We start from the raw sequence: 144,179 nt of genomic DNA, 5'->3' as shown, positions 1-144,179 counted from the left end.
TGCAGCCTGCCGGACAGGCTTCTTTGATCTCTTGCCCAACACTCTACTGTGAGATTCAAGCCAGGCAAATTTCCTCTATCCTCTTTCCTTCTGTGTCGAGTATAAAGGGCCATTTTACCCAACTCCTCAACTGGAGTGAGATTAACCATCTGAAGAGCGTAGCTTTGAGTGCGATAAACTGGAACCACATAATTGGATATCAAAGAATGTACAACAAATAGGTTGTTGGAGCAAAATGAAGGAATTAATGTTTGAATGAGGTACAGAGCTCCCCTTCAACAAATAACATTTGACTATCTCTACAATCAAACCTCTACAATAGATTTTGGGTTTCAGCAGAGAAAACAAGGGAGAAAACTAAATTTAATAAGCGTTTATGAATGTAAGGATGACCACACTTATTATAGGATATTTTGGATAGTGATCAGTTGTAGGAGCAATTCTAAGATGACTAATCACTTTCACGAGTGGTCGCTGTGAAAGTGATTGTAGGAAACAAGTAGGTTATACCATACAGCTAGCACACAACCTCACTAGAGGGAAGAGAGCAGCTCAGAGCAAAATACATATCTCATTTCAAGTGAGATTAAATTAAGTCTTAAGCTTCATTTTCGACTGTGTAACTTCACTTAGAGCCTTAAGTCTCAGAAGTTCATTTCAATTACGAGGCTGAGAATTTCTCCCTTCTTTCACTCTCTCTTTCTCTCTCTCTCTATATCGCTCATTCTCTCCCTGGCCGTTGCAAGGACATAATTCTGCGAGACTCCGTGATTATCTGCATTAAAGGATAATAGACTTTTCACAATTTCAATCTCTTGCCATTATTTTAAAGAGGTGTACTAATGTATTGTAGCTAACACAATTAATCACCCACCATGATCAAGGATGATAATAGAGCCAGAAGAGACGTTGCCACCCACAACACATAAGAGCTGAGACTTCAATCAGATCCGCTTTATACCGACATCCGCATAGCGGTTGTTTTGGCGGTTTCAGAGGTGGAACTGTGTTAGAGCTGTCAAATTCACAAGTGGCTCCTGGCATTTAACCTAAAGCGGACATTGCCATTGGCTGCACGGAGTCGCATTAAGAGAAATCCCATGCAGTTCGAACTGCATGGAATGTGAGATGTAATCTACACCTCAATTAGGATGATAGAAATCGTCATTATTTTGTTTAATGATTTTCAATTTGAGCGTCATTGTTTTTCTATGGCCTACACTTTTTTGTTTTGAACTTCTAACGCAAGTGGGATGGGTGTCGCTTCGTGACAGTAATCAAGAGCAGCTGCTCACCGATTTGACAGCTCCAACACAGTTACACATCCGACACCGCCAAAGCATCAGCTATGCGGGTGTCGGCTATCGTCGGTTAAAGCTTGATCTGATTGAATCTAGGCCTGACTGTGTGGTGAAAATAGCTTTCTCCTGTTGATATGGGAACAGATCAAGAAAACACATCTGATTTCTCAGCAGCCTGCAAGGGGAATATTTATAGTAAATGTTACCAACCACCTCTTTAAGCCTTTAACTGTCTCTTCTTGAAAAACCTGTTAAAAAAATTATTTCACCTTCAATTTCAATTACTAACAACTCAAATAAGAACTTCAAATAGTAAAAAAAAAAGTCAACTTGATGTTTATTTTGGAAATAACAGAGCTCTACCAGGCGGTTGAGAAGTCAAAAGAAGGTCAAACCAGCAATGCCACATTAGAATGGCAATTTGCATATAATTTTTACAAATATCAGCAATATTACAAAAATTACTTTCGCTCTGCTTCACTAGCTTTTATAGGTAGGAAAGCATTGTTAAATAAGGACTGATGTCAGTTTTGAACAAATTATGGTAATTATGTATGTCCAAACATGAATATTCAATGACATTGAAATGAATGCATTTACAGGTGGTGTATACTCAAAATGGTTCTTCAATTTCAAATGATCCAGGTTCTTCCACCATGTTTCCCATATGTTGAGATGTTACTTGAACTCTGTGAAGCATTTATTTGGGCTGCAATTTATCCTCTGCAGCAGAGGTAACTCTGGGACTTCCATTCCTATGGCGGTCCTCATGAGAGCCAGTTTCATCATAACGCTTGATGGTTTTTGTGATTGCACTTGAAGAAACTTTCAAAGTTCTTGAAATTGTCCGTATTGACAGACGTTCATGTCTTAAAGTAATGATGGACTGTCGTTTCTCTTTGCTTATTTGAGCTGTTCTTGCCATAATATGGACTTGGTCGTTTACCAAATAGTGCTATCTTCTGTATACCCCACTACCTTGTCACAACACAACTGATTGGCTCAAACGCATTAAGAAGGAAAGAAATTCCACAAATTAACTTTTAAGATGGCACACCTGTTAATTAAAATGCATTCCAGGTGACTACCTCATGAAGCTGATTGAGAGAATGCCAAGAGTGTGCAAAGCTGTCATCAAGGCAAAGGGTGGCTATTTGAAGAATCTCAAATATTGTCACGTATACTCCCCCACTGGCCTCTAGGTAACCAGGCTGCTCTTCATTACGCACAACTGTCACCATCGTTACGCGCACCAGCGTCTCATCAGACTCACTTGGACTCCATTACAACCTGTGTCTTGGTGCGTGGAACGGGCCAGTCACGTTCCGCGTGAACCTTCCTCTCCTGGGGCTTGACGTTCCCCCGTCCGATCAAATACCCCAGGGACGACCCCTCGCCTGTGCGGCCAGGACGCCACCGGTTAACCAACCTGACTCTACGGGTCCGGAGTCGGAGTCGGCGGGGGAGCCGGAACCCGAACCCCCTGGGGAGCCCAGCCTCCCACTTCTCGATTTCGAGGGGCCAGTCGAATCCCTGAATCATGGTGCACCCAACAGGAGGTGACATAGTTCACGGTGTGACCCACCTGGCCTCCGGTGCTAGCTGATGGCATCGACTCCTCTTGAGCAGGGCAATTCCAGGCAATGTGCCCCCGGGCGCCACACTCAAAACACCTCCGCTGGTCTCCATCTACCTGGGGTCGTCGGTGGCGGGTCGGCCTTTCCCCAGCCGTCTCTCCACGGGTTTGCGGTCCCTTGGCCCTTCCGACTGTCGGTTCGGGGTACACCGCAGTGGGGATGTCCGTCCGTCCCCTCGCACAGGTCACCGACTTGTCCCGGCTCCCCTTCAGTAGGGCCTGAGTGTTCTGATGCGTCTCCACTGCTTCCAGGAGGCCCTCCAAGGTCTGGGGCACGCATAGGCTCGCTGCCCTCTTCATGTCGTGGGGTAGCGCCCGTACGAAGCGATCCAGGACCACATTGTCGAGGAGGGAGAGGGTGGATACGTCGGTTAGGAGCCATGCCCTGGTGACGCGCAGAAGGTCTCTCATCTGGGCTCGGGGGGATGCGTCGGGTACGAACCTCCAGTCGAGGAACCGTTGAGCCCGACGGGCCAGGCTGTACCCGTAGCGGCTGAGTATCTCCCGTTTGAGTCCGTCGTAGTTAGCCGCCTGTTCGTCATTCAGGTCCCAATACGCCTTTTGGGCATTCCCAGAGAGGAACGGGGCCAGCAGACTTGCCCACTTTGGCCTTGGCCATCCTTCCCGTAGCGCTGTCCGTTCAAACGTACAGAGGTATGTTTCAATGTCATCATCTTCCGTTAGCTTGATTAAAAACTGGTTGGGATGGGATTCAGGAGACGCTCCTCCTTGCAGCTTCCTGACTTCCTCCACGAGGCGGACGTTTTGTAGTCGCTGTTCCTCCAGTGTTCGTTCCTGAACCGCCTGTTGTTGGGCCCGGACGAACTGAGCAATCAACTCGTCCATGCTGATGCTGTGTAAAGGTCAACCCTGATCTGACCACGTTATCAAAGTGCCTGCATTCTCCACCACTTGTGGCAGATCAGGGTGTTGGGTCAAGACGTTTACACAGATCAGACATGGACAGAGTATGATTAGCTCGGTTTCAAGGGTGTTTATTAATAAAATAATCAAAAGAAAACGTTAGGTCTCCCCCATGAGACCCTCTCCAGGATACTGTCTCCAACTACACGGAAGTTACCTTACTTCCCCCAGTCCTCCCTCATGTGCTGCCCTTCTGGCAGCTTTATGGGCCTTGCACAGCTGGTGAGCAATCCGCCCTTAATTACTCAACAGCTTCCAATCAGCCTCAATTAGTCCTGTCCGGGGAGCCCGTCGAGACCTGGCACATCCAGCAGATGGAGCTACCGCCTCATGATGTATACTCCATCTGTTACCAGGCCTCGACGAGTCTCCCCCTGGTGGCTGACCTGCTGTACGCCACAATATATATATATATATATATATATATATATATATATATACACTGCTCAAAAAAAATAAGGGAACACTTAAACAACACAATGTAACTCCAAGTCAATCACACTTCTGTGAAATCAAACTGTCCACTTAGGAAGCAACACTGATTGACAATACATTTCACATGCTGTTGTGCAAATGGAATAGACAACAGGTGGAAATTATAGGCAATTAGCAAGACACCCCCAATAAAGGACTGGTTTTGCAGGTGGTGACCACAGACCACTTCTCAGTTCCTATGCTTCCTGGCTGATGTTTTGGTACTTTCACTCTAGTGGTAGCATGAGACGGAGTCTATAACCCACACAAGTGGCTCAGGTAGTGCAGCTCATCCAGGATGGCACATCAATGCGAGCTGTAGCAAGAAGGTTTGCTGTGTCTGTCAGCATAGTGTCCAGAGCATGGAGGCGCTACCAGGAGACAGGCCAGTACATCAGGAGACGTGGAGGAGGCCGTAGGAGGGCAACAACCCAGCAGCAGGACTGCTACCTCCGCCTTTGTGCAAGGAGGAGCAGGAGGAGCACTGCCAGAGCCCTGCAAAATTACCTCCAGCAGGCCACAAATGTGCATGTGTCTGCTCAAACGGTCAGAAACAGACTCCATGAGGGTGGTATGAGGGCCCGACGTCCACAGGTGGGGGTTTTGCTTACAGCCCAACACCGTGCAGGACGTTTGGCATTTGCCAGAGAACACCAAGATTGGCAAATTCGCCACTGGCAACCTGTGCTCTTCACAGATGAAAGCAGGTTCACACTGAGCACGTGACAGACGTGGCAGAGTCTGGAGACGCCATGGAGAACGTTCTGCTGCCTGCAACATCCTCCAGCATGACCGGCTTGGCGGTGGGTCAGTCATGGTGTGGGGTGGCATTTCTTTGGGGGGCCGCACAGCCCTCCATGTGCTCGCCAGAGGTAGCCTGACTGACATTAGGCACCGAGATGAGATCCTCAGACCCCTTGTGAGACCAAATGCTGGTGCGGTTGGCCCTGGGTTCCTCCTAATGCAAGACAATGCTAGACCTCATGTGGCTGGAGTGTGTCAGCAGTTCCTGCAAGAGGAAGGCATTGATGCTATGGACTGGCCCGCCCGTTCCCCAGACCTGAATCCAATTGAGCACATCTGGGACATCATGTCTTGCTCCATCCACCAACGCCACGTTGCACCACAGACTGTCCAGGAGTTGGCGGATGCTTTAGTCCAGGTCTGGGAGGAGATCCCTCAGGAGACCATCCGCCACCTCATCAGGAGCATGCCCAGGCGTTGTAGGGAGGTCATACAGGCACGTGGAGGCCACACACACTACTGAGCCTCATTTGGACTTGTTTTAAGGACATGACATCAAAGTTGGATCAGCCTGTAGTGTGGTTTTCCACTTTAATTTTGAGGGTGACTCCAAATCCAGACCTCCATGGGTTGATAAATTTGATTTCCATTGATAATTTTTGTGTGATTTTGTTGTCAGCACATTCAACTATGTAAAGGAAAAAGTATTTAATAGGATTATTTCATTCATTCAGATGTTCCCTTTATTTGTTTTTATGTATCCTATTCTTAGTCCACCATACTTTTTACTGACATGTCAACTGCCTGGTTGAGCACATTTGTACAACATTCTTGCTTTTTAGCCTTTGTACATTTTAACTATTTATTTTCAGATTCTTACTCGTCAAGGTCTATACTAATAGGAATGGTGCAATATTCATCCCTCACCATCCGAATTCCTGCAGTGGGCAAAGTGAGATTGCCACAACACTGAACTGCATCAACCCAAAAGGATACAAATTACGTAAATTGAGGCAGGAGGGCGAATATTTTTTCGTATCCACTTCGAAATACATTGTAAAAACATGCTCTACCAGCATGTTGAGAATGGGGTTAAAGGGTTAAAGAACCTGCATAAACTGCACACAAAACGTGTTGTTCATTGATTCACTGCAACTGAAAAATAAATAGTAGTAAAGGTTGGTTATCTGTATTTTCTAGTGTGTGGTTTTTACTCTTGTTTTTGGACACCTCTGTAAGGACTTTCTACTCCTTGTAGAAAATACATTTGTGCCATCTAGGATACAAAGGGTCAAAAGGTCCTAAAAGAGAAACTATCCATAACTATCCATAAACATGAACATAATAATGACTAGTAAGTCATCTAAAGATCCTAAAAGATCAACTATCCATAAACGTAACATGGCCAGAAACCCAAGAACATTACACAAGCCCCTGCTTTGTAAAAAGGTTAATATGTCCTAAATATTATGCAGGGCTGTATAATATTTAATAATCTACATTTAATAAATCTGACTCCATATAATATTATAGTAAAACCATGTGCAATCAAGTATTATGAGTTTAGCTGACTAAGATCAAGGAATGGTAATGAGAAGCGAATGCAAAACGTAAGTATTATTGAATAACGTTTCGCATACAAGGCATACAGCTTAAGTTACAAAGCATTAACAAGCATTACAAGGCATTATTCTAGTCATACATATCTTAGAGTTACTGAGTGGCGCAGTGGTCTAAGGCACTGCATCGCAGTGCAAACTGTGCCACTAGAGATCCTGGTTCGAATCCAGGCTCTGTCGCAGCCGGCCGCGACCGGGAGACCCATGGGGCGGCGCACAATTGGCCCAGCGTCGTCCAGGGTAGGGGAGGGAATGGCCGGCAGGGATGTAGCTCAGTTGATAGAGCATGGCGTTTGCAACGCCAGGGTTGTGGGTTCGATTCCCACGGGGGGGCAAGTATAAAAAAAAAAATATGTATTCACTAACTGTAAGTCGCTCTGGATAAGAGCGTCTGCTAAATGACTAAAATGTAAATGTAAGGCAAAGCATGAACAAAGATGCCTACTAGGCCAGAGGCCTATGGGCTAACCTAAAAGGCAAAAGCATTTTCATACAACCTTTTTCCATGGGCAGGATACAGGATAAGAGGCAGAACAAAGACATTTAATTCAATTTATAACATTTGAAAACCAAAACCAATCAAACCATACCAAGTTAAAGTAACCTGATCACGCAGGCCCAATCTCCGTAGGATGTTACATCATCTAAAGGCTTGTGTGGGGGATGAGACCAATGCAAAAAGGCAGAATTCATAAGAGGACAAAGAGATCCTTGCATACAGTGTTGTCAGAGTTCACTCTGTACATATACAAGTTACCACAGAGATCATACATTCCTATAGATGGTATCAAAGTTCTTAGATAGATACCAGACATGGATGCAATAGTGCTATTCTAACACACATTTCAGTAGTCAATTATCTGGATACTGAGAGAGAGAGAGAGAGAGAGAGAGAGAGAGAGAGAGAGAGAGAGAGAGAGAGAGAGAGAGAGAGAGAGAGAGAGAGAGAGAGAGAGAGAGAGAGAGAGAGATTTTGGACCCTCAGTGGGGGGGGGAGGGCTTACTGGCCCTTAAGGCTAGGTACCATATTTAGATTTTGGGGTATAAATGTCATTAAAACGGACATCAATTGATAATTTCAACGCTCACTACATGTAATCATACATAATTTCAAAGCCCAAGAGAATGTTACAAAGTGGACTATATGTAGGATCTTTCTTTGAAGATATCGTGATTGGGTCTAAATAGCCAATTGGCAATTAGTAGGCTAAATTTATTGTACTTCTCTTTAATGAATTGCCATTTCTAATTTTCTCAGCTTCAGAAGCATCTGCAGTCACCAAATGTTGTGTGGTTATCCTTAGATATATTCTCCAGATTTGTATAGAGAGAATTGTTAATATGTCGTCAAATTTGTATTATAGATAACATAATATGCGCCACAAACGCAGTTTACGTACACATCTTTAGTATTTTACAGATAGAAAGATGAAAAAAGTATATATCCACAATCTGCTCTATCCAAGTCTGGTCCTGGAGTGTCTTAACAAAATGGAACAAACATATTTAGGCTGACTTCATCCAGTGCCCAGAAAAATTTATTTGCAGTACATCCATATTTTAATACAATATTTCAGAAAAGTTGTAATACAAAAAAGTATTAGGGTGTGGTGTCTCGCCTTAAATCATTGTCCTTTGTGTTTTGGGGCAATTAACCATGCAGCCCCATGTGACAGAGAGCACATAAGTTTGAGGCAGGGCCTACAATTACATATGGTCTGCAAAGTCCATTGTTTTCTTTGAGGCACCCATTGATGTTAATAAAAATAAAAACTACAATACACCTGCTGAAAAATTATAGATTACAGAAAGCAATCTCTAGCGCTCATTGATGTGGTAAGAGAGAAGATGGAACAAAGAAGAAGGCACCGACAGACATGGAAGCTCTGCTTCTAGTTCCAAAGCAACTTTGCAGTGTTTTTTTTTTGTGTGTGTCATTTCTTACATTATTCGCCCAGAACTTTTTTGTGTTATTACATACAGCCAGAAATAACTTTTGGATATCAGAGCGACGGTAACTCACCAGCATTACGACCAGAAATACAACTTTTCCGAATTGGATCCTTTGTCGTACCCCCCAGGGCAATTTAACTTATCCCAGAGGCTGCTCCAAGACTCCGCCAGCAGAGAAGAGGTATTCGGAGTGGACTTCTAGTCCGACTCAGGAGGCGTACACACCATCCACCACTTCCAAGTATTTTACTCGCTAATGTTCAGTCCTTGGACAATAAAGTAGATGAGCTCAGGGAGAGGATCTCCTTCCAGAGAGACGTCAGGGACTATATCATACTGTGTTTCATGGAATCATGCCTCTCTCTGGATATACTGTCCCCATCCATACAGCCAGCTGGGTTCTCAGTACATCGTGCAGACAGGAATAAAGAACTCTCCGGGAAGAATAAAGGCGGTGGTGTATGTTTCATGATTAACTACTCATGGTGTGATTGTGAGAACGTACAGGAAAACAAGTCCTTTTGTTCACCCAACCTAGAATATCTCACAATCAAATGTCGACCGTATTACATCCCAAGATAATTCTCTTCAGTTATAGTCACAGCCATGTATATTCCCCCTCAAGCTGATACCACGACGGCCCTCAAGGAACTACACTGGACTTTGTGCAAACTGGAAACCACATATCCTGAGGCCGCAGTTATTGTAGCTGAAGATTTGAACAAAGCAAATTTAAGGAAAACGCTACCAAAGTTCTATCAACACATGTAGTGCTCGGTCTACAAAAACTCTCAACCATTGTTACTCTCCCTTCCGGGATGGCTACAAGGCCCTCCCCCGCCCTCCCTTCGGCAAATCAAATCATGACTCCATTCTGCTCCTCCCTTCCTATAGGCAGAAACTCAAACAGGAAGTACCCGTTCTAAGGTCTATTCAACGCCGGTCTGACCAATCAGAATCCATGTTTCATGATTGTTTTGATCACGCGGACTGGGATATGTTCCGGGTTGCCTCTGAGAATAACATTGATTTATACACGGACACGGTGACTGAGTTCATCAGGAAGTGTATAGGGGATGTTGTTCCCACTGTGACTATTAAAACCTACCCAAACCAAAAAACGTGGATAGATGGCAGCATTCGTGCAAAACTGAAAGTGCAAACCACCACATTTAACCACGGCAAGGTGACTGGGAATATGGTCGAATACAAACAGTGTATTTATTCCCAACGTAAGGCAATCAAACAGGCAAAACGTCAGTACAGAGACAAACTGGAGTCGCAATTCAACGGCTCAGACACGAGACGTATGTGGCAGGGTCTACAGACAATGATTACAAAGGGAAAATCAGCCACATCACGGACAACGACGTCTTGCTCCCGGACAAGTTAAACACCTTCTTCACCGGCTTTGAGGATAACACAGTGCCACCGACGCGGTCCGCTCCCAAGGACTTTGGGCTCTCGTTCTACATGGCCGACGTGAGTAAGACATTTAAGCGTGTTAACCCTCGCAAGGCTGCCGGTCCAGACGATATCCCTAGCCGCTTCCTCAGAGCATGCGCAGACCAGCTGGCTGGAGTGTTTATGGACATATTCAATCTCTCCCTATCCCAGTCTGCTGTCCCTACTTGCTTCAAGATGTCCACCATTGTTCCTGAACCCAAGAAATCAAAGGTAACTGAACTAAATGACTATCGCCCCATAGCACTCACTTCTGTCATCATGAAGTGCTTTGAGAGGCTAGTTAAGGATCATATCACCTCCACCTTACTTGACACCCTAGACCCACTTCAATTTGCATACCGCCCCAATAGATCCACAGATGATGCAATCGCTATTGCACTGCACACTGCCCTATCCCATCTGTACAAGAGGAATACCTATGTAAGAATGCTGTTCATTGACTTTAGCTAAGCCTTCAACACCATAGTACCCTCCAAGCTCATCATTAAGCTCTGGGCCCTGGGTCTGAACCCCACCCTGTGCAACTGGGTCAAGGACTTCCTGACGGGGCGCCCCCAGGTGGTGAAGGTAGGAAACAACACCTCCACTACGCTGATCCTCAACACAGGGGCCCCACAAGGGTGCATGCTCAGCCCCCTCCTATAATCCCTGTTTACCCATGACTGCGTGGCCACGTACGCCTCCAACTCAATCATCAAGTTTGCAGACGACACAACAGTAGTTGGCCTGATTACCAACAATGACGAGACAGCCTACAGTGAGGAGGTGAGGGCCCTGGCGGAGTGGTGCCAGGAAAATAATCTCTCCCTCAACGTCAACAAAAAGAAGGAGCTGATCGTGGACTTCAGGAGACAACAGAGAGAGCACTCCCCTATTCACATCGATGGGACCGCACTGGAGAAGGTGAAAAGCTACAAGTTCTTCGGCGTACACATCACTGACAATCTGAAATGGTCCACAATCTGTTTCGATACACCCGCAATAACATCAGCTAAAAATGTGTATGTGACCAATACAATTTGATTTGATTTGATTTAACACACACTGGATTTAGAGTCAGGACATTCAGGATTTGAGTGATCATTCTAGAAGTATTTGTGATTGCTTGGATTACAGCTATAATAAATTAATACTAGCCCTTTGCCCTCCTAAATGTATGTGTAATCTACTTTTAAACTGCATTTGATGTTTGATGGGATCAATAATGGACTACAGGATATACTACTTGGCTGAGACCACCTCCGTGAGACCCCTCTCCACAGCTGTGTCTGCCTGAAACCCGGCATCGCCATGAACCCTAATCAACATTCAATACGGAGTCCTCCATCGCTGTGCCTAAGGATCTTAATTACCATGGTAACATCTCAAAAACACCCAGTGCACCTCCGAAGTGTGTGGAGAGAGACAGAGAGATGGATAGACAGACTGACAGAGAGACAGGGACCCTCCCGGTGGTCGAGCTCATTCCCTGTGGTGTGTATATCCATATGGCTCTCCTGCATTATTCATAAGTCTTTTCTTTTTTAGACATTCCCTTTTAGAAGAGCAGTCCACGTGCATTAGGACTTTTCCACACCGAGAGCAGACTGGTGGCAAACGTCTCCCTCCCTGCCGCCTGACCACCCCCCACCCATCCACTCCTCCTCCGCCACAATCCACAATCCACCACCACCAAACAGTGAATCAATACAAGAGTGTATTCAGGGATTGCATGTCAGTTCCACTCTGAATGCACAGCGAGGGAGGGTAGGCAGGCAGGAGGGGTCTGTGGATATGCAGGCTGCTAGCTAGCTGTTCTGTTCCCTCTACCTGTTCGCTCCCAGTGGCACAACCAATTAATATGTCTCGGTCCTGTTTTGTTTGTAATTAACAGGCTGCTCCGTGAAGAGTCTGAGGGAGACGTCGTTTGCACCTAGCGATTGCCTATGGGTGTAAACTGACTTAGTGAGCATGTATGCCCAGGCTTATAAGAGGTGATACCGAGTGTTTACAAGGTGGTGTAGATGCAGGGAACTGGAGACAAAGATGTAGTTATTTAGCTAGAGTTTCACCCAATAGTAACAAATTATATAAACATAACCAAAGAACCAGAGATTCAGCCCTAAAGCTGATCAATCAACTCCTGCTGCCAAACGCACACCTCAGATCTGAATTAAACAGCCCAATCTCTATGGAAATGACATGCCCTGCGCTAGGAGGACGAGAACGGTTCAGTATGAAGAATAAGACATTCCTATAAAGCACACCTTTCCTATACACTAGGGCTCATTTAGGACATGTGAATTGGATGGAACTGTTATGTTCTCCTACCTGCCTTGTCTTACCAGATATTATTCTCTCAGCAGGTCAGAGTGACTCAACAGGTCCCTGAATCTATTGTATCTAATATGGAAAAATATGAAAGACATTGAATGTTCTGCTTCAGATGTACACTGCTCAAAAAAATTAAGGGAACACTTAAACAACACATCCTAGATCTGAATGAATGAAATAATCTTATTAAATACTTTTTTCTTTACATAGTTGAATGTGCTGACAACAAAATCACACAAAAATTATCAATGGAAATCAAATTTATCAACCCATGGAGGTCTGGATTTGGAGTCACCCTCAAAATTAAAGTGGAAAACCACACTACAGGCTGATCCAACTTTGATGTAATGTCCTTAAAACAAGTCAAAATGAGGCTCAGTAGTGTGTGTGGCCTCCACGTGCCTGTATGACCTCCCTACAACGCCTGGGCATGCTCCTGATGAGGTGGCGGATGGTCTCCTGAGGGATCTCCTCCCAGACCTGGACTAAAGCATCCGCCAACTCCTGGACAGTCTGTGGTGCAACGTGGCGTTGGTGGATGGAGCGAGACATGATGTCCCAGATGTGCTCAATTGGATTAATGTCTGGGGAACGGGCGGGCCAGTCCATAGCATCAATGCCTTCCTCTTGCAGGAACTGCTGACACACTCCAGCCACATGAGGTCTAGCATTGTCTTGCATTAGGAGGAACCCAGGGCCAACCGCACCAGCATATGGTCTCACAAGGGGTCTGAGGATCTCATCTCGGTACCTAATGGCAGTCAGGCTACCTCTGGCGAGCACATGGAGGGCTGTGCGGCCCCCCAAAGAAATGCCACCCCACACCATGACTGACCCACCGCCAAGCCGGTCATGCTGGAGGATGTTGCAGGCAGCAGAACGTTCTCCACGGCGTCTCCAGACTCTGTCACGTCTGTCACATGTGCTCAGTGTGAACCTGCTTTCATATGTGAAGAGCACAGGGCGCCAGTGGCGAATTTGCCAATCTTGGTGTTCTCTGGCAAATGCCAAACGTCCTGCACGGTGTTGGGCTGTAAGCACAACCCCCAACTGTGGACGTCGGGCCCTCATACCATCCTCATGGAGTCTGTTTCTGACCGTTTGAGCAGACACATGCACATTTGTGGCCTGCTGGAGGTAATTTTGCAGGGCTCTGGCAGTGCTCCTCCTGCTCCTCCTTTCACAAAGGCGGAGGTAGCGGTCCTGCTGCTGGGTTGTTGCCCTCCTACGGCCTCCTCTACGTCTCCTGATGTACTGGCCTGTCTCCTGGTAGCGCCTCCATGCTCTGGACACTACGCTGACAGACACAGCAAACCTTCTTGCCACAGCTCACATTGATGTGCCATCCTGGATGAGCTGCACTACCTGAGCCACTTGTGTGGTTTGTAGACTCCGTCTCATGCTACCACTAGAGTGAAAGCACCGCCATTATTCAAAAGTGACAAAAACATCAGCCAGGAAGCATAGGAACTGAGAAGTGGTCTGTGGTCACCACCTGCAAAACCAGTCCTTTATTGGAGGTGTCTTGCTAATTGCCTATAATTTCCACCTGTTGTCTATTCAATTTGCACAACAGCATGTGAAATGTATTGTCAATCAGTGTTGCTTCCTAAGTGGACAGTTTGATTTCACAGACGTGTGATTGACTTGGAGTTACATTGTGTTGTTTAAGTGTTCCCTTTATTCTTTTGAGCAGTGTATAATTCTATGAAAAGGGTTTGGATTGAGCTGAGGATCAAATAAATACATCTAACCTAGTTAGGTGTCCAGCTACAGGCAGCTAACATGCATTGTTTTTAATACCAGCAAACACATCAAGGATTAGGTACTTTGTATCACATCAGTAACCTATCCATACTTCTTCACTAACTCCATGAAGTAGATGCCTGAATGTTGCACCTTCTCCTCCTCTCTTCTCTTCCTCTTTTCGGTCCTCCTCTAACCCAGCCTAACGTCTCCCTTTCAGCATTCTCCTCTCCCGCTGTTCTTCACTTTATTACAGACAAGAGAGCAAGATGGCAGGATTGACAGAGATGGAACCTCAGCAGAGAGAATAATCAAGGCCTATCAAATGGCCTGAGATGAAAGCATGTGAAATAGAAAAGTAATTCCAATTGGGAGCGTGGAGAAATCCGGCAATGTCTTAACTTGGCCCTTTCATGGCAAAGGAGAAATATAGTTTCACTGAGATGTTACAACCGCTCTCTTTCATATCCCCCCAGATACAATCAGAGAAACGAGTTACACAATTGAAGGCAATCAAATGAATGGTCCCAGAGAGGAAGAGAGGTTTGCCTTCCACATACCATCATTCATCTTAATTCAGTACATAGCAACATCACATACAGGACCCATTCACCCAATCAAATTACACACAGGAGAGTTCAAAATAACTGAAGCTTACGTGGACAACAGGGCTGGGTTTTCTTAAAGGTCCAATGCAACTTTTATCTGATATATCAATATCAAATCATTTCTGGGTAATAATTAAGTAAGTACCTTACTATGATTTATTTTCAATTAAAATGGTCAAAAAGAAATACAAATAGCCTCTTAGCAAAGAGCAATTCCTCAAGCAAGAATTTAGGTATGAATGTCTGGGAGTGGTCTGTACTCCTGAGTGGCACAGTGGTCTAAGGCACTGCATCGCAGTGCTAACTGTGCCACTAGAGATCCTGGTTGCAGCCGGCCGCGACCGGGAGACTCATGGGCGGCGCACAATTGGCCCAGCGGCGTCCAGGGTAGGGGAGGAAATGGCCGGCAGGGATGTAGCTCAGTTGATAGAGCATGGCGTTTGCAACTCCAGGGTTGTGGGTTTGATTCCCATGGGGGGCCAGTATAAAAAAATAAAAAAAATAACAAAATAACAAAATATGTATTCACTAACTGTAAGTCGCTCTGGATAAGAGCGTCTGCTAAATGACTAAAAATGTAAATGTAAAAATGTCTGAGTGGGGAGAGGAAAACTGAAAACCAGCTGTTATTGGCAGAGAGGTTTGGAACTCTCTTTCTTATTGGTCTATAAACTCCATCCCACCAAAACAGGCTGAAATTTCAGGCGATCTTTTCAAACAGCTCTAGGGCTGGGCGATATGGCCAAAATATCATATCACAGTGTTTTTCAAATGAATGACAGTATGATGGTATTTGATGATGTTTTATCTTTTTGCATAATAAAAGTTCTAAATATGCTTTATGAGTAGTTCATGACCCTAGGGTGGCAACACATACATTATAAGCGACTTCAAGATATATTTCTCCATTCTGATTGATTTATACTGTTCAATCCAACTTAAAACACTTGCACCTTTGTTATCACTTCCACACTGTGTCACGCAAGGCTGCATGATATGGGCAAAACATCTAGACCTAGTTAATTGGTGTACTGTTGGAATCATGGAAATAGTATGATTATTCTAATTCTATAGTTAGAATATAGTGGGCATCACCTTGAATACATTGTTGTTTGACATGAAAATGAATGAATAAGCCAGGGAAGAATTATTGACAGACCAGGAACCAAAGTTCACCCACAACTGCGTGGCCGCGCACGACTCCAACACCATCCTCGAGTTTCCTTACGACACGACAGTGGTATGACTGATCACCGACGATGATGAGGCAGCCTATAGGGAGGAGGTCAGAGACCTGGCAGTGTGGAACCAGGACAACAATCTCTCCCTCAACGTCAGCAAGACAAAGGAGCTGATCGTGGACTACAGGAAACGGAGGGGCGAACACACCATGCACATCAATGGGGCTGTAGTGGAGCGGGTCGAGAGCTTCAAGTAACTCGGTGTCTACATCACTAAGGAATGAACATGGTCCACACACACCCACATAGTTGTGAAGAGAGCACAACAATGCTTCTTCCCCCTCAGGAGGCTGAAAAGATTTGGCATGGGCCCTCAGATCCTCAAAAGTTCTACAGCTGCACCATTGAGAGCATCTTGACTGGCTGCATCACCGCTTGGTATGGCAACCGCAAGGCACTACAGAGGGTGGTGAGTACGGCCCAGTACATCACTGGGGCCGAGCTCCCTGCCATCCAGGACCTCTATACCAGGCGGTGTCAGAGGAAGGCCCAAAAAATACAGAATCCAGCCATCTAAGCCATAGACTGTTCTTTTTGCTTCCGCATGGCAAGCCGTAAGACTTCTAAATAATATTGCTAAATAGCTTTTATTTATTATTTTTTATATATATATTTTTTTATATTTAGCAGACGCTCTTATCCAGAGCGACTTACAGGAGCAATTAGGGTTAAGTGCCTTGCTCAAGGGCACATCGACAGATTTTTCACCTAGTCGGCTCAGGGATTAGAACCATTGACCTTTCGATTACTGGCACAACGCTCTTAACCACTTAACCACTAGCTATTCGAAAGTCTACCCGGATTACCTGCATTGACCTTTTTTTTTTACTAACTCTCTTGCACTGACTCAATGCACACACACTGGACTATACCCACACACTCACACATACTTACCCTGACACCCCAACACACACACACACTACACACGCCCACACACAAACATAACATACGCACACAGGCATACTGATGCCACACACACACACTTTCACAATCACCACACATCCTGCTGCTACAGCTGATTCTAGTCACTTTACCACTACCTATACATTGCCTTGCAAAAGTATTCATCCCCCTTGGCGTTTTTCCTATTTTGTTGCATTACAACCTGTAATTTAAATTGATTTTTATTTGGATTGCATGTAATGGACATACACAAAATTGTCAAAATTGGTGAAGTGAAATGAAAAAAATTACTTGTTGTCACGGTTTCGGCCGAGGCTGCCTCTCTCCCTTGTTCGGGCAGGCTTCGGCGTTCGTCGTCTCCGGAATTCTAGCTGCCACCGATTTATGTTTTCATGTTCGTTTGCTTTTGTCTGTTTGTGTCACACCTGTTTCTGTTTTACGTGATTAGTATCCTATAAGTTTCTCGTTGTGTTTGTCTTGTGTTGTGTGTGATTGTTTTCGTCAGTGTTGTGTTTGCTCGGTTGAGCATATTTCTCTCCACTGCGCTGGAGCTCGTTTGCACTTGTTTCGTGCACTACATATTTTGTCGCACCTGTTTTGTGCGCATTTTGCCTACACGCCTTTGGCGTAGTTTAGCTGTTGGGCTTTGTTGCCCTGTTGCCTGTGTTTGGGTCGGAATACAGCTTTTGGAACCTACCGTCTGCGTCCTGCATCTGATTTCCTACACCACACCTACACACCCCCTGACAGAATCACACACCACCCATGGAATCAGCAGGAGCAGAAGCAGCCCAGACAAGACTGGAAGCCCAGGTTCGGGATCAGCAGGAGCAACTCCTGCAGATGGGGAACGCCCTGCAGGAAGTTATTTCCACACTCCGAGGCTGGGGTTCGCCTCCACCACCGCCCGCCCAGCCAGCACCATCGGTCAGCCCGCCCGTTCCAGCACCGGAACATCGAGGAGTCCGTCTATCTCTCCCGAGGGCTTACGACGGGACAGCGGCTGGGTGTCAGGGGTTCTTGCTCCAGGTCGAGCTGTACCTGGCCACAGTCCATCCGGCACCGTCAGGGCATGAGAGCGTGTCCGCCCTAATCTCCTGCCTGGCCGGTAAAGCGTTGGAGTGGGCCAACGCAGAGTGGAGGAAGATCGACGCCACGACCATCACCTACACCGAGTTCTCCCGCCGCTTTAGGGCGGTGTTCGACCATCCCCCGGAGGGGAAAGCGGCGGGGGAGCGTCTGGTCTTCCTTAGGCAGGGGAGGAGGAGTGCCCAGGAATTCGCACTCGAATTCCGTACTCTAGCGGCAGATGCAGGGTGGAATGATCGGGCCCTCATCGATCTCTACCGATGTAGCCTCAGAGAGGACGTCCGTCGGGAGCTGGCCTGTCGGGACGCCAGTCTCACTTTCGACCAGCTGGTCGACATGTCAATTAGGTTGGATAACCTATTGGCTACCCGCGGACGTCCTGAGGGGGGTCCGTCCATTCCATCCTCCAGCGCACCCGAGCCGTGTCCTATGGAGCTCGGGGGCGCTGGCGCTAGAGGTAGGAGGAGTCGGCAGAGTGGGGGGTCCATCCACTGCACCAACTGTGGTCGGGGAGGACACACCGCGGCTAGGTGCTGGGGATGGCCTCCTCGGGGAGATGACGACAGGTCCCGCACTGGGGATTCCCTCCAGGTGAGTAGGCGCCCCACTCACCCAGAGCTCACTGTTGCCCATTTTTGTATGCCTGTGTGTTTTCCGCAGGTGGCACCTCATTCCCAGTGTAAGGCGCTGGTAGATTCAGGCGCGGCTGGGAATTTCATTGATAAGAAGTTTTGTTTAGAGTTAGGGTTTCCCCTTCTCCCTGTGGAAGTTCCTTTTCCCGTTCACGCCCTAGATAGTCGTCCGTTGGGTACGGGCTTAATCAGGGAGGTCACGGCGCCACTTAGGATGTGTGCGCAGGGGAGTCATCAGGAGATAATACAACTGTTTCTGATTGACTCTCCTGCGTATCCGGTGGTGCTGGGCATGCCCTGGTTAAGTACCCATAACCCCGTTATTTCGTGGCAGGAGAGGGCTCTGAAGGAGTGGTCTGCTCAGTGTGTGGGTAGATGTTTGGGCGTTTCCTTAGGGGCTACCTCGGTGGAAAGTCCAAACCAGGTGCCCGCATTGCACATTCCACCTGAGTATGGGGATCTGGCTATCGCGTTTAGTAAGGCGAGGGCGACGCGATTGCCACCCCATAGGCAGGGGGATTGTGCGATAGACCTTCAGGCAGGAGCTGCGCTCCCACGGAGTCATGTGTATCCTCTGTCTCAGGAGGAGAAGAAAGCTATGGAGGTTTACATAGACGAATCACTGAGACAAGGATACATACGGCCGTCCACTTCCCCCGCGTCCTCGAGTTTCTTTTTCGTGAAGAAGAAGGATGGGGGGTTGCGTCCGTGCATCGACTACCGTGGTCTCAATCAGATTACGGTGAAGTATAGTTATCCACTCCCGCTGATTGCGACCATGACTGAGTCGTTGCATGGGGCGCGTTTCTTCACGAAATTAGATCTCAGGAGCGCGTACAACTTGGTGCGCATCAGGAAGGATGATGAATGGAAAACAGCCTTTAGTACCACCTCGGGCCATTACGAGTATCTCGTCATGCCATACGGGTTGATGAATGCTCCGTCAGTGTTCCAATCATTCGTGGATGAGATCTTCAGGGACATGCAGGGACAGGGAGTGGTGGTGTACATAGATGACATCCTCGTGTACTCACCTACCCGTGTCGAGCATGTGGCCCTGGTGCGCAGAGTGTTGCGGAGGCTGGTGGAGCACGACCTGTATGTGAAGGCAGAGAAGTGTCTGTTTTTCCAGGAGTCGATTTCCTTCTTGGGGTATCAGTTGTCTGCGTCAGGGGTGGAGATGGAGGTAGACCGAGTGTCAGCCGTGAGTAATTGGCAAACACCAACCACTGTGAAAGAGGTGCAGCAGTTTTTGGGGTTTGCGAATTACTACCGGAGGTTTATCCGGGGTTTTGGGCAGGTGGCAGCTCCCATCACGTCTCTCTTAAAGGGGGGCCCGGTGCGTCTGCAGTGGTCAGTCGAGGCGGACAGGGCTTTTAAGAAGCTGAAGGACCTGTTCACCTCGGCTCCGGTGCTGGCGCATCCGGATCCCTCCTTACCATTTCAGGTAGAGGTGGACGCGTCTGAAGCCGGTATTGGCGCCGTGCTGTCCCAACGGTCAGGCGCGCCACCTAAACTCCGCCCCGTTGCCTTCTATTCCAAGAAGCTCAGCCCGGCGGAGCGAAATTATGACGTAGGGGACAGGGAGCTGTTAGCTGTGGTCCAAGCCCTTAAGGTGTGGAGGCACTGGCTTGAGGGGGCTCAACACCCTTTCCTCATTTTGACGGACCACCGTAACCTGGAGTACATCCGGGCAGCGAGGAGGCTGAACCCTCGACAGGCTAGATGGAGTATGTTTTTGACCCGTTTCTCTTTTAAGATCACCTACATCCCTGGGTCACAAAACGGTAAGGCAGATGCACTGTCTCGGCGGTATGACGGGGAGGAGAGGTCCGTGGAGCCCACTCCCATACTGCCGGAGTCGTGTCTAGTGGCACCGGTGGTGTGGGAGCTCGATTCTGAGCTCGAGCGGGCATTACGCACCGACCCTAGTCCACCACAATGCCCGGAGGGTCGGAGGTATGTTCCGCTCGAGTGTCGGGATCGATTGATCTATTGGGCTCACACGTCACCCTCCTCTGGACATCCGGGTATCGGCCGGACAGTGCACTGTCTTAGTGCCAAATATTGGTGGCCTACGTTGGCCAGGGATGTGAGGGTTTATGTTTCCTCCTGCTCGGTGTGCGCCCAGTGTAAGGCGCCTAGACATCTGCCTAGGGGTAAGTTACTACCCCTGCCCGTTCCACAACGACCATGGTCCCACCTCTCGGTGGATTTTATAACTGACCTTCCCCTCTCTCAAGGGAATACTACACTCCTGGTCGTTGTGGATCGGTTCTCTAAGGCCTGTCGTTTGCTCCCCATGCCGGGTCTTCCTACTGCCCTACAAACCGCCGAAGCGCTATTCACTCATGTGTTCCGGCACTACGGGGTGCCCGAGGACATTGTGGCTGACCGGGGTCCCCAATTCACCTCCAGAGTCTGGAGAGCTTTTATGGAGCGGTTGGGGGTCTCGGTGAGTCTCACCTCGGGTTACCACCCGGAGAGTAATGGGCAGGTGGAACGCGTAAACCAGGATGTGGGCAGGTTTCTCAGAACATACTGCCGGGACCGGCCGGAGGAGTGGGCGAGATATGTGCCCTGGGCTGAGATGGCACAGAACTCTCTTCGCCACTCCTCCACCCAACTAACCCCTTTTCAGTGTGTTTTAGGGTACCAGCCGGTTCTGGCACCATGGCATGAGAGCCAGATCGAGGCCCCCGCTGTGGATGAGTGGGTGCGGCGCTCGGAGGAGACGTGGGACGCTGCACACGTCCATCTGCAGCGTGCCATACGTCGACAGAAGACGAGCGCCGACCTACACCGCAGTGAGGGGCCTGTGTACGCACCTGGAGATCGAGTCTGGCTCTCTGCCAGAAACCTGCCCCTCCGCCTGCCCTGTCGGAAACTGGGTCGGCGGTTTGTAGGGCCATTTAAAGTCCTGAGAAGGTTGAACGAGGTTTGTTATAGATTACAGTTGCCAGTGGAGTATAAATGTATTAACCCCTCGTTCCATGTGTCCCTTCTCAGGCCGGTGGTAGCAGGCCCGCTCCAAGAACATGAGATCTTGGAGACCCCCCCGCCCCCGTTGGACATCGAGGGGGCACCGGCGTACACCGTGAGATCCATCTTGGATTCTAGACGTCGGAGAGGGGGTCTTCAGTATCTAGTGGAGTGGGAGGGGTACGGTCCGGAGGAGCGGTGCTGGGTGCCGAGGAGAGACATCTTGGACCCGTCGCTCCTGACGGAATTCCATCGGGGGTATCCGACGCGCCCTGCGCCGCGGCCTCCGGGTCGTCCCCAAGGCCGGAGTCGGCGCGCGTCTGGAGCCGCGCGTCAAGGGGGGGGTACTGTCACGGTTTCGGCCGAGGCTGCCTCTCTCCCTTGTTCGGGCAGGCTTCGGCGTTCGTCGTCTCCGGAATTCTAGCTGCCACCGATTTATGTTTTCATGTTCGTTTGCTTTTGTCTGTTTGTGTCACACCTGTTTCTGTTTTACGTGATTAGTATCCTATAAGTTTCTCGTTGTGTTTGTCTTGTGTTGTGTGTGATTGTTTTCGTCAGTGTTGTGTTTGCTCGGTTGAGCATATTTCTCTCCACTGCGCTGGAGCTCGTTTGCACTTGTTTCGTGCACTACATATTTTGTCGCACCTGTTTTGTGCGCATTTTGCCTACACGCCTTTGGCGTAGTTTAGCTGTTGGGCTTTGTTGCCCTGTTGCCTGTGTTTGGGTCGGAATACAGCTTTTGGAACCTACCGTCTGCGTCCTGCATCTGATTTCCTACACCACACCTACACACCCCCTGACACTTGTTTAAAAAAAATCAAAAAAATATATAATGGAAAAGTGGTGCATGCATATGTATTCACCCCCTTTGCTATGAAACCCCTAAATAAGATCTGGTGCAACCAATTACCTTCAGAAGTCACATAATTAGTTAAATAAAGTCCACCTGTGTGCAATCTAAGTGTCACGTGATCTGTCACATGATCTCAGTGTATATATACCTGTTCTGAAAGGCCCCAGAGTCTTTAACACCACTAAGCAAGGGGCACCACCAAGCAAGCAGCACCATGAAGACCAAGGAGCTCTCCAAACAGGTCAGGGACAAAGTTGTGGAGAAGTACAGATCAGGGTTGGGTTATAAAAGATATCCGAAATTTTGAACATGCCACGGAGCACCACTAAATCCATTATAAAAAAATTTAATGAATATGGCACCACAACAAACCTGCCAAGAGAGGGCCGCCCACCAAAACTCACGGACCAGGCAAGGAGGGCATTAATCAGAGAGGCAACAAAGAGACCCAAGATAACCCAGAAGGAGCTGCAAAGCTCCACAGCGAAGATTGGAGTATCTGTCCATAGGACCACTTTAAGCCGTACACTCCACAGAGCTGAGCTTTACGGAGGAGTGGCCAGAAAAAAGCCATTGCTTAAAGAAAAAAATAAGCAAACACATTTGGTGTTCGCCAAAAGCATGTGGGAGACTCCCGAACATATGAAAAAAGGTACTCTGGTCATATGAGCTTTTTGGCCATCAAGGAAAACGCTTTGTCTGCCGCAAACCCAACACCTGTCATCACCCCGAGAACACCATCCCCAGAGTGAAGCATGGTGGTGGCAGCATCATGCTGTGGGGATATTTTTCCATCGGCAGGGACTGGGAAACTGGTCAGAATTGAAGGAATGATGGATGGTGCTAAATACAGGGAAATTCTTGAGGGAAACCTGTTTCAGTCTTCCAGAGATTTGAGACTGGGATGGAGGTTCACCTTCCAGCAGGACAATGACCCTAAGCATACTGCTAAAGCAACACTCAAGTGGTTTAAGGTGGTCTTGGAATGGCCTAGTCAAAGCCCAGACTTCAATCCAAATGAGAATCTGTGGTATGACTTAAAGGAACCCATCCAACTTGACGTAGCTGGAGCAGTTTTACCTTGAAGAATGGGCAAAAATCCCAGTGGCTAGATGTGCCAAGCTTATAGAGACATACCCCAAGAGACTTGCAGCTGTAATTGCTGCTAAAGGTGGCTCTACAAAGTATTGACTTTGGGGGGGGGGGGGGGGAATAGTTATGCACACTCAAGTTTTCCGTTTTTTTGTCTTATTTCATGTTTGTTTCACCCCCAAAAATATTTTGCATCTTCAAAGTGGTAAGCATGTTGTGTAAATCAAATGATACAAACCCCCAAAAAATCAATTTTAATTCCAGGTTGTAAGGCAACAAAATAGGAAAAATGCCAAGGGGGGTGAATACTTTCGCAAACCACTGTACGTACATACTGTGGCTACCTCAATTACCTCGTACCCCTGCACATCGACTCGGTACTGGTACTCTCTGTATATAGCCATGTTATTTTTACACATTATTGTTATTTGTTTTTCACTGTGTATTTATTCCTCGTGTCACTATTTCTGTATTTTTTATTTATCTTTAACTCTGCATTGTTGGAAAAGGACCCGTAAGTAAGCGTTTCACTGTTAGTCTACACCTGTTGCTTACGAAGCATGTGACAAATAACATATGATTTGAAAGGGTTGATCAGTGTTTCCAGGTGACCCTAATTAGATGTTACATTACATTTTTTCTTACCCCATGTAATTAGCTAACATATTGCTTCAAATCAAATCAAATTGTATTTGTCACATGCTTCCCCTATTCCTCTCTGATTTAGAGATACCATTGCACAAACAACATGCCTATCTAGGCCTATACCAGCACTGGTACCAGGCTGTATTAGATAGCTACATTTGCTCTGACTCTTAGTACATTTAGCAAGCTAGCTAGCCAGCGAACTAGTGATTACCATTAGCGGCTAAAAATATTTATTTTAGCCAAAACTTGCTAAGAAAAGACAAACTAGCAGACAGTATTTTGCAGACAGTAAGATACACACACTAATAGTGTAATTATAGAATGCTTATGGAAAGCAGAATGTCACCAACATCTTGTTGCATCTATCTGACAATGCAGACTCAGACTGCAGAGTGAAGGGCAAGAAAGTGCTCGCGACTCTGTGGTGGGGGCAGGGCTTGGTGTGGGAAGCGGCATGCAGCAGGAGGAGAGGGTGAAAGACGATTCCAGCAGCAAACGGAGTAAACTATAAAGACGGACATCACACGCGTCAGAGTTGAGTATCTAATTTAACAGTCCAAACATTGAAATACCGTTATAGAAGGTAAAATAAAAATCCAATACAGGGATATAGTAAAATACAGTATACTTCCCAGCCCTAAACAGCTCTTACTCTAAGGGCATTATCATATATATTTTTTCAATTTCACAGTATTATTCCAACCTCATAGTGTGGATATACTGTATGTATATAACACAGGAAAATCACATTTTTGACAGCACTGGGCCTTTAAGTGTTCTGTGAAAAATGCAGAATTTAATTTAATTGATCATAAAGAAACTAAAAGCAGCACACAATATCTTCATAAATAAAATAAAAACTGGTACATAACCTCTCATAATGTACAATGCTGAAATGTATGCGACACGCAGAACATCAGTACCACAGAATTTGGCTAAACACACATGCATCAAACGTGAGCAAAACTGGGTTCAGTCCTATTAGCGTTATTGTACCAATTTCAACAACTATGATTGTAAATGATGATACTGTACTGCTGTCCAAATACCTGGAAACGTTTCATGCACTTACAGCATTAGCATCAACATTTGTTAATTCAGCCAGCGGTGTCTAACATCTGCAGCATGGCTCTGATTTTCAGAATAAACACACATAAACAGATCAGGGAGATTTGAGATATGAAATCTCCCTGATCTGTCTAACTAAAGCAAGCGCTTTAGTTAGCTTGTGTTTGTGTGTGTGTGACGGGAGGTGGAGATGGGGGCAGGGGCATGTGTGTGTGTGTGTATGTGTGTGTGTAGAATTTGACTTATTGTGATTACGTGAGTACCAACCCTATCCACGTAATGCTGAATCTCCACTTTTCTCTAATCTTCACTCCTAGTTTATGCTGAGGTGGTGCATATGCACATCAATCATCAAACACAAACACACACATACGACTGATGCATAGATTCAAAAATAAACAGCTTAAATTAATTAATTATCTCAGTAGTCAGAAGGCACAACTCTCTGTAAATACCCAGCATGAGTAGAGTCAGGGGCTGGATCTTAAATGGTTATCCTAGAAACACAGATCCTTTAATGCAAATGTGTCAAATTAATTCCACGGAAGGGCCGGGTGTCTGCAGGTTTTTGCTCCTCCTTTGTACTTGACTGATGGTCACTGATTAGTAAGGAACTCCCCTCACCTGGTTGTCTAGGTCAGCAGACACTAGTGACTAGGCCCTCCATGGAATGAGTTTGACATCCTTGCTTTAAGGCATGCTGGAAATCTAATTTAGTCACAAAGAAACCCATTTCATGATGACATAAAGAAATAGGGCTTCTCTAAACAGAACAGAAGCTTTCACAGTTTTGTATCTGCATTACATCAATCTAATCTTCTCTGTGATACGTATTTAGGGGGCAGGAGGTCAAATTACAGCACTTTTACAGTTATATGATAAAGGGAGGATGGAGGGACTTGTGGGGAGAACTTCTCACAGGAGAACTCTATGCATTGTAATGGGCACTATGTCCTTTTAATTGTTGTTGCCCAATATGTTTTCATCTATGTGCAGATCTACAGTAACTGTCTCTCTGTCATGAAATAACAGTTGATGTTATTAAGAGAAAATACATAGAGTGAAAGAGAAAAGCTAGACATTCATTTGATCAAAGTGGCTCTATCTAACAAACTCAGCGACTCATTCTTTAACCTTGGCTTTCTCTGAGAGTGCATCACACAAGGACACAGCCAGAGGCGCATTCTGCAAACAACTAAAAATGTACCCCCCAAGACATCAATTAACTAATAGCAAGCTTTGTGTTACAAACCATACTCAATGGAATACATCCTATCCAAAAGCCAAACCTGACAATATCAAGCAGAGGCAAGATAACAAAACCATAATGCAGTACATAAACTTTATTAACCCAGAGAAAAGCTTTGGCTCGGTTTTTGATTCCTCAAAGAGAAATCTCTTTGAACACAGACACGCTTAACTCAAGTAGAGATTTGCACATTTCAAAAAGATCAAATTTCGAGGTCAGTCTTTTTATTAAATTTTTTATAATATTAAATTTTTCCTTTTCTTTCTTTTTTTACATTCCAAAAGCAAAAAAAAATGTATAGATACGAACGACAACTTACAGACACATACAAACAATGACTACATCTCCTCTGCCCAGACCCGCCTGCTCACACCCCCATCCCTACTGCCTGCATTGTTGTTTGCCACTTGGTCTTAAATTGTACCAATTCGTTTTTCTCAGTCGCCCATGCTATTTCAATATTCAAATAATAAATCATTCGATTTTTCCATTGTGCCAATGATGGCGGATTGATTGACTTCCAAGTTTTTAGTATAAGTCAGTCTGTTTAATTGGACAAAACAGTGGAAGGTTGTGCTGACAAATGGAAACAGATTCTAAACTTCTGATGAATTGAACATTCTGAATAAATAGATGATTCACACTCTTTCGTTGAACCGTTTCACCATTCATCACGATTCTATTTTTTTGCATGGATGTAACAGTCCACCATATTTACAGTCGAGGCCGAGTAGCTGAGAGGAGAGTAGACTAGTAAGGAGAAGAAGATAGGTATTTAGTGGATGTTTGATTATCATTGTGTGCCCTGTCAGAAAGAAACCCCATAAACACATCCAATTAAACACAAGGACGAAGGGACACAGTGAGCCACTACGATAAGAAGGTCTAGACAAGGTCACCTACCTCTGCTCTGCATAGCAAGCTACAGGCATAAACACCAGTGGAGGCTGCTGAGGGGAGGACAGCTCAAAATAATGGTTGGAATAGAGTCAATGGAAGGGTATCAAATGTCAGCAGCCTCCACTGATAAACACCCATCCCAAATACAGGGGAGAGAGTAAGAGAGATGCACACATCGTGATCTGTGATAAATTGGGGTATTGGGGTGGAGAGTTGGACTGGATGGCTGGATGGCGGTTGAATATGTGGGTTACTATGGCCAAGGAAGCAGCAGGGACCTTTAGTTGGGGTCTCCGGCTCTGTTCTCTAATTAGCCCAATTAGGCAGGCCCATGGACCATTAGCATGCTACCACTGTAGAGCCTGCCGGAGCCTGCCTGCCTGCCTGCCTTTTGGAGCAGCAAACACACCCAGAGTTCTCCCTCCCTCTCCAGGCCCCGTCCTCCCACCCTCTCCCCTCTACCTTCTTTACCGCTGCTGCCTCCAGTGAGGTTCTGATCCACCGCCGGAGGTCATCATTATCAACCCGGCTCAAACGCTGCCAGAAAGCCAGCAAGCAACCACCCTGCATGTCTATTTATCATGGTCATCTATCTCTCTCTGCACCTCTCTCTGTCTCTCTCTCTGTCTCTCTCTCTGTCTCTCTCTCTCTCTGTCTCTCTCTCTCTCTCTCTCTCTCTCTCTCAGTCTCTCTCCCTCACTGTAAACAGATTCCCTATTCGCTGACGAGACTGAGTGAGCATCACATCTGTGCACTGAACATCAAAGCACACTTGTGATATGTAAATAGTGCAGAACGAAACGTCAGAAGTATTGTTGAATTATTTATTTCATCCATAGGTCTCTCTGAAGATGAGTCTGTATGGATCAAATGGGAACATAAATATAGCCAATAAGCATACTGTCATATAAATTACTTTTATGATCATGCACAGCCTGCTCCTTTATGCAACTTACCACCGACACCTTTAATAACAATAACTTTGAAGGAACAAAGTGGGGTCTTAGCGCGCTGGACACACACACACACACACACACAGTATGTCCAAGGTTTAGATGTGAGCTGGCTTGTGTTGTGGCTGATTAAGCGAGCTGAGTTAGTGTACTCGCCTCGTCTTTGAGACTGACACACACTGACTCACTCTGGAAATTAGCACTGGTATGGCTTCGCACGTGTGTGCCTTCATCCCCTCAACTCTGTGATCAAGTATAGCCCCGCTCACAGTCCCCATGGCTCCCTTTTAAAGATTGTACGCACACAAACACACACTTTCTAAAACATGCAATAATATGGAACGCATTCTGCCTACAGACTGGATCCCTTTAAAGCAAGGATGGGCAACTTTGATGGGGTCACAACAAATCTGAACTCATCATGAGGGGCCGCAGTGGCTCGTGGGTCTGCGTACCCACATCCATACACACACTTGCAGTCAGAGCCGGCCCTAGTCTTTTATCGGTCCTCCTCTTGACAGCGGCGAGAAAACATTTCATTTCCTGCAATTCTACACATTTTGCCATGGGGCGTAGAGAATATGTTGCAGGTTTAAAGCAACTTTTCTACAATTCTACACATTTTACCATGGGACGGAGAGAAGATTTAGCAATTTAACTAATTTAATGCAATTCTACACATTTTGCCATAAAGTGGAGAGAAATGTTTGCAGTTTTTAATCTGATATCTGAGTGAGAGTGACTAACAAAATCAATGGTGGCCCCCCGGTCGGTAATTCGACCATGATTGATATAAGTTTAGATAGCTGGCTAGACTAACTTACCAATCTAAAAAATGTTAGCTGACATGGGCTAATTGAGTGACTGTCAGTGACTGACATAACAAGAGAAAAACTGATGATGCAAAACCACATTTCAGAATTGCACCTTGTGTAATCTAACAGTAAGTTGAGACCCCGACTGAGTTCCTAATGATTTATTTTTTTATCAGGGACCTACAACAGGGGGTCTCTGCTTTAAAGGATTGTATACACACCAAACACACACTCTCTCACACAACACACCATAACACACACAACACAGCCCGCAGGCACACACAGACAGTCGCCCGTGAGCACACACGCACACACACACAGCCACCACCACTGTTCTCAGAGCTACACTGACTAGTTGACTGCTCCTTTGTGTGACTCAATGTAAAATCAGAGAGATTAGACTGTTAAAAAAAATTCCAAGCACTGAGGCATGCAGGAGCCAAACCTCAGAGCTTCACAAACGCTCTCACACAAATAGAAACACACACACACACACATACACAACACACAAGCATAACATTTTCATTCTTCGAGATCTGTGTTGAATCCCCTGTCACCAGGAGTGATGGAAGCTCTGCCTATAATAACCCAACAATCAAACCGTTTCAGATAGAATGAGGCTACAGAATGAGGAGTTGGATTCCATTTAATATATATATATATATATATAATATATATAATAATATATATAATAATATAATATGCCATTTAGCAGACGCTTTTATCCAAAGCGACTTACAGTCATGCGTGCATACATTTTTTTTTTTTTTGTGTATGGGTGGTCCCGGGGATCGAACCCACTACCTTAGCGTTACAAGCGCCGTGCTCTACCAGCTGAGCTACAGAGGACCATTATATATTATATATTATATTATTTAATCTCACTTGACAGAAAATATACCCCCATCCCTCCCTCTCCATCTCTACCATCCTCCCCCCATCCTTACTCCTCCCTCCCCCATTCCATACACCTGTCCTTACTCACTACACTTCCACATTTTGTACGGTCTCTTCTTGCATCTTTCAACCCACACCATGCTTTGTCGCACCTTTCATATCAGAAGTCTCTCCTTGGTCTCCCTTCCCAGTCTTTCTCCTAGGATTCCCATGTCCCTCTAGTGTGCAGCCTCTGGGAATTGAGCTGCTCTTTCTGCTATTGAAAATCAAACAGCCTGAGATCACTTTTGTCAGATCGAATAGAAAGGAAAGAGGAGAATTCCCCCACCAGGGATTCTCCTCTCCCCAGATCTCTCTTTCATAATGCAGTGTCTCAACCACCAACTCCTCCAGGCTACATTCCCAAACCCCTGAAGTCCACACTCTGATACAACACCATAGCTTCAAGTGTTCATGATCAAACATGCAAGAATGAAACAACAGAGGGTGTAAAAATGTATCTTTTTAAATACATGTGTCCATACAGCCCCTTTCCTCACAACCTTGTACATTTCATCATTATCCCATTGCACCATAACAGCAGGCCACAGAATAGACTAGAGAGTCAGTGATCATGCCAATTGGGGTGCACAGCGTAGTAATAATAATAATAATAATATGCCATTTAGCAGACGCTTTTATCCAAAGCGACTTACAGTCATGCGTGCATACATAATTTTTTTTGTGTATGGGTGGTCCCGGGGATCGAACCCACTACCTTGGCGTTACAAGCGCCGTGCTCTACCAGCTGAGCTACAGAGGATCACGTAGTGAGTTGTGGATGAGCTTGTTCTACTTCTCCGGCCAGTTTGTCAGAGGTGTTTGACCTGAACCTGGGCAGCCCTGTGGATCTAGCTCTGTGTGAATCTGCATGATGTTTCCACACGGCTACACTGAGCAGCGAGCGGCAGAGGAACGGGGTCCGCTGGCTGTGTGACCGAGGACTGCGTACATTCAGGGTCACTGGCGTATCAAGGCTCTGTAATTGCCCTTTCATGTGTGTTATGTTCCAGCAGTCTGACTGACCAACATTCCTTTAGTCAGGTTAAATCAAATACAGTGCATTCGGAAAGTATTCAGACACCTTGACTTTTTCCACATTTTGTGACATTACAGCCTTATTCTAAAATTGATTTTTTTTTTTTTTATCCCCCCATCAAACTACACACAATACCCCATAATGACAAAGCAAAAACTGTTTTTTTTACATTTTTGGAAATCTCATATTTACGTAAGTATTCAGACCCTTTACTCAGTACTTTGTTAAAGCACCTTTGGCAGCAATTGCAGCCTCGAGTCCTCTTGGTTATGACACTACAAGCTTGGCACACCTGTATTTGGGGAGTGTTCTCCCATTCTTCTCTGCAGATCCTCTCAAGATCTGTCAGGATTGATGGGGAGCGTTGCTGCACAGCTATTTTTAGGTCTCTCCAGAGATGTTCGATCGGGTTCAAGTCCGGACTCTGGCTGGGCCACTCAAGGACATTCAGAGACTTGTCCCGAAGCCACTCCTGCGTTGTCTTGGCTGTGTGCTTAGGGTCATTGTCCTGTTGGAAGATGAACCTTCGCCCCAGTCTGAGGTCCTGAGCACCCAGTCCCTGCTGCTGAAAAACCTCCCCACAGCATGATGCTGCCACCACCATGCTTCAGGCCAAAGAGTTCAATCTTGGTTTCATCAGACCAGAGAATCTTGTTTCTCATGGTCCGAGAGTCTTTAGGTGCCTTTTGGCTCAGAGGGCTGTCATGTGCCTTTTACTGAGGAGTGGCTTCAGTCTGGCCACTTTACCATAAAGGCCTGATTGGTGGAGTGCTGCAGAGATGTTTGTCGTTCTGGAAGGTTCTCCCATCTCCACAGAGGAACTCTAGAGCTCTATCAGAGTGACCATCGTGTTCTTGGTCACCTCCCTGACCAAGGAACTCCTCCCCCTCAGTTTGGCCGGACGAAGAGTCTTGGTGGTTCCAAACTTCTTCCATTTAAGAATGATGGAGGCCACTGTTTTCTTGGGGACCTTCAATGCTGCAGACATTTCTTGGTACCCTTCCCCAGATCTGTGCCTCGACACAATCCTGTCTCGTAGCTCTACGGACAATTCCTTCGACCTCATGGCTTGGTTTTTGCTCTGACATTCACTGTCAACTGTGGGACCTTACATAGACAGGTGTGTGCCTTTCCAAATCATGTCCATTTAATTGAATGTACCACAGGTGGACTCCAATCAAGTTGTAGAAACATCTCAAGGATGATCAATGGAAACAGGATACACCTGAGGTGAATTTTGAGTCTCATAGCAAAGGGTAATGTATTTCTGTATTTTATTTTTGCAAACATTTCTAAAAACCAGTTTTCGCTTTGTCATTATGGGGTATTATGTGTAGATTGCTGAGGATTTTTTATTTGATTTAATCAATTTTACAATAAGGCTTTAACGTAACAAAATGTGGAAAAAGTCAAGGGGTCTGAATACTTTCCGAATGCACTGTATACATCACACAACCACAGAATACAGGCTGGACTGGAGAAACACTGATAAATGCACGTATGCACACACACACACACACACACACACACAACACACACACACAACACACACACACACACACACAACACACACACACAGACACACGAATACACACACACGAACACACACACACACGAACACACAGACATGCACACAGAGACACACACAGACGGTGGACAAACACACACCCAGAAGACACGCAACAGACTGTTAATCTGCCAGCAGTAGTGATGTAGTAGTAATAAGCCCATGCCTATCTGACTGGGCTGTCCGCTGAGCAGAGGGGAGGCAGGAAAGAGCTGCTGTCATGTTATCCCTGGGTAATCTCTACATTACAGCTTTGCCAGGTTATCCCTGTACCATTAACGACAGAGTCATTTGCACTTTTACTGTACTGATTAAGTGTGGCCAGGAGGAAACTCCAATCCTCTTACCTCCTTACATATTCACCATGTTATACAGTAGTCACTACAGACCACAGGCTTACTGGTCAGCTACTACACCTACATGAAAAAATACTATACTATTCACTGTAGTGTTTTTGCAGACAGTATTCACTAAAGTCTGCATAAACACTACAGTGAATACTGTAGTATTTACTGTAGTATACTGTAGTATAAATATTGTAGTAAAAGAACTGAAATATATACATGAGTAATTAATGTAGTGTTTTGCGGACTGTACTATACTGTAGTATTTACTGTAGTGTTTTTGCGGACATTAATGTAGTATTTACTATAGTGTTTTGTTTTATTATCTTTGACATAGAAGTGGAGGCTTTTTCCTTCAGGAAACCTACTGGAGAGATATTAAAAGAGCACATTTTCCATAACCTAGGTAGGTAGTTAGGACTTGGGTCTGAACGGATAGTTCAGAGCTTCTGCTCTTTTCTATAACTTATCGGGAACACAATATGGTCTATACTTGGCATCTAGGTTTCTCACTTATGGGTGGCACAAACTGTGATATCGGGGAGGGGAATGGGCAGGGTATATGCTAAATCAATACTAATACTGTAGTATTTACAATAGTTTAAAAAGTGTAGTGTTTTTGCGGACAGTAGTATTTTTGTGGACATTATCCAGCTAGCACATTTGGTTCCATGGAAGTTGTGGGAATGTACGTTTTTGGTTTCCCATTGGTTCTGGGAATGAAGCCATACGTTTCCTGACCGGTTAAACTGAATGTTTTTTAAACGTTCTGAGAACGAAACTGAACATTTCGCCTGTTCTGGGAACTTCCATTTTTAGGTTACAGGGTGGTTCTGATAATGTTTTACTATGGTTGCCTAAAGGTGTCCCTGGGAGGTTTTAATAACGCTCTGATAATGAAAACTATAGGTTGTTTTGAGGTTTTTGTATAGCTTCCTTAAAACTTTCATTGAATGTTTCAAGAAGACTTTTAATAACACTGCTAGCTTTTTTTATTTATTCGAAGCACAGATAGGTCACACAGAAATGTAGTGGGGTAATATTTATAATATAAGTATTTATATGTACCTCACATGTGACCCATAATAAGACTATGCAATTAGCCTATTAAAATGTTATCTGACTCCATAAAGATAATGGAAATATGCAAGCAAGCATTAGACAATGAGTTGACATTGACTAGCAAGAATTGGTCTGAGAATTGTCTATATCAAAGGCAGATATTTAATTACCATCACTAGCCAACCAGATTTAGCCAACCAGATTCATTACATTGTCAAATGAATGAAATCACATAAAATGCATAACGTTACAAGGCAATACTGACATTAACAAAGTATTATTCTAGGCATATACACTGAGTGTACAAAACATGACATATACCCATTTCATACATAGGACGCCGCTACAGTAACGGGTCGATAACGACAACTGATAACCTTTCAGACAATTTTTTAAAAGTGCCGCATCAGAAGCGTCCGTAACTTTTTAGACAGTAGTAGTGTTGTTTTTATGCTGTTTTTTATGGTAAGGTAGGTAGATGTGTTTTCTTTCTACTAAATGTATTGGTAAGTCATTGTATTTAACAAACTTCAAAGTACATTTGTTAGGAGCGAGTGGTCTGTGCGCAGACAGCGGGTAGGCAGGCTGCACGCAGGCAGCTCGAGATCATGTGATTGACCGTTCTGGTTGCTAGTGATGGACGTTAGTCCCGCTTAAGAAGCGCCATTGTTTTAAGTTCCCATTCAGTTGCGGTTCGAAACTATCTCCAGAGAAGGTTTCATGGCGGAATAAAAAAAAACGTAGTGTACCATTTCAGACAAACAAACATGCCGTAGCTGAGGCGCTTTCAAGGCGTCACATTCCATATGTCTGAAAGGGGTAATAGACTGACCAGGTGAATCCAGGTGAATGTAAGATCCCTTATTGATGCCACTTGTTAAATCCACTTCAAACAGGTTAAAGAAGGATTTTGAAGACTTGAGCCAATTGAGACATGGATTGTGTATGTGTACCATTCACAGGGTGAATGGGCTAGACAAAATATGTAAATGCCTTTGAATGGGGTATGGTACTAGGTGCCAGGCTCACTGGCTTGTGTGTCAAAAATTGCAACGCTGCTGGGTTTTTCACGCTCAACAGTTTCCTGTGTGTATCAAGAATGGTCCACCACCCAAAGGACATCCAGCCAACTTGACACAACTGTGGGAAACCATGGAGTCAACATGGGCCAGAATCCCTGTGGAATGCTTTTGACACCTTGTAGAGTCCATGCCCCAACGAATTGAGGCTGTTCTGAGGGCAAAAGGTGGTGCAACTCAATGTTAGGAAGGTGTAGACCAGTTAACTCAGTGTAGACCCTACGGTTAACTTACAAGACAAAGCATCAGTAGCGGTGCGTGGGTAAAATCACCAGGGAAGACAATCCAGAAACAAAAAGCTATATTACAACATATGTTGTGATAATTGCGTTGTTTGGTGTATAACCTGATAGTTCATATGCCTTGACACCGTGATATATAGGCCTAAGGCAGAGACAATAAGAAGACACAGTGGCAGAATAAATTCAACCACACCTTTGTTTCATCACAAAACCGGAGAGTAACATCTGTCCGGTGAAGTCCACAAAACATATTGTGTGTAACCTACAGCATGGTCAAGCAAAGTAATGTTTTCGACTTATTCAAACTACTAAACAACTACTGATTTAGAACCATGGAGAGTTACCGCAAGTCGCAAAGAAAACAGGAGCTGCCACCACTATTCCAGCACCATTTCAACTTCAACATCTCAACATCATCTAATCACCTACGCTTAGTCTAATACAGTGGCAACTAAAAGATACCAAAAATGATTTAGTCCAATCAACGTAAGCTAAATATGATGTGGCTGTCCATGGTACTGATTTCTGTGTGTGTGTGTGTGTGTGTGTGTGTGTGTGTGTGTGTGTGTGTGTGTGTGTGTGTGTGTGTGTGTGTGTGTGTGTGTGTGTGTGTGTGTGTGTGTGTGTGCGTGCGTGCGTGCGTGCGTGCGTGTGTGTACGTGCATGCGTGACTGCGTGCAAGTTGAAAAAACATGTTGACTCACCCTACTTGTAGAGAAACGCCAATGCCATCCTCCTCTTTCATGTTGCCTAAACGGTCTATGAATCTGTCATACAGAACAATGTTTCGTTTTTGTTGTCCTAGGCTAACTGGCTAAAATGCTTGCTCGCTAGCCCTACTACCTTTCAAGGGCAACGATGCACCAGGCCAGATAGTTAACATTAGCATATTACATCTAGCTACATGTTGAACTTCCATCCTCTCAGGCCAGGGCACAATGTATAAATGTATGGTTGGATCAGAATCTGCATTATAATCATTGGCCAGTACGGAAAATTAAGTTAAACCAAAAGTCCAAATCCCTATCTCCATCCATAGCTAATTTAGGAAAGGGACAATTTTAGCTAGCTAGCTAGCCACTGGAGAACAACAACACAATGAGATGCAACAATTCATTTTTTTCGGTCAATAATGACTTTTGGCTTGTGATGTGATTGGTCTGAAGCCAAATCCAAACTGGCTTCCCTTCACAGCTGAGTTCACCCAGTTTAGCTCAACGCTGATTGGCTATTATCTTTTTAGTTTTTTATCAAGGGAGGCCAAATGCTTTTTGGCTTGCCTTGCGTTCACTGCCACGGGCGGCAACAATGTCGTACTCTTTCTGACCAGACAGCATCCGATAGATACGTTACACTTACTGAGACAGAGGGGCACTATTTTGTTCGCTCAGATGCTTTCTCCAGTGAGATGTATTCAGCCTCTTGCGAATTGAAGGACATTTATGAAACACGGAGAGACAAACAATAAATTATTTTGTATGTCTTTTTCTTTTTTTCTTTGTCCATTTTTGGGGAAGCCTGGCTTCTCTTGGCATCCATGAACAAAGAGATGCCTACTAGGCCAGAGGACTAGGAGCCTAGAAAACTTGAAAATATCATACAACCGTTCTCCAATGGACAGGATACAGGATAAGAGTCAGAACAACAGATCTTCATTCCATTTATACCAGATCTGACTTGTTTCAAATCAAATGTTGACCAATCCACAGACCAAACCAAAGATAGTAAATCTAAGATATCCAATCAGATCAAACCAGCTAACATCCTCTAAGAAAGGGGCCACATCTGTGTGTGATGGCCTGAGGGTATGGGCTGGGGAGGACAATTGCATACAGTGTCGTCAGAGTTCACTCTGAACAACTACAAGTAACCACAGAGATCATACATCCATATAGATAGCTTCAGAGTTCTATTCAGAGGACACATTTTAAATAGATACCAAACATGGCTGCAATAGTGTTATTCTAACACACATTTCAGTAGTCAATTGGTTACTGTTGGAGAGAGAGAGAGAGATTTTGGCCCCTCAGAGGGAATCATTGTCCTTTGTGTCTTCCTTGTGTTCCTGGGCCATTTGCCATGTAGCCCCAGGTAACAGAGAGCACAGAGTTTAGGGCCGAGCATACAGAAATTAATTTCCTTAGCCATTAATCATGAAAACATATGTTTTTTATTGTGACACGGCATCAGTGAGATTCAAACCTATAATCTTCTGTTCTCTATCCATAGAATTAGTCCACTGCCACACCAGGATGGAGCTAGCATGCCCTTTTTTTACACATACAAAGCTGTACATTTTTGTCTATTCATACTGACCCCATTTCATAGGAAACAAGCACTCATTAAGAACACACTTAATTAACAAGATAGAGGATAGAGAGAGTTATTTGATGCTGAATGTACAGTACCAGTCAAAAGATTGGACACACCTACTCATTAAAGGGTTTTTCTTTATTTTTACTATTTTCTATGTTGTAGAATAATAGTGAAGACATCAAAACTATGAAAAACACATATGGAATCATGTAGTAAACAAAAAAGTGTTAAACAAATCAAAATGTATTTTATATTTGAGATTCTTCAAAATACCAGCTTCACCTGTAATGCTTTTCCAACAGTCTTTAAGGAGTTCCCACATATGCTGAGCACTTGTTGGCCGCTTTTTCTTCACTCTGCGGTCCGACTCATCCCAAACCATCTCAATTTGGTTGAGGTCGGGGGATTGTGGAGGCCAGGTCATCTGATGCAGCACTCCATCACTCTCCTTCTTGGTAAAAAAGCCCTTACACAGCCTGGGCGTGTGTTGGGTCATTGTTGAAAAATAAATGATAGTCCCATTAAGCCCAAACCAGATGGGATGGCGTATCGCTGCAGAATGCTGTGGTAGCCATACTGGTTAAGTGTGCCTTGAATTCTAAATAAATTACAGACAGTGTCACCAGCAAAGCACCCCCACACCATAACACCTCCTCCATGCTTTACTGTGGGAAATACATATGAGGAGATCATCCGTTCACCCACACCGCGTCTCACAAAGACAAGGCGGTTGAAACCAAAAATCTCAAATTTGGACTCCAGAACAAAAGGACACATTTCCAGCGGTCTAAGGTCCATTGCTCGTGTTTCTTGGCCCAAGCAAATCTCTTCTTATTATTGGTGTCCTTTAGTAGTGATTTCTTTGCAGCAATTCGACCATGAAGGCCTGATTCATGCAGTCTCCTCTGAACAGTTGATGTTGAGATGTGTCTGTTACGTGAAGCATTTATTTGGGCTGCAATTTCTGAGGCTGGTAACATTTATGAACTTATCCTCTGCAGCACAGACAACTCTGGGTCTTCCTTTCTTGTGGTGGTCCTCATGAGAGCCAGTTTCATCATAGTTCTTGATGGTTTTTGCGACTGCACTTGAAGAAACTTTCCGGATTGACTGACCTTCATGTCTTAAAGTAATGATGGACTGTTGTTTCTCTTTGCTTATTTGAGCTTTTCTTGCCATAATATGGACTTGGTCTTTTACCAAATAGGGCTATTTTCTGTATACCCCCCTACCATGTCACAACACAACTGATTGGCTCAAACGCATTAAGAAGGAAATAAATTCCACAAATTAACTTTTAACAAGACACACCAGTTAATTGAAATGCATTCCAGGGGACTACCTCATGAAGCTGGTTGAGAGAATGCCAAGAGTCTGCAAAGCTTTCATCAAGGCAAAGGAAGAATCTCAAAAAGAAAATATATTTTGATTTGTTTAACACTTTTTTGGTTACTACATGATTCCATATGTGTTATTTCATAGTTTTGATGTCTTCACTATTATTCTACAATGTAGAAGATAGTAAAAAATAAAGAAAAACCCTGGAATGAGTAGGTGTGTCTAAACTTTTGACTGGTACTGTATGTTTTTAAATAACATTCTTAGAACGTTCTCTGAATGTTACTAAAGTTTTATTGTGTTCCACCCCCCTCCCCCCCCTTTTCATGATTACGATCTTGTCTCATCGCTGCAACTCCCCAACGGGCTCGGGAGAGGCGAAGGTCGAGTCATGCGTCCTCCGAAACATGACCCGCCAAGCCACGCTTCTTAACACCCACTCGCTTAACCCGGAAGCCAGCTGCACTAATGTGTCGGAGGAAACACTGTTCAACTGACGACGAGGTCAGCCTGCAGGCGCCCGGCCTGCCACAAGGAGTCGCTAGAGCGCAATGAGCCAAGTAAAGCCCTCGCAGCCAAACCCTCCCCTAAACCGGACGATGCTGGGCCAATTGTGAGCCGCCCTATGGGATTCCCGGTCACTGCCGATTGTGACACAGCCTGGGATCGAACCCCAGGCTGTAGTGACGGCGCAATACTGCGATGCAGTGCCTTAGACCGCTGTGCCACTTGGGAGGCCTTCTTGTGGTTTTTATGGAATGTTTTCTTAACATTCTCTGAATAATTTGAGAACATGACTTTAACTAGAACCATGAGGGAACCTGTAGAACACGTTACGCTGAAATACTGAAATTCCCACAGAAGAACCTTTTTTCTTAACTTTCTTGGAACAATGTGAGAACATACCTTTAAATAGAACCATGAAGAAACCCTTGAGAAACGTAATGCTGAAGTACTGAAATTCTAACAGAAGAACTTTGTTTCTTAACGTTCTCTTAACTATTTGAGAACATTCCCAATGTCAAACCAATGGGAGAACATTCCTAGAAAATTGCCAAAATTGAAATTAAATGTAACCATGTTTGAACTTTTAGGAAATGTTCTGTTAAAGTAATGAAATACCAAGAAAATAATGTTTTTTTGTCAAGTTCCTTAAATGTGCTGAGAATGTTCCAAAGCCAAGCAACTATCCTGCAGCATTCCAAGAAAGTTGTGGGAAGGTTGTATGCAAAATAAGTATAGGACAACCACGCTCTCACCAAGCTCTAAGAAACATATGGTTCTAAGAACATTATGTGCTAGCTGGGTACTGCAGCATTTACTATAGTTTTTGGGGGGGCGGATAATCACACAGTTGTAATCACACTGTAGTATTTACTGTAGTATTCTACAGTATATTACAACATTATATAGTAATTACTACACATGATCGAAGGACACTACAGTGTGTAATATAGTATTCTACAGTATACTACAGTTTGCTATATAATTATATATTAAGTACTGTACTATTCTATAGTAAACTGTACTACTGACTCAGTGTGAGAGGGTAATGATTGCCTGATAATTCAGCATCGACTTCAAAAGCCTGTATCAGATGAAGTGTTATGGATTCCAGGCGTCACTATACCACATAGGTTCCACCCGTGAAGAGTAAGGAATCCAGGATTCAAAGTAATGGATGAATTACCCCAGTATTAAGCACCACAGTGTCAAAGGAAACAAGTCTGATATCGGTTTCCAAAGGCCACGCTTTCTACTTCATAGATATTATTCTCTCTGTCAGAATCCTTCCCATTTGCCTAACGTTCTCATCTCAAATAGGTTACAGCACTTTGATTGATTAATCACCTTTATGATAAGAATTATCAAATGAGAGAATATGATTGTACAGTCTCTCATTAATTGTGAATGTGACCCCGTTAGAAGTAGAGAGCGAGCGGTCAACAGGGGCTGAAGAGATTCACTTTGGGTCTGAGATGGGGCTGCACTCTTTTGAACAGAATGATTAATAAAGTGTTGAAAAGTGGGACTCCAGATGTTTCTCTTGTTCCAATGCCTTCTGGCTCCATCTTCCAAGGGCTGGAATCTATTCAATTATATTCATAAATATAATATAATCTCACAGTTGACAAATATAGAATGGATTTGTATTATTTAAATGCAACCTGGGAGAAATGTGTTGAATAAAATTACAGCAAGAATATGCAAATTGGATAAGAAGATTAAAAAGATCAGCGAAGGCTGCTGTAAAATGGCATAGAGGGCTTTACACCAAAGAGAGTAGGAGGAGAGGAAATGGAAGGGATGAGGTGGTTGGAGCGAAATAAGGTAATCAGGTGAGAGCAGGGAGAAAACAAGGAGGAGAAAAAGAATGAGAGGAGAAAGAAGGAAGAGGGGGAGGAAAGAAAAGAGGAGCAGGATTATTGTATGTTTCAGGCTGGGAAAGAAAGGATATGAGAATGATAGGACTGTAAATGGGGTATGATGCTGATTGCATCTATGGCTCCATTGTCCACACTTCATCTAAACTTAATGAGGTCTTACCAAGTTGAACTTTCTCCCAATTAATTGTAATTAATCACAAGCTGTCACTCCTCAAGAAACAATGAAATACCATAAACAATACATAGAAAACTGTCAGTGAAAACATGACTCATTCTCTATCTGCTTCTCCATATCATTTTACTATTTCAATAAATTATTTGTGGCCTTTTGAGGCTAATAAATATCTATTTTTCATGGCAACTGTTAATAAAGTTCCCTATCTTGTCTGAGCATGGCTTCTCATTACTGTGGTAACAATTATCCGAGCAGTGTCTGCTCCCTATCAGAGTGACATATCGGATGGGATGTTATCTGTTCAAAGATTTCCCCAAAACAGAAAAATAACAGAGGATAAGTAAAAGGGTGAAAAATAAAAAAAGATTTATAAAAAAGACCAGCTATGATATTTAAAACGGGTTGTTCAAAGCTTAACAGTTGCTATCACAACTATCACAAATATGGGATATTTTACTGAGATTTCCGTAAAATGGTTGATTTAATATTATAGAGTTGTTTGGGTGCCTTGAAACTTTCTCTAAGTTAAGCGTTCAGAGACTTGAGTTGCAGTTTAAATTCAGAGACATATCCTCCATAAATTTTAGGTTCAGGAAATTATACCTTGGAGGCGTTTCGGTAACGCTTAATGGTAAGGAGTCCTTATTAGAGTGCAATTACATGTGTAATTACACTGTAACAAGCATTGTAGTTAATTGTAATAACTCAGTTACACTGTAATAACAACATGTAACTGGTGGTAATTGCAATCTGTAATTACAGAGATGTAACAACCACCATGCTTGTTACAAATAGGCAAGTTTCCACTAAATTCAGTAATAACTATCACAAGGTTATAATCTCTTGTGGACAGATGTGCTGGGTGTCCCAAGATTACATAGGCTCTAATTACCTACCTGTGAATGCACACTTCAACATTTCCACTCAATGTTGTTGCTAGCACTTACCCCCAAAAAGGGTACCATCTGGGATAACTTGGTTGAGTTTACAAAAAGATAAGATGTAGGTCAACCTCACTGACTGGGGTCTACCATACGGGTGTCATCCTCAAGTGGGAGGTACACCACAGAGTCACATGTAAAATAAAAGTACAATGTAAATACTAGGTGTTGTACAGGATTTAGCTAGTTAAAATGATGTGTCTCTTGAGGGGTACGTACTTGTAATTAAAGTGTACTGATATAGGCCTAATACATTACCCATCCTGACAACCTGGCCCTTATTTTAAGGCTTCTGGAAGCACCATCCATGTCATATCTGCATACGCACATTGTAATTACTAGGTGTTACACAGGATTTAGCTAGTTAAAAAATAAGCGTATCTTGAGGGGTACTTACTTGTAATTATTGTGTACCTACAAAGTATGTAACCCATCCTGACAATCTAATAGTCAGCTTCTGAAAGCGCCATCCAAGTGAGAAAAATGAACACACTAATACACCACAGAGTACGGATCTGTAATATCTGCCCAAGTACAAGGTAGTCGCTAGTTGTAACACAGGATTGAGCTATTTAAAGTCAAGTGTAACCTATGAGCAATTTATATATAAGTACTTAGTACTCATTACCAAGCGAGCTTCTCCCGTCCCGATATTTTAAAACATTTGATTTTATCTGCACAAAATCTGCAATGCTCTTGTAGTGTGAGATGTGCAACGACAAGTTTTGAGAACAGTGATCAGCAATAGCCAATGAGAGCTCGCCAGAGAAGAAGCCAGTGAGATGATGATGTTGTTTCGCATCACCAAGAATGTGTAGACTCTCCAGCAGGAACTTGACTACTATTAGTATGCATTTGTACTTGCTTTTAACCAAAGCGTCAAATCGTTACATCGCTGAAGTTTACAAGATTTTGTCTAGATATTTGAACTGACTGACCTGAATGTCTGACTGAAAACGTTTGTGAGGCTGCTTTGAGCCACAGTTCATTCTAGCTACATTAACAATCTAATCACATCATCACATCATTTTTTTGTGAGACATTGTGTTATCGAGAATCCTCATAACCAAGTGAAGAATCTTGTAGTGTGTGACCCCGTCTGTGCCACATTGTTTAGTGTGCTCACCACTACGTTGGACAGCGATGTTAGGATTTTGAAAGTCGTGTAGTGTACTTTATTGCAACATGTAAAAAGTATTTATATTTCTTACAAAATTACAAGGATTTTTATTGTTAGATTAATAATTGTATTAATTAGATTCAACAAAGATATTGGCCTGCTCAATAACATAAAAATGATTATTCTAGTGGTGGTGAGTAGTCATCTAGCTAGTTAAATTAGAAGATTGGGATTGTCTTTTTGTTCCCTTTTTAACAATACAAGGAACAATTGAAATCGACAACTCTGTCTCTGTCTTTATCTGTTTCTTTGTTGTCAGCCTTTTCTCATCCTGGAGTCTGAAACCTTGTGTGAATCTGTGGTAGATGACCCTATAATAGTTATCATCAGGGTTTCCATTAGCCAGCAATTGCCGGCTTTTGCCCCCTCAGCCTCTGTAGTTGAGTGGCTTGGCAGTCCTTTCTCCAGTTTGGATAGATATCAGTGGACAAAGTCATTTCACTCCAGCAACACCCTACATTCCTCAAGAGGGCAATGAGAGCCCATTGGCCTCAGTCTCCCAGCATTCACTGGTGCCTTGGGAAAACTTTGCTCATCCAATAAGAGGTCTCCCACTGCTCCTCAGTTTTAGAGACGCTGAGGCCTCAGATCTGCTCATCTCATAATCAAACTGCAATGGCGGCTGTGGCTACACTCGACCACTAACCCCAAGGCTATAGCATAGAGCAGAACAGCACTCACAGACAGACAAAGAGATCACTGCCGGTTGATCAGCTGCTCCCTTGCAGCCTTGGCTTGGTGCTATTGACAACGGGTTCTCCATGAGGGAGACGGCATCACATAGCCAATGTAGCATACTGTATGTAAAATCAACGTTTCAAGAAATATTCACCGTAGTCACCGCCAATATTCCTCCATTACGGTCTTCAATACCAATGCTAAACCAACCAAAGAAAACTATTACATTGATGTTCACAATTCATTTTAAACTAACCATTGACCTGTCACTTGCACAACTGTTAAATGCAGCTGCTTCGAGCTTCATTTTTCACAAGCTTGAGGAGAAAACAATGGGAGAGCAGCTAAGCACCTGAATGGAATAGAAACAGGGAGAAAGTGGGGAAAGAAGGCTAAAAGAGGAATTTAATCGGATGAGTTGTATAATCTAATTAAAGGCGCTTGGGTGTCACATCACTGAGGTTTCTCTTCCTCACTGAGAGCTGAGAGGTGAGCTAGGCTAGCAGCATAGTGACCAGGGAAACACGGTGTGGTGTGGACAGGACAGGGAGGGAGTATTAATATGCTAATGCTGCTCCTCATTAGCTGCAATTAATTAGAGGCAGGCTGCTGTGAGCCTCTGTGCTAGCAGTCAAACCAGCCAAGCTGTTTATCTGGAAACAAGAGACGCACATGAAACCATGTAGACTGGGACTGATGAAGGGAAGGGGAGAAGAACAAACACTGTGGAAGAGAGACGGAATGAAAGGAAGCGTGACGGCAAAGAAAGATAGAGCAAGAGAGATACAGAGAGAGAGACAGAGAGAGATACAGAGAGAGAGAGAGAGAGAGACAGAGCGAGAGACAGAGATGTTGATAAGAAAGGATGGAATTGTGTAGCAAGGCGAGAAAGGGAGGATAAGGATGAACACGAATGTATTGCCTGTGGACGATAGGGAGAGGTGAGAAGAGAGATGTTTTGACTGCTCAGTCCTGAGGTGGTGGCAAGTCACACCTGAGAGATCTGACCAGCTGACAATGACTTCCTTCCAAGGCAATGCTGTCGATAAGACAGTGTGACATGAGGTCAGAGTCACACACGCACAGAGAGCAACTTGAAAAAGAGATGTCCACCTCCACACTCACCAGACTCAGAGCAAGGGTATTATTGTGGACCACATAATAACAAAGTGACAAGCCAGTCAGACCCTGATAGAGGACAGGTCCATTCCCACAACTATATCCAACATTATATTCCTCTTATAGATTTCCAAAGACACAAATCAGTTTTTTCCATTCCGAGCCTCACGACAGAGGCAGCCAGGAAAGCAGAGAGAGGAAGGTGATGATGGGATGTCAGCGCACTCATTTCTCTGTCTTCAGACTGGCAGCCGCAGCCTAGCCCTGGGGGCTTCCTCCGCTGTCTGACTGAACACAACCTTTCTCTACCTCTCCCTTTCTCTTTTCTCTCTACCTCCATCCTTATCTAAACCGCTCTACCTATCACAGACTAGCCTACATTCTCTCCCTATATAATTGAGTCACTCTCCCCTGTACTGCATACCATGTCCTCTTCCTATCCCATCTTCCCTTCAAGACTTTCAGTAAGATAAGGCGTATTGCAGTGAGCCAGTATATTCCATGATTTCTTATTCATCTTTTAAAGACTTGCAGAGAAAACAGCCACCAATCTCTGCTAGCATGACAACTGTGTTGTGACAAACACAAAAGGCAGGAAAGTGCCTGACATTTTTCTGTCATCTTTTCCGATTTTCCACACTCAAGGTTTCCTTTCATCTGTCAACCTTGCTTTCTCTCTCTTTTCTTCTTCAATTATGTATACATTTAAACATGAATTTCCCCTGACTCATTATAATAAGTCAAGTCCCAAACCACCATGTCATTCTGTGGCCTTGTGGCTGGGCCAGTTGTTATTCATTTTATCAGGAGGATAAAAGTGTCTGTGTGTGTGTCTCAAATGGGCTGAAATATGAAGTGTTTTAATGGACACTGTGAGAGACACACTGTACAGATGAAACCGACTTCTACATCAGAGAGACAGGCAGGCATTGAAAGAACTGACAAAAACTCAGAGCCTTGAGAGCCAACTGCTATTTAAGAGAAACTGTGAGTATAATTATGCTTCTTTTTTATTTATTTCTATATTTTATTTATTTCACCTTTATTTAACCAGGTAAGCCAGTTGAGAACAAGTTCTCATTTACAACTGCGACCTGGCCAAGATAAAGCAAAGCAGTACGGAAAAAACAACAACAGCACAGAGTTACATATGGAATAAACAAAACGTACAGTCAATAACACAATAGAAAATCTATATACAGTGTGTGCAAATGTAGTAAGTTATGGAGGTAAGGCAATAAATAGCCCATAGTGCAAAATAATTACTATTATAATTTAGTATTAACACTGGAGGGATAGATGTGTAGAAGATGATGTGCAAATAGAGATACTGGGGTGCAAATGAGCAAAATAAATAACAATGTAAATAACAATATGGGGATGAGGTAGTTGGGTAGGCTAATTACAGATGAGCTGTGTATAGGTGCAGTGATCGGTAAGCTGCTCTGACAACTGATGCTTAAAGATAGTGAGGGAGATAAGTGTCTCCAGCTTCAGAGATTTTTTCAGTTTGTTACAGTCATTTGCAGCAGAGAACTGTAAGGAATGGCGACCAAAGGAGGTGTTGGCTTTAGGGATGACCAGTGAGATATACTGTACCTGTTGGAACGCATACTAAGGGTGAGTGTTGCTATGGTGACCAATGAGCTAAGATAAGGTGGGGATTTGCCTAAAAGGGATTTATAGATGACCTGGAGCCTGTGGGTTTGGCGACGAATATGTAGTGAGGGCCAGTCAACGAGAGCGTACAGGTCACAATGGTGGGTAGTATATGGGGCTTTGGTGACAAAACGGATGGCACTGTGATAGACTACATCCAATTTGATGAGTAGAGTGTTGGAAGCTATTTTGTAAATGACATCGCCGAAGTCAAGGATCGGTAGGATAGTCAGTTTTACGAGGGCATGTTTAGCAGCATGAGTGAAGGAGGCTTTGTTGCGAAATAGGAAGCCGATTCTAGATTTAACTTTGGATTGGAAATGCTTAATGTGAGTCTGGAAGGAGAGTTTACAGTCTAACCAGACACCTAGGTATTTGTAGTTGTCAACATATTCTAAGTCAGAGCCGCCGAGAGTAGTGATTCCAGTCGGGCAGGCGGGTGCAAGCAGCGTTCAATTGAAGAGCTTTCGTTTAGTTTTACTAGCGTTTAAGAGCAGTTGGAGGCCACGGAAGGAGTGTTGTATGGCATTGAAGCTCGTTTGGAGGTTTGTTAACACAGTGTCCAATGAACGGCCAGATGTATACAAAATGGTGTCGTCTGCGTAGAGGTGGATCTGAGAGTCACCAGCAGCAAGAGCGACATCATTGATATACACAGAGAATAGAGTCGGCCCGAGATTTGAACCCTGTGGCACCCCCATAGAGACTGCCAGAGGTCCAGACAACAGGCCCTCCGATTTGACACATTGAACTCTATCTGAGTAGTAGTTGGTGAACCAGGCAGGGCAGTCATTTGAGAAACCAAGGCTATTTAGTCTGCCAATAAGAATGCGGTGATTGACAGAGTCAAAAGCCTTGGCCAGGTCAATGAAGATGGCTGCACAGTACTGTCTTTTATCGATCGCGGTTATTATATCGTTTAGGACCTTGAGCGTGGCTGAGGTACACCCATGACCAGCTCAGAAACCAGATTGCATAGCGGAGAAGGTACGGTGGGATTCTAAATGGTCGGTGATCTGTTTGTTAACTTGGCTTTCAAATACTTTCGAAAGGCAGGGCAGGATGGATATAGGTCTGTAACAGTTTGGATCTAGAGTGTCACCCCCTTTGAAGAGGGGGATTACCGCGGCAGCTTTCCAAACTCTGGGGATCTCAGACGATACAAAAGAGAGGTTGAACAGGCTGGTGATAGGCGTTGCGACAATTTCAGTGGCTAATTTTAGAAAGAAAAGGTCCAGATTGTCTAGCCCAGCTGATTTGTAGGGGTCCAGATTTTGCAGCTCTTTCAGAACATCAGCTATCTGAATTTGGGTGAAGGAGAAGTGGGGGGGGGGCATGGGCAAGTTGCAGCCGAGGGTGCAGAGCTGGTGGCCGGGGTAGGGGTAGCCAGGTGGAAAGCATGGCCAGCCGTAGCAAAATGCTTGTTGAAATTTTCGATTATCATAGATTTATCAGCAGTGACAGTGTTTCCTAGCCTCAGTGCAGTGGGCAGCTGGAAGGAGGTGGTCTTATTCTCCATGGACTTTACAGTGTCCCAAAACTTTTTGGAGTTAGTACTACAGGATGCACATTTCTGTTTGAAAAAGTTAGCCATTGCTTTCCTAACTGATTGTGTATATTGGTTCCTGACTTCCCTGAAAAGTTGCATATCGCGGGGGCTGTTCGATGCTAATGCCGTATGCCACAGGATGTTTTTGTGCTGGTCAAGGGCAGTCAAGTCTGGGGTGAACCAGCGGCTATATCTGTTCTTAGTTCTGAATTAGTTTCTTATCATTCCTTAGCCAGAGCCCCGCCTGTAGAGCAGGGTGTTATTATGAAGAGATAGTATATTGTTATCTGGTTTATGAACTGTTTTAATGTCTGTCTGGAGCTCAGATACATTATTCACATAGCAACTGTGTGGAGAGGTTAGGTATGTGTATGGCTACAAGACGAGACATCTGAGCTATTATCTCAAGTAAGACTATTTTGTTAGTGCTCTGCACTTCCATTATGAGACATTGATCCAAATTAGGAACACTATCCGTTGAAGTATGCAGATGCCCTCCCAGTTCACAATGTACCATATGAATTGTTAATCAGAAGAACACCAGAAGATTCAAAAAATATGTCAACAAGAAAGTGTCTCGCTTGATCAGGTTTGGTTATGAAAGACATCAACTTGTAACTAGATGTTGTAGATGCAGGATGTGGGTAGTATTAGTGATAGGCATGACATAATGCAGCATTGATTTCACAACTCTGAATTGTTCTGATGCAGCCTCCCCAAGTAGACATGAGTTTGAGGTGATGGAGTCTGTAAGATATAAGGGTGCCCTAATGAGAAAGAGGCACCAAAGCACAGGCCCCATAGGCCTAAATCATTCATGTCCATTTCAGTTTAATGCATCATTATGAGACACATCAGATAACAGATATCAGATACTTGTAATACTTACAAGTAGTGTAGCGCTGCTGCTCACGTAATCCATGCATCCATGCACATTATTCCATTGTCACTGTTTTAACATTTGTTACAGGTACCTACTCTGCTAAAAATAGAGGAAAATGCATGTTTTTTTTCTCACAAAATGTCATGCAGCATTGAATTCACAACTTGTCTAGTTAATGCTAAATAGTAAGCTACCTGACAAGAATCTCCCCCTTTCCCCTCCAGTTCTGTGTTAATATTCAACACTCTTCTTCAGTAAACTTAAATCATTCTCCTCTTTTGTTATTTATACTGTTCTCTCTCTGGCCTCACAGCACTAGTGTAAAGGATATGTGGGCTTTATCTGAAGCATCAAACGGTTTCTGAGCAGTGACATCTGTTGTCATCTTTGATCAATCATAGTGATGATGGAGATACTAACGTCAATGTCGCATCTCAATAGTCCAAAAAGTGGCTTCCTTTCCTCTTCTCCTGTCCTCCATCTCTACCATTCTGAAAGGCATGCCCAAGGGAAAGCAAACCCATTGGCAGTCTTCCGTCAAATTGGTTTCACCTATCCTCATGTCTTTTAGGTCATTGCAGAGCAGGTAAAGGAGATGAGGAGAAGACACTGCTAGACTATTGAGATGCACCCCAACAGATCATTTTGAAGTGTGTGGTGGGTTGCTCACTTAAACACACTGGAGGGAGGAGTGATATGGGTGAGGATGAGGCTCGGAGGAAGTAGTCTAGGCCTACTTACAATAAAGTAGCCCACCCTACCCCCCATAATTGCTCCCCCTCTCATGGTCTTCAACTACAACAACGAAATACCTTGTTCAATATCTCCTCCACCAGCTTGTTATTAGTGGAGCTCAACTTGTACCTTTAAACATTTAATTAGTTTCAACAAAATGGGAAGCAAAGAACAGCAGAAATACAAACCCCCTGCCTTACCAATACAGTCACACTCAGGCGGAGGCCCCAAGTCCCCATGAGTTTCAAAGCCAGGCGTTCTCAGCTTAATTGTGCCCCACTTGTTTTTAATTAAAGTTTCCTTTGTGTGGTTTAAATGGTGGCTGGGGAGATGACCTTAAGTAAAGGGGATTCGTCCTTGTTCTGTCAGTTGTTTAATGAAGACAGACAGGTTTTCCATGTACTGATGTCACTAACTCATTGTGTGGAGTCCAGGATGGGCTTCTGCATGGCCTCCTAGCAGTAAAACTAGGGTGACATATAGACCAAATAAACCAGACAGACCAACACTTCAGTATTCTGTCCCTCTGGTCAATCTGTTATTTCAAGCAACACTGAGCGCAGGGTTGGCACAGGAGGCTAGACTTACTGCTGAACTTAATTGAAGTTTTGGGTGAGATACACGCATCATTGGCACTACAGACAGACATCCCCCTCCTGGAATCAGAATTTGTCTTGCTGAGTTCTACAGCATCCTCTGTGTTAGTCCTAGCAGATCTCTGGCGCCCCCTGTCAACCAAACATGGAACAAACGCTTGGCTCTCCCTATCAACTCTCACCCTCTAGTTTAACAGTAAGAGCTGTTTATTCCACTAAAACACATTTTAAATGCCAAATGAAGGACTCTTGTCTCGCAAACCCATGCACAGTTTAAGTACAACTTTTATTAATACTGGAATCATCACAGTGCGTTTTGTTACATTAGCAGTGACTAAAGTTAACAAAATGAAAAGGATTAATATTACAAAAAGAAAGACTTGTCATCAGCAACAGAGGCAAAACAGCCTTGGAAAAAAGGTCACAATTAATGAAAGAAGAAGAGAAGGAGAGAAAGTAGAAGAGACAACAGCACCTGTAGCGTTACGTGACTCCATTGGAGGGAGGGGGTTTTGTACAAAAACATATGCACACATCATATCTCTTCACAATACTGTAATGAAAATAACGACTTCATAAAAACTGTGGCAAGGGTCAAGTTCATAGACGCAGTGGTTTAGCTTTCATATTGGATTGGGCTTTGGGAAGAGGAAGGGGTAGAGAGAAGATGCCACAGAGAATCCACAAGTGATAAGACATTCAGTTCTGTTACCATGGCACCTGGAAACGCCAGTCACCTCCTCCCTGCCTGACTACATCTCAGGAGCTGACAGCGTTGAGTTAACGGATGGTGACATCGTTGTGGGGTGACTTTATTGGTATTTTTAAATAGACAGGGACAGGCTGTGTGTGGGTGGGAGAGTGGGCATGTAGCCACCTTGTGTAGATGCAGAGTCCACATTTCTCCATCAGTGTCAGAGATCCTCAACATACGTCAGGGCAGACTTCGTGAGCACGAAGACACACCAACGCAACGCCTGTAGTCAATGTAAACAAACGACTCCAAGACCACGTACAGTATAACCTCCATACATGACCTACACCCTACAGCTACCCAGCTTGATTCAATCTCTGCCATGACATACGCTTGAACATAGTAATTATAAGCTAGTTAAAGGAAGAGGGGCTTGGGGTGTTTGGCTACCTTACAACGGCGTAAAGTGATTTGCAGGGTCACAGTACGGCTGTGTGTGTACTGGCCGCACACTAACACCAGCCTAGATGTGTGTGTACTGGCCGCACACTAACACCAGCCTAGATGTGTGTGTACTGGCCGCACACTAACACCAGCCTAGATGTGTGTGTACTGGCCGCACACTAACACCAGCCTAGATGTGTGTGTACTGGCCGCACACTAACACCAGCCTAGATGTGTGTGTACTGGCCGCACACTAACACCAGCCTAGATGTGTGTGTACTGGCCGCACACTAACACCAGCCTAGATGTGTGTGTACTGGCTGCACACTAACACCAGCCTAGATGTGTGTGTACTGGCCGCACACTAACACCAGCCTAGATGTGTGTGTACTGGCCGCACACTAACACCAGCCTAGATGTGTGTGTACTGGCCGCACACTAACACCAGCCTAGATGTGTGTTTACTGGCCGCACACTAACACCAGCCTAGATGTGTGTTTACTGGCCGCACACTAACACCAGCCTAGATGTGTGTGTACTGGCTGCACACTAACACCAGCCTAGATGTGTGTGTACTGGCCGCACACTAACTCCAGCCTAGATGTGTGTGTACTGGCCGCACACTAACACCAGCCTAGATGTGTGTGTACTGGCCGCACACTAACACCAGCCTAGACTTTAAAGATGGTGTATGTTGGCCAGAATGTCCAAAGGTTTTCCTGACAGTCATGAACTTTATAATGTTCTTACAGTAATAAGGCTAATTAACCAAGCTCTTATCCAGGTCTAAGAGGGGGAGGAAGGAAAGGTTGACCTGTGTTAGGGAAGGCATCATGGAGACCACTGAGACCCAAAGACTCCTGTTACATATCCAGTATCACACATTATGAATGAGTTCCATTGTTATTTCCATATAGCTTAGCGGGGGAAAAGTATTAAATCACACACAGTGAAACTCACAAGGCAATGAAAGCACATTTTCTCTATTGAAATTGTGAAAGAGATCTGCATAAGTGTATTCAAAAAAGTATTTAAATAAGTGTAATTTGCGACCGAGGCTGTATTGCAGAGACAAAGAAGTGAAAAATAAATCTCTATACAGCACTGTGCAACCTCTCTCAACATGAAGAGAAAATTATATTATGCTTAAACACTCCCATCAACCCATTTGCTCCATTCCCCTCACGACAGCAATAATATTATCGACACACCACCCGTGGCTAGCGCAGCAGGACAAACAGACAAACAACTCACCCGATTTGAGAGAGAGATAAGTCACATGGGCACTTATCGCAAATTAACACTCACTCAGAGTGAAGTTAAGGCTTAATTAAAATTATTTCATTAGCTATAATCCAGCCAGCAAGAGACATCATATCATGTTCTCATGGAAGCGTTGTTCTTCTAATGTGAAACTAGCATTTTATTGTGATGACACAGTTATTCCCTGTCCTTGCATTAGCCTCAGTGTGAAAGTGTTTCAGTCAAAGTCCTGTTGGGGGTTTGGGTTTGGCTCTGGCTTAAGAGCTCATGCTGAGGCAGGCTATGGAGTGAGCTGCTAGTAGGAGTTGGGGTTGTGGTGGATGGGTGGATAAGAGGTTGAAAAGCAACAAGCTAATTATTGAGAGTAGAAGTGGGGGTAGACCGCTGGGCAAAAACAGGTTAAATCAACATTGTTTCCACGTCATTTCAACCCAAAAGATCTATGTGGTGATGTTGAATCAACTTGGAAAACTATTGTGGTCCTCTGTAGCTCAGCTGGTAGAGCACGGCGCTTGTAACGCCAAGGTAGTGGGTTCGATCCCCGGGACCACCCATACACAAAAATGTATGCACGCACGACTGTAAGTCGCTTTGGATAAAAGCGTCTGCTAAATGGCATATTATTATTATTATATTATTATTTAGATTTGCAAAAAGTCATCAATGTAAGGGCATTCCGTCTTTTTTCACCCAACTTTTAACCTAAATCCAATGACATTGCAATTATAATTTGACTGCTAGTCATCCAACATGGGGTCTTGGAGGGTGTCACCTCAACCCAGACAGAGAGACACAACTGAGACTGACACCTCTGTAGTTCCCCTGTAGGGGTCCTCTCAGTCTCAGCCTAACACACACTAGCAAACAGCCTAGTCTCACTCACTCTGTCTGTCTCTGTGCCACATCCTCTTTCTCTCACTCTAGTGCTTTGATAGAAGTGACAGTTACAGAGTTGGGTTCTTGGGAACGGTAAGGAGCATCACACACAATCAGAATGAAACAGTGTAATTCAAGCATGACAAGAAATTGGAACAGAATAATTGCCAGAGTTAAATCTGCACATTTAAAAAGACGTAAACATGTTTACCTTTTTGTTAGATAATTAGTTGTATTGTTAATGTGGCTAATAGACACACTGCCATATTGCTGTCATACACTGTACACTTGACATTTGCCTTTTTTTCTTCAGTAATGCGAAATAACGTGAGTTAAACTCCTTTTAAAAAATTCAAGCGATTTGACTTGTACGGTTAGTGCTCACCTTCTTATACAGTATATGCATGTATATATGTATATATAAATATACATCTTTATGACCTGTGCTAGGCAGAAATTCTCTGGATGAGCATGCTCTGGCCCAGAATGCACTGTGGCAGGTGAGGTCACTTCCAACCTGGGCCACTCCCACCACACTGCTGGTCCTTCCCCTTCCTCCGCCCCACCCCATCCTGCCCAGTCACACCCACCCACACCCACACCCTCTTACAGAGCCCCTTGCTGAATAACTATTTCAGAGTTCATGAGAAAAGTGCACTCCAGCAGAGGAGGGATATCCTACAATAGCAGGCGTTTCTCTTATCTTCTCAAAGCAGATCCTCGCTTTAAAACAGCCACAGGCATGTCTAAAACAGTGCTCTATTTAGGCAAAATAAATAATAAGCATTGAGATACATTTTGTAATGGTCATTGTAGTCAAAGTGAGGACATCAACAGTCACTGCTAGGGAGCATGGGGAGATATCCATGAAGTTCATCACTACCCTACATACAGTACAACGGTCAGAATAATGCTCTCTCTGCCTGCTCAGATCCTATGTCACTGTGGTACACTGTTCTCTGGAAATTCATATATTTTTTTAATTGACAAAAGTAAGACTACAGCATAACATTAAAAAATATGGCAACATAATTTTCTGACAGGTTATTCTATTTTCATACAGATTCTAGTCTTGACTTCCTGCTGTGCGGCTGACTCTTAACTCAGGCTTACAGTATGAACAGGCAGTGAAATGCTCATTCCATCTCTCTCTGCTGCAGCAACTCTCTTCCAGCTAACTCTGTAAACATAAATACCCCCCTTCTTCTTCCCAATCTGGCAACCCCTTACATTATCCTCACTGTTTCTCCCTGGCTATAGTCACTCTTTCATTCTAATGTCCTTAGCAAAGCCAGCTCCCCGCATAAGGCTGCACATGGGTCAAACAAGCAATGGATCTCATGTTTGAGACTCACAATGACTAGTACAGCAGCTTACCATCCCCCTCTTTACATAAATGTTATGTTTTAAATAAATCCGTTTTTGGAATTCAACCTTTTCAGCACGGACCCATTGTACATAGCCATGCCCCCAATCCCGTATCCTTCCGTTTCCATTTCCCACCTTTCTTTATTACTTCCTTATTCGCTCTTCTTCTCTCACCAATTGACCTGCTTCACTCACTGGTCTGTGGCACGCAGCAGCACACCGCATGACAACCAAATGTCTCACTCCCCCAGCACCCTCATCTCATCACATAGCATGACCACACTGACTCCTAGTGGTCACACTAGAAATTAACCTTCAAAGTGCTTCAGTTTTCTATGATTTTTCTGTATTTTAACACATCAGACAAGGACTTGAGAAAAAGCTAGGGCCAAAGTTAGACAGCCACTGTCATATATACTTGAGCATGCCTGATGATTGCCTGCAAGTACAAAAATAAGACAACCTAGACCTAAGATAACAGCTTCTATTTCTCCTCCACTCCGCAAACAGAAAATAAAACACATTTATTGCTCCATTTCTTATTAACATGTTCTCTCTGGATTTAGAAAATATATAAGCCTGGCTTAATTTTGTAGTTTCTCATACAGTGGTAACAGGAAATCAAATGTCACAATAAAAACAGTCCACTGAGCACAGACGTCAATTCAATGTCTATTCCACGTTGGTCCAACGTAATTTCATTAAAATGACTTGGAAACAACATTGAATTAACCAGTGTGTGCCCAGTGGGAGGGTAACAACTAACGACACAGAGGAGAGAAGCCCCACCCTCAAATACAACCAGCTGACCTGCAGCAGAACTCTGCCCACCTCTTACACACACACACACACACACACTCTGTTAGCCATGGTTTAAAGCTAACATTGCGTTGTCAAAGCCTTGTGGCCTGAGCCAAAGGGAGAGGGAGAGATGGAGTCCCCAATGTCCTCACTTTTCATCTGTCTCTCTGCCACCTGCTGCCCTTTGCTTTACTCTAGAATGGGGGGGTAAGAGGTTGGGTGAGGAGTGGGGGGTTGTGGGAGGAGGTGGAGAGGGTGGCTGGAAGTCCAGGTCCCTATAAACAGTCTCTCTCTCTCTCAGCAGTCAGTCCAGTCCAGACAGTCTCTATATACAGTCTGAGGATCCCGTGGTGATGGTGGTGTTAATAAAACAAACATGCGTCCAGACACGCTAGAGTTATAGTGGCCAGAGCCTGTCATTGTTATTCATTATTTACTTTTTAATTATCAGCATTATTATTGTTATTTATCATTTACTTCTAATTCAACTTCTTTTTTTGTTGTCATATTTACTTATTTACTACAGAGTCAGTACTGTATGTAGTGGTTGGGGCACCTCAGTGGGTGCAGGCTACGCTCCCTCCGCTCCGATGTGGGCCATCACAAAATCCTGGGCGCTGACCTATCGTTGGAGACGGTCTTGCGGAGGCGCACGCCCCTGCGGATGGACACCAGCACGTCGGTGCCTGACCCGGGGGCCTGGGGGTCATGCTGGGGGGCCGGGCCAGGCGGGGGGTCATCAGGGAGGTTGGGGAAGGGGAACTGTCCCTCCCCAAGGGCATGGGCACTGGCAACCAGCTCTCCTATCTTCTCCACCAGGCTGTGGCGGTTAGCGGCTATCATCTGGTCCTCCTCAGAGCCATGCTGGGCAGCCTGCTGGACATACACACTCATCTCCATCGCTCCCCCAGACCCCCACGCTGTGTTGGGCAGGCTCAGACGCTTGGGAGAGGCCTTCACAAACTCCAGCACGTTGGGGGAGGAGTCATCTGCCACGTAGAACACACACTCCTCACTGCCCACGCGTACCGGAGGCCCGGGGTACCCCCCAGGAGCATCAGGCACCGTGGGTGTCTTCACTGGCACTATGGGCGGGCGGATGGGGATGGGGCCTGCGTTGGAGAGGGTGCGCCTCACACCCGGCTTGGTGGATGGGGTTCGGCGGATGGTGGCAGTCCCAGGGGTCCCAATGCCCCCTCCTCCTCCAGGCACTCCGCCTTGGGCCCCACTGGGCAGACCTGCAGTGCTGGCCGGCCTCTTGGTCTGGATCATACGGCGGTAGTTCTGGGCGATGTTGCTGTGGCGGGGGATGGTGGAGGACTTGTCAAAGTCAGTTGACGCCTCACCTTCAGCATCTCCATTCACAGAGTAGCAGTCATAATCTGACCCTGGGGGAGAGAGAAAGATAGAGGGGTGTGGTGTGTTATTCAGCGTTGTATCTAGGTGGAGTGCTACCAAGTAAGGGGATGGGGGCGTGGATACTCTTAAGTTGTGAGTGTGTCTATTAGGAGGTTGAGTACTGCATGTATGCTGTGTTGTCATGTGTTGCTGCCATAAATAAATACAATAAATGTATTATTCTGTTGGGGCTGGTTCTATAGTACATGTATGTTACCTTGAAAGAGGACAGTGAGTGTATTCTCTGTTGGTTAATGTATGTGAGGTTTTACTCTATGAGAGAAGGAGTTACCCTGAGAGGGGATAGTGTCCTCGGAGCAGGAGGGGGTGGTGGTCTGGGTGCTGTAGCCACTAGAGTACTGCAGGGAGTCCCTGTTGCTCTTCTGCTGCTCCATGCTGAGACCACGGGTCAGGACCATTGCCAGGTCACTGGCTGCTGGAGACACCTCTTCACCGTGCTGGGAGGAAGCAACAACACACACTTAACACACTCTCTACACTGTAGAGAAATATGATTAGGATGATAACTAAGTCCAAGGTTTTCAGAACCGTATTGCAATCAATAGCCTTAGCAAACGCTATCATACGGTAGGAGCACAGGACCACTACCAAGCACAATGGACAGACTATAACTACCAAAGTCCAATCCGGTTTAAAAATCCAACAGTTGTGTGATAGCAGCATGCGTCTTGTATTCACACCATTGTAAGGTAAATCTGCATATTCTCTGTTACCTTGGCAGCGATGGTGGCTGGGGTCATCCGGGGCCTCTGGACATCATCTGGGTGAGCACCAGCATATCCCTGGGAGCCCGGGGATGCCTCGCTCTCCCTCAGCCTATCCAGGGGCTCCTTCCTCCGCTGAAGCGTGGCAGCCAATGGCTGCTCATAAGAACCTACCTTGGACCAATCCTGAAGAGGTGGGTGTGGTTAATAAGAAGCAGGGAAAAGCAACAGAGCGAACTCTCCAATGAGAGAGACCCGTCCACTATCCAGCAGTTTGACGCCCTTCATCGTGTGTGTGGGTTTATTCCTCATCGTGTGTGTGGGTTTATTGGTTTGAAGCCTTTTGAGTTTGTTAGGCTTCGAAAGGTGAAATGGGTGCCATCCATGGCCTGCTCAGTTTAGCAAATCACCATACAGGAGATTTGAAACCAGGGGTGAGACTGATGGCCAACGACAACAGAAAAGGCACACAGGTTAGGGAGCAAAGTAGTGAAGTCATGAGTGAGTTAAGCAGATGGTGAAATTAAAAGAAAAACCTGGTGAATAGGCATTAACTCAAGAAGCAAAAATTATACCACAAACCAAAAAAGAAAAAACAAACCAAAAACTGCAAAGAAAAGTGTGCAGATGAAAACAAACCTTCCAGCAAGGAACCTTTGATGTGGGAGAGGTAGTGTTGGATCCAGGGGAGCAGTTATAGGGTGGGGACGCAGGAAGTATGACAGAGAGAGGTCTGATGGAGCCAGTGTGAGAGAGAGCAGGGCGGAAGGTAGCGAAGGACGAGCCAAACTGCGGAACGGAGAGACAAGATCGTGATCGTCAGAGCGTCCATCAACACCAAAGGCTTATGGGAGGAGCCTTTGTGATGTGACCTCTGGGTCACAGAGACATTCTGTACATACACACACACGCACACAGGTGCATGCACGCAAGTACGTGCATGTGCACTCCCAAACACACACATACACAAACTGTACGAGTAGCAGAAGAAAGGACTGCAAAGTCAAGAGATCAGCGGTGATAGAGCAGATGACCACAAGTTCACCTGGGCTGATGAAGAACACATACTTAGGGAGACAATCCTGCTGGTCAGTTTTACCAGCTTCTCTCATAAACATATACAGTACAACATTACAGTATGCAATACACAGACAACTAAAATGAGCATGGCTATAGTGTATTCACATTATTTTCGAAGTCAGTTAATCGTGTGACTGACTGAAAGAAATGTGAGATTGATATTCTGATCATGTATTCCAATATGTTTGCACACATTAGGACAGGAGTGTGAGGTAGGTAGCTGTTGTACTTACCGTTGTGGGAGAGCTGCACTCACTGACTGACTGGCAGGTCTCGGATGCCTCTGAGGATGCAGAACTTGATGACTTCTGCAGAAGGAAATAGAGGTCAAGAAAGAGACAGAATGAACGCAAAACCAAGTCAGAAGAGTGGAGGAATTTAAACCAAGGAGAGGGCTCTGCTACGTTTCAGCACTGCAGCGACATCTGTGATGGCAGTCATACCTGGCTGGTGATGTCAGAGGGCATGGGCGAGGGAGGCTTGGAGTAGACATTGGCGTCCTGCGATATGAAGCCTGAGTCATGGGAGGAGACGCTGCTGAGACGGTGAGCGTTCCCCGGTGGCGGCTGGGCCAGGCTGCGGTAGCGATAGGACGAACTGGGTGAGTGAGTCTGAGAGCCTCCGGAGGAGCGAGAGGCGCTACTGTGGGCGCTGTTCACACTGCTGCAGGGGGGTGGGGCCAGAGTGAGAGGGTGGTGAGGGGGCAGGGGAAAGGGTCAGGCAGGGTGAAGGGAAGTGTTTAAGGGAGGGGGATATCATATAAACCACATTTATGAAGCACGAGGTGGAGAAGGTAGGAGATTGAATGAGGATGTGTAGTGATGGATATGGGGAGAGAGTGATGAAGTGAGATGAAACGGGGAAAAGGAGGGAGATTGATGGTAGCGACTTACAGTGAAGTATGGGCCAGAGGAGCAGAGCAAGCAATGGGTAGAGTTCATATGAGAGAGACGGGTAGTTTATATGATGGGTAGAGTTCATATAAGAGAGACAGGTAGTTTATATGATGGTTAGAGTTCATATAAGAGAGACAGGTAGTTTATATGATGGTTAGAGTTCATATAAGAGAGACAGGTAGTTTATATGATGGGAAGAGGTTAAGATGAGGACATTTCCAAGTTGGAGTTGGAAGTAGAGAGCAGCAGCAGTGAAAGAGGGGAACCCAACCAGAATAGGGGGGAAGGAGGCACAGAGAGTGGAGAAGCCAAACACACAGGAAGAGAAAGAGGCCGTGCAAATACAGAGGAATAGGAAGTGATCAAACCACAGGAAATAGAGAAGAGGTCAAACACATAGAACACCAAGGGTAAGTATGAATGCAGAGTGGAGAGGTTGGGAGACACACACACATAGAGGGATGGTGATAGCCATGTTAAGGATGGAGGGGGGTCAGAGGTAGAGGGTTGGGAAGGGAGAGGAGGAGGGAACATGGAAGAGACAAGTTGAGAGAGGGTGAGAACATGTGAGAACCAAGCATGGGTAGATTAGACACACAGGGCACAGGGCAGGGTAGTTGGCATGCCCAAAGACATGGCCTCCCAGACAGTGACACAAGTGACACACACACAAACACACAGTATACACAAACACAGACAAGTAGATCATGCCACCACATCAGAGCACTATTGTGACAAGCCTGAGAGATACTTCTTCAGAATAGAGGACACCACTTCAGACCTAACAAGTGTCCTACTTCATCACACATGTCAATAAGTTTGTTTGACTCAGTGCTCAGTTTTTTTTTAAATACACTCCATAACATTGTAATATAAATGTTATGTGCTATTTGTTATCATCAAACAAGTCTGTTTTAAGTTGAAATAAAGTTGTAATTTTCACCACTAAGAGAAAAAAGACAGGGGAAAACATTTAGTGCTGCATTGAGTGTTGCATGCCATATGGCGCCATCTGTGATTAAACTCTGTGAGGACAGACGACACAGGACGACACAACAGACATATGGACCAGCAGACAGATGCTCAGACGCTCATACAGACATGCGCAGACATGCAAGGGTGCCTCTTTTACTAAGATACAACACTTATCTGAACAGCACCTCTCACTGACACACTTTCACTGTCACTTTTATTGTCAGGAATACTGTATGTGTACACTCACATAGCCTACAACATACAGTTGAAGTCGGAAGTTTACATACACCTTAGCCAAATACATTTAATCTCAATTCCTGACATTTAATCCTAGTAAAAATTCAGTGTCTTAGGTCAGTTAGGATCACCACTATATTTTAAGAATGTGAAATGTCAGAATAATAGTAGAGAGAATTATTTTTTTAAGCTTTTATTTCTTTCATCACATTCCCAGTGTGTCAGAAGTTTACATACACTCAATTAGTATTTGGTAGCATTGCCTTTAAATTGTTTAACTTGGGTCAAACGTTTCGGGTAGCCTTCCACAAGCTTCCCACAATAGGTTGGGTGAATTTTGGCCCATTCCTCCTGACAGAACTGGTGTAACTGAGTCAGGTTTGTAGGCCTCCTTGCTCGCACACGCTTTTTCAGTTCTGCCCACACATTTTCTATAGGATTGAGGTCAGGGCTTTGCGATGGCCACTCCAATACCTTGACTTTGTTGTCCTTAAGCCATTTTGCCACAACTTTGGAAGTATGCTTGGGGTCATTGTCCATTTGGAAGACCCATTTGCGACCAAGCTTTAACTTCCTGACTGATGTCTTGAGATGTTGCTTCAATATATCCACATAATTTTCCTTCCTCATGATGCCATATATTTTGTGAAGTGCACCAGTCCCTCCTGCAGCAAAGCACCCCCACAGCATGATGCTGCCACCCCCGTTCTTCACGGTTGGGATGATGTTCTTCGGCTTGCAAGACCCCCCTTTTTCCTCCAAACATAACGATGGTCATTATGGCCAAACAGTTCTATTTTTGTTTAATCAGACCAGATGACTTTTCTCCAAAAAGTACGATCTCTGTACAGTTGTGCAGTTGCAAACCATAGTCTGGCTTTTTTATGGCGGTTTTGGAGCATTGGCTTCTTTCTTGCTGAGCGGCCTTTCAGGTTATGTTGATATAGGACTCATTTTACTGTTGATATAGATACTTTTGTACCTGTTTCCTCCAGCATCTTCACAAGGTCCTTTGCTGTTGTTCTGGGATTTATTTGCACTTTTCGCACCAAAGTACGTTAATCTCTAGGAGACAACGCGTCTCCTTCCTGAGCGGTATGACAGCTGCCGCTCAGAAGCTTCTAAATCCATGACATCATTTTCTGGAATTTTCCAAGCTGTTTAAAGGCACAGTCAACTTAGTGTATGTAAACTTCTGACCCACTGGAATTGTGATACAGTGAATTATAAGTGTCATGCACAAAGTAGATGTCCTAACCGACTTGCCAAAACTATAGTTTGTTAACAAGAAATGTGTGTAGTGGTTGAAAAACACGTTTTAATGACTCCAACCTAAGTGTATGTAAACTTCCGACTTCAACTGTATCATCCACACACCTAGGCTCAAAACAAAGAATCCCCATTTATTGATCAAATCAAATGAATCCATGTCAATACAAATGTCTGTATTTCTAGTCCATGTGTCCTGTCTCCCTCAGGTTCGTACCTGCACATGCTGCTTTTCCTGGAGCCAGAGCTGCTGGGGGAGGAGGGAGGGGTCTGGTAGGACCAGCTGTAGTCTGAACCCTTCAGGTCTTTAATCACCTGGGAGAGAGAGAGGACAAACCAGTTGGCGCCATATAAGTGTTGTACCCCTAAAAGGGGGAAATATGAGAATGATTCATATGGACACGTAGCATCAGCTTTAGTTGCAATAAATGAGCTGGTAAGCTGCGTGCTCCCCCTATAGGAATTCATAGGCATTACTAACCAAACTCTGTACAAACAGACATCAATAGAGCACAGAGATCATATTATCACATTCAGATAAATGAATAGCATATTGCTTGCTGGTACACATTATGATGCTATTATTGTTATGGCACATTTTACTCTATCATACAAGCACTGTTTCATCTAGCATCTAATGACCTCTGTCTAGACGGTGGGACTGAGAGATGGTGCATTATACTAAAATACTAGACTAAAAATAATAAAAATATCTTAGAAGAGAGTGTCGGTACCTGCTCGCTGGCGGGGGGAAGTTTGTGGGGATCAGTGGTCAGCACAGTGAGGTCATCAATAATGGCCTGGAGGTGAGTGATCTCTCCCAGCATGGCAATCTCTCCATTCTGATGAAAGAAATTAGACTCATTTCAGTCAGTTAGTGTTATTATATATAGCAAAAGCATTGGCTTTATGTGAATGACTGCCACTGTTTTGACTCAACACCAGAGTGCAATGTCAACATATTTTACTGGTGGCTAATTGACTTTGTCGCCCAAGTTAGGTTTCCCCTCCTCCTGTTTCATCTTCAGTCTGGCCCAATCGCAAATCTTCCCCTAAACCCTTCACCCTGTGCACTTGTGGAGATTTGATAGGATTTGATTGGTATGAGCAACCTGGTAATAGCTCCACCTCGCCCTCTGATAGGCTAGATGGAAGTTTTACCATATTGCTTATACCAATCAAATCCTCTCAGATCTCCACAAGTGCATAAAGCGCAGGGTTTAAGGGATGATTTGGGATTGGCCCCATGTCTCACCCCAGCTCCCTGGTATTTCCCCTCCCCATACAGCCCCTGCCTCCCCTCCTCCAGTCTTACCACTACAGGCTGCAGGAAGCCGATGAAGGTGCAGAAGCGTCCCCTCTCCTCCACCAGAGCTCTGCGCACCGCCTGCTTCTCTGTCTCCTCCATCAGCAGGTACATGTCATTAACATCATGCATGGCACTATCCAGCTGGGGCTGCAGGTCCCCTCGGCCTGGGGAGCCAGGAGGGAGAGCACAGGGGACAGGGGGACAGGGACAAGGGACAGGGAAAGGGAAACAGAGGGCAGGGGCATAGTATACAGGGAGTGGGGGGATTGGGAATGGAGAGAGAATGGAAGGAAGAGGACAGGGGATGGTAGAAGGACAAAAAGAGGAGAAGAGGGTAACAGAGAGGTCACAAGGAAAAACCAAAGTGTGACACACAAGAGAGAGGAGAAGGAGAGAAAGAAAAGATTAGAAATGTGTGGTGTGTCTGGGCTTGAAGGGACAAATCTCACCCCTCCCCTCCTCTCATCCCTCCCTTCTCGGTCCCCCAAGCCAATGACAGGCACCATGGACACAGGACAGAATGATCTACAAACACTACACTGGTACTGTATCTACATTAGCTAAACAGAAATGCATACAGACACTAAACAGACTGACATCTACAGAAGTTAAACCAAATAATGAAAAATGAAGGAAAAAAAGGTATGTCTTCAAAATGTCTTGTAATGTTAAGTCATGCAGCAGGGAGTTGTGTCAGAGATGGCCATGATGAGAAGAGAGGGGGGAATCTTAGTCAACAGCAACCAGTGCTGTGAGCAGAAAGTGCTTTAGACCAACAAGTCATGCAGGAGTCACAGAGGTCACAGGACAGCATTCCAGAGGCCTCAGAAAGAAGACAGACTTTTAACGGTTACAACTAGTAGGCCTAACTAGCTGAAGATGAGTGAATCACGCCAAATGTATTAAAGTGATGTAAATCACTTAGTTATTTACTATCTCCCAATAGTAATTTTTTGGCAAGGGAAATCCCCTCTACACAGAATACATGTAAAGAAGAAACTGTAGCATAGCATAGCAGTTTTGTGGGACGGGAACAACATACTTACCCTGGATTTCTACAGAAGGGAAATCAAGCACAGACAGAGAGAGAGAGAGCGAGAAAGAGAGAGGGAGAGAGGAGGGGAGAGAAAACGAGAAAGAGGAAGGGACAACAAAGATGGGTTGAGAGGAGGATTTGGGGGACATAGAGGGGGTCAGGGGGTTGACAGAGGTAGAGGAGAGAGAGCAGAGATTGTTGAGCTCATCATTAGGGTTAGTACAAGGAAGCCATCACAGCTCAATTCACGGCCAAAGTGTGCATGGTTAGAGCAAAAACACTGTTGCAACCAAATCAAAACCAACTCAACCTTGTAAAGCAACCCAAACATCAATGTTCCACTGGTTTTAAGATGAAATACACCTCAGGTAATCATTTTAGGTTCTTGCATCTGCCTGGCAACTGTCTCGAAACAGCCTTAAATAGACAACAGTAATTATTGGCTGCTGGATCAGAGTGAACTGCTTTATCACGAATGAGGGAAAGCCTGTCATTATCATCCTGACCACCAGGGGGGAGTGTTGCTCTATAACCTCAGTCTTCAATAACAGGGAGTGGAGCTATGTTCTCCGTCCCTCACTGCGGCTTCCCTCATCTCGCTCCCTCTCTGTAGTGATTTGAGGCAATGGCCCTTTTAAAGACAAAACTGTAATCGTCAACAAGCTACAAACACATGTCAGCTATGTGACTCTTGAGAAAACACATTGATGTAGTCAGAATGCCTTGGCAAAGGATCTCACCTTGAGGATTTGACCTTGACATTTTCAGCACTACTACTCCTACTGTAATATCATGCTGAAGGGGAGACACAGCTGAGACCATTACATAACAGAGAATGTCCGGGTTAACCTATAGTTATAGAACCCAAACAAAATGCACAACCTGCTGTGATTTCAGAGCGCTGGATAGACGGAGAGGGCAGTTTAGGAGTGTTCAGCCATGCTAGCTGTCAGTCAGAGAGCGACAGGGAGAGAGGGAAGAGGAGCAACCTACCTTTCCGGGCCTTCTTCTGCAGTTTCATGGTGTCTGAGGACTTCTTCTTGATCTCATGACGAGATCTCTTGTACTCTGGAGGAGAGACAGGGGACTGAATGTCAGCCATATTGATGCAGGAGACAGAGGGGAATATGATTGGCTAGAGGTACCCTGTGTTTGTCTCACCTGTTTCAATCATGGCCATCTATTCATCCCCCTCATTCATACTTGGCATATATCACTCCTCACCTCTCCACCATGTTAGCTGATGTGCGGTGAGCGTTCTGGCACAACAATGGTTGCCATGCATCACCCAGGTGGGTGCCACACATCGGTGGTGGATGAGGTGAGTTTCCCCCTTACTATGTAAAACGCTTTGAGTACCTCAGTTGGTAGAAAGGCGCTACATAAATCCAATCCAATATTATTATTATTATTATTCACCTTTGGCATGGTCCTTGTCTAGCTGGTTGGCTGTCTTCTTCCAATCCTCAATCCTGTCCTGGAGAGGAGTGATCAAGCTCTCCATCAGGGCACTGGGAGGACAGAAGGATGGAGAGAAAGAGAGAGGTACAATGGGTGTGTTAATTAATGGTTATAATAATGATTTTCTTATCCATTTAAATGTAACATTTTGGCTTCATCTGGTACACATCATATGGAACACGTGGACAAAATGAGTCTGTGCCATGATGAATTCTAAAAATATGTGTTCTTATGAACCATGGAAAATATATAAGCTCTAAGATATAAGATCTTTGGAAAAGGAAAACGGTTATAGAATTTTATTTTGTGGTTCGTTCCACTTCACTATTTTTGGTATGTGGCACATCTGCACACCGGATGAGCTGGGAGTCCTGTGGTGGAGTGTGGAAACTGCAGCCTCCCAGGTCGACCACTCACAGACTGACAGCACAGTGCTGATGTGGGCTTCAGCCCTGATTATAATGTGTGGCAATGTAAACGGGTGAGGAGACAGGTTTTAATGTGCCACCACGGGGTGAGGAAACTTTTGCTCCCAGAAATGCTTTGTAAGGAATGTAAATACCCCAACAAGACACCACCACCACCACCATCATCATCATCATCATCATGGTAATAGCCTCTGATTTGGAAAAGTCATTAGAGACTACAGACTTAATAGAAGGGATTCCTTTCTTTGAGGTTTACTGTATGGTCTAGAACAGAGCAGGCTGCTGCTGGTGGTTCCATTCATTTATCTTAAGTGTCTGAGAGAATAGTCTACAGATGTCCTATAATGAGGTGCTTGGGATTTGGGGAGAGGGGAGAGAGGGAGAGAAGAGGGAGGAGTGGAGGAGCGGAGGAAGGGGAGGGGGAGGGGGAGATGGAGGGTGTTAGTCCTCACATTCTGTTTTCTCCTCCCTCCTGTCTGCATCATACATTTTAGGGAGAGAATGTTCCAGTCTAGATAGCGTGTAGAATAACCATTCTGAGGTGATCCTGTGTCTAAATCACACTTACACAAGTATTCTGCCCTGCTATTTCCACATTACCACAGACCCGACCCAAACACTGGGATAGACTTACATTGAAAACCCATGACTGGTACCTCACTCAGTGGAGGATGACACGTGTGAATTCACTCTTCTAGCATGAAGAGAGTCTGGGCGGCAGGTAGCCTAGCGGTTAAGAGTGTTGGGCCAGTAACCGAAAGGTTGCTGATTCGAATCCCTGAGCCGACAAGGTGAAAAATCTGTCGATGAGCCCTTGAGCAAGGCACTTAACCCTAATTGCTCCTGTAAGTCGCTTTGGATAAGAGTGTCTGCTAAATGTAGGCCTACCACCTATTCTCATTGCCATATTGGTGTAGCCTCTGAACAAAAACAAGGGCTCACAGTTTGTCCAAAACTTACCACAGACTTTTAGAAGGTCAGCCAGGGAACATGGATGGGATGACAGCTACTACTCATTACTGTTGGCTATCATCGCTAAGATACGGTTTACACAGAGCAGTGACTGACAGTTCATGGGACCAATCCCCACTAACGGAGTGATGGCAGGGACAGAGCTAGGCCTATAGGAGGATGCCTGTTTAAGACGGCGGGACTTACTTTGTGAAATGGCGCAGTTTGGCCTCGATGCTGCGATGCCGCATACACATCCTGGTCAGCGCTGATCCAATGTCTCTGGTGGCACCTGAAAGAGATCACAATACAGAGGAGGTTAGGAAAACGTTCAGTCAACGTAATGTATACTGCAGACCGACAAGCCAGACAGACCACCAAACAGACTGCCCACTGAGGTTTGTGTAATATTCACTCCACAGACAGCAGCAACCTGGAGGTAATATACACACACTCCTGCCCTAGTCCAAATAAATATATTAAGGATACCCTTTTTAGAGGCCTACACGGTGTGTGTGTAGTGTACAGTATGTGTACAGTGTGTGTGAGACTGTGAGTGAGTAACCTGTAACTCTGATAAACATCAGGCTATTTTTAGCCGAGAAAGAACATTTGGAAAAGGCTGACCCCTGACTCTGAGTGTGCCACTTCACTTGCTTCCAAAGAAGGTGAGCCAAGCTACCCTAGAGTTTTAAACCACTGGTGTTACTGTCTTAGAAAGAGTAATTTTCCAACAACGCAGAGTTAAAGATAAATATTTAAAAAAATACAAAATAGAAATAGTGACACGAGGAATAAATACACAGTGAATAACAAATAACAATAATGAGTAAAAATAACATGGCTATATACAGAGAGTACCAGTACCGAGTTGATGTGCAGGGGTACGAGGTAATTGAGGTAGCTATGTACGTATAGTAGGGGTAAAGTAACTAGGCAACGGGATAGATAATATGTTAATTTGTGAGTAGGAAGAGATATCTGGAGAACTAGTATCTAATACATGCAATATCTGATAACCTCTAACATCAGGGTTAAATCTCACCAGTGGTGACAGAGGTATGATCCTGTCATGATCAGAATGGGAGAGAGAGAAAGACAGACAAGGTATTTGGGTCTTAACCAGGGAGGATCAACAGGGGGCGATATAGAGGATTACATCCAGCCTCCTCCTCCTGAGCCTAGCTACTTTCCACTCTGCTGACTGGTAACTAAAGATTGGGGACTCTAAAGAGCTGAACCCAGATTTCTGGACGTGACACAAGGGGTTTAGCTCCGACGGGATTTACCCCTCTTCTCCCTAATCCTGGTGCTGAAGGGTTAACTAGGCAAACCCCACCCTATCCACACCCCTCTCTCTCTACCTGGGGGTGGCTCGGACTACACCCCTGCCCCTACACGTGCCCCAGTGGGAGGGAGAGGGCAGGGAGAGGGATTACCCCAACTACGTCTGATTACTCCTGTTGGACAAGCAGACCCTTCCACATCAGATAAGTGCAGAGACCAGCTCCTTCACCTAAATCATATCATCATATTACTAGTCCCTGTCTCCCAGTGGCTCATTGACATCGCGTGTGAGTGAGTGTGTGTGTGCCCTGAGAGTGACCTGAGCTGAGAGACAGCAGGATCCTATCTGAGTCAATAGGAGCATCCAGCCCCCTGCCCCCGGGTCCACCTCATCCCCATCAGCGGCAGGTAGCTTAGTGGGTAAGAGCGTTGTGCCAGTAACCGAAAGGTCGCTGGTTCTAATCCCCGAGCCGACTAGGTGAAAAATCTGTCGATGTGCCCTTGAGCAAGGCACTTAACCCTAATTGCTCCTGTAAGTCGCTCTGGATAAGAGCGTCTGCTAAATGACCAAAAAAATAAATAAATAAAATAAATAAAATAAATTACAGCCATCACCCTGACACGTCATGATGACTGATCTGGGGCTCCTGTGACCTTGGCCTACTCTTGTTGAGGTCATACCTATAGGACTGGTGAGAGAGATGGGCTCCTAGTATATACATGTATACACATTGATTACACACAGAGAAGGACAAATGAGAAAGGGGAAGGGAGAAGTACTCATTCATTTGTGACAGTCATTTTTGCCAAATGATGTCTAGAGATTAACCAAACTATTAATGCTGGCACGGTAAGGACAGGACTTATTATTGACAATGCTGGTAAAGCAGTCAGCCTTCTGTATTGCTGGCCCCTCCTTCACTTGGACGCCTAAAGTCAAATCAGTGATTACTGCACAGTAACACACACACACCTACACCCACAGAGAGAGAGAGAGAGAGAGAGTGACCAAAAAGCCAGTCTCCGTGAACACACACTGTTAAAATACAGAGAAGGTCTACTCATAATTACCCAGCAACCATTCATTAATCCAGCCCAGGGCAACGCCTCCTACCCCTACACCACAGCTACCCTCTACCCTCCCCCACACACACCCCAACACACAACACGCACACACACATACATATGGAACGAGAGGGGGCGTTTTCTAATCTCACTTTGAAAAAGTGTCTAATGTCATGCCAATAAAGCACCTTGAAATTGAATGTGAAAATTGAGAGAGCGCAGGAGAGAGAGAAAGAGCCTGGGGGAGAGAGGTTGATACCTAGTAACAACAAGAGAGAGGGGAGGAAGTGAGAGACAGTAAAAGAGAGAGAGTAAGGGAGAGAGAGAGAGAGAGAGAGAGAGAGAGAGAGAGAGAGAGAGAGAGAGAGAGAGAGAGAGAGAGAGAGAGAGAGAGAGAGAGAGAGAGAGAGAGAGAGAGAGAGAGAGAGAGGGGGGCAGTGCTGAGAGGGATCTCCTCACACATTCTAATGAGCTGACTGCTGGGGAGAGAGAGTAACCGCCTGTGTGTGTGTGTTCGCTCCTTCTAATATATTCCCTTCCTGTTTTATATTCTTATTAACTTCCTCTTTCTCTCATAACAACATCCGCAAGAGATCAACAACAAGATGAGGAGGGAGAAAAAACTCCAGGCTCACATCTGTGCAACAAATTAGGTCAGCGTGTGTCTAGCTATGTGTGTAGCTGTGTGTGTAGCTATGTGTGTGTGTGTGCTTGTTTTAGAATGGTGAGGAACGTGAGTAAAATTAAGCATGTTTAATCTGCCAGTCTGTGAGGAGAAAGGGAGTAAATTACACCCCCCCCCCCCACACACACACACTGTATTTGTACAGTATGGGCAGCCTATAGCTCAGTCACATCCCTGTTCAGCTATAGGTCAACCCCTCATAGAGAGACAGACAGTGAACTAATCCTGAAAGGAGTTCCTCTCCTCTGTGTAGTCTGCTGTCGTCCCCACCTGCTCCTGCCCTAGCCCCAGCACAGCCAACCTGTGTTTACTGTTAGCCTCCCTGCCTGTAACCCTGCTCCCTCAATCGCTCCCTTCCCACAATGAACACACAGGGAGCCAGCACATATTGATTTTTCCCATGACATTTAGTCACCAACACCATGGTGAGGGAACAGGCTGATATGACAGAGAGAAAGTGTGTGTGGGGGGGAGAGCAAGGAGCGTGTACATTGGGTGGATGTGAGAGGGAGTGGGAGAGAGAGGGAGGCACAGGAAGAGGGAAAGAGCGATAGAGCGGGGTGACAGAGAAGGTAACATGGAGAATGACAGGCAGGAATAGAGTGATCAGTCATCTTCCGCAGGCATTATTGTTCCCTCTATCTCTTGCTCCTACCCGAGTTCCTCACCTTTAGAACACTAATACAATTCAGCATGTCAGTCTACTACACCTCTCTCTCTCTCTCTCTCTCTCTCTCTCTCTCTCTCTCTCTCTCTCTCTCTCTCTCTCTCTCTCTCTCTCTCTCTCTCTCTCTCTCTCTCTCTCTCTCTCTCTCTCTCTCTCTCTCTCTCTCCCTCTCTCCCTCTCTCCCTCTCTCCCTCCCTCCCTCCCTCTCCCTCGCTCTCCCTCTCCCTTAATAAGGCTATCTAATGGTAGAAGTAGAGGATGTGACTTCTTTTCCTCTTTCCTGGTTTATCAAAGAAGGAAAGTCGGGGTCATGACAGCTTGAGTATTTCTTTGCAAATAAGAGAGAATAAGCCAAGTCTCCACTGGGAGGGAGTGGAGTGGCAGCTGTTCAAACACACACAGTGGTGCTAATAGCTAACAACCACACGCCCCTGCAGACACTGACCTGCGGAATCAACACTCAGACCTAAACAAACTCAACAGGAGTCAATCCTACACAGACATCCACACATCAGACATCCAGCCACGTGTGTGAATGTGAAATCCCAGTTTCTAATCGTACATCCTGATTCCTGACCCTGTCTTTTCATCTGTTCTGTGTGACAGCTGCTAGTGGTTTCCAAGATCTCCTCAAGTGTATTTCCTGGAGATAAGGCATGTGTGCCGACCGCAGAAGCAGACAACCAACCAGCCACTGTTGCTAGTCAATGCCCAACCCACTGCCCCAACACACACAGACAGACACACAGACAGCCCCCACATTCACAGCTTCCTGTAAAATACTGCAGTATACAACCACCCCAAATAACATACCACACACACACACATCACATCTCATATAATACACCACTGCCAGTCCAAAACACTCACTAACATAGACATATCTCAGGTCTCATACACACCCTAACGTGTCCCCATGGTAAGGTGAAGCACAGAGCAACACAGCACAAGACGTGTTCAGTTAACACATGGGGGAGAGGAGGGAGCCAAGCCAGTCTGCTCTGCATATTTATGGATCTCTATTAATGCCCTGATGAATTCACTGGGTGGAGAGCAGTAGATCAAAACACCCACACACGGAGAGGGCTGAGTGGCGGTGTGGAGAATGGTTAATGAATTGATCATGTCCATATCCCACTGCCATAAAGCATGCAGTCTACTAAGTTCCTACTGCATCTATTATATGCAAACCCTAACATGCACCCAAAGACTCAAAGATGAAAGGTAGTCAGTGTGTGTGTGTGTGTGTGTGTGTGTGTGTGTGTGTGTGTACGGACAGTGAAGGAGATGCAATTAGTACAGCCCCTGCTGTGGGCGCCCCACCCTCCTCCACCCTCCTCTTCTCTCTCCTGAAGGGGAAAGGAGGGGACTCCCCATGGGATATCCCTCTATTCACTCCCCTCCCTCGCTCTGCCTTTCCTGACATTGCTCAGCTTCCTTAATGCCGTTCTTCCACTCTGGGACACGGGAGGGTCACTGACCTGCCAGGGAGGTTGCTTTATAGGTGGTGCCAGTTTTGTCTGAGTGTGCCCACTAGTAAAACACCCTAACACATTGACGTGTTAGCTATACACACTATCCTGTCCACTGTGTGAAATGTTCCTATTCATCAGTCTTTGAGAGTGGGCGAGTGAACAAGTGAGAAAACAAATGAAAATGTGTAGAGAGACCCTCATTTTCATTCCATCTGCACTGTTGATGAACTTTATGAAATAACCTAAGTGGATAAACTCTGCCAGTTGCCTGGCAAGATCCCAATACTGCTCACTAGCTAAAGCCCAATTAGACCTCTGTGGAGGCACAGCAAGCCTTTCTGGCAGGTGGGTTCAGTTTGAGGACAGCAATGCAGATAGAAGTGTGTGGGAAATGCACGAGAACAGTGTTTTTCCATTCCTCTCATTGGAGAGACACAGTCAGAAAAGTATTAGAGCGATAGAGCTTTGAATAGAACACACAGACACATCCCCCTCGTTCCCTGCCTTCTTTCCCTTTCCAAATCAATCAGCACCCCTCAGACTGACAGTCATGCTGGTTGCCATGACAGCGCAGAACTAGTGCTCCTCGTGACTGTCGGTGGGGCTGTCTGTTGCTAAGGTCACACTGGTAGAACATTCTTTAACTTCCACCCCTCTCTACCTAATATAATAGTACCTATCTAACACCAGTCACTCTAAAGAGTATACTGTATGAGGATAAGCCTACATTTGTAAGTCGCTCTGGATAAGAGCATCTGCTAAATGACATAAATGTAAATGTAAATGTACATTCACATCAGTATCATAGTATCAGTTTGGCAAAGGATTATTAGACTGTTGGTTATCAGTGCTGGATTGTTTATCTCTTCCTCGATCACTGGGTGTCTCTCTTTCTCCTCTTCCTCCCCCTACCTTCCTCTATTTCCTCAGTCACAACATCATCCAGCCATTTTCTGCTCTGTCACAAGGTGGGCGGCTGTGGTTTCACATGCTATCCCATGACTCTTTATGGGGCTCCTGGAAATGAATAGCTGTCAACAAGGCTTTCGGCCCAGCAGTAGGCCCACAGCTAATATTGAACTCGAGCATACAGTGGGGAAAAAAAGTATTTAGTCAGCCACCAATTGTGCAAGTTCTCGCACTTAAAAAGATGAGAGGCCTGTAATTTTCATCATAGGTACACGTCAACTATGACAGACAAAATGAGAAAAAAATATCCAGAAAATCACATTGTAGGATTTTTAATGAATTTATTTGCAAATTATGGTGGAAAATAAGTATTTGGTCACCTACAAACAAGCAAGATTTCTGGCTCTCACAGACCTGTAACTTCTTCTTTAAGAGGCTCCTCTGTCCTCCACTTGTTACCTGTATTAATGGCACCTGTTTGAACTTGTTATCAGTATAAAAGACACCTGTCCACAACCTCAAACAGTCACACTCCAAACTCCACTATGGCCAAGATCAAAGAGCTGTCAAAGGACACCAGAAACAAAATTGTAGACCTGCACCAGGCTGGGAAATTTGAATCTGCAATAGGTAAGCAGCTTGGTTTGAAGAAATCAACTGTGGGAGCAATTATTAGGAAATGGAAGACAGACAAGACCACTGATAATCTCCCTCGATCTGGGGCTCCACGCAAGATCTCACCCCGTGGGGTCAAAATGATCACAAGAATGGTGAGCAAAAATCCCAGAACCACACGGGGGGACCTAGTGAATGACCTGCAGAGAGCTGGGACCAAAGTAACAAAGCCTACCATCAGTAACACACTACGCCGCTAGGGACTCAAATCCTGCAGTGCCAGACGTGTCCCCCTGCTTAAGCCAGTACATGTCCAGGCCCGTCTGAAGTTTGCTAGAGTGCATTTGGATGATCCAGAAGAGGATTGGGAGAATGTCATATGGTCAGATGAAACCAAAATATAACTTTTTGGTAAAAATTCAACTCGTTGTGTTTGGAGGACAAAGAATGCTGAGTTGCATCCATAGAACACCATACCTACTGTGAAGCATGGGGGTGGAAACATCATGCTTTGGAGCTGTTTTTCTGCAAAGGGACCAGGACGACTGATCCGTGTAAAGGAAAGAATGAATGGGGCCATGTATCGTGAGATTTTGAGTGAAATCCTCCTTCCATCAGCAAGGGCATTGAAGATGAAACGTGGCTGGGTCTTTCAGCATGACAATGATCCCAAACACACCGCCCGGGCAACGAAGGAGTGGCTTCGTAAGAAGCATTTCAAGGTCCTGGAGTGGCCTAGCCAGGCTCCAGATCTCAACCCCATAGAAAATCTTTGGAGGGAGTTGAAAGTCTATGTTGCCCAGCGACAGCCCCAAAACATCACTGCTCTAGAGGATATCTGCATGGAGGAATGGGCCAAAATACCAGCAACAGTGTGTGAAAACCTTGTGAAGACTTACAGAAAACGTTTGACCTGTGTCATTGCCAACAAAGGGTATATAACAAAGTATTGAGAAACTTTTGTTATTGACCAAATACTTATTTTCCACCATAATTTGCAAATAAATTCATAAAAGATCCTACAATGTGATTTTCTGGATTTTTTTTCTCATTTTGTCTGTCATAGTTGACGTGTACCTATGATGAAAATTACAGGCCTCTCTCATCTTTTTAAGTGGGAGAACTTGCACAATTGGTGGCTGACTAAATACTTTTTTTCCCCACTGTACCTCCGCCGCAGTATTCCTTCATCGTCTCTACACATTAGTCACAACACAGAGCATCTGATCAGAAAATAGCTTCAAGCTTTCCATTGGGAAAAGAACATTGGGTCTGTGGCGAGAAGAAAACCGCCTGATAGCACGAACTTACTGAACATTATAGTGCCTTAGCAGAGACTTCAAGTGGAACTGACAGCATTTTAGCAACATTACATTTTATTAAAATCTGTTCATTTGTTCCCCCAGGAACAATATGACACTTGTTTGTTTTTTGTTATCTGACAAGCCAGTACTTAGATAAGGTCACTATTACGCTTTCATAAATTCTTAGAATGTTTGGGAATTATGTATACTAACATGCTGACCACACCGCTTGCATTGCAAAATAAATGTACACATACATGTTATTCAATCAGTGCACCCACACCGCTCGCGCGCGTCAGCGTAGCCAGGCGCTAAAATAGAACTTGGTTCTATTTGTGACGCTTGACGCGCTGCAAGTCCCACCTCTCCCATCTCCTCATTGGTTTTTAGGAGCATATAACTACGTGGGTGATTGAACGATAAACTGAGGTCCACACTCCAGTCCAGTTGGTGATGTTAATGCACATTAAAGTTGGTTGCCAACCGCCATATAAAGTCCAAAGAAGAAGAAGAAGCCTGACGGAGGAGAGATTACTAGAAACTAACTCGGTTTACCCTTTTATCTGTGGATTAATTGTCGGAGTAGAGGACCTTGTGCATTTCAGGTAAAATAACAACCCAATGTTTATATCCCAGGACAAATTAGCTAGCAACAGCAAGCTAGCTAGCTAAATTGCCATACATGTTTAATGCTTTTCAACCTGTCCCCAAATTAACCTGCGTGTCCTGATCACGTCTGGTGTTGGTGTACAAAATCAACATGCGCGCGTCCGGTCTAGTCAGCATGTAAAGCATTTGTGAAAATTCTATAGCAATATAGAGTGGGAATGCGGCCGTGCGTTTGGACAGTTAATAGACACTGCACTAAATAAAACCTAATAAAAACATCTGTCTTGTCCAGGACCGGAGTCTACGCAGACCGGTACGCCATAGCCAATGAGAGCTATAGTAGGCCTATATGCAAACAAGCCATTTGCCACAAGGGCCTGCCATCATTCACTTTGAACTGGACTGTGTGTTTACAGGCAGTTGCAACAGCGCAACGCTAGATAATTAGAACGCATTCGGCAAAAGCCACAAAATACACATGAATGGATTTCTGCAAATATGTAGCTAAATACCACGAGTGTCCTCTTACATTTGGGAACTTTACAGTCCTATTAATCAAACTGCCATAAAAAAGTAGGCTATCTTTCCCTATATGCACATCAACAACAACAAGATCAACAACTAATGCTAGCCAGAGCAAGATGAGGTAAAATCTAACGAAGGAACATTAGATAAACCCTCTCAAACTTTTTCAGGTAGTTGGCTGTCAAAAATGCACTGATAAATGATGGGGAAGAGCCTGCTGGTCCTTCTGCAGCTTGCCTGCCAATGTACGCTTGTCCCAACCAAGCCCCAAAGCTAACTGGCTAAAGTTGGCTTGCTAGCTAGCTACTTCCAGACACAAATGAGAGAACACCTCACTGACCACTTTACTCACCCTAGCAGAGCTGGTTAGGTTGTTTACATGTTATATAGAGCGTTCATGATTAACTATTACTTTTTTTGCCTACGTATAATGACACCGGTTATATTCAACGGGTGTTGCACGTTCGTAAATTCAACAGTTACTCTGCACTCTGGCACTGTGTTTTTAGCTTGCTACATAAATAGACAAGTTAGCATATTAGCCACGTTATGACTGACTTGTGATCATTGCCCTTGCTAGTTTGATTGTATTGACATTCCCAGTCTTAGTTACATTTGTAAGTTGTTGTCCAAAATATTGAGTAATTGAAACTGAAACAGTGCATCCCGAATGGAGGCAGCAAACAATGTAACAGGCCAGCTGTAATTTAAAACCTGATAGAAATATTTTTGGGACTACCAAGAAATGTATTGGTGAATTATATTAATCATGCATTGAACTGCATCCATCTATTCTGCCAACAATGCTTTAGTGTATGGAATGATGAGTCAAATAGAACCTATTTTTGTAGCATAAATTGGGAATTAGATATTTTTGACTGATATTATGATTGTCTGTATGTTTCATATCTGCAAAGTAGTAAAACGCTGTCAGTTCCACTTTAAGTCCCTGGATCTGATACAGAGTATTTTTGATGTTCTATCTTTATCTATCTTTATCCCATCAAGGAGAAGTGTGTGTGACAGATCAGATCAGGGAGGATGGCCCAGCCTGTCATTGTGACTGACCCTTCCCTTGTGTCAGCCCTCCTCTCCTCATTTCCACACTAACCCCGTCAATGTCTGCACAGCTCTATAGGGACACACACTGCTGCTGACAGTACACCCCAATTCCGCTCAGAGAGAGAGAGCGATGGGGAAAATAGGTACACACACACAAATACATGGCATGTGCATACACCAACATATAAACATACCTAACACACACTGACACACACAGACTGCATGAGTGCTTACTCACAGCACACTCTACTTGAGTGCTAATCACACATACAGATTACATCCCCTCACACACACACAACACACACAGACATACACACACCTGCACACCCATGCCGTGACTGCAGCATACTGTATCATAAACTCAACATTCATAATTTAGTGATTACCGCATGGGCAGGAAATAGCTCTTTAGCACACACATCTGGGCCCTAAGCATTTTCACTCAGCCCATCTCTCCCACCACTGGGCTAAGATATCACAGAGTAGGAAGGGTTTCACACATACAGTCATGGGAGAGTTCTACACAGCCCATTTCCCCTTCCATATAGTCCCATCAATTCACAATAGGGCTGTCCAGACGTGATGGAGGTAGTGGTGTGGTTTCAGGGGTTTATTTCGATATTTACAGGGTTGGTTGTCCGATGGTTATGGGAAGTAGGTAAAGAGAGTGAAAGGGGAGAGAAGGTATGGCTGATTTTCCCAGAATGAGAGGCTAGTGCAGTTGGGTGGAAACGTGTTGTGCACGTCCCATCACCCCCGAACAATCCCCTTCACTCAGAGAGAGGGAGAAAGAAAAACAAGTGTTTGAGTGAGGGAGAGAGAGAGAGAGAGAGAGGGAAAGAGAGAGAGAGAAAGAGGGGCAGACAGACAGACCGATGACAGGGGACAGACAGAGCTCCTCTAGCAGGCCTGTTTACCACGAACACACCCAGAGAGGGCTGCTTTCCTTTCCCAGAGAATATCAATGAGCCTCTTTAGACTTTCTGCTCAGTAATAATGTCCACCATCCACTTCCTCTCTCTCTCTTCCTCTCTCTCTCTCTCTTCTTCTCTCTCTCTGACTCACACAAGCATTCCCTTTTCTCTGCTCCTCAGGCTTTGTGGCCTTCCCACCAGAGCATCTCATGACAACGGGGAGATGAAATCTGCAGAGGGATTCGTCAGCCCCTTTCCCTCTCTCTACTGCACATGCACACACACACACATGACAAAACATACACATGCTCAATACACACATTCACACCTGTGATTTCCCCAGAGGAATCAGCTGACGGACTCATCCGCTGTACTTCCTGTTACTTCCTGTATCTAAGGAAGGAGGGAGGGAGGGAGGGAGGAAGGGAGGGAGGGAGGGAGGAAGGGTGTGTGAGAGAGAGAGAGAGAGAGAGAGAGAGAGAGAGAGAGAGAGAGAGAGAGAGAGAGAGAGAGAGAGAGGGGGCATGTACAAGTCGTTTGGTAAATACCATTTGGAGGGCATTAATGAATGAGAGAGTTGGGGCGCTCTGCTCTGGTACTAATTATCCCCAGCCTGCCTCTGGAGGATTAGGATACTTTTAATAGTCCTGTTTTATGAGTTACAATCCTGCTGGGAGACACAGGATTACACTGGTACTGAGAGACACTACACACGCACACCACACACACGCACAGACACATACACACATGCACGCACACCAGATACAGTACACATCAGATACAGTACACATCAGGCACTCATGCTTGTACACACTGAGAGATTTAGAACTGCAGAAATACAGTCAGCTGCCTCATAATGTAGCCATACATTACTAAATGCATTATGAATCTCCCAACCCTCAAAGTGGAATAAGGAAATCACAGGAATTATGACCCAGCTGCCAAGGTAATCTCTGTACCTTCATCACCTAGTTTGTGTGTTTGTGTGTATTTGTGTTTGTGTGTGGTCTCAGTCAGACAAAGTGCATCTCTGTCCTTTATGGTTGGATAGGCATGTCCCAGTGGAATCCTGGCTGCTCAGTCTGTCTGTCTGTCTGTCTATCTGTCAATAAGTCTGGCCTAGTTCTCAGGCAGGCAGGCCCAGAATATCCCACAATACCCCTCTGAGGCCCTCATGGCTTCACCAGGGGTTCATCAATAACATGTCAGCCTTCACGCAAGTGACTGAGCATCCCGGGTGCCCTGCCAGCATCGCCTCAACACACACACACACACACACACCAATACACACATTCACAAGCACACACAAGGACCAATACAGACACACACAAACCATTGCACCCACATGCATGGATGTGCGCAGCCGCGCACTTACGCACTTTGACCCGGACATTGAAATTTGACCATCTTATCGATGGTCTGGCCAGACAAAGCACTGTCCCACTTTCAGCAGTCCAAACATTAGCACCAAGGCAGAGCAAAGCAGACTGGCCACTCCCTGTGTGAACAATCACAACGCTGACATGACTGGCCCATGGACTGGAGCCAACTCACCCGCAAGGGGATAGTGAGCGCACATAAACACATACACACCAACGTGCAGACACACACTCATGTCTTGCAATACATAGACAGATACACATTTCCGTAAAACTGCTTACACATCCAATAGACTAAGAACCTTCCTCCTCCCTACATCCACCATACTGGACTGTATAGCCTTTTAACCCCTGGTCAATCTGAGCTAAGATGTATACAAACACACACACAGATCATGATCTGTAATACCCACGATGGCCCACATATAACAAGTCCCGAGTCCTGAGGCTTTGGCCCAGATCAGAGAGATGGACAGATGAGAAGATGAGAGGAGATGTGTAGGATTAGATCACACTGTACACCAAAAGAATCTGCTCGTCGAACAGCAGGCCAGTCAAGTTCTTCCACACCGATCTCGACAAACTATTTCTGTATGGACCTCACTTTGTGCACGGGGACATTGTCATGCTGAAACAGGAAAGGGCCTTCCCCAAACTGTTGCCACAGACTATTATTCCTCATCCACTAAACTTTACAGTTGGCACTATGAATTGGGGCAGGTAGCGTTCTCCTGGCATCCACCAAACCCAGATTCGTCCATTGGACTGCCAGATGGTGAAGCGTGATTCATCACTTCAGAGAATGCGTTTCCACTGCTCCAGAGTCCAATGGCAGCTTTACCCATTCAAGCCGACGCTTGGCAAGGCACATGGTGATCTTAGGCTTGTGTGCGTGCGGCGCTCGACCTAGGAAACTTATTTCATGAAGCTCCCGACGAACAGTTCTTGTGCTGACGTTGCTTCCAGAGGCAGTTTGGAACTCGGTAGTGAGTGTTGCAACCGAGGACAGACAATTATTATGCGCCACACGCTTCAGCACTCGGCAGTCCCGTTTGGTGAGCTTGTGTGGCCTACCACTTCGCAGCTGAGCCGTTGTTGCTCCTAGACGTTTACAATTCATAATAACAGCACTTATAGTTGACCGGGGAAGCTCTAGCAGGGCAGAAATTTGACTGACTTGTTGGAAAGGTGGCATCCTATGATGTTGAAAGTCACTGAGCTCTTCAGTAAGGCCATTCTACTGCCAATGTTATCTATGGTGATTGCATGGCTGTGTGCTTGATTTTATACACCTGTCAGCAACGGGTGTGGCTGAAATAGACGAATCCACTAATTTGAAGGGGTGTCCACATACTTTTGTATATATAGTGTATCTGTGCCATAGATCACACACTGCCTGCTCCTGGAGAAAACACACTGCCTGCCCCTGGAGAGACACGTCCCTGCACTACCATACTACTCTAGTACAGTATTCCATGGGTCATGTTTCAAATGGGCACAATGTTGTTTAGATAGTCACTCTCCCATAGAGAAGACGGAGACACAGGCATGGCATGTCTTGCTAGGGGTTGGCCCTTGTGTGTAATACGTATGGACACACCTTTCTCCCAGAGCCCCATCCAGAGAGGCAGAGTGGGGCACAAAGGGAAATGTAGAAGATAGGAAAGGGGTGAAGGGAAGTGGAGGAGGAGGGGAGACAGAGAGGCGGGATGACAGAGCTTTTGGGCTAGAGTGGGATAATGAGGAGAGGAGGGTATCGCCATGGCAGGTGCGACTGTGGTTGCCAGGGTTACAGCCATCTGCGGCAGAGAGAGATCAGCCCACGACATAGCAACAATGTGAGAGGGATGAGAGAGAGAGGGGGGGGAGTAGACAGAGAAATAAATAGAGATAGAGTTTGAGAGACAGAGAGAACGAGACAGAGAGAGATAGAGAGCAAGACCAAAAAAGAGAGTGAGACAGTGAGGGAGAGAGAGAGAGTGAGAGACTGCAGCAGCAGCACATAAAACAGAATTATTCATGGAGGCCTGGATTCCTATCCCAGCGTGTGTCCATGCCTGTGAGCCGCCTGTGAGCCTCAGCCCAAAAACACAGCACCACCGTCATTACACACCAGACTGGAGTCATGCATACCTCGGCACAAGATACTGAAACATGGATAACATGTTACTGTACTGCAGCAGATAGAATACAACCTGAACCACACACAATGCAGCAGAAAATGGAGGATGGAAAAAATGCTGAAATCACTAGTAGCGCTGCAGCGTGGAAATAAAGGAATGACTGACACTGCAGCAGACCTTACACAGAGCTGCACAACTTGCACAGGGAACACAGGCTCACTGCATACATGTAGTAGCCTTGGAGCCAAGAGAATAGAGTATGAATGCAATCAGTACAATGATGAGAGAGTTTCACAGTACCCAGCTAGCTCATAACGTTCTGAGAACCATATGTTTCTTAGAGCTTGGTGAGAGCGTATTTGTCCTATGGTTATTTTGCATACAACCTTCCCACAACGTTTTGGGAATGGTGCAGGATAGTTGCTTGGCTTTCGAACATTCTCAGCACATTTAAGGAACCTGACAAAAAAAAACTTTAACAGAACGTTTCCTAACAGTTCAAACATTTAACATTTAATTAAAATGTTGGTCATGTTCTAGGAACGTTCTCCAACTGGTTTGATATTGGGAATGTTCTAAAATAGTTCAGAGAGCATTAAGAAACAACGTTCTTCTGAGGGAATTTCAGTACTTCAGCATAATGTTTCCTATAGGTTTCTTCATGATTCTATTTAAGTAACGTTCTCAAATTGTTCCGACAATGTTAAGAAAACTTTCCATAAAACCACAAGAAAACTTTAGTAACATTCAGATCTAAGAATGTTATTTAAAAACATACATTCTGTTCTCAGAACATGAAGAAAACGTTCCATAAAAAACACCAGAAAACGTTAGTAATGTTCAGAGAACGTTCTAAGAATGTTATTTTAAAAACATTTATACAACGGGTGGGTCTAATTCTGAATGCTGATTGGTTAAAACCGCATTCCAGCCGGTGTCTATTCCACAAGTTACCACCGGCTAAATCTATGACGTTAAAATTCCTATTTACTCTGTTCCATCTGACTGCGCAATCCACTGTCTCATCAGCCCAGCCAGGCAATGTATAAACTTTATCTCCACTATAAAAACTTCTAGACATTATCTCACCTTTCTTTTAGACTAACATTTAGTTTTCAACAGCAGAAATTTGTATAAACCTTGCTGTCTGTCTCTCCGACATTTGCAACATTGTTTCAATATTCAAATTTGATCTCCAGCTGTCCCATAGTAATGAATGTGTCGGACACGGGATGAGACAGACAGGCAGGTAGCGTTTCTTAAGCATTCCAAATCATGAATCAGCTGGCATCGTTTTTATGGATATATACAAAGAAATGTCATTTGAAAAAAGGTAAAACGAAACGAAATGCAGCTAGTTTGCAGTCTTTCCAGCTTCAGTTTGAAGTGATTGTGTTAGCTGTGTTGTTGGCTAGCTCCTCTGAACAACAATATCCTGACGAGACAGCACATTTTCTATGCCAGGCGAAATCACTTCTCATTAGCTAATTGTTATGCATGAATCAAAATAAATATCACTAGAGAACAGTTTAAACAAATGCAAATGCGGCTATTGCTGTTATTCTGGCTTCACTGTTTGACGTGACTGTAAGTTAGCCATAGTTGGCTAGCTAGCAAGCAAGGGATAAGAACGTTGCCAGCCAGTATGGCAATGGAACATTTAGAACAAATGACTGGGTCGCGTCCATAGATACAGAACAAAAAGACTGAATGACTGGGTCGCGTCTCTGGCAACCGAACCGATAGAACAAACGAACCGATAGAACAAACGACTATAATAATGTTTTTAATGAAAATACATCAATCATTATTTGAATATGTTGGTAACCCGTGGTATAAAAGTGATAATGCCCTCAAAGCCGGTGTTTGGAGGATATATTGGCACAGCTTAACAACACCCGTGCCAATATATCCTCCAAACACCGGCTTCGAGAGCATTATCACTTAAATACATTCCATTCTCAGCATCAACAAAACTCTATCATCTATCTTGTTAAATGTGTTCAGGTGTGTTGGCCGCGCCCACTAATTGGCCACACCTGATCTTGTTTCCTTTGAAATGGAGTCTGTCTGAATAGACTAAAATGAACAGCTTTGTATGTGTAAAAAACATGCTAGCTCCATCCTGGAGGCGCGGTGGACTAATTCCAGGGAGGGAGAACAGAACATCATAGGTTAGAATCACACAAAAACTGTTTGCATGATTAATGCCTAAGCAAATGAATTCCCATGTGTCCTACTGTATCTGTGCTTGGAGTTCAAAAAATGTATCCAAAATAAGCTAGCATTGGTATTAAAAGTCTTATTGAAACATTCAGTGAACGTTTTAAGGAAGTTATTAAAAAACCTCCAAATAACCTTTACATTTCGTTGCCTCGGTAAAACAGAGAATGTTCCTAGAACATTAACATTTTATGTTAAAGTAATGACATTTCTGTCAAATTCCTGAAAATGTTCCAAGCCAAGCAACTATCCTGCACCATTCCTACAAAGTTGTGGGACAGTTTTATGCAAAATAACCATAGGACAACCATAGGACAACCACACCAAGCTCTAACAAATGTATGGTTTTCAGAACATTATATGCTAAATGGGTGGGTAATGTCTAATTTCACTGATAGAATGCGAGACCAAGAACGTCAAGTTAGATTGAATGCACAGCACCAGTAGTGGACTACCAAGGCCAGGCCTGTCTGTGCTGAATAGCTGGCCAGCCAGTCCTACCCACTGATCTGCACTATTCAATTACTAAAAGCCAGGGGAGAGCTGGGAATGTGCACTCTATTTAAACGGAGATGGAATGGCATGGCATGGAATGGAATGGGCTGTATTCTAGAAATGGAGAGCAGGCAGAGAACGTAGTCAGGGCGACATGGGACACCCAGACTGTTAAGCTTCTGCTACTGACCCTAGGTCAATCAGTAGCTGAGGAATGAGCAGAGAACAGGAGAAGCCTGTGTCTTAGCATCTGGTCCTAGGTCAGTTCACACAGCCGTGACTGGTTACTCATGTACATTTTAGTATATATAGACTGGCGTCTCCAAGGCTTCCTCCTGTGTGTCGGGGTTCATTTTCCATTCTGGATGTACCGCGACAGTAGCTTGGCGGACTTCAAGTTAGGTGTCAGCCAGACTACCGAGACAGGACATCTCTGAGCCATGTAGAGGTCAATCAGTCAGCCTATAACATTCTGACATGAGTTTAAACTGTACACACTGTACACTAAAACCATATTCTTACTGTAGGTGTTATTCTATTCACCACTTTCATGAACTCTGACCTTTCACGTCATTCATAGCAGAAGCCGTTTTCCGTTTTCCGGAGAGAGCTAGCTGTAGTAGCTAGCAGGTAAAAGTTCTGGTTAATTCGCACAAAATGTTTTTGTTTAACAAGCAATGACAACTGTTTTGTGACAGAGCCACATCCGTCTAAGCTAACGGAATGGGTAGATGACATGACAGCTATGGCCTGACGTTAGCTACATAGACATTGTTAACTACTTCGTTCTCTCCGAGGGTGTTGATGGCGAAGAACTAAGAAATTATAAAAGCACAGAAGCCTGTGTAATACAACCGGCAAAGTTTTGTGCAAGAGACATGCAGACTTTTCTGAAAGCAGAGGTTGGTTGAGCCCAGTCAGAGCGTCAACAAACCAAAACAGACGGCTTGGGTAATGGAGAGAGGCAGTAGCATCGTCGAAACAGTCGGTTGCTCGTGTATAGCAGGGTTAGGGAGGTCCTGTAGCAATGCAGCAGCTATCTTGTGGAAGGTATTAGAGTGGCTAGCAATTTTATTTACAACCATAAAATCAGATGCAATTGCAAAAATTTCAATTTTGGAGACATTTTGCATGTGTTGCTTTCATGAACTTGTCCAGGATTTCTATGATGTAAAGATACCTTGAGTTTGAGATAAGGTGCTAAATAAAACATTATTATTATTAGAAGGGACATCCAAGATCCTTGAGCCTAAACGTCTAAGTCAGATAAACTTCAGGCACCACAAGGCAGAGGATGAGTATGAGAGTAGTTTCAGGGTTGTTGGTAGTCCATCACTCCCAAAAACACCACATCATCTGTCTCACAAAGCCTTTAGAGTGTGGACAAGGCTCCTAGTAAACCCCTCTTTCTACTCAAAAACACTTTACTAGAGAAGTGTTACAATGCCTCTCCATCAGTAGAACAACAGAGCAGGGAAAATAGTGCAGTTGATGGTAGGATCTCTCTGCCACATCAAAACCATGATGATGATCTGAGTTGTGAGAAATGCAAGGCATTCTACCAGGCTTACATTAAGGTTCATGGTGAACAAGCTGGCAAACTAGAATTGGAGACAAGGGAACAAAGTGCATCTGATTTGTGGTGCAGTTCAAGGGAGATTAGAATTACAGTCAGCTCAGAAAAAAAAGGTGCTTTTACATGCAGAAATTCAGTGATTTCATTAGATATTTGTGAGGGAGCAGATGAAAAGGTTGAGAGCTTTTTACTTTTCATGCATGCTGCCTCGACTTGTTGATGAATTTGTTGGGGGACGGCTTAGGATCGATGACAGATATGCTAAGATTGTGTATAATGTGTAGAGCATGTGTTGGTATTAACTTTACACAGACTGTAAAGACATGAACAAGTGTGTTGTGCATCAGAGCTATATAAAACTTATCTAGATGGCAAAGAGCTGAGCAAATGACTGATTTTCTGCTAAGTTGATTAAAGGTCAAATGTGGACAATCATACAACATAAGGTAAGAAAAAACCATACAAAGAGCTATTGTCAGTGTCTGTTGTATTCAAGTAGTGAATTGAAATGTAAAAAGTCCATTAACAATTCTAGATCTTGCTAGGAGAGAGTAAGTTTACATGTATATACAGATTACAATTCTCATGTTCTGTAAATGGATTCAATCAATAACAATGAACAGTCTCAAAGTTTAATAAAATGCATAACAATTGCCAATATCACATTTTTGTTCTCATTCCTTTTCATCACACTGTCTTCATAACCCCCTGAACAGTATTATCAGTATCAGTTTGTTGTAGGATCTAATTGAACCCACTTGGTTGTCATGCATTTCATGTAATGTCCTGCATTGAATTACTGGTCAGTCATGAATGAGCTCACCCCTCAAATTTACAAGAGCAGTACATATTCTTAGAATCTTGTCTACTTTTGGAACAAGAGTTATTGGCACCACTTGTGATAAGATTTTGAAAATGTTTATGTGTCTAATAGCTCTTTCTACGTGGGTTCTCACATTTGAAATTCTTCTAGTGGAAGTAAACTGTTCCTCACTAAGTTGTGCACCTTTTTTTGTAAACAAGGGTATTACTAAATTCATTTTCATCTCAAACAACAAGTCTCTTATTGACCTCTTCTCCTGGAAGTAAGTAGTCTAAGATCCCAGAGTCCATCGTGATGAACTTATTGCTTCATCGTCCACCATATGCAGCAGATATAAACATTATTAGTCCACATGGGGCTATACTTACAAGGTATATGATAGTGTTATGTGAGTAGTAGTGGCTAAAAGAATCAAGGTTTTGGGGGTTTTGTAACAGGCTCTCGCTACAGTCTAAAGTGCAATTATTTTTAAAAGCTGTTAGCATAGTCGCCTGAATGGTTTCCCTAGGAAGCCATGGGATAAGGTTTCTTGTAATATAATAATAATGTGACCTCCTCCAACTTGTCAATACAGTTTGAGATGATCTTACTGGCCATGCTCTCTGATACACAGAAATATCAACTAAGATAATAATAATATAATATATACTATGCCATTTAGCAGACGCTTTTATCCAAAGCGACTTACAGTCATGCGTGCATACATTTTTGTGTATGGGTGGTCCCGGGGATCGAACCCACTACCCTGGCGTTACAAGTGCCGTGCTCTACCAGCTGAGCTACAGAGGACCACTATATTATTATTATTATTAAGAAATCACTCCACGACGGCTGTGTTGATTCGTTAGAATTGTTTGTTTCTTTGTTGTTTACTGCTGTCTTGGCGTGACCGGATAAAGAAAACCAGCATCCGGAAAATTCACGTCATGGAGCCGCCGAAAAGCTTTTTCAGGAAAATTGTGAATTGAAAGCAGAAGCCGTCATAGAGAGAAGTAGAGTCCCATACCTGAGTGCTGACTGGTTGTGTGCTACGTTCCTGCTGGGCTGTGAGGCTGTGAGGTCAGCCTTGGAGCCAGGTGTGACTGATGAGTCACAACACCATCCATACTGCGTGATGGCTGACTATGCCACTGACCCCACACTAAGTCTGCTAAATGACTAAAATGTAAATGCAAACACAGAGGCCAAGGCTAGGGCAATGTCACTTCCTGTCACCAGTCAACACTGGTGACAAAGCTCGTCACAGCGTTCCCATGGAGACAGGGGCAGAGGGTGACGCCATTGGCTGCCTGGGATCACATGCTGTGTGTAAATGGTGGACGGTAGGCAGTGGGTGAGAGTGTGTTTAGTTGAGCAGAAGCACATCGTTTTTTCTTCTTATCATCCACATGATTTATCATATGGAGATGACACGCTGACATCACATATGTGCGCATACATGCATACTCACATACATACTCACATGAATGCACTAGTAGTAGGGGTGTAACGGTTCACCAAACCCACGGTTCGGTACATATTGCAGTTTTGGGGTCAGGGTTCGGTTCGGTTACGGTACAGCAGGAAAATGAAATGCCAAACAGTTACTGTAGTACATATTTGTTTATTTGGCAAAAGACGCTAAACTAAAAAGCACCTTATTTGTGTCCCAAGTCCAGCTTCTGTGACAGCATTCACAACGTTCCTGTAATTGTCTGTTGCGACAGGGATTGTTATGTTGGGCCTCTCAAGTAGAGGTCTTCACGGGTCCTTCCGAAATGGACCTGGGGCTTTCCCAACTGAACCCGATATGCATAAATGTATTTCTAAATATAGAGACCCATTCCGAACAGACCCAAAGACATCTAGACCAGTTCCGTATACACCTGGTCGGATCCAGACCTGGCCCGATCCGAGTGAGGGAAGCAGCAGAAAAGTCCATTTGTAAGCTACTTTATTAACCAGAGCTGATAAAGCACGAGGGAGAGACACTCTAGCAGGTGGGGGAGGTGTCTTGCTGTGTGTGTACTGTGAGCGAGTGACACAGGGAGCAAGGAGGAGGGAGGGAGAGACAGACAGATAGCAACCAACTATCCAAGCCGAGGCGATAGTAGACTAACTTCTAGCTTGTCATTATTTCTCATCCAATATGATTTCGTAGTACCTGTCTTGACTGCATCAAACAGAGAGAAGCTCATTAGCTAAGATAGCTAGGCTAATTGAGGCTGCATGCGGTTTCTCCCTGTCCTACAGTTACAAATAACAACACCTTGTTACATTATTAAGTAGCAGCCTACCTGTTGGCTCTTGGTCGTTGTAACATATCTTTCTAATTTAACTTTTATTTCCATAATTTTAATTCCATCTTCCATTGATTAGATAATCTCCTAACTTGCTTTGCCACACATGGAGGCTCTATGACTGTAGTTCTGCGTTGATGACTTGTGATTGGCCGACAACAACAAGCTACACTCGCCTGCATTGGCTATTCTCGTTAAGCAGTGGCGACATACTGTTCATGTTTTATCCACAACTCTCTGTCCATCGCCATTGTAATCTACTGTGAAGCCAAAATCTCCAGCCAAACTTGAGATTTAAACGATGATGGAGGATCCTCCAATTCTGGTTTATCGACCCCACCACTCGCCATCGTACAGAACTAGTTCCCGGCTGCTCCTCACAAAAGGATAGTATGAAATGCGCCAGTTAAGATTCAAAGTTTGATTACAACGTGTGCATAGGCTCTAGTTGTTTTAACGGAATAGCCTACAATGTTTTTTCAGCTCAGATTTACTCAAGAGGCAATGGCATACAACTCAGCGTGTTTATTTTTGAAATTCTTTTTTTAATGTATTCATTTGGGTTCACAGTGCGGACCGAACCGAGGTGTACCATTACACCCATATCTAGTAGTCCCACGTTCCACACTGTGACCCTGAGTGATGAGGACAGTGGCCTAGATGCCTGTCCTGAGATCACTATCAATTGAGCTGCTGGGCTCCAGCTCCACCCACAAAGCCCAATTACCAGGACACGGATCATCAGTTCCTCACAAAACAGACATCATTAACAGGACAGGAATCTACAGTGGGGCTACAACACATGTTGTTAACCACCCACCCAGCCAGAGGACTCAGTGAGGGGGAAGAGGTAGGGCTACATCCCCTGTTGACCACCCACCCAAAGGGCCCAAAACCTTGGAATGAAATAGCTGCCAGGCCTGGCTGGAGAGAGCAGAGTCTCTACCAGGGACCAGGCTGTAAGTGGGTCAAAGCCCTACTCTCTCTGCATCACTCAGAGCCAAAACCATCTCACACATGAAATATTGATGGTGCTTTTGATAGGTGAAGGGGAAGAGAACAAGGCCCAGACATGGCCAACCCATACTACATACAAGTCCAAGATGGGTTGACATACATAGCCTGCTCACTAACAAAGTGATAGGCCTACACTCCATAATCAGTCCACAAGTACTTGTGTATTCAGAGATCCTAATTAGGATTCCTTATGGGATTAAGTGTATTTCACTGAATTATGGTTCCAAAAGGAGATCGTTTCATTAGAGGGTCAGCTCAGAGTGAGGCCATTTCATTGGAAGGCCATTTCAGCACAAGGCTATTTAATTGGAAGGCCATCTAATGGAGGCCATTTCAGCGGAGGCAAAACAAATGCTCCCCAAAAGCTAATCTCACCCAAACCAAACCGTGGGAGCTGAATGCTGATTAGAGCATGGTTTCTCTTAGGAGAAAGCCTGTCTATGGGAAACAGGTCATAGTCACTGTAGAGTCAGACCCATGTTTCCTAACCAAGCTGTACCCTCTCCCTGGAGAGATGATTGCCTCAGAGTTTTTTCTCTAGTTGACAGAGAGGAAGAAACAGCATGACTGGCGCTGTGGGGTCAGGGGTTAAGGGTCAGATGGTGATCTGGTTACACCATGGCTTAAGGAAGGCTGACTAATGAAGACACATCATTGGCTCCCTGACCAAACATGCTATGTGACTGGCTGGCCCTGTTCACACGTCCAGAGCAGCACAGCTCCCCCCAGTTCCCCTGAAGTGTGTCAGAGAAGATACCTGCCGGGCAGCTGAACACACTAGGCATACGGAGGGCAGCGGAGGCCGCTTGGCTGGCGGCCATCACTTCAAAGAGCTAGCGTAAAAACATTAAAAAACCAAGAGCAGAGGAAGTCCATTGGTGCATTCCCAACATCCTTCACCCTGTGCACCAATCGGCAGCTGGCGGCCAACACTTCAAAGAGCTAGCGTAAAAACATTAAAAAACCAAGAGCAGAGGAAGTCCATTGGTGCATTCCCAACATCCTTCAACCCGTGGACCAATCGGCAGGGCGGATACTGAATAGTGCCGGGACCATGGAGAACAGTGGAATCAGATGTGCCTGAGAAAGCATGACATTCTCTGGACTTGATTAAAGAGCATTTAAAGCGTCTCCTAGGTCTGAGGGAGGGTTGGGAGAGGGCTGGGCTAAAGGCCTCCCTCCATATTTACTCCAAAAGGAAGTTTCTGGCAGGGGACAGTATTACTGCTAAAAATACCCCTACACTGCCACTGCCCAACCAGATGGGCTATGCATTCCAACCAGAAAAGAAGAAGGAAAAATAAAATTTAAGAGAGAGGAAAGCTATCCCCTTACAGCCACCACAGAACGAGCAACAGGACTAGCTCACTCCCTCGCATTCTCTCTCTTTTTCTCTCTCTCACTGCCTCTCTCACGGATGGTTGCCACAATATTTATGGAAAGCCGCTGACTTCATGGCTAGAGTGGTGGAGGCTCTGTGCGTGTACAGTAGGCTACATAAACAAGGCCCACAGGACGTGATCTCACTATCTCCATCCCAAAGAAAGCACCAAACTCATAGACTGCTGATCCTATCGCCTCGCTGCTGAAATGTCTCCCAAACAATACTTACCCTGGAACTCACCCACTCCCATGACAGGAGGGGGACGTTACTATTTTCCCCTGCCTTTTATGTCAAAGAAATGATCAGATAAATAGATAATTCATTTCAATCTCTCTTACCACAGCATACTTCTTTCTCCCCCTTTTATTCACCACTTTTCATAATTCCAAACTTGAAGATATTTAATTCCACATCAGTAAAGCACTCTTAACAATTTTAAAACCTTGTTTTCCCTGTAGCTAGCCCCTGTTTTACATCTCTGATGTCTGACGTTAGTGAACACAGTTCAATGTGAGTGTTGGCCCCAGGAAATGATTTAACTGTATGCTCCGCTCTGGCTTCAGACAACACATGATCTCTAAGTAACACTGAGACACTCACTGCCGTGACAAGTACACTAAGTGATTCCCCAGTGTCTAATAGTGGCAAGATTATATAGCTTGTGTGTGGGCTAGATATGTGAGCAACTGCGTTTATACACTCCGTTTATACACACACTGTATATAGTTTGTGAATGTGTATGTGTGCCTGCTATGTAAGGTAACTACATTGCTGTGACTAAGCACACACTCAACACACACTTTCCAGATTCACAAGCTGAGAAGGACACTCCACAACTGTAAAGGCTACTGGGCCTGCCACCACTTAGTTTGTGGGGCACACAACACTAACTAAAGAGTAGGGTGGTTTTATTCAGCAGTCAGTACCGGGAACTAATATCAGTACCAACTCCTTAAATACCACTGTTACTGCTACCCAAATCAAATCGTATCTTACTTCACGTGTTTAATATGCAAATCATTTCTGCGCACATGTTTCCGATAAGTTAGACCTATATTACCAAGAAGGTATATTTTGACACCAAGGAACATGTCAATGTCAGTAAGACCTGGCCTGATGGGCTTGGTCTCAGTATCCATACTGCAATGCCACACAAGAGAAGAGACAGTCCAGAGACACTAAGTGCTCTGCTCTGCTCTGAGGGGAAGCTGATGGGACTAATTATTAGCCTGTCCACTTCCTGTACAGATCAGCAGTTCTAGTCCTGCTACTTTGATGCACCTCCACCCATCACTGCCCTCCCTCCTACCCCTCTCTTCTCTTCTCTTCTCTTCTCTTCTCTTCTCTTCTCTTCTCTTCTCTTCTCTTCTCTTCTCTTCTCTTCTCTTCTTCTCTTCTCTTCTCTTCTCTTCTCTTCTCTTCTCTTCTCCTCTCCTCTCCTCTCCTCTACTCCTTTCCTTTCCTCTCCTCTCCCCTCTTCTCCTCTCCTACTCCTCCCTTCTCCTACTCCTCTCTTCTCCTACTCTCTTCTCCAACTCCTCTCCTCTCTTCTCCTCCCAAGGTCCCTGAGGTTGGGTGGGTGGGGAGAAAACCCTCCAATAGGAAGAGGGGGGCTGCTTTCCTGTCCTGTCCTCTCCAGATATCCAGGTCTTGAACTTGACTTCCACTAGGATTCCCAGGTTGCTGCTCAGGGGGGTTGCTGAGGGGGAAGTGTGGAAACGTCTGTCTGGGACCAGACCACCTGGACAAGAGAAGTGCTGACCATGTGGAATAGAACGACAACCCGCTGGTCCCTTAAGAATGACTCTGACCTAATCAGACCTATGAGAAGAGACTTCCCACTGGGCACAGACGTCAGTTCAACATCTAGTTTTGATTTACATTTGGTTGAGTTATCAACTAACCTGAAATAAACAAGACATTTCACCATGTTATTGGATTTAGGTTAAAAGTTATGTTGATGACTTTTTGCAAATCCAATCAGTTTTCCACGTTGATTCAACATCATCACATAGATTTTTAGAGTTCAAATGACGTGGAAACAACGTTGATTTAACCGGTTTTTGTCCAGTGGGTTGGTTCTATGTGGGCTGAGCAGAGCAGAGCCAATCTGAGCTAATCCAGCCTTATGAAGGGCCTCAAATCGGCTAATTCACAGTTACTTAATAAAGGATAAAGGGAACATCAAGTTCAAACGGTGGTCATTAACCCTCACCCAATAGGGAGATAACAGCTAACAGCTACATCACATAAACAGCCTGTATCCCCCCCTGAGTGCTAACCTGTGCTTCCAGGGTGAAAATCTGCAGGCAAGTATGAAATATGTAAACAGCTTGAGGACAGGACTCAGGAGACTGTGGGTCTCAAGACCGTTGATCTGCTGAGGACCAATAGAACCAGCTCAGAGTAGAGTGTCAAAACTCATCTCTATGGCCCTTCACAGAGAGAGACACAAGCCTTTGGCCATGCAAGAGGGAGAGAACACTTGTATTACCTGGCTAATGCCACTCAATCAATGCTAACCTAGTCTGTGGTGTGACGCCAGGGCTAGCTCTCTGTAGGAGCATTAAAGGGGCTGGGGACAAACATGCTGCATATCACATTCACTTGGTGCTTTATGCTACAGGACAGGGACAGAAGTGCAAAACCTTTCAGAAATGTAATGTTGGGTGGGAAACAAAAACAGACACAGGCAGAAAGATGTGGCCTAAGACAAGTTCAACAAGGAGAATAGTTTGCGAATGTTGGCTAACGTTAGCTTACTCTCACCAACATAATTTACAAAAAAAACAGTTAGTGGCAAACGTTCGCACACATAAGCTAACAGCCCGAAGAGGTAGTGCGCGGTGAACAGAAAATTGACTTTGCCGAGTTGGGTTCAGGTCATATTTACATATGTATTGAATAACTAAACATTGTAGACATTATATGTGATGTCCCCAAGGTTGGAGCAGTGTTCTCTAGCCTTAGTAATGCAACAGAACATTAAAGTACGACATGTACAGCAAGTCTCCCTTAGGCAGAAACCACACCACCACCACAACAACAACAGATCCAACGTCTCTATTAGCCTCTCTTTCTATCTACCTCTCTGGTATCATCATTCTGTATGTTTCTTTCTCCTCTCTCTCTCTCTCTCTCTCTCTCTCTCTCTCTCTCTCTCTCTCTCTCTCTCTCTCTCTCTCTCTCTCTCTCTCTCTCTCTCTCTCTCTCTCTCTCTCTCTCTCTCTCTCTCTCTCTCTCTCTCTCTCTCTCTCTCTCTCTCTCTCTCTCTCTCTCTCTCTCTCTCTCTCTCTCTCTCTCTCTCTCTCTCTCTCTCTCTCACACACACACCTCAGCTGATTGTTCATGACGGCACAATAGCCTCACGCTCTGCATGTTAAATACGGGTAGCGTGTTGTATTCATGGACGGCAGCACATACAGTGCATTTGGAAAATGTATTCAGACCCTTTGACTATTTCCACATTTTGTTACTTTACAGCTTTATTCTAAAATCGATTAAATAAATAAAAATCCTCATCAATCTACACACAATACCCCATAACAACAAAGCAAAAACAAGTTTTTAGAAATGTTTGCAAATGTATAAAAGATAAAAAACATAAATACCTTACTTACATAAGTATTCAGACCCTTTGCTAGGAGACTCAAAATTGAGCACAGGTGCATCCTGTTTCCATTGATCATCCTTGAGATGTTTCTACAACTTAGTTGAGTCCACCTGTGGTAAATTCAATTGATTGGACATGATTTGGAAAGGCACACACCTGTCTATATAAGGTCCCACAGTTGAGTTGACAGTGCATGTCAGAGCAAAAACCAAGCCATGAGGTCGAAGGAATTGTCCGTAGAGCTCCGAGACAGGATTATGTCGAGGCACAGATCTGGGGAAGGTTACCAAAACATTTCTGCAGCATTGAAGGTCCCCAAGAACACAGTGGCCTCCATCATTCTTAAATGGAAGAAGTTTGGAACCACCAAGACTCTTCCTAGAGCTGGCCGCCCGGCCAAATTGAGCAATCGGGGGAGAAAGGCCTTGGTCAGGGAGGTGACCAAGAACCCAATGGTCACTCTGACAAAGCTCCAGAGTTCCTCTGTGGAGATGGGAGAACCTTCGAGAAGGACAACTATCTCTACAGCACTCCACCATTCAGGACTTTATGGTAGAGTGGCCAGACGGAAGCCACTCCTTAGTAAAAGGCACATGACAGGGTTTGCTGATTGATTGATTGATTGATTGATTGATTGATTGATTGATTGACAGCCCGCTTGGAGTTTGCCAAAAGGCACCTAAAGGACTCTCAGACCATGAGAAAGAAGATTCTCTGGTCTGATGAAACCATGATTGAACTCTTTGGCCTGAATGCCAAGCATCACGTCTGGAGGAAACCTGGCACCATCCCTACGGTGAAGCATGGTGGTGGCAGCATCATGCTGTGGGGATGTTTTTCAGCGGCAGGGACTGGGAGACTAGTCAGGATTGAGGGAAAGATTAACTGAGAAAAGTACAGAGAGATCCTTGATGAAAACCTGCTCCAGAGCGCTTAGGACATCATACCGGGGCGAAGGCTCACCTTCCAACAGGACAACGACCCTAAACACACAGCCAAGACAACGCAGGAATGGTTCGGGACAAGTCTCTGAATGTCCTTGAGTGGCACAGCCAGAGCCCGGACTTGAACCCGATCGAACATCTCTGGAGAGACCTGAAAATAGCTGTGTAGCGACGCTCCCCATCCAACCTGACAGAGCTTGAGAGGGTCTGCAGAGAAGAATGGGAGAAACTTCCCAAATACAGGTATGTCAAGCTTGTAGTGTCATACCCAAGAAGACTCAAAGCTGTAATCGCTGCCAAAGGTGCTTCAACAAAGTACTGAGTAAAGGGTCTGAATACTTATGTAAATTGGATATTTCAGTTTTTGCTTTGTCATTATGGGTATTGTGTGTAGATTGATGAGAAAAACCAAACAATTTAATCAATTTTAGAATAAGGTTGTAACCTAACAAAATGTGGAAAATCTCAAGGGGTCTGAATACTTTCCGAAGGCACTGTACGTGTTCATCCACATCACATCCACATGCTTGCACACACACACACATTACTACACCCTGTACAGATGGTTCCTACGGTAATGTGCCATCTGCCCAGCAGGAGCATGAGAGCAGCTTACAGGCATCATGACCCGTCCTCTCGACACACACACACACACACACACCCTAAACCTTAACCTAACCCTAACTCCTAATCCTAACCTTAAATCGAACCCTAACCCTAATTGTAATTCTAAACCTAACCCCTTAGCTTAAAATAGCCTTTTTCCTTGTGGGGACCATCCGAATTTTCCTTGTTTTACTATCCCTGCGAGGACTTCCTGTCCCTACAGGGATAGTAAAACCAGACCACACATACACGGCCACGCAAGGAAACTCGGAAAGAGGATTACACACAAACACACTTACATTACATTTAGCAGACGCTCTTATCCAGAGCAACTTACAGTTAGTGAATACATATATTTTTTTTTATATATACTGGCCCCCCGTGGGAATCGAACCCACAACCCTGGCGTTGCAAACGCCATGCTCTATCAACTGAGCTACATCCCTGCCAGCCATTCCCTCCCCTACCCTGGACAACGCTGGGCCAATTGTGCGCCGCCCATGAGTCTCCCGGTCGCGGCCGGCTGCGACAGAGCCTGGATTCAAACCAGGATCTCTAGCGGCACAGTTAGCACTGCGATGCAGTGCCTTAGACCACTGCGCCACTCAGGAGCCACACACTCTTCAGTACAACTACCACCCTAGCGCTATGGAAATCCCACCATTAACCCTCTCATAATCTGCCATAAACCTTGTGTAATCTTTCCATGACCCAAACACCCAAACAATACCTGAATACCTCATTGATACAATACACACAAACGCAGACACGCACGCACAGAGGGTGATGCAAGGAGTGTCTGATGTACTGTACTGTAGGTGGGTGGGTGTTTGGCTGACCCGGCCCAGGGTCCAGACACTCTGCTGACTGGGATAATACAGTATGATTCAGTAAGAGGCCTGGGAGAGTCTCAGCTGGAGCCTAAGGAAGCTCTTACACTGGGCACTGGGCCAAGGAGCAATACTAACATTGTCGGTCCAACTTTCCATTCGTTTCCACACTCACTGGCACATCTTTGACATATCACTTCCACTGTAGACACACACAAGCCGCATCTCGTTTCACCATGCCTTCTCCATTACAGCATAAGGCTGGATGACAGAGCTTGATCAAAGTCTGCATTGAGACATCATTGCACTTTTTCCTCTGTATCACAGAAAAATGCAATGTCCTCTAATCCCATTTAGTCTTGTCATGACTGTCCACGAGAATCCAAATAGGTCAGGTCAGGTTTGCAATGAATAACTTCAATCAGACCCCCTCTCACCCGCAGAGGTGGGAAGGAAGGACTAGTGGGGGTTAACAACTCACGCCTGTCGTAAGTCAAGGGAGAAGGCCCAGGCTCTCCCTCTCAAGATCCACCAAAGGAATGTCTTTGTTTCAGACTTTTTCCCGCTGAAACTTTAACACGTTCAAAAGTGAATACTGGGATAATATTCCTAACGTAGAACGTGGGGAATGGTCAGAGGCGATCTATTCGACACTAAAGTAATTCTGTTTGTTATTTTGTGATGTCATACATTTTTTTATAAAGGAAATACTGTAACTTGGAAAGTATACCCACTACATATTTGACGTTGCCATACTATGAGTTGTGCATATAATATGAAAAATGATGAAAATGTTTTTGTTAAGAGAGGGATGTGATTTGAGAGGTTATATGAGATAATTGTTTTTCATAACTTGGCACAGTTAGTGGTCACTGCCCAAAGTGAGGTCAGAAAGCGTGTCAGCCTGACAGAACAGCCCCCTTTCGAACAGTGAATAAAAGCTGGGTTACGAATTAACATATCAGACCAGAAAACGTGAAAGCGGCAGCTACACGTTTAAAATGGTTGGAACTCTGAATCTCAACACGAGGTGGAGATAATAAACTCCGCTCCGGACAATCACTGGTACGGCTGATTAGCTGTCCTAAGTAAAGTATATTCGAAAGTGAATTTAAGTAGGACCATCTGCTTCTCTGCTCAAACCATCGTATTACGCTACTCTCATCACCCCACTGGGAACCATCGATATGGCTGGCTAGCCTATCTTCAAAGAAGCAACTTCCAGAGCGACGGAAAGGGAAATCAGTTCTGTAGTTCTGTTCAGGACTACATGACAAGTCATTGGAGACCGGACAACTACGAAGAAGGACATTGTGAACCATTTTGGACAAGAAGAGCCTTACAAGCGTGCCGCAAGAAGGCCCAACTCCCTTTCCAGGGCGGCCCAGTTCACCGAGAGATCCACGGCGAACTAAGACATTTCAAGTAAATACATTCATGATTTCTTACTCAAAGCGGGCGGCGGTTCGTGTGCCAAGTATGTAATTACTGAAGGTGAGTCATTTCTGAATGTATCAAGGTTAAGTGTCTCTGTCCCTCTCTTTCTTCCTCTCCATCTCTTCTCTTTAACAAGCCATGTTGTTGTCATTCCGCTGGAGACCTGTTTTCTCCAGTCAATAACCGGTGCAGAGTGTGTACAGTGGGGGAAAAAAGTATTTAGTCAGCCACCAATTGTGCAAGTTCTCCCACTTAAAAAGATGAGAGAGGCCTGTAATTTTCATCATAGGTACACGTAAACTATGACAGACAAAATGAGAAAAAGAAATCCAGAAAATCACATTGTAGGATTTTTCATGAATTTATTAGCAAATTATGGTGGAAAATAAGTATTTGGTCAACAACAAAAGTTTCTCAATACTTTGTTATATACCCTTTGTTGGCAATGACACAGGTCAAATGTTTTCTGTAAGTCTTCACAAGGTTTTCACACACTGTTGCTGGTATTTTGGCCCATTCCTCCATGCAGATCTCCTCTAGAGCAGTGATGTTTTGGGGCTGTCGCTGGGCAACACGGACTTTCAACTCCCTCCAAAGATTTTCTATGGGGTTGAGATCTGGAGACTGGCTAGGCCACTCCAGGACCTTGAAATGCTTCTTACGAAGCCACTCATTCGTTGCCCGGGCGGTGTGTTTGGGATCATTGTCATGCTGAAAGACCCAGCCACGTTTCATCTTCAATGCCCTTGCTGATGGAAGGAGGTTTTCACTCAAAATCTCACGATACATGGCCCCATTCATTCTTTCCTTTACACGGATCAGTCGTCCTGGTCCCTTTGCAGAAAAACAGCCCCAAAGCATGATGTTTCCACCCCCATGCTTCACAGTAGGTATGGTGTTCTTTGGATGCAACTCAGCATTCTTTGTCCTCCAAACACGACAAGTTGAGTTTTTACCAAAAAGTTCTATTTTGGTTTCATCTGACCATATGACATTCTCCCAATCCTCTTCTGGATCATCGAAATGCACTCTAGCAAACTTCAGACGGGCCTGGACATGTACTGGCTTAAGCAGGGGGACACATCTGGCACTGCAGGATTTGAGTCCCTGGCGGCGTAGTGTGTTACTGATGGTAGGCTTTGTTACTTTGGTCCCAGCTCTCTGCAGGTCATTCACTAGGTCCCCCCGTGTGGTTCTGGGATTTTTGCTCACATTCTTGTGATCATTTTGACCCCACGGGGTGAGATCTTGCGTGGAGCCCCAGATCGAGGGAGATTATCAGTGGTCTTGTATGTCTTCCATTTCCTAATAATTGCTCCCACAGTTGATTTCTTCAAACCAAGCTGCTTACCTATTGCAGATTCAGTCTTCCCAGCCTGGTGCAGGTCTACAATTTTGTTTCTGGTGTCCTTTGACAGCTCTTTGGTCTTGGCCATAGTGGAGTTTGGAGTGTGACTGTTTGAGGTTGTGGACAGGTGTCTTTTATACTGATACAACAAGTTCAAACAGGTGCCATTAATACAGGTAACGAGTGGAGGACAGAGGAGCCTCTTAAAGAAGAAGTTACAGGTCTGTGAGAGCCAGAAATCTTGCTTGTTTGTAGGTGACCAAATACTTATTTTCCACCATAATTTGCAAATAAATTCATAAAAAATCCTACAATGTGATTTTCTGGATTTTTTTATTCTCAATTTGTCTGTCATAGTTGACGTGTACCTATGATGAAAATTACAGGCCTCTCTCATCTTTTTAAGTGGGAGAACTTGCACAATTGGTGGCTGACTAAATACTTTTTTTCCCCACTGTATGTTTATCCTGTGTTCCCATTGAATTAGCTAGTAAAATAAATCTTTAAGCCAATTTGTGTAGTATTGAATCATAAGTAAGACTTGTGTTTTTGCAGATGCAAGGAGGTTATGACATTCAGAATGATGATATGATACGAGGTTATGATTAATAAGTTGACTGTTTATAGATGTGATATGTAAAGACCTTTTAGAGTTTAATTCGGGAGATGGTAACTCTTTAAAGAACGTGGTGCCCCAGATACTAATGAGTTAATTGTTACATGACTAATTTAAATCGGGTAACAATTAAACATAGTTAGTTAATTAGAGATAACAGTCTTCAGATTAATGTTAAAGTCACGTCACAACAATCTGTTTTGCAGAGAGAGTGGGTAGGGAGGGGCTCACAGTGAATTATCAAAACCATCATAAGCAAAACACATAAACAAAGCTATGCTGTATCATCAACTGCACAGCTAATAATTGCTAGTATCCTGGATAGTTTCTTCATCCTGTGTCCTCTGCGTATGTCTCTGCAGGCCTGTGACCTCGTGACCGTTGGTGTCACCCCAGGCATCCAGCATGCGTCATACCACACTGTGGCCGAGGCACTGGGGAATTGTGGGAAGATGAGGGGAGAGAGAACGGACATTTGGGTTAGGGACTCCAGCACGCTTCCAGTCAGACATGGACAAGGAGCAGAGAGAGGCTGTTCCTGGCAGAGCAGAGATAGATGAAATAGATGAGAGAGAGAATTAACTAGAAAATTGTACACTGGGGAACTGTAAGTCAAACAGGACCAGATCCCAGCTGACTCCCCTCAGAGAAAGAGAAAGAGAGAGAGAGAGAGAGAGAGAGAGAGAGAGAGAGAGAGAGAGAGAGAGAGAGAGAGAGAGAGAGAGAGAGAGAGAGAGAGAGAGAGAGAGAGAGAGAGAGAGAGAGAGAGAGAGAGAGAGAGAGAGAGAGAGAGAGAGAGAGAGAGAGAGAGAGAGAGAGAGAGGAGGGGGAGGGGGGGGGGGGGGGGGTGTAACAGTTCTCACCAGAACATCCAGCAGCCAGAGAGACAGGCCCGAAAACATCTTCCCAAACAAGCAGAACAGAACCCTTAGCTCTGCCCCCTCACAGCTCCCCTGTGATAGGTCAGGGGGCCAGGCAGCGTCCCTGAGAACAGACCTGCTTAAAGCAGCCCCTGGCTGGCTGCCCTCCAGAGTCTTTCTACAGGCTGTGGGAAACAGCTTAGCACTCCAGACCAGTCTAATAATTTCATCAGGCCTGAAGAACAGCAGCTCCCTCTGACCTTTCGTGTTCTGTGTTTAAAGCGCTGCGGGACAATGGCAACACACCAGGAGTGAGAAAAGAGGTCCTTTCTGGGCCTCCTCATCCCCCTGGAGGAGGAATCTGTATCGACTTCCAACTCCTCCGCTCCTCCTCATCTCCACTTCAGGAGCTCCCTGACTCCGCTGAAGCCCTGAGGGTGTGAGAAGGGCTACCAACACCCACCCTCTCCCTGACTCACTCCCCTCCACAGCTAAGTTAAAATCTCTCTCCCAAACAACCAGCACATATCAAACAGTCCCCTGTAAGAGCAAAGCCCCCACACTGTGAGTCTGCTCTGCTCACTTTCCACACAGACCAGAGAGGACAGACTGAACTAGAGCATGAAGGGTAGGTAGAATTAGCCCTCTGCAATGATGACTAAGGACTGGTATGCAGAGCTTAGAAAGGACAAGAGAGACAAGAGAACAAGACAAACCTACTGCTATATTTGGTTAATCAGTAAGAACAAAAAACACAGTGACAAAATCCATCACAGTGCATACAAAAAAGAGCAAATGCGTATTATGACAAATGGTGTGTGACAAATGGAAACAAAGGTTCAAAGAAAGACGTGAGAGACAGAGTATACCCAGCCACTACATCTGCATCATAAAATACATTCACGGTTGCTATGTCAACACACCCAAAGGAATAGCTACATAGATGTGAGCCCACACTAAGGTCTTTAAAATGAGCAGGAGGGAGGAAGGAGGAAGGGAGGGAGAGAGTGAACCGGAGAGAGGGTGGATAAGAAAGGGAAACAGAGGGGAAGAACGATAGGGTGAAAATAGCAGGAATGGAGACCAAGATGATGGAGTGTTGGTTGACATAAAGAAGAAGAGGGAGGAGAGAAAAATAACCAGCCATTTGGGAGATCAAGCAGCTATAAATATTGTCCTTAGAGACAGAGAAGAGAGAGGGACGGAGACAGAGCTATAGAAGGAAATACTGTATAAAAGGTGGTACCCATGTCTTAACACTTATGCCATCTTTCATACTGTACATATACCCACCAAAATACAGCCCCCCTACAGAAACCATTTCCTCTCTCTGTGGCCAGCTAAGAGAAACCCCTGATGCCATAAACGTACATGTCTAGCATGGGGCATCGCTCAGACTGTTTATAGTGTATTCAGACATTTATGGACAGTGCTCTGTGCTGGTGTGGTCTGGTCCCCCTTCCCTTCCCCAGAGGCCTCAGGGACTGGCTGGGCTAAAGGACGACTGGCACAACTGGCCTTCATCTCTAAATCTCCCTTTATGGGTAGAGAGGAGCGCCTCCGAACCAACTCCCAGCCTCAGTGTGTAAAACATGGAGTAGAGAAAAATGAGAGGGCGTAAACAGCGTATGTGTGTTACAGGCGTGGTTCATCGTCAAGGGAACAGGAAGGAAGGAGTGGGGAAGAAAGACAGAGAGGGAGAAAGGAGCGGAAGGCAGACGGACAGACGGTTGGACGGACGGACAGACAGACAGAGAGAGTGCAGGCAGCCAGAGAGAGCAGGGGTTAACGAAATGTGTGATGATAGCACCAGCTGAGCCAGCAGTAGTAGCAGCACTAGGGAGATCACGCCTGATTGCTAACACTTAATACCCTGGATTACCCTGGTCCTGGCCTGTCTGATCCTTCACACAGACACACGCACGCATGCACGCACACACGGATGCACGTACACACACACACACACACACTCTACCCCCTACTACCACCCCCTGCACAGCCAGCCACCACCATAACCCACTATCCATACACTGTCCTCACCCCCACCCTACCCCCTACCCTCGACCCCCTGTCCAGCCAGCTACCATAACCCACTATCAATACACTGTCCTCACCCCCACCCTACCCCCTACCTCCACCCCCTGTCCAGCCAGCCACCATAACCCACATAGGCTGGGAAGCTGCCACTTGGCTAGCCTGGTCTGGTCTGGCCTGGCCTAGGCTGGGCTGGAGCTGGGACACTGGGCCACAGCATCCTCAGGCATGACTGAACACTAAACACTTTATATTCCACTGATCAAGCTGATCTGTATGTATGACAGATCGATAAGGCAATGTCCATGCCTCACAAACACAACAGATACAGTCTCTCTCTGCAATAACCACATGTGACCTCATTGGCTTGATCCAAAACACAATTCAAGGTTATTTTTCTTAGAATTATGTTTATTGGCATTATTCAGCATTTGTTGAAAGAAAAAAACAATTAAAGGTTCTGGAACCCCCCCAAAAAAGTGGTTGTCAATAAATTTAAAGAGGTCAAGATTGATAATAAACATGGCCTTAGTATCTTTGTGGCCTTTGACCCCTTCAGCCCTGTATTAACTCTGGATCTGAGAGGAGCTAACATCACCAACCATATAAAATCTGACTGGGTAACAACCTCCATCAACCAGGCCCAGCGGTGATCACAACTAATCATCCCCAGCCTAAAGGCTGCTCAACCTGGGTCACCGTGTCAGGGACAAGGGGCTGTGCTTTATAACACACACTGTCACATGGGGAGCCAAAAACACAGCATCAAACAGACCCGAATACAAAGCCTGCTAGCTAACAGCAAGCAAATCAACCTCGCTCTATCCCTCTCCAACTCTCCTCACACACAACAACTCTCCCTTTCTCTGTCTTCTCTCTCTACCCCTTCTAAGTAGGCCATCTCCACCTTCCTGAGATTGCCTTTTGTTTTGGAGATAGTGGTACATAAACAACATTATTGTCTTTAATTAAGCCACAGTCACAATGGTCATCTATTTCCCTCCCTCTCTCCCCCTCTCCTCTCCTCCCTCTCTCTCCCTCCTCTGTGCCTTTGGCCACTCTGTGAGGACACTTCCTGGTGTCACAGTCCTCCTTTGTCCCTCAGGCGGCAAGCACAAGGCCAGCTCTATGTCTGTGGGAAGCAGAGAACACTGAGCCACCGCGCCATGGCCAAGTCTCCTCTTAATGAGAGAAGAGACTGCTGCTGGGAGAGAGAGAGGGAGAGGGAGAGGAGAGGGCGGGAGAGAAACAGAGAGCTGTTTGGGACATGCCACACGTCCTCCTCCCACATCTCCCCTCACCAGCCCCCAGGCTCAGCCCCAGTCTGCCTTTCTCTTTTTAGGCAATGGACAATCAGTAAAGGCACTAAACCAAAGCCAATGACTATAAGAGGGTGCTATAAGCAGGTTGTACACACTGAGGTTGGAGCCTTGGAGATTACTATCCATAAACACCCAGTAATCAAGAACCCTGTATTCAGACAGACCATTCACAATCCGTATTCCATATTGCTTTAGAATTCCACATTTCACCATGGCTGACGTACCCTTTCTAAAATACTGTATGTCATCTCTCAAATTACTCCTCTCACTTGGCAACACAGCTATTTTTCTGCCATCACTCTCTTGCTCTGTTGCTTGGCAACTGGGCCTGCAATCCACCTCTTCTCTGGTTGGTTGATTGAAAGCAGAAAGAGAGAGCGAGAGGAGGAGAGAGAGAGCGAGAGCAAGAGAGAGAGAGAGAGGAGAGAGTAATCCACCAGATCTGTCACTTGGTAAAGGATTGGCCATGCATGTTTCAGTTGCCATTGCCAAGTCCTTGCCCCGCCTCCCCCCATCGGACAGAGATTAATGTATTATAACAAGCATGCTGGCCATATTGTGCTGTCAAAATCATTCAGCAAGATAGCATTAGATATAGAGGGAGGGAAACAGACAGTGAAGTAGATGAAAAGAGAGAGAGATGGGGAAAGAGACAGACAGAGAGATAGGGGGTGTGGTCAGAGAGAGAGATGGGGAAAGAGACAGACAGAGAGATAGGGGGTGTGGTCAGAGAGAGAGAGAGAGAGAGAGAGAGAGAGAGAGAGAGAGAGAGAGAGAGAGAGAGAGAGAGAGAGAGAGAGATCCCACCTCTGCCACCACAATGCATGTTTGGCTTCCTTACTGTCTCTATTATATTTCTATGAGGAGCATTGGAGGTTGTAATCACACCATCATATGCAGACTGTTCCTCCATGGAAAAAGACCACTAAAACACACACACTAATGCTGGGTGTACTTTCATAATCCTAACATCGCTGTGCCTCTCACATTAAACAACCATCTTTCCTGTAGTTTTTGTCTTGCCAACGTAGTGGTGAGCACACTAAACGATGTGGCACAGACGGGGTCACACACTACAAGACTCTTCACTTGGTTATGAGGATTCTCGATACCACCACGCTGTCTCGTGAAAACAACGATGTGATGATAATAATAATAATATGCCATTTAGCAGACGCTTTTATCCAAAGCGACTTACAGTCATGTGTGCATACATTTTTACGTATGGGTGGTCCCGGGGATCGAACCCACTACCGGCGTTACAAGCGCCATGCTCTACCAATTGAGTTACAGAGGACCATGTGATTAGATTGTTAACGTAGCTAGAATGAGCTGTGGCTCAAAGCAGCCGCATAATAGACGTTCACGGTTGCCATACATAGTTGAAATATCGAGCTAACATTTTCAATTGAATAACATTGCTGTAACGATTTGACACTTTGGCTTTGGTTAAAGGCAAGTAGAAACGCATACTAGTAGTAGTCATCGCTCCTGCTGGAGAGTCTACACATTCTGGGTGACGTGATACAACGTTGTCATCTCACTGGCTTCTTCTCTGGCGAGCTCTCATTGGCTATTGCTGATCACCGTTCTCAAAACAGGTTGTTGCATACCTCACACTACAGGAGCATTGCAGATTTTTTGTAGATAAAATCAATCATGTTTGAAAATATCAGGACGTCTAGGACTGCTCAAAGACGGGATCAGTAGCCCTCAGATTGCGTCTCTGACCCACTCACATTAAACGAGTGTCGGTGATGGCCGCGCGCCCCGAGGCAACGACATTGGGATTTTGTCTGGGACAGCTAAATCGTGGCCAACATCGCGTGTATTGTACACCCATCTTAAAACACACACACATTGTTCTCCCACACATTTAACACCCATCAGCACTTTCACGGCAGCTACATCATGCCTAACACAACCCAGGAACCACAGAGTCAATCAACCTATGGGGACAGGACAGTGGTCTTTCATTATATTCCTGTGATTCTTGCCAATTCTTTTACAGCCCTCTGCCATTTCCAGAGGCTGGGGGCTATTATCATATCTATTAACACAATATTTTCTATGAACCCTATTCTGTCATGTAATGCTAATCAGAAGTATACATTTGCCATGCAAACAGGACTACTCCAGGTAAAAGTGCTGACAGTATGGAGGGGCAGCACGCCCACCCATGGCAGACAGACACAAAGCATTATGATGGGATTATGTGTTAGCTCAAGGACATGTCTGGTCTGACCCACGTGGACTCAAAGGTCATCATGAGGTCATCAAGGCCTCTAAAGAATATCCACATCCTCTCCCCTCCACTCCCCCTCCCCTCCCCTCCTCTCCTCTCCTCTCCTCTCCTCTCCTCTCCTCTCCTCTCCTCTCCTCTCCTCTCCTCTCCTCTCCTCTCCTCTCCTCTCCTCTCCTCTCCCCTCGTTAACATGGCACTCACTATCCTTTGATAAGTTGCTAACATAGTGTGAGAGAGAGTGCAAAGTATAGCTACAAAAAGAGTCAAATAACAAGCTGGGGGGGGGCAGTGGTATTAACTGGTCCTAGTGTAGCCCACATGAAGAACAAACACCCACCCAGCACTCCACTGGCTAATGAGGGAGTGTTGTAGGAACAGGCCACCAAGGCTCTAACATGGTCTAATAACATTCACACACTCCCTGCCATGCCCGGGTCAACACACACACAGGCTAACAACCTCCAGTGTACCCTCTTGACCTTGACTCCAGCCAACAGAATGTTCTGTTCTTGTTCTCTCTCTCTCTCTCTCTCTCGCTCCCCAGAAACAATTACACAACATCCTTCTCTGTCTTGATCTGAGCCAGCAGCAGCAGCATCTGAGCCAGCAGACAAATGCCTTCTCCCTTCAAATCAAATTACACAGACCTAGTCTGTGCCTGTTGTAATCATCCCTTTCTTTGCAAATGAATGTGTTCTTCATTTTCATGTCAGTCTAAGTGTATTCCAGTCATAAAGCTGCTATTGAAATATATAATGGTGCCTAGCTACACTGGGAATCAGCTTTGGGCATTGAAATGTTAAGGGAGTAGAGATGTCTAACAGCTAAAGCAGTCATAAACACACCCTGTTCCTGTTTGATTTCTTACATGTTATGTGATATCTTTGACTACATGCTCATGAGTTGAGTGACTGTCCAATGTCAGCCTGCGTTTAGATATCAAGCCAATATTAGTATGGGAGAGACAAATAATAACAAATAACATTCTTTAGAGGTCACACACACAGGCACACACCATTTTGCTCCTCATTACCTCCATTAGACTCCACACTGCCATTTGCTGAGCTGGCAAACATGTTTTTTCTGCCTTCTGGAGGAAGCCATTTTGCACCCTAGTGTATGAATCAGATTTATGATGTTCATTATAGGCCTTCCTATTCAACTCATGCAAGCAGGCCGTAAAACACCAAGATGAAGTTGTGTACGAGCTCATCTTGCGGTGAGCACATCTCAGTGGACTCTTTATGACCAGGCTACTTTGCCAATTTGGTGGGTAGTGAGGCTTTTGGGATAGCCCCAGGTTTTAATGCCCCTACTGTGGCGGCAAAGAAAGAAAGAAAGAAAGAAAGAAAGAAAGAAAGAAAGAAAGAAAGAAAGAAAGAAAGAAAGAAAGAAAGAAAGAAAGAAAGAAAGAAAGAAAGAAAGAAAGAAAGAAAGAAAGAAAGAAAGAAAGAAAGAAAGAAGAGAGAGAGAGAGAGAGAGAGAGAGAGACGTGTACATAGAGAGCACAGAATATGAGCCAGAAAAGCTATTCTCATTTGTATTCTCTGAAATGAATTAGCTTTTTATCCAGACAGAAAAAGGCTATCAGCTCCGAAAAAGGCCATACACACTGGTTTGAATGTCAGTGGTGGCCATCGTTAATTCAGCCTTTCAGTGGTCTTGTCTCTCACCCTGGTACTTATTATAGCTCTCAATAAGTATCATTCCACAAGACGGTTTGGCAAATGATATTTGTTTTGGGAAAAGAAAGAGAATGTGCAGTCAAAATAATTAGTAATCCCTGTGTGGGTAAGAGAGAGAGAGTTGCCACAAGAAAAGGGCAACCAGTGAAGAACAAACACCATTGTAAATACAACCTATTTTTATGTTTATTTATTTTCCCTTTTGTACTTTAACTATTTGCACATCATTACAACACTGTATATAGACATAATATGACAATGACACTTTAAATGTCTTTATTCTTTTGGAACTTTTGTGAGTGTACTGTTTACTGTTAACCCAAAACGGCCTGTGGTGTTGATGGTATCCTCAATGAAATGATAAAATATACAGACCACAAATTCCAATTGGCTATACTTAAACTCTTTAACATCATCATTAGCTCTGGCATCTTCCACAATATTTGGAACCAAGGACTGATCACCCCCAATCCACAAAAGTGGAGATAAATTTGACCCCAATAACTACCGTGTGATATGCGTCAACAGCAACCTTGGGATAATCCTCTCCATTATCATTAACAGCAGACTAGTTAATTTCCTCAATGAAAACAATGTACTGAGCAAATGTCAAATTGGCTTTTTACCAAATTACCATATGACAGACCACGTATTCACCCTGCACACCCTAATTGGCAAACAAACCAACCAAAACAACGGCAAAGTCTTCTCATACTTTGTTGATTTCAAAAAAGCTTTTGACTCAATTTGGCATGAGGGTCTGCCAAACAAATTGATGGAAAGTGGAGTTGGGGGAAAAACATACGACATTATGAAATCCATGTACACAAACAACAAGTGTGCGGTTAAAATTGACAAAAAAAACACACATTTCTTTCCACAGGGCCGTGGGGTGAGACAGGGATGCAGTTTAAGCCCCACCCTTTTCAACATATATATCAACGAATTGGCGAGGGCACTAGAACAGTGTGCAGCACCCGGTCTCACCCTACTAGAATCTGAAGTCAAATGTCTACTGTTTGCTGATGATCTGGTGCTTCTGTCACCAACCAAGGAGGGCCTACAGCAGCACCTAGATCTTCTGCACAGATTCTGTCAGACCTGGGCCCTGACAGTAAATCTCAGTAAGACAAACATAATGGTGTTCCAAAAAAGGTCCTGTTGCCAGGACCACAAATACAAATACCATCTAGACACCGTTGCCCTAGAGCACACAAAAAACTATACATACCTCGGCCTATACATCAGCGCCACAGGTAACTTCCACAAAGCTGTGAACGATCTGAGACACAAGGCAAGAAGGGCCTTCTATGCCATTAAAAGGAACATAAAATTCGACATACCAATTAGGATCTGGCAAAAAAATACTTGAATCAGTTATAGAACCCATTGCCCTTTATGGTTGTGAGGTCTTGGGTCCGCTCACCAACCAAGAATTCACAAAATGGGACAAACACCAAATTGTGACTTTGCATGCAGAATTCTGCAAAAAATATCCCCTGTGTAAACAAAAAACAAAAAATAATGCATACAGAGCAGAATTAGGCCGATACCTGCTAATGATCAAAATCCGGAAAAGAGAGTTCAATTCTATATCCACTTAAAAGGAAGCGATTCCCAAACCTTCCATAACAAAGCCATCACCTACAGAGAGATGAACTTGGAGAAGAGTCCCCTAAGTAAGCTGGTCCTGGGGCTCAGTTCACAAACACAAACAGACCTCACAGAGCCTCAGGACAACAACACAATTAGACCCAACCAAATTATGAGAAAACAAAAAGAGAATTACTTGACACATTGGAAAGAATTAACAAAAGAACAGAGCAAACTAGAATGCTATTTAGCCCTAAACAGAGAGTACACAGTGGCAGAATACCTGACCAATGTGACTGACCCAAACCTAAGGAAAGCTTTGACTATGTACAGACTCAGTGAGCATAGCCTCGCTATTGAGAAAGGCCGCCGTAGGCAGACCTGGCTCTCAAGAGAAGACAGGCTATGTGCACACTGCCCACAAAATGAGGTGGAAACTGAGATGCACTTCCTAACCTCCTGGCAAATGTATGACCATATTAGTCTCCTGAGTGGCGCAGTGGTCTAAGGTGCCGCATCGCAGTGCTAGCTGTGCCACTAGAGATCCTGGTTCGAATCCAGGCTCTGTCGCAGCCGGCCGTGACCGGGAGACTCATGGGCGGCGCACAAGTCGTCCAGGGTAGGGGAGGGAATGGCCGGCAGGGATGTAGCTCAGTTGATAGAGCATGGTGTTTGCAACGCCAGGGTTGTGGGTTTGATTCCCACGGGGGGCCAGTATAAAAAAATATATATATGTATTCACTAACTGTAAGTCGCTCTGGATAAGAGTGTCTGCTAAATGACTAAAATGTAAAATTAGAGGCACATATTTCTCTCAGATTACAGAGATCCACAAAGAATTTGAAAACAAACCCAATTTTTATAAACTTCCTTATCTACCTGGTGAAATACCACAGTGTACCATCACAGCTGCAAGATTTGTGACCTGTTGCCACAAGAAAAGGGCAACCAGTGAAGAACAAACACCATTGTAAATACAACCCCTATTAATGTTTATTTATTTTCCCATTTGTACTTTAACTATTTGCACATTGTTACAACACTGTATATATACATAATATGACATTTGAAATGTCTTTATTCTTTTGGAACTTCTGAGTGTAATGTTTACTGTTAATATTTATAGTTTATTTCACTTTTGTTTACTATCTACTTCACTTGCTTTGGCAATGTTAACATATGTTTCCCATGCCAATAAAGCCCTTAAATTGAATTAAGAGAGAAAGCGAGAGAGAGAGAGAGAGAGAGAGAGAGAGAGAGAGCGAGAGAGGGGAAAGATAAGTAACAGTAAATGTGTAAAGAGAAAGCAGCTGTGTGGAGGGAGATAAGTAGTAGAGGCAGAGGACAGGTTATTAGAGACAGGAAGTATGTCCCCCCTCACCCTACCCCAAACCCCCAACCCCGGACCACAGTGGCCCCCCACAAGCAAGATGAAAGCCTGGTGTGTGTTTGTGTGTTATTGCTTGTTTGCCCCCCCCCCCCCCCCCCCCCCCCCCCACGCCCCGCCCGCCCCCAATGTTTGCTCTGGGGAAAGTGTGAGGTAGTGAGTGAGGGCAGGAGGGCACATCTGAACACACACACACAAAATCCTCTCCGCAACTCTGCCCCTTGACACTCATGTTATCCTTCACTCATAGCTCCCTCTCTCGCTCCATATCTCCGCTCTCTACTCTCAACATTCAGACATGCACCCTTCTGTCTCATTCCATATCTCCCTCCCTCTAGGTCCTGTCTGCGGTCCAGTCTAGCCTGTTTGATCCTGCAGTCTGTTAGTTGGCAGTCAGAGAAGAGGCCCACATAGGGCACCTGACCAATGGGCAACCTCTGTTAGCCCTTGCTCGCTCCAGCACCATCTCCACACAACTCTACACAACACCTGTATGCGTTCCAGCTGGATCTGAGCAGTTCCACACACACACACACACACACACACACAGGATTCTACAGAACATCTGGATGTGTTACAGCTGGACCTGTGGGGATCCAGATCTGATTTAGCACAACATCTGCCTCTATGCCACCAGCTCAGCCAAGAGCATGGCTTTGGAGCAGGGAACTGGGCTCAGCAGCTCCACATGGACCCGAGGCTGGTGGCCTGTGTTCTGTGTTCTAGAACAGAGAACCACAGAACATCACCACTCCTTGAGAGAAGAGGCTGGTGTTCTGTAGCACGAAACCAATTATTTCTGTGTTCTGTACTGTATGTCTGAGAACAGAGCATGGGAGAGAGAGAGAGCGTCTTCGCCCTGTGGGACTGAGACAGACAGACAGAGCATGTTACTGTAATGGCTCTCTCTCTCTCACACACACACACACACAGAGACATTCACATTCACATTCTAAACGGCCAGAAGAGACAATTACTTAAGAGACACCATTGAACTGGCTTCATTCATTGGAAAGGTCTATTATAATACATGAGGCAGTCAGAGGGGTAATTGTGCAATAGTATTGAGTCACTAAATTTAGTATGATTACTCTATGTTGTAGTTACCACATATCTCCTCCATTACCGTGACAACATGCAGTTCTCATGCAGCATGTTGGAATGCACGGCAGATAAACATACTGTACAGATGTGCCTTTCTACTGCTGCTGCACACGTGTGTGTGTGTGTGTGTGTGTGTGTGTGTGTGTGTGTGTGTGTGTGTGTGTGTGTGTGTGTGTGTGTGTGTGTGTGTGTGTGCGTGCGTGCGTGCGTGCGTGCGTGCGTGCGTGCGTGCGTGTGCGTGTGTGTGTAGTCATGGATGAGCCATGTGGAGCCCACAGGTCTGTGACCTACATTAGATTGGGCACAGTCACGACAACAACTGACCAGCCATGCAGACATGACCACAAAGGAATGACACACACACACACACGCACTGGAGAGTTCTAAACTCTATACATTACTGCTGAATCCCCAAAGAGAAAGAGAGAGAGAAAAAAAAAGGACATTATCTTCCATCTCCTTCCTCTCCTGTCTCTGACATAATAGCTTGTTCCATCTCGTTGTGTCCTTGAAGAACTTCCTATCTCTATCTCTCCTTTCCTACATCTCCTCTCCTATAGTGTATTTCCTTCCTCTGTCCCTGGTGGGGCGTGTCTGTGGGTGTGTCCTGCACTAGGTGGACCCCTATGGTCTCTGGAGGATGTAGGATCATTAGGATGTGCCCCTCACTGCTTTTACAGGCCAGACAGGAAGCACCCAACCCTGTCAGCTCATTAAAAATGCCAAAGCCTGGTGGGGTCTCACACACACAAATGCACACGCTTGTATTATCACACACATGCACACACACACACACACACACACACACACACACACACACACACACACACACACACACACACACACACATACAGTACAAGAGCCACACCCAATAAGGCCCAGTATTCCATATCCTTAGAAAATGTAGCTTCATTATAAGGCCTACAGGCTGTATTGTCCCTCTGCTCTTGCCATAGAACAAGGCTGAGTGTTCCCCCTAGTAAGGCTTCTGAAAGGAGCTCAGCACAGTCTCCTAACAATGCCCAGAGCCCCCAGCCAAAAATAACCCTGCTGCCCAGCCGCCTGCCACCTCTCCTCTCTCCTGAACTATAAACCAAGCCTTTGTTCTCCGCTCCTCACATTATCCTGTGGGATGATGCTCCACTCATCTCCATTCACCTCCATTCATCTCCATCTCTGCTCCCTAAACACAGGTAATTCAGGGATGAAAACTCTTCAAAGCTCATAGAGAATGTAACTTCAGGCACGGTATCAAACTCAACTTTTTAATCAGTAAACACATTTATTATAGCTGATAACATCAAGTGCCTGTTAATAAAATATCATGCCTATCGGCAAGGAGTATCACTTAAGAGGATATGTTCCCCTAACTCATATTCAAGTATAACTGATGTTGTTCACTCACATAAAGGAACACATACACACAGGCACACACGCGCACGCGCACAAACACACACAAACACACACATACACTTAATTAAGTGGATTCTTTAACTAGATGCATGCATGACATTCTGTCCACACAAACACAGGAGGAGTGATCCCCTAATCACAAAATCTGTCTCTCTATCCTCCTCTGGCAAGGCTGCCCTCCAAAGATTAACCCAAATCAGCTGGGATACCCCCATCCAACTGTCCCCCCCCTCCCTCACTCAGAGACACATTCAAAACGTACACTACACTACACACACACATATCAACTCCAGTGTCCTCAGAGCGAGCTCACTCACACACACATCTGGAAGCTCACGTACCTCTGGTGTTGGTGGCCATGTCCGCCACCTTCTGAAAGGCATCCAGGAAGGCCACTGCTGCCAGCACTGTGGTCCTGAGAGCAGAGCAGAGCGGGACAGAGCAGACAGGACAGACAGACACATGATTGGCACCAGTTCACAACCACAGCCATTTCAACATAAACAAACATAGTCAGTAGATCTGGCGCCTCAGAGCAGACAGAGGGGGATTACATTGTTGTCAATGGCACTGTCTGGGATACTCATTGACGGGCACTGGTCTAGTACATACAGGACAGTGGCTGGGGCTTACCTGAGCTGGGAGTGCAGTTTGGTGGCCTTGGCACTGAAGTCCTCCCACACGGGGTATGAACACTGGGAATAAATAAATAAAAGGGACACGTTAGAATCTATATTTTAGGACATTATGCAATGTAACTGGTGCATGGTCTGTACAAATATTTAACAGGTCTGAACTTTGAGTGTTTTCACTCACAACTCACATACAACACACAAGTCAACATTGTATGCTCTAGACCTGTGTTTGCGCACTGTACTCTTAGAAAAAAAGGTGCTATCTAGAACCTAAAAGGGTTCTTCGGCTGTCCCCAAAGGAGAACCCTTTGAAAAACCCTTTTTGGTTCCAGGTAGAACCATTTCAGTTCCAGGTAGAACCCTTTTGAGTTCTGTGTAGAACCCTTCCACTGAGGGTTCTACATGGAACCCAAAAAAGTTCTACTTGGAACCAAAATGGGTTCTACCTAGAACCAAAAAGGGTTCTCCTATGGGGACAGCCGAAGAACCCCTTTGGAACCCTTTTTTCAAAGAGTGTAATATAAAATAAGCACTTCACGTGCAGCATTGCACCTCCCATGAGGAGCAGAATATTCTGGGTAAAATAATGTTATGGTAAACGGGCAGGAAGAAAAAAATGCTATGTTCCCTGGTCTGAGTCATCACTGTCTGTGATTGGGCAACACATCCTCTGTTTCCACCAGCCCCTGGCACCGGCAGACATCAAAAGAAGCAATGAATGGCAACGCAAATCAAACACTATATTTGTACCCCAAAATGACTTTGTGAAGTTCTCTACTTTTCTTCCCTAGATAGGTGTCATTTCTCTTTGTTCAGACCCATTATCACACACAAATTATCCACAAGGTAAAGAGCAGTACATGCAGTGGAGGATGCTGGAATGAAGGCTCATAATAATGGCTGGAACGGAGTAAATGGAATGGCATCAAACACATGGAAACCATGTGTTTGATGTAATTGATACCATTCCACCAATTCCGCTCCAGCCATTTCCATGAAACTGTCCTCCCCAATTAAGCTGCCACCAACCTCCTGTGAGTACATGGTGTTATAGGTTGACTATAACATCTCTTCTACCTGCAGGGCAGAGTGTGTGTCGAGCACTCTGTGCCTCTCTCTGCCTTTGTTATCAGACGCTAAGGCCCGGCTTTGAGAGCAGCAGATCAGACAGCTGTGTGTCCAAGCCTGAAATAAGCCTCACTCCACAGCACAGCTGGGGGCTGGAGATCTCCATGAGCAAGTACCCCCAAGTCCCCCACCAGCTCCAAACCCCAGCCCCCAAACCCCTAGCATGCAGGGAGAGAGAGGGGGAGAGGGGATAAGAACCAGGGAGATAGTGGGAGGAAAAGACAAAAGAGAATTGCAGCGAGGGAGACAGGAAAGAGAGAGGATGAAGAGGAGCGTTTAAGGGACCCTACCGGAGCGGAGGACCAGTGATGTCACGGGGGCTACAGTGGGCGACAGTGGGCATCTCGCCCTTTGATCTGTCATCTCATTCCTGGTGTTTGATGTCAGTTAATTTGGTCTGAAATCAGAGCAGCATTTCCCTGCGGTCCCCGTCTGTGTTTGAAGTGCTCTAATCTTGCAATGTTGCAAGCCTGACATCTATCAGGAGAGGCCTTGTGGATGGGCGATAAGGAGAGGGCGACGTCTCCTCTCCATTACAACCACACCAGCCCATCCCTCATTACCATATTAGGGCATTTTTATCCAATTGAGGGGATCCTGGCGGTGCCCGACTGTGTAACAATTGTTTATTAGGTTCATTGTAGGCCTGGGGATATTTTATTTCCCATCCTACTCTCTGAATCACTCACTCACTCCTAATCGACTTGCAACATGACCCACAAACAATGAGATAAGGACCTCTCTCCATCCATCCGCCTGGATGGTTCCCAGGTAAAGAGAGCAGGCTATTTTCCCTTTAGCTTAACCAAGTGGAACAACAGAGCCATTAAAGGTGCAATCTAATCAGAAAAAAAGAACAACCCAGAGGCAGAGGAAGACTGATGATGCAGAGCAAAGACAACAACAAGGAACAAGAAACATATCTTTCTGCATTACAGCATTGACATTGCATTGACATTGCATTGCTGTTTAAGTCCCTGGAGGTCAAGGCATACAAACAGTAGCATGACATAACTGCAACGTTGATAGAACCTTTAGAGTGAGTGCCAGTGTTCTGCCAGGGCAGGCTGGCTGCCACTGGGCAGGTCTGCAGCTGTGTTCTCCTCAAAGGCCACTCAACCACTGATAGGATGATATTGCATCACCACTTCCTCTTCTGCACATAAAGACATCCTCACAGTAGTGACGGCACACAGAAAACTCCATAGTAACACATCTCACGCCTGTCTACCCCTAGACATGCAGCGCATCATCTCTCCCTTGCACCAGCTCTCGCTCACTCCTCAAAGGGTAAAGGTTATAGGTTACATGATGGGCTAGCTAGACTCTGTGGAACTCTCCAGGGAGTTTACAGTCCATTGGCCTATATCTGAATTCTGTTCTGTGGTTTAGCGAACCAACCATATTTACTCGAGTGAATGAAAAGCTCACAGCTTCATCTCTTTGTTCCTTTGTTCTCTGGAGGATGACATAAAACCACAGATTCAAGAGTGGATTAGCCCAATTCCAGCTCTTTAATCGGGACAATTCAGACTTTTAAAGATAAATATAACATCCACACAATACAGGCTAATTTCACAGTTCTTTATGCTAATATAATCAATCCCATTTTGGATGTGCTGGAAAGGATACTGTAGACATTCCCTCTATAACAACTGTGTGAGACAAGGAACCAATGGTGATTCCCTAGCTTATTAAGAAGCCCCTTTACAGGCTGTCGGAACAAGGACAGGGCACAGACAGGGAAGGGCAAAGGGTTAATAGATGCATAGGGCTAAGCTTAATTAAGTAATTGACAGCAGAGCTACACGTACAAACGTGAGCACCCACAAAGTCTACTACATCGTGTTGCCTAATCTCCAGATCAACGGGAGCTCCTGCTACTTAGATCCAGGAAAGTAGACTTCTCCAAGGGCTTTACTGTATCAGTAGACCACATGAGTTCCGCTGGGGTGCTGGACACAGGCAATGCACTTGACAAGTTTGATTGAATGGAAATGTTCACTAAGTCACAGGAGGTTGATGGCACCTTAATTGGGGAGAACAGGCTCGTGGTAATGGCTGGAGCGGAATTAGTGGAATGGTATCAAATACATCAAACACATGGGCTCCATGTGTTTGATGCCATTCCATTAGCTCCTTTCCAGACATTATTATGAGTTGGCCTCCACTGCACTAAGTGTTGTATCTAGTTACTGTGATGAATCTCCTAGTGCCTGTGACTTGTCATCAAGTGACTCATGTTGGACCTGAGATTGTAAATGGGCAGTTCCATCTAAAAGGACCCATGAGCACCAACATGTGAAGTTCATAGGAGCATGCCAAATTGGGTGTCAAATGAAAGCTACGAGTCTATATTTATTTTTAAATTAATGCATTAATACATTTTTCAACCATTCTCCATCCTAAAAATTTGGAATAAGCAAAGGCTTTGATTTCTGGTCAAATAGATAGAAAGGGGGTCTTAGACAGGTAAAATAAAAACACAATAATATTGAAGTAAAGACCCCTGCCAACTAATATCAACACTTTTATTTCGTTTTGGAGAAATTATTTGCCTTCTGTAAATTTAAGAAACATTGCCTTGTGCCTTATCATTCCATATCTTTAAGATATTTTATAATTTCTCTCCCTCATGAGGAGGGAAGATAGTAAAGTTCACAGAAGGAACAAGTAAAGGTAGACCTATCAATTAGTTATAGTGTCTTTACTGATATCAATTTTGTTTATGAATTATTAACTAATTAAAACAGTAAAGAAATTACTGTGATTTAATTGGCTACAATGTGAAATCAGTCACAAACCACAGGTTTTTTTTATGTAAATGTGATATTAAAGTTTTTAATTTTTTATACTTTTAATATTTCTAAAAACCTGTTTTTGCTTTGTCATTATGGGGTATTGGGGTCTGAATACCTTCCGAATGCAGTACTGAACTCTACTGTGCTGTGATCTACTGTGCTGTACTGTGATGTCCAAAAATGTTAAACATAGACGTCTATGATTGTTTCAGATTTGGTCTGGTCCGGACCAACCAAATGCGGTCTTGTTTGGGGGCGGAGCTCATTACAATAATAGCTAGTGTGTAAAATAATACCAAATATGCAAAAGAAGGATATTGCATATTTCTACCTTTCTATACCTATTCAGGATACATCACCATGAAGCAAATGCTATTCATATCCATAATTATGCATTTCTGTATAGTACACATCAGGGACCCATGATGTAATTCAGTTACCGTAATTCTGTTACCGGATGTAAATCCACTTCACCTACTGTAGTTCAATACCTCAAGGTGTCAAATCATAGCTGACACCCCATTCTTTCTGCAGACATCTTTGAATCTTTATCTTTGAAAATGTAAAGGTCCATTGCAAATGTTTTTATCTCAATATCAAATAACTTCTGGTTAACAATTAAGTACCTTACTGTGATTGTTTTCAATTATAATGGTCAAAAATAACAAAAAATGGCTTCTTAGCAAAGACCAATTTCTCAATTTCTGAGTGGGGAGGGGAAAATTAAAAACTAGCTGTTATTGGCAGAGGTTTGGAACAATATTTCTTATTGGTCGATTAACAAATGTACTGCTTGGTGATTTCACCAGGTAGGCCAAAACTCTATTCCACCAAAACAGGAAATGTCAGGCGGTCTTTTCAAACAGCTCATACATTAAAAGGGCATTATCATAATTTTCACAATTTCACAATATTATTCAAACCTCATTGTGTGGAAATATATATATAAAACACAGTAAAAATCTAATTTGCACTGGGTTTTTAACAGAGTTTTTGGAAAATGTGGTCGCATAAAAAACTAAGGGTGAACTTTGCTTCTGCACAGTTCTTCCAGTAAATGTGTTTTTGTGAAATGTTCTGTGTAAATTGTTCAAGTAGTCCTTGTGCATAGAGTGGTACGGTCTGTTAAACTTTGAAATCGATGGTTTTTGTTTGGATTACATTTTAAAGTGAAAAATCTGAGTCAAAGCATAATTCCGTTACTGTGGAATTGCCAAAATATACCCTCTGGATCCAGTCTTCTCCATCCCCTGCACTGTACATGAATACTACTGACTCTGTCTCCACTGTTGCTGCTCCACACCAACTAAATAGACCGCTTGGTTCTCTACAGATACACATTATCCGAGGGTAGATACACAAATATACGCCTTAGGTTACTTGTACATCATGTTGGCAAATCATTGCTCTCAAATGACATTAGGATACAGGCAGCAAGTCGTTGTCAGATGAAACAGAAAGATTGTGTGTTGCATAATTTATGAGGAAGAGGATCTTACCAATCTAAACAAAACGAAACTATCCTGCCCTGCCTTTCTGCCTGGGACAAGGTTAATCATAGACTCTGTTGATGTCTTTAGAATTTAGAATGTGAAAACATTTGCTACATTCTCTTCCCAGACATCACAAACAGATAAGGTAAGAACCAATGCTCCCACTCATTTCTAGTTACTTTTTGTTTCTTCAGCCATGAAAAAAACGGGGGATGAGGATGGAGGGGAGTTGAGGTACCCAGAGAGATGGAGGGATGGCCGGTGGAGGTTGATGCCTACAGGGGCCTGGGCTGCTCAGTGTGTCTCAGTGGTGTCAAGCACTTCCAGGCCCTTGATAAAAATAACAGATTTGGTTCAACCTCATATCCCCACCCACGCAGTACATCTCACTCACTGGTGTGAATGAATGATGGAGGGGGGAAATAATCTCCCTCTTCACCATTTACCACAGCAGCCTGCAGCCTTGCAGAAATGAATAATGGAAATCACTTAATATGAGAGGCACAGCTTCTTCCTCCATGTCTGTCTCTCTCTCTCTCTCTCTCTCTCCATCCCTGTCTCTCTCTCAATCTGTCTGTCTATCTCTGTCTCACTTTATGTGTCTTTCATTCTATCTCATTCTGTCTCATATGTTCTCTCAATCTTTCTTACCATCATCTCCCTTCTTTGTTCTAGTCATCCATCTTAGCTCTCTAACTCACTTTATGGCTCTCCATCCCTGGTCTAGCTGTCCCAGGTCTACAGCTGTATTTGTGTAGTGGCTGTGGATGCACCACTCAGCCTAATTGAATGGGAGAACCTCTTCACTGAGGTTCTCTGTGTGACTGACTGCCACCACTGAGATACTGTATATAGTGGCATAAGAATACATGGCAGGTCTGTGATGGAAAAGCAGGTAGCATTTTGTAGCACTCTTATTGGTGGGGATGGTCGCCGACGGCTGTCCATCATGCAGAGACAGTGAGGAATGCAGATGTGTCTTGTTGGAGGGCGGGGTGTCCTTGAGGACATGGGTAAGCATCATCCTCCTCTTTGCCTGGACCCAGACCAAACATTGTCAGTAAGCCCCATAGTAAGACCTAGAAAACCATACTAAATACCTTTGCATTAGAGAACAGTAGACAGTGGATGTGTGTATTAAAATAATAATCCACTCTATTTTGTTCTTCCAGTAGTTTGATAAAGAAACGGTGCAGAAATATTGATTTGATGCCATTTCTTTCCCCCGTTCATAATTATCAATGTGCTGAGTGGTTTTACAGTCAACAAATGAATGTGATGAGATGAGTTTGACAGGCCCGACAAAGCCTGGACTGAGAACCACTGGCACTGTCCCAATGTGATTTCTCAATCTGAAACCAGTCGATTCATCTCTAACGAGCCTAACGAGAGGCAGAGAACACATGCTCATTTAGAAGCCCAGGGCCCTTCACGTTGTCATGGCATCAATGGCCCCTACAAAGGGATGATAATTTGTGGGAGCACGGACACATGAGTCACGGGAATGGATGTCCTCTCTGGTCCTCTGCCTCTCTGCCCAAAGTCAGTGTTCTGAAATTGGTCACATGTGCAGCTGTTAACACGCACTCTAAGCAATGCTGTGGGATCTCCCCAAGTTAGCCAGACCACACACACATATTGTGCCTGTATGGGGCCGTTTCAATGCTCTAAGTCATAGGAAGAAACTGTCAGACTTTGCATGTCTTATGGAAAGCACAAGCTTTATGGTTCATCCCACATTCATCTGTTTGCTAATGTTGTTGTTGTTGCAACTCGGACACAAAGATGAGACTATACAACACAACATTATACATAGACATGTATGGCCCAGCGTCGTCCGGGTTTGGCCGGTGTAGGCCGTCATTGTAAATAATAATTTGTTCTTAACTGACTTGCCTAGTTAAATAAAGGTTAAATTTAAATTAAATTTAAAAAATAAAATACATAAACACTCACACGCCATGCTACACACAAGACAATCAGAGAAAAAATATACATCTGATTACCACATGACCAATAACACGCATATAAACTATGAATCGTCAAACGGACACACAACCTGACAAGGTAATCAATCCAGAATACTCTGGTGCACACACACACACACACACACACACACACACACACACATAAACACTCTGAGCCAGATGGTTGTGTCCTGTTGTGTGTGTGTGAAGGCAGAATGCCTGTCTAAGACAGACTGGTATGCACACCTTAGAGAGAAGTGTAGCAGGGCCTGAGAATGTAAACAGCCAAAATCTATGACGAGTCCAGCTGGCAAACAGACCACGTCATGGACTTCTCCTGCCTCCTGTCTTCACTCTAGTCCCAGGTACCCCTGACTCCCTATCTGTCTCTATTGGCACTGCACTGAGCATGTGGTCAGCACACACTGGGCCAGCCTATAGGGAGACAAGCTGACCGTGAATGTGACCCCCTGTGCTTTCAAATCAAATCACCTCCATCCTCGCTCTGTCACCACACATAATAACCATGTAATAACAAGACATAACCCTGAGGGATGTAGCCTAAGTCACACACATACAGTACCAGTGAACAGTTTGGACACACCTACTTATTCAAGGGTTTTTCTTTATTTTTACTATTTTCTACATTGTAGAATAATAGTGAAGACATCAAAACTTTAAATAACACATATGGAATCATGTAGTAACCAAAAAATCTTAAACAAATCAAAATATATTTTATATTTGAGATTCTTCAAATAGCCACCCTTTGCCTTGATGATAGCTTGGCACACTCTTGGCATTCTCTCAACCAGTTTCACCTGGCATGCTTTTCCAACAGTCTTGAAGGAGTTCGCACATATGCTGAGCACTCTGCCGTCCGACTCATCCCAAACCATCTCAATTGGGTTGAGGTCAGGGGATTGTGGAGGCCAGGTCATCTAATGCAGCACTCCATCACGCTCCTTACACAGCCTGGAGGTGTGTTGGGTCATTGTTCTGTTGAAAAACAAATGATAGTCCCACTAACCCCAAACCAGATGGGATGGCGTATTGCTGCAGAATGCTGTGGTAGCCATGCTGGTTAAGTGTGCCTTGAATTCTAAATAAATCACAGACAGTGTGAGCAGCAAAGCACCCCCACACCATAACACCTCCTCCTCCATGCTTTACGGTTGGAAATACACATGCGGAGATTATCTGTTCACCCACACAGCGTCTCACAAAGCCACAGCACTTGGAACCATAAATCTCCAATTTGGACTCCAGACTAAAGGACACATTTCCACCGGTCTAATGTCCATTGCTTGTGTTTCTTGGCCCAAGCAGGTCACTTCTTCTTATTGGTGTCCTCTAGTAGTGGTTTCTTTGCAGCAATTCGACCATGAAGTCCTGATTCACACAGTCCCCTCTGAACAGTTGATGTTGAGATGTGTCTGTGACTTCAACTCTGTGAAGCATTTATTTGGGCTGCAATTTCTGAGGCTGGTAACTCTAATGAACTTATCCTCTGCAGCAGAGGTAACTCTGCGTCTTCCATTCCTGTGGCGGTCCTCATGAGAGCCAGTTTCATCATAGTGCTTGATGGTTTTTGCGACTGCAAACTTTCAAAGTTCTTGAAATGTTCCGTATTGACTGACCTTCATGTCTTAAAGTAATGATGGACTGTCGTTTCTCTTTGCTTATTTGAGCTGTTCTTGCCGTAATATGGACTTGGTCTTTTACCAAATAGGGCTATCTTCTGTATATGACTGGTATTGTATATTCCCGTCTATGTCTCCTTAAAGGGGGCATACACACACCCCACCTATACACTAATGAAGTAAGATGTGCAAACAAAGGACTACTCACTCTCTCTTACACATTATACCATACGGTGAGGGTGGGGGGGAGAGGAGGGGCTCTCTCTGGAGAACATAGGGGGGTCTCTTTGATGTCATTGTGGTTGTAATGTACATTCCTTTCAGTGAAACATCTGACTCATGTACTGTATGCTTATTTCAGAGAGGCCTCCAGTTCGCTCATCATAGCACTGTGCTGTATTGCACTGTACCATACTACATGTTGTCGACTGTGTCTTTAGTGCAGTTGTGTTACCAGCTATTGTACTGGGCATGTCTCCTGCAGTTTGAACAAAGAGAAAGCCTGGTAGACAGAGCCAGTGATTCTAGGAGAGGAGACACATATGAGAAGTGACTGGTGACTGTGTATGCCCTATGGGGGTGTCAATCCCCCTGCAACAAAGGGATAGTGAGAGAGAGCGAGAGGAAGGGGAAATGCTTGCCTAAACATCCTCCAGTTGAAACACTTTACTTGGACATGGATCAATTGCATGGGTATGTAAAACTGACCTATCACACATTACATTTTAGTCATTTAGCAGACGCTCTTATCCAGAGCGACTTACAGTTAGTGAGTGCATGCGTTTTCAAACTGGTCCCCCGTGGGAATCGAACCCACAACCCTGCCGTTGCAAGCGCCATGCTCTACCAACTGAGCTACACGGAACTAGTGTAATAAGGAATGCATTCCTCAATTAGTTAAGTCTATAGTGCATCATTCAATATATTTGCATTTCATTGCTCAGTGAAGAGATATTTTGTCTTGAGCCGTCATGGGGGCATATATCAGCTGGAGAGGATAATCATTGTTCAATGATAGCATGACAGCACTGACTTTACTGTTAAGTACTGTGACAGCATCACTAAACACTGGTATGTCTAGTGGAAATAACATCTTAAGCATAGCCAGCCATAAAGGCACAAATAGCTGAGGCCCTGCTCGCATTAAAATCTATGTCCAACAACAGGGCATCCTAGGGTCTCCATTCGTGTGTGTGTTTTCCTCTCTTCTGCCACCAACAACAGCAGTCTTCTGAGAGGTGGGTCATTAGTGACAACATGAGGTTGTCATGAGGTTGTCTGGGGTTACATGAGAGCACAGCAATCAGCCAGTGGCTTAGATCTTACCATGTAGCATCTCACTCTGCAGTGGGGACACCCACTAAAGACTATTGCAATGGCCAACCTGAGTCTCCAAGTGACCAGTGGAGGATGGATGCTGCTGAAGTTACTATTTGACCCATATTTTAGTATCCTCCTTCATGGAGTAAGAGATCAGATGAAGAACATGGTATATGTGTCTTAAATAATTAATGAGATGAGTGTGTCCAGAGAGAGAGAGAGAGAGAGAGAGAGAGAGAGAGAGAGAGAGAGAGAGAGAGAGAGAGAGAGAGAGAGAGAGAGAGAGAGAGAGAGAGAGAGAGAGAGAGAGAGAGAGAGAGAGAGAGAGAGAGAGAGAGAGAGAGAGAGATGTAACCACGAGAGCAGGGTGTGTGTCACAGGTTCTTAGTTTAGGATGTTGTTAATCCGAGGTTGCAGATTGACGTGGCCCTAGCTCCTTCATAACCCTGTGAAGTTCACACAGCTAGATGGTCCATGCAGGAATAATAACCATGTAGAGCATGGGTCCCGTGTAGCTCAGTTGGTAGAGCATGGCGTTTGCAACGCCAGGGTTGTGGGTTCGATTCCCACGGGGGGCCAGTATGAAAAAAAACAAAACATGTATGCACTAACTCTAAGTCGTTCTGGATAAGAGTGTCTGCTAAATGACTAAAATGTAAATGTAACAACAGCTTTACTCCAATCTTATTCACATGAGACTGGGACTCGGATGATGTAGACATCCCTTGATGTAGCTTCAAACCCATGATTTCTCACACAGTGGAAAGAAAGGCACAGATGATGAGATGGAAACAATAGTAGTCATGGTACTGGTCCCAAGTGAGCGCTATGATTTCCTGTTCAAAGTGTAAGACTGTCCACATACTAAGTATGCCAAATAATCTGTTGGTTAGTCACGGTGGGTGTAGCTAGGAGTCTGGCTTGATGTCTTCTCATATGGACCATTGCTGCTCAAATAGCACCTTGATGTGAAGCCAGTAGACTACCCAGAGAAGAAGGCCAGACCATACAGTAGGATAGGCCTACACCATGGGCCATTCAGACAGACACAGTGGTGTGCACTGCTGGACGCATGATGGCTGTCCAAGTTCTCATGCTTGCCTCACATGGTCTCTTTAAAAATCAGCTTGGCAGAAAATCAATGGTGCTGCTTTCTACAAGAGGGAGAAAATCGACTATCTTTCTCACACAGCCTATAACAGCGGTTTTTATTTACAGAATACAAAAAAAATCATGGGGCATGTGAAAATGGCATGGTTAAATCTGACAATTTAACGAATTTAATTTGTGGTAATAAAAGCTGAATACATGCACATTTATTCAATCATAAATTATCCGTAAGGTTATAATCCATATCGTGTTCGAATACACATGCTTACGCTAACACACACATGGATTCATAGCCTACATGATGACTAGGGTTAACCTGATCTATGTAGAGTAAACCAACGCTCTGACACACACAAAGCACAGGCAATGGTGATCGAGCAATTGGATTCAATTATAGTAGCTGTCAAAGCAACATTTCCAAAGCAATGACGCGACAAATGCGCAAACCTTGATGCGGAAAATCCCTAGCAGGTAGGTGCTGGCTGGGTAGGTAGCCTATCGCCGCACTGTGACAGAATAACGGTTCCATGTCCTCGAGAGTGAAAACAAGCAGCACACAAATGCAGGTAAATCATCCCCTTTGATACATGTTGAGCAATAATGATGCCCGACCTACCTTCATATCATTGACAATCGCCTGGAATAGTCCACCTAACGCCCCGCACTCCTTCTCCACCGTCTCCATGTTCACTAAATCCAGGGTTCACCAAATACGGAGAGGGCACAAAACCCCACCAAATGTATTTCCACGGTAGAAATAACGATTGCGGAGCCTTGTTCTTCTCTCCTTCCCTATCTGTGCTCAGCGTAAAAGACAGGATGAGGACGTTTGTTTAAAAGAGAAAGGATACACAAATACGGTTCAATTATTTCTGTCGTCGACTGTCGTCGACTGTGTCCGTGGAACACCAAGCGAGTGATGATGAGAGAAGAGAGATGTTGCTCTCTCTCCCGTCCCAGCTGCGGGTCTAGAGCCCGAGATAGGAGGTAAAGCATGCAGAGGGCACCGCGATGGACACTCTCATCTTCAGATAGCAAGGAGAAATCGAGTTGGATGGATGAGAGGTAATAGCTCCGGAGTGATGTATCAAAATGTGAGACAGTAGGTTGGTGAGTAGGCCTACCGGGGGAGCGCGAGGCTGCCCGTGATTGGAGCAGAGGCAGTGGGCTGCGCTGCGGAGTGAGCAGAGCCAGTAATTCGATCTATGGGAATCGAAAGGGGCCGGACAGCTCTCTTGTCACATGGAGGTGGTATTGGATAGGGAGGGGTTATACGCGCACAGGGGCGGTGTGTTCAATAGGGCGATATGGGCGACGCACTGCCAAACGGGAAAAGGAAGGGATTTTTTTTCTAATCAATTATATCACGGCAACAGTAGTTATCAGTGTTCTAATCTGATCTGACTGCCACTAAATGTCAAATCAGGCTAAAGTCGTGCTTCAAATGGCCCCGCCCGTTTTTGGGGCGATTTCAGTCATGTTGAAAATCGCCCAGAAGTCTGTCATAGACTCCCATGTAAAATCAATTTTTTTCAAATTTCAAAGCTTTCAATACAATCTCTATGGGTGTCTGTGGGCTTGCACTTACGCGCTTTCGTCATACGTGACGTAACCATGAACGTAACTAAGAAAATAGCGGCTAGCAGCGTCTCTGTTGCGACCTGCAGTGTGGCGTTATCTTATGTTTTTAATTTGTACACTTAGTGGCGTTATTTTATGTTTTTAATTTGTACACTTAGTTTACAAACATTCTGCCAACCATGGATTTCCAGTGGTGGGTTTTGGACTGATCTTGTTGATCGTGTACATACCCGCTACGAACGGACTAAATAATGAAAACGCTGCTGGCAGCGGAATCCAATACAGCTGGGAGACTTGGCTGGATGACAGAGTCCCGGACAGAGAAGTGGAGCCGGCCGGCTTCACCCTGGTCAGAGCGGACCGCGATCTGACACAGTCACAGGGAAAATCGATCCTGGTAAGAGAGCGACTCTGTACCCCCGACATTGAACTGCTTTCTGTGTCACTGCGACCTTACTATCTGCCCCGTGAGTTCCCCCAATTGTTTGTTACCGTTGTGTACTGTTGATAATCACAAGTTTACTGGAGAACTGAGACCAAGTAGAGACTTTGGACAGGGTGGATATGGTATGATAAAGGCAGTTTATTCAGAGGTAAAGATATCTGGAATCGCGTGCACGGACTCGTTCGTCAAACTCTTAGGGAGCTATCTGAAGAGAGCCCCGAAAACATTGTGTGCAGACATTTTATACAATAAATGATGTAGGTTGAATCTAGTAGTTCTGATCTTCTGATTGGTCCTGATGAGTTGGGCGAGGTCCCCTCCACTGTTGCATTGGCTCTGAGTCGGGTTCTCTGTCTTCAAATGTTCAGCCTAAAGAGAGGGGATTTTTGTGTGTGTGTGTGTGTGTGTTTAACAGTGATGATGTGTGTGTGTGTGTGTGTGTGTTATCAGTGATGATGTGTGTGTGTGTGTGTGTGTGTGTGTGTGTGTGTCCTCAGAGCAAGAACTCGTGAGTTGGAAGAACTGAGAGACCTATGGCGTGGGTGTTGTCCTTGGCCACCTGCTGACAAGGCTGACAAGATAGGACTCTTTTGTCCATTGTTATAGGATAGGAACAGCATTGATTGAAAACAAACGCCCAACACAAAATGGGTCATGCACAAGATTTTAGTCAGACCAAGCTATAACATTATATATTTACTACGACAGTACATTCAACCAAAAGCTAATATAACAAAGGCATCAGAGATTATTTATAATCTGTCACAGAAACTGGAATCCATCTCCCCAGATCAGTCAATAAATGCTTCTGGTATTGACTTATATGCTGCCCCTGTCTTCATGTTGTTGCTGGACATATCTTTTTTAAAATGTGTGTAGGTCACCTAAATCATCAGAAAAATTGCCCCTCCTGAGAATTTTTTCAGGAGCCGCCACTGTACGCGCATACACACACACACATCCACACACACACACACGCAAGCCCATCAAACATTTCAATGCGATAGGGGAGAAACGTCAAACAGATTTAGCTACCAGCAAACAATGGTATGGGGGCGCATGCCGAATGCGCCTGTGCGCAGGGGAAAGGCTTTGTGATGGCTCAGTTGTTGTGGTTCAATTCATTAGAGCGTTTCACGCAGTATGGCTATTACACAACACTACAGGATCAACAAACATGCTTTCTATTGTGTTTGATCAAAAAAACCAATGGGGGCTTGAATAGCCTTTTGGATTATTAAACCTAAACAAACAAAAATATGGCATCTGCGTAAACTTGTCGTTAGACCGTGATTAATTGGACTACAGTGTAATATCTTAATGAATATGCAGACCACTGTATAACTATATTATAATGATCTCATCCGTTCTTGGATAGAGAACATTATCCGGTCATATGCACACAGTCAATCCTCCTCTGGATTAGACATAATGTTCCACTCATTCCCTGTGCCTCATTCATTGACATGGTGGTAAAGGCTTTGGTCTCTAGCCTACCTTTATGATATTTAAAATCAAATACAATTTTATTTGTCACATGTGCCGAATACAACAGGTGTAAACCTTATGGTAAAATGCTTACTTATAAGCCCTTAGGCAACAATGCATTTTTTTTTTTAAAGTAAGACCATTTTGGGTTAAAAAAAAACACACAAAAAACAAAAGTAAAAAAAACAATAAAATAACAACAAGGAGGCTATATACAGGGGGTTCCTGTACCGAGTCAATGTGTGGAGGTACATGTTAGTCGAGGTAATTTAGGTAATATGTACATGTAGGTAGGGGTAAAGTGACTTTGCATAGATAATAAACAGCAAGTATCAGCAGCGTAAAAAGGAGGTCAATGCAAATAGTCCGGGTAGCCATTTGATTAACTGTTTAGCAGTTTTATGGCTTGGGGGAAGAAGCTGTTAAGGAGCCTTTTGGATCTAGACTTGTCGCTCCGGTACCGCTTGCCGCGCGGTAGCAGAGAGAACAGTCTATGACTTGGGTGGCTGGAGTAGTAGAACATTTTTAGGGCCTTCCTCTGACACCGCCTGGTATAGAGGCCGTGGATAGCAGGAAGCTTGGCCGCAGTGATGTACTGGGTAATACGCACTACCTTCTATAGCGCCTTGCGGTAGGATGCCAAGCAGTTGCCATACCAAGTGGTGATGCAACCAGTCAGGATGCTCTTGATGGTGCAGCTGTAGAACTTTTTGAGGATCTGAGGACCCATGCCAAATATTTTCAGTCTCCCGATGGGGAATAGGCGTTGTCGTGCCCTCTTCATGACTGTCTTTGTGTGTTTGGACCATGATAGTTTGTTAGTGATGTGGACTCCAAGGACACACGCTCCACTACAGCCCCGTTGATGTGAATGGGGGCGTGTTCGGCCCTCCTTTTCCTGTAATCCACGATCAGCTCCTTTGTCTTGCTGACGTTGAGGGAGAGGTTGTTGTCCTGGCACCACACTGCCAGGTCTCTGACCTCCTCCCTATAGGCTGTCTCATCGATGTCGGTGATCAGGCCTACCACCGTTGTGTCGTCGGCAAACTTAATAATGGTGTTGGAGTCGTGCGTGGCCACGCAGTCATGGGTGAACAGGGAGTACAGGAGGGGACTAAACACGCAACCCTGAGGGGCCCCCATGATGAGGATCAGCATGGCAGATGTGTTGTTGCCTACCCTTACCACCTGGGGGCGGCCCATCAGGAAGTCCAGGATCCCATTGCAGAGGGAGATTTTGAGTCCCAGGGACCTTAGCTTAGTGATGAGCTTTGAGGGCACCATGGTGTTGAACGCTGAGCTGTAGTCAACGAACAGCATTCTCACATAGGTGTTCCTCTTGTCCAGGTGAGAAAGGGCATTTTGGAGTGCAATAGAGATTGTGTCATCTGTGGATCTGTTGGGGCGGTATGCGAATTGTAGTGGGTCTAGGGTTTCTGGGATGATGGTGTTGATGTGAGCCATGACCAGCCTTTCAAATCACTTCATGGCTACAGACGTGAGTGCTACCAGGCGGTAGTCATTTAGGCAGGTTACCTTGGCATTTTGGGCACAGGGACTATGGTGGTCTGCTTGTAACATGTATGTATTACAGACTCGGTCAGGGAGAAGTTGAAAATGTCAGACACTTGCCTGTTGGTCAGCGCATGCTCTGAGTACGCATCCTGGTAATCAGTCTGGCCCTGCGGCCTTGTGAATGTTGACCTGTTTAAATGTCTTACTCACATTGGCTATGGAAAGTGTGATCACACAGTCGTCCGGAACAGCTGGTGCTCTCATGCATGGTTTAGTGTTGCTTGCCTCGAAGCAAGCATAGAAGGCATTTAGCTCATCTGGTAGGCTCGTGTCACTGGGCAGCTTGTGGCTGGTTTTCCCTTTGTAATCTGTAATCGTTTGCAAGCCCTGCCACATCCGACGAGCATCAGAGCCAGTGTAGTAGGATTCAATCTTAGTTCTGTATTGACACTTTGCCTGTTTGATGGTTCGTCAGAGGGGATAGCGGGTGTCCCACTCCTGGAAAGCGGCCGCTCTAGCCTTTAGCTCAGTGTGCATGTTGCCTGTAATCCATGGCTTCTGGTTGGGATATGTACGTACGGTCACTGTGGGGACGATGTCGCCGATGCACTTATTGATGAAGCGAGTGATTGATGTGGTATACTCCACAATGCCATCGGATAAATCCCAGAACATATTCCAGTCTGTGCTAGCAAAACATTCCTGTAGCTTAGCATCCACGTCATCTGACTGCTTCCGTATTGAGCGAGTCACTGGTTCTTCCTGCTTGAGTTTTTGTTTGCAAGCAGGAATCAGGAGGATAGAATTATGGTCAGATTTGCCAATGGAGGGCAAGCTTTGTACGCGTCTCTGTGTGTGGAGTAAAGGTGGTCTAGAGTTTTTGTTCCTCTGGTTGCACATGTGACATGCTGGTAGAAATGAGGTAAAATGGATTTAAGTTTTCCTGCATTAAAGTCCCCGCCCACTAGGAACGCCGCTTCTAGTTGAGCATTCTCTTGTTTGCTTATGACCATATACAGCTTGTTGAGTGTGGTCTCAGTGCCTGCATCGGTTAGTGGTGGTAAATAGACAGCTACGAAAAATATAGATGAAAACTCTCTTGGTAAATAGTATGGTCTACAGCTTATCATGAGGTACTTTACCTCAGGTGAGAAAAACCTTGTGACTTCCTTAATATTAGAGATCGTACTGTTATTGACAAATAGACAGACCACCACCCCTTGTCTTACCGGAGGTTGCTTTCTGTCTTGCCGATGCACGGAAAACCCAGCCAACTGTATATTATCCATGTCCTCGTTCAGCCACAACTCTGTAAAACAAACGATATTACCATTTTTAATATCACATTGGTCTCGAACTGAGCTCATCCAGTTTATTCTCCAGTGATTGCGCATTCGCCAGTAGGACGGATGGTAAAGGCGGATTATCCACTTGCTGACGAATTCTCACCAAGCACCCAGATCTGCGGCCTCTGTATCGGCATCTCCTCTTCATGTGAATGACGGGGATTTGGGCCTTGTCCGGGAGGAGCCGTAAATCTTTCACCTCCAATTCATTAACGAAAGAAAATGTATCCAGTCCGAGGTGAGTAATTGCTGTTCTGATGTCCAGAAACTCTTTTCGGTCATAAGAGACGGTGGCAGAAACACTATGTACCAAAAAAGTTACAAACAATGGGAAAAAAACACACAGAATAGCACAGTTGGTTAGGAGCCCTTTAAACTGCAGCCATCCCCTCCAGCACCATTATATGAAAATGTATTGGTGTGATAGAAATTGATGTAATAACATGCATTTTAAATACATGGTATTTAAGCCATCATATTGCCATTAAATTGAACAGTAAATATTAGTTTAGAGGTATAAACTTTTAAACAACACAACACGAAGCTATAACAGTTCCATTAATTCAGAGTTACTACTATGTCTATGACACATATATTTAATTTCAGTGCCAAAATTGTAATGAGATACGCCATTATGAGCTCTGGCCATGACTGGTCAAGCTGTAAAGCCATGGTATGCAGGAGCTGGGGCCCCTGATACAGTGTTAAAGGACAGGGTCATGACTACTGAGTGCCCTCACTCTGAATGACAGACAGGAGGCAGGGATGGTGGGGCAGTCCTGATGTCCACTGAGAGCCAACAGACCTCCCTTCTCCACTGAGCTGGCAGGGTCTCTCTCTCTCTCTGCCTCCTGCTCTCTCTCCTCTCTCTGCCACATTACTCAGCATGCCCTAAAAACACAGGCATCAGCACCCAACGTCCACATCGCCATACAGCAGCTCAAGCATGGATCGGCCTGTTTCATGTCCTTACTTCATTTCTTATTGTTTCTATTTTGTCACTTATGCATTTGACCCTTCACTTTATTCTCATCTCTCCAAGTCTATTTTTCTCTACAGTCTTCCATTGTGCTGCTCCTCTCCTCCTTTAGTGTCCACCCTGTATGGTTATGAGGAGCAGATGGACCGAGGGATAAAGACAGGGCCAGGGAGGAGGGTAAAGTGATAACATATTCTGCACATTCTATTGAAGTTTCTAACAGATAACACACCAGGGGCCTATGACAGTCAAAAAGACAGACAGACAGAGGGAGAGAGAGAGAGAGAGAGAGAGAGAGAGAGGAAGTGACAATTATGAGTAAAGGCTTGTCACAGGCCGACTGTACACAGTCTGTTGTAAATATGAGGAGGCTGTCTCCTAAGATTAAAGAGATTCTCCTGTACTTTTGTATACTTTTAGCCAGTAGTTCTGAAAGTAGCACTCACGAGCCAAATGTGGTCCCTGAAAATTGCTACTATAACATATGTGCAGGTATGTGCACCACATCGTTGCTTTCTCACGCTCGTGCTGCTGTGTGTGCATCTTGCTAGCTGTCACTCAAATGGCGAGGGGCTGAAGCTCATTGGCTAGAACTCGAATTGCTAGGGGGCTGGCCCACGTGGGGAAAATGGTGTAGAACAGCTTCCAGAAAAACGAGGGATTTTGAGGCTAATTGAGGTAAGACAGTAATTCTGCTCATAGATGATGCATGTATGAACTACACATTGACACATCCAGCCTAAAGCGGGAGGTTTAAAAAATACTTAGTATTCGCCAAATTTCCGGAGCATGTCTTTAAGGAGAGGTAGGATGATAGGTTAGTCAGGTTAATCTATGATAGTAACAGGTTCATAGAGTAATTACAGTGTATATACATTGATTTGTGGCATGTACAATGGTGATACCTGCAGGTAAACATGTTAAAATATAATTAATGATTGTAGAGCAAAGAATTTAAAAAACAGTCCAACAGAGTCCAACAGAGCAGTTGGTGAAGGGCACAGGAAAGGAGAGTGTTCCTGTGATATCATGCAGTGTCACAGTAAACGTTGAGTTAGAGGAGGTGTCCTTCCTCGTGTCTGTTCCTTTGAGCAGTTGATGACACGAGCACAGGGACATTACACAATCAGGACCGGGACTAACATGAGCACACTTTGACAAAACTGTCACATCCTCCAAATAGAGACTTCAGGGGATTCAGAGGGAGAATAGTAGTAATTTACGCCTGTCTGAAAATCACTTTGCAGATGTCATCACAGGTGCAGCGAAATGCTTATGTTTCTAGCCAACAGTGCAGTAATATCTAGCAATACAACAACAATATACACATAATCCAAAAATAAAGATAAAAACTAGAAATTAAGAAATAACAGAACGTGCAATATCAGAACGAGCAATGTCAGAGTCCGGAGTATATATAAATGGTGTGTATAGACAGTACAAACAGTAGGGATGGCCATCTTTCCCTTTCAAGACTATTCATGCAAAATGACTTGTAGATCAATGACTGTCGACATAATTACATGCTTACATGAGGAGTATTGTCAGAAGGTAGAAAGAAAGTAATTTGAGCAAAGTAAATTGGTGAACCTACGATTCATAATGTTTGAATCAATTTTCTGACCATGCATTGATGCACCTGTACTGTCTCTGCCTTCTAGATGGTAGCGGGGTGACCAGGCTGTGGCTGGGGTGACTGAGGTCCTTGATTATCTTTTTGGCCTTCCTGTGACATCGGGTGTGCCCCTGGAGATGCGTTGGGCTGACCGCACCACATTCTGGAGAGCCCTGCGGTTGCCGTACCAGGAGGTGATACAGCATGACAGAATGCTCTCGATGGTGCATCTGTAGAAGTTAATCTATGGAGACAGTGGGAAAGACCGAGCTGGAGACCATCGTAGAGACAGTCCAGCATCACGAGGACTGTCTCTCCAGACTCTGCAGCGCCATGGACAGCGTGCTGGCAACCATCCTGCGTTTGGAGGGTAATGTGCAGTCCCTCCAGTCTCCAGCACCGGTTCCGGCACCAGTCCCCACACATCCACTGCCTGCCTCCGTCCCATCTGAGCCGGTCCGCGGAATACCCCTGTCCCTCCCGGAGCGCTTTGACGGCACGCCAGCGAGATACAAGGGATTCCTTCTGCAATGCGACCTGTACCTTGCTCGCTACACTGAGGCTGTCTCCGGGATCCGGGAGAGACAAGGTTGCCACCATCATCTCGGCACTGACCAGACGGGCCCTGGACTGGGGTGCCGCGGTCCGGGAAACGGGCGGACCCAAGGTCGAGTCGTACGAGCGCTTCACACTCCTCTTCTGCACGGTGTTTGATCATCCTGTGGAGGGCCGAGAGGAGGGTGAGCATCTACGCCGACTACGTCAGGGATCTAGGACCACCTCAGAGTTCGCCCTGGAGTTCCGGACCATTGCGACCTCCACCGGATGGAACGAGTCGGCTCTGGTCACCGTTTTCCGCAGCGGACTGCAGGACGAGTTAGCTTGCCGTGATGAAAACCTGTCACTCGACCAGCTCATCAGCATGGCGATCTGGTTGGACAACCTCCAGCAGTCCCGACAAAGACCTGCGTGGAATCCGGTGCCCATGGCTACACCTGCTCCGTGGCCAGAGCCGATGGAGGTGGCCTCTGCACGTTTGGCCGAGGCAGAGCGTAGGAGAGGGAGGAATCTGGGCCTCTGCTCCTATTGTGAAGAATGGGGTCATTCCTCCTCAACCTGCCCTCTATCCACTAATAGGCGAAGAGGTGACAAGCCAGGTAATTCCCTTGCGCCAACCCAGATAGGATGCAAGATCTCCTCTCCTTTTCTGTCAACTCAACAAGTGTGTTTTCCCATTAAATTCCCTGAATACTCTATCCCCTCACTCCCGTTAGCTCTGATTGATTCCGGAGCTGCCGGGAATCACCCATTCCGGTTCGAGCCCTGTATAATCGTCCAACAGGGACTGGTCTCGTACATCACATCAATGTTCCCGTTTCTCTGCTGACCCATGACACTCATTTAGAACAGATCACCTTTTTGATTATAGACACCTCTGCCTCCTCATCGCCCCTGGGACTGTGCCATTGACCTGCTGTCTGACGCAGCCCTCCCGAGAGGACACGTCTATCATGTGCGGAGACCTAGGCCATGGAGACCTACGTACAGGAGAGCCTCCAGCAGGGCTTTATCCGCCCCTCTACATCACCAGCCTCCTCAAGTTTCTTTTTTGTTAAGAAGAAAGATGGGGGACTGCGCCCCTGCATCGATTATCGAACTCTGAATAAAGCCACCATTAAATTCAGCAATCCTTTACCCCTCATCCCAACCATCATCGAACAAATGCACAGGGCGCAGTACTTCACGAAGCTGGACTTGAGGACCGCCTACAATCTGGTGCAAATTAGTGCTGGCGTCGAATGGAAACCGGCCTTTTCCAATACCACGGGGCACTACAAGTATCTCGTAATGCCATTTGGCCTGTTTAATGCTCCTTCAGTCTTCCAGGCCTTTATTAATGAAGTGTTTTGGACGGGGCGTAGTGGTTTATATAAACAACATTTTGGTCCATTCTGCTGACCGAGCCAAGCATGTCTCGTTAGTCGTTGGACCGTGCAGACGGAGAGGGCGTTCGAGATGCTGAAGGCCTGCTTCACCACTGCTCCTGTGCTGGCACATCCCGACCCCTCACTCCCATTCATCGTCGAGGTGGATGCCTCCGAAGCAGGAGTCGGGGCAGTGCTGTCCCAGCGCACAGGAAGCCCTCCAAAACTGCGGCCTTGCGCCTTCTACTCCAAGCAGCTGAGCCCCGTCCAGAGGAACTACGATGTAGGGGACAGGGAACTCTTGGTGGTCAAGAAGGCTCTGAAGGCGTGGAGGCACTGGCTGGAGGGGTCCAAACACCCTTTCCTGGTGTGGACGGACCACCGCAACCTGGAGTACATCAGGGCAGCGAAGAGGCTAAACCCGAGACAGGCCAGGTGGGCTCTATTCTTCGCCAGGTTCCATTTCACGCTTTCCTATAGGCCAGGCTCAAAGAACGTGAAGGCGGACGCCCTGTCTCGCCTCTATGATGCAGAAGAGAGGGAGGGAGAGGAGACCCCCATCATCCCTCCGTTCCATATCATTGCGCCAGTGGTGTGAGACGTGGACGCCGACATACGGCAGGCCCTGCGTACGAAACCCGCACCTGCACAGTGCCCGAAGAACCGCGCCTACATGCCCACGGGTGTGCGGGACCGCCTCCTTTCCTGGGCGCACACGCCGCCTATGTCGGTCATCCTGTGATAGGCCGTACTATCGCCTGCTTGACAGAGAAGTACTGGTGACCCACCTTGGCTAGGGACGTCCGAGTTTACGTTTCTTTCTGCTCCTTCTATGCCCAGTCTAAGACACTGAGACACCTCCCTTATGGAATGCTCCTTTTCCTGCCGGTTCCACAACGACCCTGGTCTCACCTCTCGGTGGACTTTGTCACTGACCTTCCCCCCTCCCAGGGGAACACCACCGTTCCCGTTGTTGTGGACCGGTTTTCCAAAGCTTGTCGCCTCCTTCCTCTGCCTGGGCTCCCGTCGGCCATGCAAACCACAGAGGCTCTTTTTACGCACATCTTCTGGCACTACGGGATCCCAGAGGACATTGGGTCAGATCGTGGTCATGGTCAGTCTCACCTCCGGGTACCGTCCTCAAGCTAATGGGCAGGTGGAGAAGAGGTGGGCAGGTTCCTGAGGTGTTACTGTCAATTCCCTCCGCCACTCCTCCACTGACATCACTCCTTTCTAGTGCGTGTTGGGGTATCAGCCGGCCCTGGCACCTTGGCATCTGAGCCAGACTGAGACCCCTGCGGTGGACGAGTGGTTTCAGCGCGCTGAGGAGATCTGGAACACTGTGCACACTCGTCTCCAGCGGGCCGTGCATCGGCACAAGGAACAGGCCGACCGCCACCACAGTGTTTTCTCTCCAGGCGACCGGGTCTGGCTCTCCACCCGGAACCTGCCCCTCCGACTGCCCTGCCGGAAGCTGAGCCTGTGGTTTGTGGGGTCGTTTAAAGTCCTGAGGAGGGTTAATGAGGTAACGTACCGTTTGCAACTCCCTGTTGATTACCGCAATAACCCGACTTTTCATGTGTCTCTCCTCAGGCCAGTGGTGCCTGGTCCCCTCGCTGAGGCTGGACCCAGTGACGGCCCGCCTCCTCCTCTGGACATTGAGGGAGGTCCGGCGTACTCGGTCCGTGAAGTCCTGGATTCGAGGTATCGGGCGGGGTGTCTCCAGTACCTCATTGACTGGGAGGGGTACGGCCCAGAGGAGTGGTGCTGGTTTCCTGCGGTGGACATCCTGGACGCTTCGCTGACCAGGGATTTTCACCATCGGCACCCTGACCGATCAGCACCGCTTCCCTGTGGTCATCCCCAAGGCCGGTGTCCTCCCGCTGCTATTATTGCTTCTTTAATCAGCACAACAGTTTTCAGCTGTGCTAACATAATTGCAAAAGGGTTTTCTAATGATCAATTAGCCTTTTAAAATGATAAACTTGGATTAGCAAACACAACGTGCCATTGGAACACAGGACTGATGGTTGCTGATAATGGGCCTCTGTACGCCTATGTAGATATTCCATTAAAAATCTGCCGTTTCCAGCTACAATAGCCATTTACAACATTAACAATGTCTACACTGTATTTATGATCAATTTGATGTTATTTTATTGGACAACAAAATTGCTTTTCTTTCGAAAACAAGGACATTTCTAAGTGACCACAAACTTTTGAACGGTAGTGTATATATAAGTGTTTGTTTTGGGCTTCCTATCATTATACAATGTGACAGGGTCTTAGGGGCCAAGGCAAATTTCTTCAGCCTCCTGAGGTTCTTCACCTCACTGTCAGTGTGGAGGGACCATTTCAGGTCTTCAATGATGTGCACGCCACGGAAGCTTTTAACCCTCTCCACTGTGGCCCTGTCAATGTGGATAGGGTCGTGCTCTCTCAGCTGTCTCCTGTAGTCTCTGCTGTCTCCTGTAGCCCACGATCAGCTCCTTCATTTTGTTGATGTTGAGGTAGAGGTTATTTTCCTGGCACCACTCCGCCAGGGCAGTGTGCAGTGCAATGGCGATTGCATCATCCATGGATCTGTTGGGGCGGTATGCAAATTTGATTGAGTCTAGGGTGTCGGGTAAGGTGGAGGTGATATGATCCTTAACTACCCTCTCAAATGACTTCATAATGACAGAAGTGAGTGCTATGGGGCGATAGTCATTTAGTTCAGTTACCTTCGCTTTCTTGAGGACAGGTACAATGGTGGACATCTTGAAGCAAGTGGGGACAACATACAACATCCTGGGATAGGGAGAGATTGGACATGTCCGTAAACACTCTAGCCAGCTGGTCTACTGGTCTGAACATGTCTTGGAGATGATAGGGTGTGGAGGGAAGGAGCACTTCTGTGGTGACCTTGAGATTAAGAGGAAGGATGTTGGTGGAAATTACCAACAACACACATCATTTGGAATCTTTTCTCCCGAATGTAACACCAGCACTTTGAGGGTTAAAGTAGACTTCAGGTTCCACACTGAATATGCCTACCTTGATAAATCAATATTCACAGGTCTCTCTGAATTCCTTTACAGTGAATTGGCTCCTTCAAGGGGACATTTTAAAAGGCTGGTGTCACGGTTTCGGCCGAGGCTGCTCCTCCTCCTTGCTCGGGCAGGCTTCGGCGGTCGTCGTCCCCGGAGTACTAGCTGCCACCGTTGTATGTTTCATGTTCGTTTGGTTTTGTCTTGATGTTGTACACCTGTTTCCAGTTAGTGTTCATTAGTGTCCTATTTAGTTCTCGTTGTGTTTGTCAGGTGTTGTGTGTGATTGCGCTTCTGTTGGTTGTCTGTGCTTCGTGTTTCCCTCCTTTGTTTTGGAGAGGGTTTTCGCACATGTTAGTGCGCCTTTTGTTTGACGCCTGTGTGCGTATTTATTTCGCCTCCGGGCTTGTTGGGCTCGTGTACTAAGTGATTGTTCACTAAAAGTCTTTTGGACTTAGTTTCTGCGTCCTGCGCTTGATTCCTGCACCACACCCACCTACAGCACCCTTGACAGCTGGGTTCCTGGAAGGCCAGTTCCTCTCAGCTCTGGGTGAATGTGAGAGCTCTTGACTAATGAATTTAGACTAGATGTTAATTGGGTATTTAATCAAGTGGTAGAAATATGTTGGAATGTGCTGGAACAGGCAGGAACTGACACCTAACCTTTATATCAATAGTGAAATACTTGTGAATATGAATCACTTGCTAATTAGGTTTAAGAAGGGAAAATACTTTAGAACAAAGCAACATTGTACTGTATAATGTTTTTCATCCATCAAATGATAATACTTTTACTGATATTGTCAGCATGAAGCAATTTAAAATGTTTTTTTAACAATATCACAGGTTAGAAGTCAGTCTTAGGTTTCAGACTCTAAACGTTGTGTATATGTATGACCTCACTATCTCGAAAAAAGCTGTGTGTGTGTGTGTGTGCGGGTGCATGTGTGTGTATGACAATTTTCCAGAGCAGTGTTTTAAATCCTGGTCCTGGAGACCCAAAGGGGTGCACATTTCTGTTTTGCCTTAGCACTACACACCTGATTCAAATCATCAAAGCTTGATGCAGAGACGGAAGAGGAAACCAGATATCTCACTCACTCTTTTTTTCTGGTTGAAAATTAACTAAGCAGACCAGACCCAGCTTCTATCACATTGGTGCCTATGGGTGAGCCACCACTTAAGCAGACCGGAACTGTGAATCTTTTTTCAATGTTAAACGACATGAGGGGGACATCTTCATCTTCATTTATCCACCATGTTTGCTTGATGATGAGTTGATTATTTAAATCAACTGTCTAGTGCTAGGTAAAAAACAAACAAATGCGCACCCCTTTGAGTCCCCAGGACAAGGATTAAGAAACACTGATCTACAGACTGCTTGAAGCGTCTTGCCAAGAATCTATCAACTAATCAATCACTTCATGAAATCTACTTATCTAGTTAAGTCCCATGAGAATCCACTGATACATCTCCTCATCCCTTTTTCATACACATCGATCACACATATTCACTTACACACAAACAGGTTTTTGCATAGTTGAGTCAGATCAATTCTGTCTGCAAAAAACACCATCTCCAGAACATTCCTATGTCCCTAACCCGTTAAAAGGCAGCGTTAAATGGATGGGGAAAGTAATATAAAAACTATTTAATATGTCAAGTATTTCTGGGAAACGGTTCAAAGTGAGCAAGCCAAAGCAAACCTCAGTCTCATTTTGAGGGTCGTTACCTCAGTCTGTGTGACACTACACAGACAGTTCACAGACTGGTCTCTAGCAAGACTATTTATGGAATATGATTTCACACAATTTATGATGATAATCTCTCCCATCTTATTTCCCAGGCAGTTGATGTGTTATAATGAAATTGTTTTTGCTCCCTGGTTTTACCACAACCCTATTAGTGGTTCTGGACGAGTGAAGAGAGCAGTAAGATGTCACTTTGACAGGTCTTTGCTCTGCTCTTGCTTTGTGTCTCTCCTCTGTTTACATTTGAAGTCCTATTTTTGAAGAGCGAAGTGACAGGCTGATTCAGCAAGGGGCCTCAGGGAACTTTAAGAATGCTTCAGATATACACTGACATACAGTATCATATGCAAAACCAATGGTAAGAAGGAAAGGCTTCAAATTCGGACCATGCACCCATTTCCAAGAAAATGGTTGTAAAACAGAATGGGTATGAGTCAGTTGCACGTCAAAACGTGTACTTTTGAAGGATGGAAACTCCTTTCCCTTCTATCTGCATGAGTAAGAAACAGGCTGCGTTGCCATATTTCAGTATTGTCCCAGATGACCCACCTCGCTGTGTTAAGTGGGTCAGGATGAGTCACCCAACCAGCCCTCTCCTCTCCCCTCCCATCTCCTTTCCTCTCTCTAAGGGTTGGTGGCTCCCTGGAGGAGGCAGCATTAGAGAGCCAGTCAGCCAGACAACCCACACCAACCCACAGCCCCCTGACTC

The 144,179-nt window shown here is 45.0% G+C and overlaps 1 protein-coding gene across 2 annotated transcripts; it reads right to left on the bottom strand.

The window, feature by feature from the left end:
• Positions 1-56,983: 56,983 nt before the first annotated feature.
• LOC311111779 (protein MTSS 2-like) lies at positions 56,984-128,832 on the bottom strand. 2 transcript variants are annotated; one of them, XM_084154609.1, is made up of 15 exons: positions 128,413-128,566; positions 116,333-116,394; positions 116,041-116,114; positions 68,454-68,538; positions 66,826-66,917; positions 66,400-66,474; positions 64,377-64,534; positions 63,796-63,903; positions 63,279-63,376; positions 60,128-60,347; positions 59,918-59,992; positions 59,244-59,393; positions 58,614-58,790; positions 58,172-58,337; positions 56,991-57,869 (listed from the first exon to the last, which is right to left on the bottom strand). In XM_084154609.1, the coding sequence occupies exons 1-15, from the start codon at positions 128,479-128,481 to the stop codon at positions 57,082-57,084; spliced, it is 2,397 nt and encodes a 798-aa protein (XP_084010735.1). In that variant the 5' UTR covers positions 128,482-128,566; the 3' UTR covers positions 56,991-57,081. The 2 variants fall into 2 exon arrangements, with proteins under 2 accessions (XP_084010736.1, XP_084010735.1); XM_084154610.1 differs by lacking the exon at positions 59,244-59,393 and having other exon boundaries at positions 56,984-57,869; positions 128,413-128,832.
• Between the last annotated feature and the right edge of the window lie 15,347 nt (positions 128,833-144,179).

The sequence above is a fragment of the Coregonus lavaretus genome, assembly GCF_964263955.1.
Source record: "Coregonus lavaretus genome assembly, chromosome: 37".
NCBI lineage: Eukaryota > Metazoa > Chordata > Actinopteri > Salmoniformes > Salmonidae > Coregonus > Coregonus lavaretus.
The sequence above is the reverse complement of the archived record's forward strand: the minus strand, read 5'-3'. Positions and strand labels throughout refer to the sequence as shown.

What these genes read in the sequence shown, in the direction of transcription:
- LOC311111779 (XM_084154609.1), bottom strand. Translation starts at nt 128,481, where the DNA reads ATGGAGACGGTGGAGAAGGAGTGCGGGGCGTTAGGTGGACTATTCCAG. An exon ending in CGATTGTCAATGATATGAAG is followed by an intron (nt 116,395 to 128,412) that starts GTAGGTCGGGCA and finishes ATTTATTCCCAG; the next exon opens with TGTTCATACCCCGTGTGGGA. An exon ending in AAACTGCGCCATTTCACAAA is followed by an intron (nt 66,918 to 68,453) that starts GTAAGTCCCGCC and finishes CTGTCCTCCCAG; the next exon opens with TGCCCTGATGGAGAGCTTGA.